Genomic DNA, 144,179 nt, shown 5'->3' with positions numbered 1-144,179 from the left:
CTCATTGACCTGTTTTAAAAAAAATAAAATAAAATAAAAGTAATTAAAAAGATTAATTTTTTATATTATATTTTTTAAATGTGTAAATATATAATAATATTATAATTTAAATCATTAACACCTACAAATTAAGTTTCAATTATTAGTTATAATTTAATAATTTAATTTGTAAATTTAATAATAAAAACATTAACTAATCAATTAAAAATTTGAAAAATATTTTATTTGATTAAATATGCCTTTAATAATAATTGATATGTTAATATAAACAAATTTTAAAAATTAAAAAATTAAAAACAAATTAAAAAAAAAAGGAAAAAACTGGACGGGCTAACCCGACCCAGCCCGTTAGCTCGTCTTATACGAGACGGGTTGTGATTGTTGGTCTATTTCTGTTTGACGGGCTAACCCGACCCGGCCTGTTTTTGACTGGCCACAGACGGACCGGACTAACCCATTTTGCCACCCCTAAAAAAAATGTTGAACATAAATTCATTATGTCTACTCTTAGGATTCATATGTTCTATTCCATTCTCTTGAAGAATCAAAAGATAACCCTCTTTTATCTCACTTCCTAATGAAATAATAAAATATAACTTTCATAATATAATACTTTTCTATTTCATGAATCTTTCGTAATACTTTTTAGAAATATAAAAAGAAAAATGAATACTAAAGTGTTTTCTTTGTTACCAATAATATTTAATTGTAGCTTAATTATCATTTTCTTCTCTTTTAATAATTATGTTTATGGATATATTTAATATCTCTCTTAATTCAAATCAATGAAATTATATCAATAAATTTCCCTTTCAACAAGTGAACAAATTTTATCTTTTGAATTTTATAGTATACAGGGCAAGATTAATTTAAAACTTTAACTTGAAAATTTTATCGTGATACTCTTAATTATCTAAATTTAAATAATTTATTAATCACATTTGAACTATGTCAATTTTTTTTTTAAAAAGTCAACTACATTTTATTGTAATATAACTTAATTCGTATTATTTTAACTTTTTTTTAATAGTTAATGAAAAGATGATTTTCTATAATAAAGATTATCAAAATCTTAAATAAAATGAAGATGATTTTTTTGGAAAAATTAAGATTATTCATATTAAAAAATAAATTACTAAAAGTTTTAGTATGGATTTAGTTATTAATAAGTTTAAAAATTTAAAATTGAAGTGATGACATTTTTGTTATATTAATGAAAATGATGAAATATATAGATTTTAAATCTATCACTTTGACTTCTTAAAATTATCGGTGAAAATCCATACTATTTAAAGAAACATGTATAACATGATATACTAAACTTTCTTCAAATTTACACATTAAAATATTTTACATAAATATAACATATTATAAATAAAAGAGATATTGATATTTTATTATTAATTCCTTCATAATCTATGTATAACGAGAATTTCTCATTTAGTATGTATAATATATATATTTTTTAATTTCTCCTAAATATAAGTATTTTCTACTAAATATAAGATAATAGTTTTTAACTCTCTTCTTTTACTATTACATTCAATTTTACTTGAATAGAGAATTATTCATTTTTTATAATTTGTCTATCATAATATTTAATAAGAAGTTAGTTCTTTTAAAATTTTAAAAAATGCAAATACAAATAAAAATGTGCTTTCGTTACGTCATAACAAAAAGATGTTAGCAATTTAAAAGTGTATATGAAAAGTAGATTAACCTTGTGGTGACTTCTCCCAATCTTTTGCCAAATTCTGACGGCACAACGGAGTGGTTTTCCTGTAAGAAAACTCATCCATGTGGTTAAGATTATAGATCTCAAAGAATAGGAGAGAACTTTCATGGAAAAAACCCATACAATTGTTGGATTTTATACAAAAGCATACTAATCTATTCCTATTTAGATAACTTTGAATACAAATAACATGTAACAAGCTCGTGATAGCTATGAAAGAATTATACTCTTCTAATCTGCACTGCTCCACTCCGTCCTCTCACAACCTGCATTCAGTGCTTGCAAGCAAATAAAAGAACAGCAATTGTTATCCTACGCGACAATCTGCAATCAGTTATTAATCGATTTGAGGACCAAGACTTGGATTGAAGTTACCAATGTTTTATAATCTGACATTTGAAATTCAAATTTCCCAACAAGAGCTTCTCTGCAGCTGGATCTGAGTTTCAAAGCGATGAAGATGCAGGTAAACGATTGAGGTTGTTGGATCTGAATCCCTTGATGAGAAATTTAAATTCCAGATGTCAGATTATAAAATTTCGATGACTTCAAGGTTGTTTTTCCTAGATTTGGCTCCTGATGAATCTGATTACCCTTTTGCGTCACTGCACACTTTGGTAACCACAATAAACAGTTCGGATGTTTTTCTTTTCTCCTGTGGGATGGACGTGCGAAAGTGACCCACATTGCATAATGGACCAGTTTTAATGCTGCAGCTCAGTGTATCAATCATTTAATGAATAGTCAACATGAAATATGAATAACTTAGTCCAACTTGTTTCTCACTACTTATTTAGTTATTGTTTATTACAGATATTTTGTAAAAAAAAAATATGTTATTTTATATTTGTTTATATCATAAACTTACATTTAAAACTCATGTTTGGTCCTCTTATTTGTTTGAATTATTCATCTAGGGTCATAACTTTTATTTTATTTGCTTTAATTAAGTCCTCATTTTTTATAGAGTCCAATTAGACATTTTATGTTAGATAGGTGTTAATCTGGTATATGTACATATTACATGTGAGTTCATAGTATTTTTAATTTTTAATTTAATTTAATTTAATTTAATTTTTGACAAGTGTTAGGTCATTGTTGTGTCACATGATAGTATCAATGTCACATGGCGAGTTAATATCATGTGTTTGTAACAATGTCACATGGTAACGTCTTGTATTCAATTTAGTTTTTATATTTGAAATTTTTACTCAACCCAGTCTAATTTTTTTAAAATAAAGCAATATTGTTCATCTCCAAAATATTTGCAAGGGGAGCAATGGCTTGGCAATCAAGAATGAAGATGTGCGTAGCATTGTCTACTACAGAAGCAAAGTTCATTGTCATTACTGAAGCATGCAAGGGATTATTATGGCTGAAAAAATTCTTGCGGGAGCTTGGTTTTGTGCAAGATAACTATCCATTGTTTGTTGATAGTTAGAGTGTTATCCATCTTGGTAAGAATCCAACTTTCCATTCTAGATTCAAACATATTGATGTGAGGTATCATTGGATACATGATGTTTTGGATGCTAAGTTATTGGAATTGGAAAATGTTTATACAGATGATAATGGTGATGATATGATGACTAAAGCATTGCCAAGAGGAAAATTTGAAGTTTGTTGTGTGATCACTGGTTTGACAGTTATCTCCACATAGTTGTGAGGGGGAGATTTGCGTATTGGGCTCCCTTCCTATGTGGAGAAAAGACCTAAGAGTTGAGAAGCTCACGTATATGAGAGAGAGTGTCAGAAAGTAAGATAGACACAAAAAAGGAAGATTCAAAATCCACTTAGAACACTAATACATTGAGAGAGAAGAGATAAAAATTTGTTCACATTTTTCACCGATCTGTCATTGTAAAATTAACACTACAAATTCGTTCACTGTTAGATCGTGTTTAAAATTTGATAGCAGGTTTGAAACATCACATTCTTCATTTTGATTGTTCGAATTGTCAATACGAGGTCTGAGTTGGGAGAAATTGAGTTTGTAGTGCAGTTGTGTTTTTAGGTTTCTTTTCTCTTTGTTCTTCAACTTTGCAAGCTTTGTTGTTTTGTTGTTTGGTTGGGTGTTAGCACTATTTTTGTACCTTTGGTTAAAACTCATTTATACTCTTTATTATAGTGGAACTATTTTTTTGATCTAGACGACTCGTGATTTTTACTTTTGTTTTGAGGGATTTTTTACGTTAAAAATCTTGATGTCTTTGTTTGCGTTTTTGGGGATTTATTATTGTCATTTTTTGAGAGTTGCTCCTCATAAATTCTTGCAAGTTAGGGAAAATTATATCAGTTATATTCTCTAGTAAATTTGGTTGTGTTATTGTTTCCCCGAATCACATAGCAACATGTTTCTCTCATCCTAAACCTTACCACCAAAGAACAATCTGAATTACTAAAGTGTTTCGAGTGCCAATAGCTTCAAATATGCAATTCGTAAGATATCACTATCATTGAAGGATAAGTTCACGAGAGTCTTAAAAAAGATAAAAAGAGCCAATATTTGTTGGAGAAGACCTTATCTATGATAAAGAGTTCACTCTGGTTGTGACAAATATAATCTACAAAAGAAAAGTCCAAATAAGACACCATAATTTTAGTGCACTACCAAAGACAAAGAATGTGTGAAGTGATAATTTATCATGCATAGTGGAGAAGTTTGTTTTTGGCAAGGAAAAGAGAAGATGAAGTTTGCCAATGGTGAAGTTTCTCTTATTCATGCATAATTTCTTTGAGTGTCTCTTTCTTATTTTGTATCATAACTCTAATACAATTTTTCATTTTCAAATATTACTATATAAATTAAAATCGAAAGAGATGATAAACATATATAACATAAAGGGTTAAAATTGTTTTTATCCCTCAAGTTTTAGTGAATTTTGGAATTAGTCCCTTTTCGAAACTTAATACTAATTTAGTCCTTCATCTTTAGACATGTATGGATTTAGTACTTCTTACCAAATTTTGTTAAGTTTATCTGACGTTTCAAGCCCATTTCATGATAGTATTTGAATTGTTTACACAGTTTGACACACTTTCGCTTCAATGTTAACTTAAATATTATCATAAAATGCATTTAAAATGTCAAAATAAACTTAACAAAATTTGGTAAGAATAACTAAATCCACACATTTTTAAAGATAAAAGACTAAATTGATATCAAGTTTCGAAGAGAGACTAATTACAAAATTCATTGAAACTTGAGAGACCAAAAACATATTTAACCCTAACATAAATATATTCATAAACATCTTCCTAACTATTAAAATTTAAATTTAAATACTTTCTTTTGTGGAATTAGAGGTTTGTCATTTGAGTTTATACGAAAGATATAAAGCTATTCAATAAATTATTACATACCAAGACAAAAGAATCACGTGATGAGACGAAGGATGATCTTAAAATATGTTACAAGTTACAACATGAGAAATGTGCCGAAGCGTATCTGCTCCATAAAACGACAGAGAAGGAGTCCCTTGAGAAGTTCGTAGTTCTGTGCGACAGTTAGAAACTAGAAACTCCAGCTTTTGCATCGTTAATAAACAAAACACTTTGTGAGTTAAGAAACAAGATTATGGATATTAGCAAATATATGATAATGAAGATGATTATGTATCTACCTTGCAAGAAGTCGTTAGACGTGTCCCTTCCAAGGTTTATTTTATTGCGACACTGGATTTCGGATAAAGAATACATCACATTTGTCAGGGACTGAATTAGAACGAAAAATTCGAGGGACAAAAGTTTAAATTCTAAGATAAAAGGCATACTTTATAGAAGTTCAGAAGTGAGCAAACTTACAACACGTAGTAGTACTAAGCATGTCAATTCATGACATCACAAACATTACACGCAATCTCCTACCTTTTTCAATTATCTTCTGCTGTTTGCAACTTGCATGAAACAGGCAAATACATCACATTTGGTGACAAAAGTAGAGTTATTGTAGAAACTTTTATACAATATACATAAAATACTCGCGGCTATTGGTAAGCCATTTACGTTAACATCAATTTGAGGAACCTCTCTGACTTTAGGATTGGAAAGCATAGCTTCAAATGTTTCCTTCCATGAAGCAGAACAGGTCCTAGGAGTTAGGAGCTTATTGAATGAAGCCAGTTTAGGTTAACATCAACTTGAGGAACCTCCACCTTCAGGTTGGGAAGCATAGCTTCGAATGCTTCCCATGAGGCTGCTGTCTCCTCATCGCATACCACTACTTTTAAATTCTCAAGATTGGTTATTGAGTATGGCAATTCACATCTTGCACAGCTTGTCATATTGAGATTTCTGAGATTACATAAATTGCCAAATTCCTCTGGTAAATTTGAAAGGCTTATGCAGTTTGAGATGTTAAGAAGTCTTAGCTTAGCGAGGTTTTGAATAGAATCTGGTATCTCTTCCAAGTCAGTACAGGTACTTAGGTTCAGGAGTTCCAAATTCAACAACTGTCCAATTTCTTGGGGCAGAGAACAAAGTTTGTGGCAATTAGTAATGCTGAGCTTCTTTAGAGAGGTAATGTCACAGATCCCATTAGGCAATTTGACCATATCCTTGCAATAGTCAATGTTCAAATCTAATAAACTTGGAAATGAATCTGAAGCTAGGATGGTGCCATTTTCAAAAGCCTGGCTTATGTTACTACACATGTAGAGAGATAACTTTTTAAGATTTTTCAATGCGCCCAAGTGAGGAACAGAAATCCGCTCTAGTCTGATTCTTTTCAGGTTCGATACAGAACCTAGTAGTTGGAAATTGTCCACTTCAGAATAATGAAAACCATAATTTGTCATGATAAGAACTTTTAATTTAATCATTTTCTCCATGAACTCTGGAAAGGTGTACTTCTTAGTTTGAAGATTTAAAATCAGAACTTCTGCTTGGGATGGTTGTAAGTCGGACCAATATGAAGCACAAGTTTCATCTGCAAAAACAACCCATATGATGTCAGTTGGGGCAAATGTAATCAGCGGCAAATCAATTCTACTTTCTTATTAGCAGTTTTTAACATTTAAAAGTATACACTTCAAAAACGGTAGAACTAACCAGTTGACAGCGACAATGTGCGGGCTGAGACCTGTTGAATAGTCTGTTTGACACACCATCCGCGATATTTTGACAACAAGCGGGACAACATGCCGTGTTGCTTTTCCCCAAGCCACCGTTGACTTTGATTTTCATTTATGCCAGTAATAATTCTCTTTCTGTGATCAATTGGTTCCCGGTTGTTCTGATAAATTGCAAGATCTCTTAGAAGATCATGAAGGACGACAAAGTGATTATTGTAGTAGTAATTGTCTGAGTCACTTGTGTTTCTCCTGGTAAAGGAGCAGGAAAAAAAAAATCTTTAGTAAAAAGAGAAATTATCCCACAAGATTATATAATACACGCTCTCTATTAGATAGAAAAATTACGAATTTCAACATGAGTTAAAAAAATGTAGAGTTGCATGATGTGCGAAGATTACATTCACTCCAAGAGAAATGGTCATTTGGATCTATTTATAAGTTACTAATTGATTCTTGCATGAACTACACATGCTATTGAATTATTTGTTTGAGTAAAATTCAGTTTATTTATGTTAAGAAGCTGGAAAGATAAAAATAACTAGTCATCTCACCTTGCTACTAAAAGATTAGCCAGATTCATGGAGTCTAACTTTTTTATGATTTCCATTGCCTCTATGCCATCATCATCTAATTTGTACAATTCTGCCCACATGTCAATGAGAGCAGGAAGGGGAATTCTTTGATCTTCAGGAAATAACCCAAGGTCCATGAAGCACTCCTTGGTAATGGGATTATCTTCTAAAACATCCAAGAGCTTTTGGAAGCATGAAATTAATTCAGTACTAGAATCAAGTATAGAATGACCTTGTGATAACTCATCCAGCGTCTTTTGCCACAACTCAAGAGACTGATTACTCAGTGATCTACCAATCACTTTAATGGCAAGCGGTAAACCCTTGCAATATCTCACAACCTGCATTTCAGTGCATGCAAATAAGGTTAGTAAACAAAAGGTCGTACCTAGGTTATCTACCATGATATTGCTTTTGGGGGTTAAAACATAGATTTCTACTCTCTTAACTCATCAATAAGTTTTATTTTAATTGCAAGTGGTTATGTTCTTCCTATCTTGAGATGCCTACTTCAAGTGAATGACTTCAGACAAGAAGGACAGTTATAGATTACACATCCATGTCAGAAAGTAAGGAATAAGCACCTTTTGGACAATTTCTTCGTTAGGAATACTTAAACTGCATTTTGAACTTCTTTCATCCAAGAGGGCGTGGTGACGGAAAAGAGTCATTGCATCTTCGTGAGCAAGGGGTTTCAAGATGAATTGGGTGCCAAATTTAGGAAATGCAACCCTTGAAATCACCAAAATTTTATAATCAGACATCTGGAATTTAAACTTCTCAACAAGGGCTTCCGAGCTGGGCCAAACATCATCCAAGACCAACAACAGTGGACTTCCCTCAATTTTCCTCATCAAAATTTCCAACCGTTTAATTGCATCTTCATCACTTACAAACTCAGGCACGTGGTAGCCACAATGTTCAAATAATCTCTCTACGATATTCTTCAACTTAGGCGTTTGGGAGATGGTGACAAACAAAATATTGTTCTTGAATTTACCTGGTGTAAGCAAAGAGATCTGTCAGACCACAGCATTTGTTTTGATGTCTTGAACGAAACAAAAACAATCTATCAAAGGATATCAGTGTACAGAAAGTATGAACTCTGCTTTAAACTGTCCTATATCACAGAAATAGGGATTCAAAACATTTGGCTTGCCACAATTTTCATCTGTTACGTATAAACTTCCATAGATGTTTGCAATTTTCAAACGAACATTTTTCATCCCTTTCTTCTACTATCTTTAGTGAAAGTTGAATAGTTTATGACAGAGAATTGTATGTATGAGATAGAGGATATATAAGTGAATTCATGAAAGCATTGGTGAGGGCATAACTATCACTACAAGCAAATTTTCAGAGATCTTTTTCTCGTCTGTCTTTTACTATGAGATAGAGGACCTATAAATGAAGTTATGAAGAATTGATTAGGGGATAACTATCACTCAAAACAAAATTCTTTATGAATGTAGATGACTTATGAAGAATTGGTTAGGGGATCTACAAATGAAGTTATAAAGAATTAGTCAGCCAATCTATCAGGAATGAGAGGACCAAAGAAGAATGATCACTTACCCTTGACTTCTTTATCCTTGCAGAGCATTGTAGCCAAGGTTGTTTTACCTGATCCACCCAGGCCAGACAACAAAAGGGTGGACACACCTTCCTCCTGGAGAACCTCCATCTTCAACTTGCTCAACAGTGGACCGAAGCCAACAGTAAATTCTGGGTTTTCAGGAACACCATAAGGAGACTTAATTGTCATTCCAGCTCCTTTAATCTTCTGCTCAAAATTCTCCATATCAAGAAGCTCAATAATCTCTCTCAACTTGTACAGTGTATTTTTTATATCCTTAACTTGCTTGTCATCCGCAGTACGCGAATCATTCTTCTGATGCAAAAGACCCTCCTCGTAGAGTGAAAACCAAGATAGAAATTTGGTCCACCACAAGCTCCGGGAGCATGAATTGCACACAAGCTTTTCCCCTGCATCTTTTTCTTTGACAAGAGTGATGATTTCTTCTCTGGGTGGATTCAAGTGTTCATTGTATTGCTTTATCTCTTGCACCACTAGAGTCATATTTTTTAGGGTTGACCTAAGTATCCGCTTGCTCCTTTTGTTCTTCCTACCTTTTTCAACTATGTCCATGACCATTCTGATAGCATCTTGAAATCTTGTCAAAATAACAAGTTGATTGGTCTCTCCCATGACAGCCAATCTTTTGCTTCCTTCCTCTGCTCAATCAAACAAGGAACAAGTTGTGAAAGACAAAAGTCAGTGATGTTGCATAAAATTGAAATTGTAGAACAAAATGAGACAGTTATCTATATACTCTGAGACATCAAAGTCCAAAATAAAAAACTCGTGCCTTTGAGAAAATTGCTCAAACCTCCTATGAAGTAGTGTTTTTGCGTCTTGAGTCCTTCTTCTTGGGGATAATTAAATTTGCGATTTGGAGCGAAGCAACGGTAAGTTGGTTGCTATTGAAATATTGAAAAGATTAAAATGAGAGCGCGAAACGCAGTATTTATTATCAGCATAGAAAGCTGGATTTGGAATCTGCGTTGAGTTCTTCGTGTTCGTTTCCAGTGACTTTCGCCATTTCAACGTTCTAAAAGACGCGTAGATGCTTTAATTAATGAGATAATATTTAGGTTGTTCAGTACAAAATATATATTAAAAAAACTTAAATACCTTTTTTCGTTCTCATTGTATTAGTGTTTGTTGCGGATCTCATTTTAATAATTTTAACAAAATATTTAAAATGTTTCTCATCTTTATCGAATATTTAAAATGATTCTCATTTTCGCAATTTGTGTTTTATTTTATATTACTTTGCATTGTATTTGGGGTGTGCTACATCTACTGTACAAATAGCTAATTAACGTTAACTTTCCAGTTTAGGAGAAATTTTGCAATTAGGCTTGAGTTGAATCGCAGTCGTGCTCTTTATTGTTGGAGGCGATTTATTCATCTTTGTCTTTCTTAAACTCGGATTTGTAGAGAAAGCAAGTTATTTCATTGTTGGATTGCAATCGCACTCTTCATTTCAATTTTCCAATTAATCATCATCAACAAGGTGGCTTTAGGGTTTTCTGGGTTGTGTTTACTCATAGATTAGGGTTTTCGTAATTCTATTTTAGGATTTAGTTCTGCTTGGATTGTTATGATGTTTTGCATGTTTCTAAATTACCACACCTGTACAGTGTACAGTACACGTAACATACTCAATGCAACGTAATACATACTACAAACAAATGTCACATGTTCTTCGTTACTGATTTAAACGGCGTCACAGAAAATGACCAAATAAAACACGAATTACGAAAATGAAAACCATTTTAAACATTCGGTCAAAATGATGACCATTTTAAACATTCTATTAAAATAAGAACCACCCACAAGAAATACTATGTAAATGAGGACGAAAAATATATTTAAACCTTAAAAAAAAAAAAAACTTTTGTTTGATTTACGTCAGTCCCTCTAATTTAAAAACCTGCGAGCTTGGCTAACTTTTTACAATTCATATTCTCCATCGTGCTTTTGTTTCACTGGATTACCTTTTCTTTTTCTTATTTTTCAACGTTCCAAAGTAGAAGTTAATAATGTGGACCAGGTACTTTGATTGAAATAGGAGAGAAAGAACGGTAAGAAATCATCTTTTCTTATTTAATGAGTAAAAGAAAAAGGATAAATTAAATAATTTTCTATATCAATTAATATCTAGAAGAACATGTCACCAAATTCCAATTCGCATTTTTTGATTTTATATATACATTCCAGTCAAGTTGATAGAAATTACAGCCTTAGATCGAGGAACCCGTCCAAGATGTTTAAATTAAAGCGCAATAAATCACTTTCTTGAGCGTTTTAAACGTACGTTCCTGCCTTGAAAGGTGGGGCGCGTGTAAGGTGGAGAATTTATTCAATGGAAATAAAAAACAAAGAACTATTGAACGAATCGAAATCTACAATTATTGTGGAAACCGTATGGTCTTAAATTATTTTCTCTTATGCATGTGTTGTCACGATACTTTTAGGAAATTTCATAGGAAAAACAACATAGATGACTTTCTGCGCAAAGTGGTGGAAACGTTATCAGCAACAACCACCACACGTGATTTGTCAACTTTATTTTTACGTATATATTAAGTTTTCAACCAATAAAAAATAAACAGCTTATTTTTTTAACATCTGATATTTGGTTTCTTTAAATCGCTTTTTTTTTTTTTATTGAAAATAAAAGATCAAATAAAATGGAAAAGAATATTTTAAAGAAAAGAGTGAATAATGGAGGGACAGGATTGTTTACCTGCAACCTGGAGAGTAGGTAATGATGGAAGGGCGTTGTAAGTGAAGAGAGGTTCTGCAATTGCGTGCAAGAGGCGATTGGTAAGTTTGAAGATAAAGAAGCGAATGGTTGAAGAGGAGTGAGCGATGAAGCATGGTTGGAGGGGGAAACGGGAGGAACGAGAAGAAGATATTGAAGGAAGCAGAAGAAAATGAACGATAGAAGAAGAGGAAGAAGCTGAAGAAACAGAGAGAAGAGAATTGAATTTGTTAAGTGTAGAAGGAGATGATGGAGTTGAGTTTTTCTTCTCCGCTTTTTTCACAAATCCGAGATATCTTCATTTATCTCATCTTCCTCTTCTTTCGTCCTTGCACACCACGCATCCCGCCAAACGACGCCGTCTTTATTTTAATAGTACCAATATTACATTCTATTTGCTCTCAATTTTTTTACACCGGAGTCTTAACTATTAAGCCCCCACTTAGAGACTAAAATATAATAATACAGTTAGATGATATGATATGCAATAATATATTATTTATTACATGTTTTTAATCCTGAATTTTAAATCAAAACTCAAATTCGTTTATATTTGAAATTTTAATATATTTTGATTTTTAAATTTAAAAATAAATAAATATAGTTCTTTTAATTCAATTCAATTATGTTAAGATTTTTAGGGTGTGTTCCTTTGTGTAGATGGATATGGGAAAGAGTATGAAGATGGATTTGTGTAGATTTAGGTGGATGGATATTTGTGTTTTTTTTGAGTGGATTTAGAGGATAAAGTGAGTGAATTTGGAAATAATTTTGATGAAAGTTAGTGAAAGATTTGATTGATGTGATAGATAAAATTATATGTTAAAATAGATATATTTATTAAGTTACCATAATACCCTTGTGTAAAAAAAGAGAATGATTTTGTAATTTGATGTTATAAAAATAATTATAATTAATTAATACGAATTAAAAAAAATATTAAAATTATATAAAATTTTAAAATAAAAAAAAATTAAATTTTTATGAATGTAAAAAAATTACACAATTAAATTTTTTAAAAAATTATATAATTAAATTTTAAACTAAAGTTAAATAATGTTAAAAAAAAGTTAAAAAAATAAAAAAAAGTCAAAAGAAGTAAAGAAAAAGGTCAAAAAAAAAAAAAACCAACGACACCGGTGTCGTAACCAGTGTTGCCCCCTTTGAAAACAAGGCACCGGTTATGTAACCGGTGTCGTCCCTCTCTCTTCTCAGCACAATATCGATGCCCACACCGGTGCCATCCCAACCTCACGCAACAACACAACACCTCACCACCACTAGAAGACATTGGTGCCTCACTCACCACCCTCACCTGCCAGTGCCATCCACTCACCACCCCAACACCTGCCACGCCCCCTGCAACACCACTCACAACACTGGTGCCCACACCGGTGCCATCCCAACCTCACGCAACAATGACACAGGTGCCTCGCTCACCACCCCTCACCTGCCAGTGCCATCTATCACCACCCCAACACACCGGTGCGCCACTCCACCTCCAACACTACTCACGCCACCACCCTACAACACCAATCACAGCCCGACCGCAACACCTCTCACGCAATATTGTACTGCGTGTGAAATGAAAAGCGAGGGCAATATGGTAATTTGCTCATAATACTTGCTAATCTTCTCCTTGGATGGTGGATGAAAAAAATTGTGGATCCCTCAAATTCGTCGTCGCTTATCCGTCCAAATCAATGCAATGGAACACAACTATATTCATCAATCCGCGCTCAGTTATTCCTGTGAACAGTTTAATCCACCCAAGAGAATAGGTCCTTAATGTGTAAAAATTACATTTTTTTTGTTTGACAGTAAGGTAAAGATGTGTCAAACGATGTAAATAATGTAAATGTTAATATGAAACATGTTTGGATATGTAAAAAATGTTAACGTCATTCAGTCAGAAAGACTACGCATTCATTTTCTAAAGTTTGAGAAGTAAAATATATCACAATTTTAGACATAGACGAATTCCAATTTGAAGTTAAAGTTCATAGACTAAAAACATATTTAATTCTGTATTATATTATTATCATTGTTAAAATTGAAGATTTAAATATGTAAATTATTTGCCATACAAAACTAAGTAGTTTCTTTGGTTAATTATGTTTTTCGTCCTTCAAGTGTTGAACGATTTTGGTTTTCGTCCCCCATCCAAAGGTTGATCTATTTAGGTCCCTCACGTTTCAATCGCATGGAATTAGTCCTCAATTTTAAACACCGTTATTTTTAATTGACACCTAACAAACTTTTCAATTTGAACTCGTCATATCTTCATGTAGGTACTTGAAAATTTTATGTCAGGTGTCAATTAAAACTAATAGACGTTTAAAATTGAAGACCAATTCTATGCAATTCAAAACGTAAGGAACCTAAATAGATCAATCTTTAGATGGAGGACGAAAACTAGAATTATTCAATACTTGATGGACGAAAAACATAATTAACCCTAATTTATTTAAAGAATTCTTTATTTGTTTTGAGAATTTTAAGAAAACTAATTTGTACTTATTTTGAGTTTTATCTCCCTTTTTTCGTTCTATAAATGTTAAGAGAGTGCTGGTCTAACTAAACTTTGAGTTAAGTGTTTATAAGGTAGGAGTGGAAGAGATAAATTTCAAAAGGTATTTAATTGATGAAAATGTTTATTAACTAATAATTTAGTTATAAATGTTATACTCTTTGTCTCGTAACAAGTGTGGTTGAATAATAAAAAGCAAGTGCTATTTTATCTTTTTAATATAAGAATAATGATAATAATTAATTTTCATTATATTTTTAATTTTGTCCTTTAATAAATAACTGTTTGTTTAAATTAAATAACTATTTTACTTTTTTAATTTTTAAGTAACCATTATTTTATATTTAATTCTTTCATTTGTTTATTTTTTAAATTAATTATTTTTAAACTAAAATAAGTATCTTCAATAAAAAATATTATCTACAAAATAAATAAATAAATATTTAAAATAAAATTTAAAAAATTATTTATATTTATTTTTAAAATTAAAAGAATGAACATAAATATACATAACACCTCTTTTTTCATTAATTGTTAGTATTTTCAAAAAATATAGACTTATTGAGATTAAAAAAAATCTTAAAATCTATTTGAGATTTTGATAAAAAAACGTGGACCAATAAAGTATTTTAACCAAATATATATATTGATGTCCATTAATTTTAATATTTTAAAATATATTATTTTTTTAATATATTAAAAATAAGTAAAAAGTGGCACAAAATAAAAAAAACTCAACCTAGGTCTACCAAATAGCATTCATAAATTTACAACTAAGAATAAATACGCATCTAACAGCTCATCACATTAATATTTTAATAATATATGTTTTAATTTTAAAATTCAAATATTAATTATTATATATTATAATATTTTTAAAGTACAGTTATAAGCATCTTGTTTGACCATTCTTAGAACCACTACGTGTAGGAGCCTATCACCTTTTACAACAAGATTAAATTCACATTTTAAATAATAATTTAAATTTAGGATAAGAGAAGACAAATTGAAAAAAAAAAAATTGACAAATTAGACTTGTCACATATTAGTTTGCTAAGTTTGTTTAAGAGTAGTGTGTTGAGGTTGTTTAAGATTGGACACTAATTCAACATTGTACTAAAATTAAATTCATATTTTTTAACCTTAAACTTTTTAAAACGAAAAAAATAATTTTATGATAATTTATAAATGTAATTTATTTTTCATATTATTTTATTACAATAGTTTCTAACTAATTGATAGTGTAAACATACCATGAGCTATGAGCCGATTATTAATGAGTAAGCTAACACATATGAATAATGTTTAAAGAAGGGAAAATACTAGCTACCAAAGTTACAGTCAAACATTAACACTATACAAAAATATACAGCTATCATTCGCAAACATTAACACTTTACATAATTACATAATATGGAGGCAGTCAACCTAAGCAAAAACAATTACCATAGATATAGAACTTTCCTTTTCCCATCATATTCCAATGTGCAAACGTAGCCATGTTTCATTCCTTTACTTTCTGGTGTGGTTAAACACAACGTGCAGATATAATGACAACTGCATGAACAAGGTATTAGGAGTGAATTGCATGAAGCCAATTCAAGTTAACATCAAGTTGGGGAATATCTATATTTAGATTGGGAAGCATGTGCTTGAAAGGTTCCCATGAAGCAGCCGTCTCTTCATCACACACCACTTCCTTTAAATTCTTGAGATTGACGATTGAGTGTGGCAATTCACATCTTGCACAACTAGTCATGTACAAATTTCTAAGATTACATAAATTGCCGAAGTCCTCTGGTAAATTACGAAGGCTGATGCAGTTTGAGATGTCCATATGTCTTAGATTTGAAAGTCTTACAATAGAATTTGGTATCCCTTCCAAATCAGTACAAGAACTCAGCCTTAGGAGTTTCAAATTCACCAAGCTTCCAATTTCTTGAGGCAATTCAGAAAGCTTATGGCAATTACTGATACTCAGCATCTTCAAGGAGGTGATATTACACAGCCCCGTAGGCAATCTAACCATATCTTTGCTATACTCAATATTCAACTCCTCTAGATTTGGAAAAGCATCTGAGATCAGCATGTCACTGTTTTCGAAAGCCTGTCTAGTATCACACATGTACAGTGATAACTTTTTAAGATTCTTTAACATGACAAAGGAAGGAATGAAAATCCTCTCTAGCCTGATTCGTTTTAGGTTGTTTAATGAGCCAAGTACCTCAAAATTGATCATTTCACAAGGACGGAAACCATGCTTCATGACTATCAGAACTTTTAGTATACTCATCTTTTTCAGTAACTTTGGAAAGGAGTACCGATTAGTTCGAAGATTTAAAATCAGAACCTCAGCTTGAGCTGGTAGTAGGTTGGAGCAATATGAAGTGAATGTTTCGTCTGCAAAAGCAACCCATATGGTGTTAATGGTAGAAGAGTAACAAATGGTAGATCATAGGGGTTTTCTCTTTACCATTATTAGTTTGAAAGTAAATGTCTACAGTTCAGAGAAAGGTATAACTAACCGGTTGATATAGACAATGTCCTCGTACGAATCTGTCGGTGTTTTTGTTCAATGCACCATCCAAAAATATTTGAGCATAAGCGGATCATAACGCCTTGCTGTTTCTCCCTAAGCCACCCTTCAGGTTTATTGTCATCCATGCCAATCATCAGTCTTTTTCTCTGTTCAGTTTGTTCTTGCGTGCTTTGATAAATTGCCAAGTCTCTTAGAATATCATGCAAGATGACATAACGATTATTGTAGTAGTAACTGTCTGTGTCACTTGTACTTTTCCTGATAAAAATAGCACAAACAGTTATTGTATTTTTCACAGTTATTGTAGTATAGTATCTCTCTATGATAGATTACTTACAAATTCTACTTCTGATCTCAAAGTAGTTCATACCAAGAAATGCAGAGTTACACAATGCAAAAGATTTAAATTCTCAATTTAATTGGTACCTTTGGAATAATTGGTAAGGAATCAACTTTTCCTTTCATGAGCTAACAAGCTATTGAATTATTTGGTGTATAGAGTCTATTAGGATGAAATATAAGTTGTCATTGACTGTACCTTGTTACTAAGACATTAACCAAATTCATGGAGTCCAATTTGTTGAGAATGGCCATTACTTGCATGCCATTGTTATCTAGTCCATACAACTCTACCCAGATATCAACGAGAGCAGCAACAGGAATTCTTTGGTGTTCAGGAAATAAAGCCAAGTCCTTGAAGCACTCTTTGATGATGGAATTATCTTCCAAGACATCTAAGATCTTTTGTAGGGATGTAAGTAAATCAATGTTGAAATCAAGTATCGAATGACCTTGAGACAATTCCTCTACCATCTTTTGCCACAATTCAATAGGTCGATTACAAGAATTCATTAGGTGCCCCAGCTGCAAATGTTCAAGAATGGGGTTACTTGTGTAAAAAGCACCTTTTGGAGAAGATCTTCGTCAGGAATAATTGAACTGCTTTTTTTCAAGAGAGCATGGTGACGAAAAAGGGTTATTGCATCTTCATGAACAAGCGGTTTTAAGATGAATGGAGAGCCAAATATAGGAAATGCAACCCTTGAAGTCACTAAAATTTTATAATCTGATATCTGTACTCTAAATTTCTCAACTATGGCTTCTGTGCTAGGCCAGACATCATCCAGGACCAACAACACAGGACCTGCATCAGTTTTCCTTAGCAAAAGTCCCAATTGATTAACTGCGTCTTCATCGCTTTGAAACTCTGGCACTTGGTCTCCACAATGTTCAAATAGTCTTTCTACAATAATCTTCAATTTGGGAGACTTGGAGAAGGTGATAAATAATATATTTCCCTTGAATTTACCTAGACAAACCACAGAGATTAGTGAGCCCGGGGATTCTTTCTAGAGCAATCTTAAAATGTGCATGCACTGCAACAAAACAAATGACCATATTTAATGTTTTACAAAAAGAAAAAGAAAATAACTAACACTCATGATCAAAGAAAATGCTTCTCCATGTTCGATAAGGATGTGCAAAAGTAAGACATAACATAACTATCAGTGCTCAGTAAGATTGAGCTCTGCTTTAAAATAGATATGTCTACACTACAGAAATATATCTGTAACATCTGAAGTTTTTCAACTCTTCAATGCATACAACAATTTTTAATTTCTTGTTACTTTCTGAGTAAATCCTAAAGAAGAAGAACCAAAAAGTGTTATGGCTTACCCATGACTTGTTGATCCCAACAAAGTTTTGTAGCCAGAGTGGTTTTACCAGATCCTCCAAAACCAGTCAACACAATAATGGACGCAGGTTCATTGAGAAGCTCCATCTTCAACTTGCTAAATGGAACATCCAACCCAACAGTGAATTCTGGCTCTTCGGGAACACCAAAAGGACGCTTCATTGCTTTTGCCAACTCCTCAAAGAATAACCAACTTTTCAGTCCTTTAAATCAAACAAGGATGAGTTGTGAGAATTAAATAAAAGCTGAGAAACTCAAATATATAGTTTGTATCACGAAAACTGAAACAGACAATTCTATGTCTTTACAAAGAAAGCTAAAATTTCAACATATTATATATTTAATAAATTGAATATTTTTTAATTTCTTAAATAATTTATTTATTTATACTTACTTTGATTTAAATATCTGAAATATTTTCATATTTTATTTTATTTTAATATTCTTTTTCATAATATCGTGATAATATATCATATCAATTTGAGATATAATATATTGACACCCTTCAAAATTTATATTATCATTCTACAATTATTTGTATTAGTTTTTTATTACATAATTTGATTTATATTTTTATGAAATAATTTAATTTAATATTTTATTATTTTTCAGAGTTGATAAGAGAAAATGTGAGTCGTTTTTTCTAATATTTATCAGTAATGAACACTTATTATATGAAAACATTTATATATATATATATATATATATATATATATATATATATATATTGTAAAATTATTTTATGAAAAAATCAACACAAAAAAAAAATAGGAACAAATGTAGGGACCGTAGTTTTAATTTAACTTTCATTAATTATTATAAATTAGACTATTTATATTAAGTTTGATTTTTATATTTTACTACAGTAATTTGAAATTTTATACCTCAAAACATGTTTAATTAAAAAAAATAATGCGAAAAAGAAAGCTAAATTGAGTAAGAAACCCTTATAGACTATTTTTATAAATCGACCTAATAAAGGTTTTTTTTATGTTTTATAAATTTAATTTTTTTTATTCTTTTTTTTATTTTAGTTTAAAATTGTTTATTTAACTAGACAATTTTTTTTCAACCTTCTCAAGCAATTGTCATTTTATCATTACCTCTTTACATAATTTCTTAAATATTACCTCTTTTACCCCTTATTCTTTTCATATTTAAATTTTTAAAAAGAAATTTTATGTATAAAAATAGTTTTATATCATAGTAAATTGTTCATTTTAAATTTAAAATATAGTTTACATATAAGAAATTGAGGAAAATTAATTATTGTAAAACTGTTGGAGGTACCATCCGATTTTCATTTTTGACACATAAATTGTATTTTGTGAGACTTTACTTATCTTTTAGCAAATCAAATCAGTCTACATCAAAGTTTTAGGATGTACTCTAAAGAATTTTTTGGTGCTGTCCAATGTTGAACACTAAAAATAGTTATGTGGTATTTTAAATATTTTTTTAATATACTTTTAAATTTCAAAATTAATAATTATCAAATTGTTTTGGAGATATAATAAAAAAAACAGCACAAAAAAATAAAAAAATAAACAGAGAATCCAAATTCTTTTAGACAATGATTATATTGATGATATTCATTATAATACAGTATTGCATTGAAAAGTCAAGCATAAGAGATTAAATACGATGAAAATGAAGTTAATAAAGATATACTATTATTGTAGTACAGGGATGACAGTTACTTACAACTATATACGTATGCACCTTAATTTGAAACAACGAGCGCGATGCTTCCTATGGATGTTTTCCTAATCAAAGCTACAACGTAGTACAATGAAGATCTCCAACACAAAGATTATTAGAACCCTAAAACCAGATATTTATATAGTCATGGTCCTGGACCATAATTTTGTATTACTTTACGCGTTTTTTACTCTTTCTTTGAAACCATGCATGATATATAAAATTGATAAGGCCAAACATCATTCGTTGCATAAATATTCACTTACTTCTCGTTTTATGCAAAGTACTTGCGTGGAAAATTTCATTCTTACGCATGTATATACGAGGAATAATGGAAGTTATTACATTAACTTCGTTAGTTACAAATTAACTGTCATAGCTTTGTCAACTTCTGCAAATTCATTCCTTGTTTGGTAAGAATGGAATTTCGTGGGAAAGAAGAAAAAATATACTAATATGTTTCTGATTCAAGGTTTAGTACATAAGCATAGGAAATATAAACATTATGTGTGCCACTTAAACATTCTGTTTAAGTATGATTAAAAAATATTCATAACAACTCTTCAGAAATTTCAAATCAATATAGAAGGGAATTTGAAAACGTCCATCTGCACGTTGTGGAGTGGAAATATAAATAAATAAAAAGTAGAAGTAGAATTTCTGAAATGAATATGTTGTTTATGTCATCAAATACGTGTTTGTGCTGATTTGTCTCAGAAAAACGGTCAACTTGTAAACTATATGTTCACAGTACACATTGGAAACTTGTGGTGCAGAGAAAGCTTGGAAAAACACTAGAATGTCTGAATTATATGGGGCATTATATTCCCACTTCCTTGGAAATAGCTTGGAATTGGGATGTGAGAAAAGCCTCATTTATTGAGAGTGATTCATTGAAATTCCAATGCATGTCTTACAACCAAACATAAACTCCAAGGAAAATTTTTTAATAAACATTTCAGAAGAAAAATGTTCCCAAGAGTCTTCATCCGTCGAAACATATTGAATATTTATTTTATTTTATTATTGGTTAAGCAATATATTATTGAATATAATTATGGTCATATTCATAAATATTTCTAGTCATTATATTTTAATTTGCGTTGGCTTCATAAATTAATAAAAAAATATGAGTTTTCTTGTCGTAAAACTTATCATAAATCAATAATTAAATTTTGAAAATAATTTTGTTTTGATGTTTCCTACTTAAAATCTAACATAATGAGAAAGTTAGAATCATATTGGGGCTTTTTATAAAATTTGTGTATTGGAAGATTTTAATTAAATTTAACACCACGGATTAATAAGGATATTTTATTCATACATATGAATAATAAAGCATCATGTTTAAATTATCCCATCTTGTATTATAGAAAATAATAATTGTGACAACTCTTTATGATTGAAAAGAAAAATCGGCAAATAATTTAAATGATCTGAATTAATGTATGAAATTAATAAGTGTCACCTTCCCAAAATAAATTCGCGGTGTCAATTAGCACACTTAGATATGTTAAATTAATTTATTGGATTAGGCATATGATTTCAAAAAAGTTAATTTTAAGGTTATTAAAAAAAATTATCAGCAATATATATAAATATTATATATATATATATATATATAAAAGGATATAAAAAAGTTCGTACACGGATATTTGCATATAAAAAACCTGTCATGGATAACAAATGAATATTGTAAATGGATACCGTGGGTAACCGATACAAATATTTTTTATATTTGTACGTTAATAGAGCGAGTACGAGTATCATAGCATTCGTACTTGTGAATACTCGTACCCGTTATACTATAATCTAAATTAAAAAAAATTTATAAAATATGATTAAAACATTAACACATTAATTTTGAATAGGTTATTTTTTATCAATTAATTTTAAAAAATATTCATTTATTTGTAAACTGTCATTCAACATTTATTTGCACTTTGTTTGAAATTTATGAATATTATGTATTGTATTTTTATTTGAATTTATGGTTAAATTGTGGTATTAAATATTATTTTTTTTTCTTTTGAAAATACTTGCGGGTACATATGAATATCCGTAGATATAGAAAAATATGTGAATATCTGTATAACAAATATTCGCACAAATATAAGTATAGGTATGTGACAGATAGGATACGAAAAAACTACTATTTATATTATACCTGCCCCATTAACATCCATATATATATATATATATATATATATATATATATATATATGAAAACATTCGGAGTGTTCCAACCCAAATACAAAATTATATACAATGTTTTTCAATCCTGACAAATGATATTCATAATTTTTCATCTTTCTTAATAAATTAATTATGCAAGTTATCCTCTCTCATAACGCGCTTACTTCGTTGTCCATTATCTTATACTATGTCCATGTACTACTTATTCAACAAGATTTCATAAAACCCATATTTGTTTTAGAAACGAGATTCAAGAATACTAAATTAACCATTTTCAATATAAAACTAGCTGTAAATAAAATGAGATAATCTAAATTAGCATGATCAGAAATCATAAGTTTAATATGATAATATGACTAAATTAATAACGAGAATAATTGATAATTATAAGGAGACTTTCATTTTATAAAATTATATAATATCTTTTAGAAATCTCAGTTTTTGAATATTATAATGATGAATATTATTCCTAACAACATTTGAAAACGTGTATGGGAAAAAAAGTAAAAATGACTTTCGTTAACAAGGAAAAATGGTATGAAAGTGATTTAGAAAACTCTTTGTATTAGAAAGACTTTCAAAATTTCTAGGCTAAAAAAATGTCTGTTGTATTAAAAACTGTCAAAAATCCGAACTCAATAGAAACCAAGGATTACTAATGCCAAGGAGACAGCCATATAGGCCTTTATTTGGTGCAAATAAGAAAGCCTTCATTTCACTGCATGCACTGCATGCATGCATGCATGCATGCTTGGCCTTAAATTTATACACGTTTATTCCTTTTTTTCACGATATTGTCCTTGAAATGTTCAACATCTGTTAATTCAGGAGCTTTTTTTATTGTTCGGAATCACTCTACTCTTTCGGATAGGCTACGCGCTCTGTAAGCAATATTTAATAAGATTGCTTTGCCTGCAATCACAGCTGAAATTTAATAATTGCTTTTGATATGCTTTTCCTGAAATTTCATCCATTTATTTCAAATTCGATCTTAAATCATGGAAACCTAGTTCAATATTACGGGAATCAATTGTATATCACCGGCTTACCAGACTAATAATTTTAGGAGCACAAAATTGTATTTTTTTTAGAAAATATTAATCGAATAATACTATTATTAATAATCAAAATATGAAATAATATAATAATAATTATTAGAGTAATAATAATATCAATATATATATATATATATATAAATTAACGAATATTAATAAGAATATAATGATAATAGATAAAAAAATAAATAAGAAAAGAGTAAAAACATCCTGTGTTGAGGCACATAGACATAGCACTATAAAAAGCATCTATTATATAGGGCAAAACAAAATTATATAGGTTTCTTTTCTAAGATATAACAACCGTATGATTATTATTAATCGAGTGTATTAGAGAATCTCTGAACCTTATGAACACCAATGTCCTAAAACAATAAAAAATAATACATCAGTTCTAATGTTTGTTGTTATTTATTCTAAAAAAACAATGAAGTATATATAAGTAATAGAGAACAACTTGAGAGTCAAAGATAATAAATCGATTAAATAAAATAGTCTATAAAAATATTAGTAACAATATGATAATATTTTAATTATATATTTTTTAAATTATATTAAATATTTCTAACATTTTCAAATAAAAAGTAATTTTAATATCTAATTTTTATGTAAAGTTGTTATAAACTTATTTATATATGGTTACAAGATAACATGGGTGAATTTATATTAATGTACCATTCATGGGCGAGCATTATGGGAGTTGGGGGATGTGGATTCTTTCAAACTTTAAACTTTTTGGATTTTTATTTCTTTTATAAAATACTCAATTTAATATTAATAAATAATAAAATATAAAAAGAATAAAATTATTAAAAAAATATTTTTTCTTATCCTTTTATCTTTTGAATTATTTAGGGTTTTTGTCTATTTCTCATTCTTTCATATACTTTACTTTCTCGCCTGTACCATTTCATTTTTGAAGAAATAATGATAATTCTATTTTTATACTGAAAAATCACTTTCATAGTACAATATTTTGTTTATTTCATAATTATGATTATTTTGTATAATAATTTTTTTATGAATGCAAGAGAAAAATTAATTACTATCTATTTTTTTATAATTCGTTTTTAATTCTAATAATTTATTTTTTAAATTTAAACTATTTTTTCAATATATATATTAATAAAGAATAAAAGAATAAATTTATATTTAAAAAATGATAAAAGCGAGCTTACATGTGAGGATAAAAACAATAAAAATTACAAGAGCTTATTTGAAACGAAGTTTATATAAATATAATTTCAAAACTATTATTTGTTTTAAGAAAAAAACGTCTAAAGATATTTAAATATTAAATTATGTAATTTGTGATTAAATATTAAATATATAAATTAGATAAATTTTGAGTATAATATTTTTAAATAAGTTCATGTTAGACATGTAAAATTCAAAATTTTTTGAGAAGGTCATTCATCCTAATACGTACTTCTGTCCAAAAACGTTTAACTACGATGTTTTGATAAGATCCAATACATAAAAAATTAATGATCAAGATCCGAATAGTAATACTTTTATCTTTATTTTAAGTATGAATAAATAATTAAAAAGTTTAAAAACAATTTTTGCTGTTATAAATTATAAAGAAAAACATGTTAAAAATATTGAAACGCATTCACACATGCTAATGACAGTAATGTTTTCTTCTTTATATATATATATATATATATATATATATATATATATATATATATATATATATATATATATATATATATATATAAAGGCTGAAGGAATTGATCATACTATTGGTAGCATATATTATTGAAAGTATTGTACATTGACTGAAGAAACTAAAAGAGGAAAGTTTGAAGAAATATCGAGATGACGTATAAGAGAGATATACCCATAGTTTGTAAGAGAAAGGTGTTGCAACTCCATTAGTTGCTTCAGCGGAGGGCAACTCCAGAAAGGTGATCGACAACAACGACAACACATAAAATGTTATATTATGGATAAATATCATATAAAATATATGCGTAACCATTAAGGGATAGAGTTGTGAAACATAAATTTATGAAAGAATTGCACCCACGATGAGTAAGGTCCTCATTCAACAAGGCTATATATATATATATATATATATATATATATATATATATATATATATATATATATATATATATATATATATATATATATATATATATATATATATGGATGAGTATTTTCAGGTTGCGTAAAATGATTTTTAAAATACTAATATTAGTCTATTTTAAAGACATAGGAGAGGATAAAACCAAAAAGTCACAAAAAATCTAGACTTCAATTGTCAATGATTTAAGTATTTATGTTTGTAGGTGTTTATGTTTCTGACCACATGTTTGTCTAGGTGCTTATAATAGTGTGTAAATAGTAACACTATATATATATAACTGAGTTGGTTGAACCAATCAAACCAAATTATAATAGTCTCAATATCAATTTATTTATTTAAATAGTCATATTTGATATTATATAATTTTATATTTACAGACGTCTAGGGCACGTACTTCGTCTAATAACCTTGTATAATAGTAGTGTACACATAAATCTTTGTACGATAAATTTGTTTTTAGATAGGCGATATGATATATAGTCTTTGGTTGTTAATCCATCTCATTTCTATCATACAATGATTTTACTATATGTTTTAAAAAAATTAATATACAATTCAACCATTCATTATTATGTGTTTGATTTATTTTTCATAATATTTATATTTATGTTTTATTTTTAAAATATTCATAATTGATTTGATGATATGTGAATTTTAAGACAAAATTATATAATAAAATGAAAATAAATATTTTGATAGAATATTTAATTACTTTAATTTGAAAATAATTTTGAGAAAGCTCAATGAAAAATTTCAAAACAAATATGCTAAATAAAAAAACATCAAAAATTTATTCATAACTCTTACAATTTTAATAGTTATATTTGATATATTTAATATTTACATCTGTTTTTTTTAAGTGACTACTAAGCACCCTTGTTAAATGTAGAATATTTGTCTAATAAACTCGTAGTTAGACACACTATATGATATGTAGTTTTCAACGTTACAACTAATTTGTCAATGAGAACTCCATTTAGCTTACATGAGAATGTTCTTCCCATTTATTGTATAAAAAAATTAATACACAATAATAATGTACATTATATTCGTTCAAGCGCAGTTTATATATATATATATATATATATATATATATATATATATATATATATATATATATTATTTGATACACTCTTAGTTTAGATGGACAATAAAATAAAATTAATACAAAATAATAATGTATATTTAGGGGTGTCAAAGTGAGCCAACGGGTTGGCTCACCACATATTAAGCTAAAAAGGACCATCTACGGAATTATTTCTTTTTGCAATCTATTTTTGTTACTCGACCCACCACCTATTGGTGGGTTAGTGGGTTGGTGGATTGACTCCACTCGGTTTGAATCCGTTTAAACAGTGGATCAAGTGAGTCAGATTCAATTCAACCCACCTTTGAAAAAAATGAATTTTTTTTAACCCAACCTGATTTAAACCTATGATAAGCTAGATTGACTCACGAGTTAGAACGATATGTCTACATTATTGGTTCTGACACAATTTCTTCATATATATATATATATATATATATATATATATATATATATATATATATATATATATATATATATATATATATATATATATATATATATTATTTAATAAACTCTTGCTTAGACAAATGTAGAGCTGTCAAAACAGGTAATTCGGCCCGATCCAGCTCGACCCACCATGGGTTGATCACTTAGTGAGTTAATCCAACTCGGCTCACTTATTAACGAACCAAACAAAATTGAACTTGACCCGGCCTAACACGGGTTGGTGGGTTAAACGGGTTAACTCACGAGCTCACTTAATTAAAAAATATACATAATTTTTTTTATCAAAACTAAATTATAATTCTAATTAAAATCTAAATAAACTTTAATACAATCCAAATATAAATCAAAATCACAAAAATACAAATTATCAATGTAGTTGACTAAAAAAAATACCTAACATGACCCAAATACAAAACTCAACTTAACAAAAGACACTTGTGTGATCTTTTATTTGCGGGTTGGTGAGTCAACCTGGCTCATCACGAATTCAACCCGGATAAGCCGGGTTTTAGGTGAGTCGAGTAAAAAATCAACCCGTATTGAAATTTATAAAAAAATTTCAACCCAATTTAGTCTGAATTCATGGTGAGCGGGTTAACTCGCGGATTCAACCCATTTTGACGACTATTAACAAATGACAAGATATATAGTCTTTATCACACAAATATATTCATATATATGTGTTTTCTCTGTCATATTTAAATTGGTAGGTTTATTAATTCACAATATTATAATAATTCATTGTAGCTAAATTTAAGTGGCAAAAGTTTTTTGTGAGTTTAATTTTCATGTATTCATATAAATTTGTTATACTAACATTACTTAAAAATATACGATTTTTATTTATTTACTGTTATGGCCTATAAAAGGATTGATAATGTAAATCCCATTAGCATTCAGTTGCTTGAAAATAACAATCTATCTGTATAAAGTAGTTGGCAATTAAATGTAGCACCTGAGTAATGTGAGTTCAGATTCTCTACTGCACCTGAGTAACGTGAGTTTAGATTTTCTACTGGTTTTTTCGGTGTTATTCTCTGCTAAACATTAAAAATTATACTGATATTTTAAATATCTTTTTAATATATTTTAAAATGTCAAAATGAGTAGTAATCAGTGTATTATGAAGGCACAGTAGAGGAACAACACAAAAAAACCATTAGAGAATCCAAATTCGAGTAATGTAGTCTTGTGACATTTCTATAGCTTAGTTATTTCATTACTGCTCTGCTAAATCTTAACCTACATTCTATTAAAGGCATGCCATCCATGTCGAATTATTTTGATAGTTTCATTTTCTTAGTAGAGATAAAATACAACTAAACTTTTGTTTAATAACTTCTTTCTTCAAACAAGGACGTCACGTTTACTTCAAAAGAAACTTAAAAATATGGGGATGTACTTCAAATTTTGTAATCGAGGAAAGTGTTGAAGGCCGGTCGAATTTATCCATGTTTTGATTCTTAAAATACTCGAAGGGCAAAATATACAATAAATAAAATAAAATTGTTTTGGCTTTCTGTTTTGATCCAAGAATCACGCAATACATTGTTATACAAATAAATTGATGATATTCTCATAGGATGCGTCTAGGAATAATGGTTAGTAACATATTTTTTCTCCAAAACTGTAATAATATTTTTAGAGCTTCAAGTATTAACAGAATGTAAGGATCAGATGGTTGAAACCAGTTTTTCTGCAGCATTAACAAATGAAAGAATCAAATGACATTCAACAACTCCTTTCCCTGTTTTTCCCTGGACATGTTCTATAGGATTTTGTAAGAACAAGGCAAATATTGTCCCCTCCGGAACCAACTAGAACATAGATTTAGAACTAAAAACTATAATCCATTGTGAGAACCAAGCCGTATTTCTTCCCTTTACTTTCAACCACAACTTGCAAACGAAGAGAGAATTGTATGAAACAGATATTAATTAGGAGTGAATTGCATGAAGCCAATTCAAGTTTACATCAAGTGGAGGAACATCTATCTTCAGATTTGGAAGCATAGGTTTGAAAGGTTCCCATGAAAAAGCCGTCTCTTCATCGCATACCACCTCCTTTAAATTCTTAAGATTGATGATTGAGGATGGCAATTCACACCTTGCACAACTTCTCATGCACAGAATTCTCAGATTACATAGATTACCAAATTCCTCTGGTAAATTAGGAAGGTTTATGCAGTTTGAGATGTCCATATCCCTTAGATTTGAAAGCCTTCCAACAGAATTTGGTATCTCTTCCAAATCAGTACACGAGTTTAGCCTCAGAACTTTCAAATTCTCCAAGTTTCCAATTTCTTGAGGCAATGAAGAAAGCTTATGGCAGCTACTAATGCTTAGCATCTTCAAGGAGGTGATATTACACAGTCCCTTAGGCAATCCAACCATATCTTTGCTATACTCAATATTCAACTCCTCTAGATTTGGAAAAGCGTCTGAAATTGGCATGTTACTGTTTTCGAAAGCCTCGCGTGTATCACACAAGTAGAGGCTTAACTTTTTAAGATTCTTCAATGTGACAAAGGAAGAAGGAATGCAAATCCTCTCTACTTTCAAATCCTCGCGTGTATAACACATGTCAATCAAAGAAGGAACAAGCACCTTTTGGACATGATCTTCGTCAGGAATATTTGAACTTTCTCTTTCCAAGAAAGCATGGTTTCGGAAAAGGGTCGTTGCATCTTCAGGAACAAGAGGTTTTAGGACGAGTGAAGTGCCAAGTCTTGGAAGTGCAACCCTTGAAGTCACCACAATTTTATAATCTGATATCTGAAATTTAAGTTTCTCAACAACGGTTTCTGAGCCAGGCCAAACATCATCCAGGACTAACAACATTGGATTTGCATTAATTTTCCTCAGCAAAAGTACCAATTGGTCAATTGCATCTCCATCGCTTTGAAGCTCTGGCACTTGATATCCTAAGTGTTCCGATAGTCTTTCTACAATAATTTTCAACTTGGGCGCTTTTGAGAAGGTGACAAATAAAATATTTTCCTTGAACTTACCTAGAGAAAACCAAAGAGATTATAATTAGCCTCTGGTTCTTTCTACAATAATCTGAAACTTTTCATGTATTCCAGCAAAATAAGTAACCTCACTTAAGAAGAAATAAGAAGTTATTATGGTTCAATAGTAGAGAATAAAAACTGAGTAACGACCTACCTATGACTTGTTTATCCCAACAGATCATGGTGGCCAGAGTGGTTTTCCCCGATCCTCCCACACCGGTCAAAACCATTACGGACACACCTTCGCTCAGAACATTCATTTTCAACTTCTTCAATGCTTCATCCAACCCAACAGTGAATTCTGGCTTTTCAGGAATTCCAAATGGACGCTTCATTTGTTGTGCTGTCTCTTCCATGAATAACCAACTTTTCGAGTCCTTTCTGAAAACAACAAGGATCAAGTTGTAAGAATTAAGGAGAGAAACTCAACTTTGCTGCATAACTTTTTTTCATTATAATAACAAGAGCAAACATTGTATTCCAAACCCATGCCATGGGAAAGGCATAGCCTTTTCGTGTTAGCTTATTCTATTCTATTCATTTGCTATAATCATATATATTATTAACAAGAGAGCTGGTTAGGAAGAACTGGAAAACTCAATATTTGAAATATGCGACAGTTACACGATACCTTAATTGAAATATGCTTTCTATGAATATGTTTTCCTGTTTGTGAATGAGAGCTGCAAACGTACGAGGAGAGTCAAAATTTGAAATATATTCTGAACAAGTTCTTGTATGGTGAACTGCAGTTGAAAGGTTGGTTTGAATCGTAATGCACATATTTATATAGTAGCCATGCATGTCGTGTTAGTTCAATTGTCTTGATCTAATAACACGTAGCTATGCGTGTTTTACTTTTCCTTTGCCTCTACGAGAAAGACGAAAGACCATTCATTGCAAGCAAATGCAAAAACTTTAATTATTTTACGCATATTTTATAATATAATGGCTTTAAAAACTCACGTTCAAATGCTTTTCTTGTTTTACAAGAATGAAAACCATAGTATAATGTTACTTTCCTTTAGCTTAGACATGAAAAAGAAGTAAAATAATGACAAGATGGTTTCCCATTTAAGGTTTAATTACTATAATTGAGTAGTAATAAAATAACCTCTTGGTGTCAGAATTTGTTTTGGTAACTACGTCGTGATTTGGTGGTAATTGATTCCAACCGAGTTTACGTGTTCGTGCCATTCATCGTAGTTTCTTTCTCTCCCTCAATATTTGACGGTTGACCATTAATTCAAACAAAAATGTTATGGGTCCGCACGTCGATTCGCCGCGATAATTTAAAAGAATCACTTTTTGTCTTCATTTTTAAACCTTTAATAATTAAAAATTACAACAAAAATAATATATGGAAATGAGAAGTATTTTTTATATTATAATACACAACTATTTTTCATTTTTTCTGTAAAAAAAAGTAAACAACTATTTTTTATTATTAATATCTTTTTTTTTTTGTAAAAGAATAAACAACTATTTTTTATTATTAACATTTTTTTTGTAAATAAATAAAGATGAAAAATATAATGAAAAGAAATAAAGGATTATTGTTTAAATATAATTATTGAAAAATAATATCTAAAGGAATCTGATTTAAAATAGTTATTCTAATTTATATTTATATATTTGGAGTTTAAGGTAAATGAAAATCAAATGAAATACAAGTCAATGTGCCACAAATGTGCTCATTATACTAAAATATTATTTAGTAGTAAATTTTAGTGCAGACTAATTAGTGAGTTACTAATATGGAGGAATTGTTGGTGAAAATAATATGAGAAAGAACTAATGAATATTCAACAAAAGTATATGCATCCGCTAACGGGACATATATTTGTAGAATTCATGAGAAGGTTGCTATGAAGGGAATGAAATGCATAGAATCTGTATAACAAGTAACACTTATGATTCCTCTTTTTCTTATGCACGCTTATCCATGCTCCGTTTATATTTCAGATGAGACCTCTATGTACTGAAAAAATAATGCACTACTATGGTAATTCTTAAAATACATTATTATTATTATTATTATTATTATTATTATTATTATTATTAAGTTGTTTTAGATTAAACGGTTAAATATGTTTTTTTTCCATTAACTTTTCTTGAAAATTGTAATTAGTTTTTCTTGAAAATTTTAATTTAATTTAGTCTCTCAATTCTAGATATGTGTATATTTAACCATTTTAACCAAATTTCATTAAGTGTATTCGACGTTTTAAACACATTTCATTATAGTATCTTATAAGTTTGTTTATACTGTTTGACATATTTTCGCTTCAATATTAGATGAAAAACATCAAATAAACTTAAGAAAATTTGGTTTAAATGACTAAATCTATGCATTTCTAAATATGAGAGACTAAACTGGTTCAAAGTTTTCAAAAAAGACTAATTTTAATTTTTAATAAAAATTAAGTAACAAAGATATATTTAATCCTAGATTAAATGTATATACTTTTGGTCTAACTCGAGTTTGGTTTTGACGTGAGATTCGGAAGACTCTTTGTGAAAACTTGCGATTTTTTCGGAAAAATGGTTACTAACTAATTTCTTCTCCATTATTTCTCTTTAATTCTCTTTTGGTTACTAACTAATTTCTTCTCCATTTTTTCTCTTTAATTCTCTTTGAATACAGACGAATTGTTTCATTCAAAGGAAAATTAATTTCCGTCTTACACGCGTTGATTTGTCTTATGCAAAAAGTTGCTTTCTATGTATTGGTTGACATATGAATTCCACGTAGTAAAGTTCAATATATGATGATTCAATATAACGAAATGTTAAATCAATACTTTAAATTGTACATATGTTAAAATGATTTTTAACTCGCAAGTCAATCTTATTCATCATGAATTTGAGTTGGGTTGTGTTGAAAAAAATTTAATTTTTTTAAAAATGGATTGAACTTAACCCGATTCATTTAAATCACGAGTTGAAGGTGGGTTACCAATATTTTTTTAATTTTTTTTGTTATAATTATACTACTTCTAATTATATAAGTCCACAATTTCATATTTTTAAATATTAAAATATTGTTCAATAATATTTGAATAGTTTGAATGTTTAATTAATTGTTTGTGAAGTAATATATATTAATACTTTAATCCTTAACTACTACTACCTTTATAATAATATTTCGACAATGAGGTGAACACTTTGAGCTATTATAAAAAATATAAATTAAGTTAATTCACTTTCATTGTAATACAATAAATTACAAAAAAAAAAAATCATAAGTCAATCCACTAACCCACCAACCTGTGGTGGGTCGAACCAAATTACAAAATTTCTAGCTCCCTAAGAAGTGAACCGAGTTGATTTGACCTTTTCTGTATCTCAACCCGTGGTGAGCCAACCCGTGTGAGTCGAATTAACTCACTTTGACACCCCTACTAAATTGTAATGATAGTGTATTTGTGTTGCTTTAAACTATTTCTTACTCTATATAATTAAAACTTCAAAATAAATAAAAAAGTAAACATTTAGATAATTAATTTTATTAAAAAAATTAAAACCGATTTGGCTTCAAACTATAATACACAAATTTATTTTTAAGCACCATTATGATAAATTCAAAATTTCAATCTATATCGTTATATAAATTTAAGAACAAAATACCTATAAAGTTAAATGTTAGCAAAACATCACAATAAATAGCAAAAATCATGTTAAAAATTATTTAAATTTTTATTAATTATATCCTTTTTTAATTTATTCAACTGAACTTTTCCACATCCATATTTACGGATTACTTGCTAGTTAGTTTATTAAAAATAAAGTTTAATAAATAAATAAATAATTTTTAATTTCGCACAATTATTTAACCACTCCTACAAAGTTATATACTTTTGAATTCTTTTTAAAATCACATTATTTTTGAGTAATTAATAAAAATTCCGATAAAAAATACAGAATATTTGTGTTTTTGTTAGTTATTATTACAATTAGGGTTAATTATGTTTTTCTTTAAGGAAATTTTGAAATTAGTTCATTTCGAAACTTTGGATCAATTTAGTCCATCATCTCTCGAAATACGTGAATTTAGTCATCTTAATCAAATTTTTTGTTAAATTTATTTAACATTTCGAGCGCGTTTCATAATAGTATTTTATTTAACACTAAAACGAAGATGTGTCAAACAGTATAAACAACTCAAATACAATATTTCTGACATGTGTACGAAACATCAAATAAACTTAAAGAAGTTTAATAAAAGAACTAAATCCACATATTTCGAGAGATGAATGATTAAATTGGTCCAAAATTTTGAGATAAACTAATTTCAAAATTCAGTTAAGAAACTCAAAACATTTTTAACCGTTATTTTTAATTTAAGCACTAAATCGAATGACTTCTTTTATTGGAAACCAATTCAAAATTCACGGGCATATATTATTAAGAACAATAAAGTGTATTAAATTTTATTAATCTCTCACTACTATTCTTCTCAAAATATTTTTATCGTATAATAAAAAGTAAATATGATGTCGGTGTGATAAAAAGTCAGAAATTAATTAAAGCTAACTTTTTAAAAATTATTAAATAAAGTAAAAGTAGTCAAAGTTTTCAACAAAAAAATGGAAGTGCAAAAACAATATATTAATATATTTTTTTTGTTGGAAACACCAAACCTTGTATCTTTAACCATGACAAAACATAAATGAAATATCCTACCTCTTTCAAGTGACTTAGTATTTACAAGGAGAAGTTATACTTTGACACTTCTTCATGATTATATATTCCCTCTTCACACTGGCTTTCGAAAATGCATTCATTTGACAACCATAGTTAATCATAAAATATTAAATTAAAATGCAAATTAAATTATTGAATAAATATTATCATGAAGGATGATGAAAAGGAAGTATAATTATAAAGAAGTGTGCAACTATCACTTCTCTTACAAGAAAGAAACCAGCAAATATATACTACAAAAGCAAAACTAGAAGAAACACGAGGAGGATTATTATTACACTTTGTTATATATGATTATTAAGCAGCAAATGAAAGATTAGCACGTGACAGGACCAAGGATCCAATACAAATTCATAGAAAGAGGCTTAGGAGCTAACTGAATGAAGCCAGTTTAAGTTGATGTCAACTTGAGGCACCTCTATCAGTAGATTCGGAAGCATAGCTTTGAACCCTTCCCATGAAGTAGCTGTCTCTTCATCGCAACTTACAGTCTTCAAATTCACAAGATTCACAACTGAGTATGGCAATTCACACCTTTCACAATTTATCATGCTCACATTTCTCAGATTACTCAATTTTCCAACGTCTTCTGGTAAATTTGAAAGGCTTATGCAGTTTGAGATGTCAAGATGCCTTAGATTTTGAAGCCTTCCAACAGAATCTGGTAACCCTTCCAGATCGGTACAAGAACTGAGCCTTAGCAGTTCCAAATGCACCAACTTTCCGATTTCTTGAGGTAGTGCTAAGAGCTTGTGGCAATTAGTAACACTGAGCTTCTTCAGTGAGATAATATCACACAAACCACTTGGCAACACCACCATATCTTTGCAATAGTCAATGCTCAAATCCATTAGGTTTGGAAATGCATCTGAAATTAGAAGGAGGCCATTTTGAAAGGCTTGGCTCATGTATATGGATAGTTTCGTAAGACTCTTCAGTGTGACAAATGATGAAAGAACAGCAATCCTTTCTAATCTAATTCTTTTCAGGTTGGATAAAGAGCCAAGTAGCTCAAAATTGGTCAGCTCAGAAGGATGGAAATTGTAACTTGTAACTATCAGAACTTTTAGTTTTCTCATTTTCTTCATGGATTCTGGAAAGGAGTACTGATTAACTCGAAGATTCAAAATGAGAACTTTTGCATGGGTTGGATGCATGTGTGACCAATATGAAGGACCATTTTCATCTGCAAAAGCAACCCGTATGTTAGTTGAAGAAAGGAACAAACTTCATTTGCAAGTAAAATTCCAAAGGGATAACTAACCAATTGATGTGGACAATGTGCGAGCAGTGATCATTTGGGGTTTGTGTTTAACACAATATTTAAAACAATTTGATAATATGCGGGTCACCATGCATTGTTGCTTCTCATCAAGCCCCAATTCACATTGATTTTCGTTTGTGTCAATGATCAATCTTTTTCTCTCTTCAATTGGTTCCAGGGTGCTTTCATAAACTGCCAGCTCTCTTAGAAGATCATGAAGGACGACGAAGTGGTTATTGTAGTAATAGTTGTCTGTGTCACTTGTATTCTTCCTGTTAAATTAGCAAAATTATAATCCTTTATGAGGTAGATTAGTTGCAATGTAAAATTTTGTCCTAATGAAAGCAGAAGAAGATATTGACTTCACCTTGTTATTAAGACATTAGCAAGATTCATGGATTCTAATTTGTCGATAATGGCCATTGCTTCTATGCCGTCATTGTCTAGTCCATACAACTCTACCCACATGTCAATGAGAGCTGTAACAGGAATTCTTTGATGTTCAGGAAATAACCCTAGGTCCAAGAAGCACTCTTTTGTGACTGTATTATCTTCGAGTACATCTAAGATCTTATGGAGGTAGGTTAGCAATTCCGTGTTACAATGAAGTATGGAATTACCATGTGACAATTCCAACACCATCTTTTTCCATAACTCGTTTGGTCCATGACTGAGTGACCTACCAATCACTTTAATGGCGAATGGTAAACCCATGCAACTTTTCACAACCTGCATTCAGTGCAAGTAAACATATAGTTTAGGGTGGCGCTAGGAGGAAGCACGCAATGAAGGTAAGTAATTTTATATTTTGAAAACTCTAAAAAGTAATAAATTTCAAATGAAACACTAATAAAGTTATAAAAAAATTGTCCTTAAATTTGTTTTTGACTGCATTATGCAGAAGAACAGGAACTATTATTAAGAAGAAGCACCTTTTGGATTGTATCTTGGTCTGGAATATTTAAACTGTTGGTGTCCAAGTGAGCATAGTGACGGAAAAGGGTGATTGCATGTTGGTGAAGGAGTGGTTTTAAGACACATGGGGTGCCAAATCTTGGAAATGCAACCCTTGAAGTCACCAAAAGTTTATAATCTGATAAATGGAATTTAAATTTCTCCACCAGATCTTCTGAGTGAGGCCAAACATCATCCAGAACCATCAACATTGGGCTTCCCTTCAATTTCCTTAGTAAAATTTCCAATTGATTAATTGTCTCTTCATCGTTTTGAAATTTAGGTGCTTCATATGCAAGATGTTCAAATAGTCTTTCCACCATCATCTTCAACTTAGGCGTTTTCGAGATAGTCACAAAATATATATTTTCCCCGAATTTGCCTTGTCAAATCAAAAGAACCGTGAGTTCAGAGCATTATATATATCTGTCATTTATTCATACGGGTGGGAGAGACAAGAAAACCTCTGATCCAATCGTTCATTTAATAATTGATATTTGATCCATTAAGATCCAACATAAATGAAACAAAAGCGAGTCCATTTCTCTTATAAAATAAAAATATAAAAGTTAAGGTATATACTTTATAATAGACAATTAAAAAATTATGTTAGCACAAAACGAAATGACTAAATGAGCAGTAATCAACAAAGGTTGGTTCTTTTTAGTCCATAACTTGCACCTGGAAAAGGTGGATTTAATGATTCATATAAATCACTTTTCTTAACAAGCAAGTTTGCATCATGTAGAAGTTGTGAATCTGCCTCATCCACAAATAAGAATCGATTGCTTATTCATGCAATTAGTTGGTAGTAGACTTGAGCTAAAAACAATTAACAAACTTCTTGTGGGAGAAAAGGAGTGAAGTACACTTAAATAAATGTGAGTTGTATTGTATCTGCTTTTCACATTATTCCTTAAATTTTTGGAACGTACATCTATCATCAAAACTTATGTGATGAACGTATATAATTCAAATATCAACTCATGCAACAGTATTGGATGAGTTTCTTTCTTTATCGTTTATTATATCTCACACTTTCTCTCTTTTTCACTCCTCCTTTTGCAAGCAGTAACATTGAAACTGAGAGGTATCTAAATTGCATAAAGTGAAAGAGCAGAAGAGAATGGGAATCAAAACATTTGACTTGCAAAAAGGGTTATGACTTACCCCTGATCTGTTGATCCCAACAGAGCAAAGTAGCGAGAGTGGTTTTCCCAGATCCTCCAAAACCAGTGAGCACAATGATGGACTTAGGACGATTGAGAAGCTCCATCTTGAGCTTGGTCAATGGAGCATCCAACCCAACATTGAATTCTGGCTTTTCAGGAACACCAAAGGGACCCTTCATCATCCTCGGAAACCCAACTCCTCCTTTTTTGGTCTCTTCCATTAATACTTAATAACCAACCTTTCACGCGACCTTTCTTTTGTTTACAGTGGGAACAGGCTTTGTAAGTGCTGCTGCCTGCATATATATGTAAAACCATTTAATTAGTTTCCACTTTTTTATTCTCTTTTAGTTTCACCGATTATGACGTGGGATTTTATTAGTTTATTTACTCATTTACTTTTTTAAATTCAGCAAAGTTTACCTTTTCATTTGTCATGCTAAATTATTCATATTAGGGAAAATACCGGGAAACTAGAATGAATTTTCATTAAAACGAGTTTTATTATTTCATATTCATGTTTTTAAAAAAAAAAATCATTGTTCAAGTTTAAAAATATTTTAAATGTTTTTTTACTTTTTTTATAAATTCTATTAAATTTTTTTTCTTTCATGCATTCATAAAAATTATAGTACACCACGAAATCTTACAAAGAACTAATATTAAATTAATTATAATTAAAATTTAGTATAAATTTTTTACCTTTTAAACTTCGATATATATTAGATGATGATAAAATAAATTCATGACAATAAAATAAGTTATTATATTTTAATAAATAAAATGTCTTTATACGATAACAACAATAAATTATACTTATGATAATAAGTTAAAAAATAAAAAAAATTATGTAAAAAAAACATCAAAACGGTATTCTCCATTATCAAAATAAACAATAAATAAAAATATTAAAAAGAATTAAAAATATCATATGTGTATCTTATTAGAAATAATTTGATACACCATTCAATCAAATTACACCAATGAAAACAAATATATAATTGAAAATGTGCTAAGATGAAAAATACCTTGAATATATAAGAAATATAAATCTCAAACTAGCAAGCTGTTTAAGGAATAATGAAAATTATTATAGTAAAACAAAGTTATCCAAATAAAACAAAAATTAAAGATAAAAGTTAATAAAAATATATGTTAGGGACAACAAAAATACTTCTGCTCACAGATATCATTGGATAAAATCCGCGACAGATAGTTATTACCCACGAATATTTATTACTCGCGAAAAGTGGGTAGCGGATATTTTAATACATGTTCATAAATGGATCAGGTACCGATATCATATTACTCGTACTCCATGATATTCATTACCCGCAAAAAAATAAAAATAAAATTTATTTTATTTTTTATTAAGTTAAATTTAATTAAAAATAAAATAAAATTAAATGTTAACTTATATTTAATTTAATATATATTTTTTATATTAATTTCATTTGAATTTTATTTAAAAAATTTATAAAATATATTTTTTTTTCAAATATTTCTTAGTATGCGGGTATCCATGAGTACTCACGATTTTTAAGATTTTTAAAAATATTTATGAATATTTTTTAAATAGATATCCAACGAGTAAACAAACAGGTAATAGATAAATGTTTTCTTTTTTGCAAGTTAGGTAACGAGTAAGCATTATTCGTGTCCAACCCGACATGACCCGTTGATATTCCTAAGATATGCTTGGATGATAAAATACTTAAAATTGACGGTCACATATTTTATGTGAAAGAAAAACAATAAATAAAAATTATTAAAAAAATGTAAAAATATTAAAATGTGAGATATAAAATATTTAATTTATTGTAATTAATAATACATATGGATTATAAAACTAAATACTAATATAATAATAATATTATAATAATAATTATTATTATATTATATATATATATATATTAGGTTCTTTAGTAACATAAGAGGATATGAGTACTAAGGCATGTATAACGGGTAGATATATATGTATCCATCGTTGTTTATATAATTAATTGAAAAAAATTGGATATTATCTGAATTCATACACGTAGTCGATCAGTATAAGGATTTTTTTTTTTTGTCAAAACAGAGACAAATTCATAAATTCGGATATAATATATATAATGGTTGAAATGAAACTGAATTTGCTTTTGTTGAAATTGTTTTATTTAATTAAGCAATATTTGCATACAATAATGGAATACTAATAAGAGTGGTTTCAAGTATAGATCCATGATAGTTATAGTTATGGTATTCTGGCTACCCACATACGCGTATAAGTTATGCATATACCTTTGAAATCACGATTGATGCTTCCAATTAATTTGAATTCTACTCTCCTCCTCCTTCTAAATCAGACCTGCAATGACTACGAACAATTGGATTTTGAAGGCTTATTTTACCAGGTCATTTCAAACAATGGAACTTTAGAACGCTTGGAACAACACATTCATAATCAATATATAGCACCAAGAATCAGCAATTTGTATGCATTTTCCTCATTTTTATTCCATCATTTTCTTGCGTGGTTCCTACGGTTGGTCACCAATAACTATATGAAATTGATTATATATATTTTCTATGAAACTTCATGTGGAAAATGTTCAAATGTGGATAAAAGGTAAACAAGTATTATGTTTGTTATTTAAATTATAATATATATATATATATATATATATATATATATATATATATATAATATATCAGTTTAAATTCAACTTTAGGATATGGACGCTCTTATTGTCTTCTCATCAAATACATGAGACTTTTTCCTCTTATTTTTAATGAAAGTGTGGGATTCATAACCTGGCGGGGTTTACACCGTCAAAGTGGCTAACTATAAACAACTATTGTTCATATTTTGAGGGATTCGATTTGGAGCATGTTGCATTCTCACTATGTTTTATTTTTTTTTTTTCAGTATAATAAGATGGTTCACAATGGATCTGAAATATGCAACTGTAAACAAGGGCATTCAATTTTCTTAAAGCTCGTTGGCTTATATGGAAAAAAAAAATACCGAAAATTTTGGAAACATGATTACAACCGTGATCGCCATAGTAGCTTATTTAGTTTGAGTAGTTGCGAAGTCTAAGTCATCAATTATGAAGTCACTGTCTTACACATATGAGTAGTTCACGTTAAATAGAGATCGCTATTCAGCTGTAATCCAAGAAGATGAGCATTCACAAGCGATTCATCATCTTACACCAGGCATCACACTCATTACCTTAATTAAATTATGACTTTATTATTAGCTTAGTTTGACAAAGATGACATCTTAATAGATATCAATATGTTACTTTTGTTTATTTTATGAAAAATTAGGATTCGAATACTTTTTCTTTTATATATAGAAGTAATTAATTAACTTTTGTGTCAATTTATTGTAAAGAAGTGGAAGTTTGAAGCTAAGAAGAGAAATAATTTCATAATCACTTTGCTTGGGAAACATAATGGCTTAGCACTATACAAAAAGCTGTGTCTCGCACAACGAATAGTTATATTCACCAAGGGAGAAATCACTCGTAAGTGTTCTTCATGCTTAACTTATTAAACATAATATGCACTTATTTTATTTCTCTTAAACTTTAAGATAATTTTCACAATTGTCTCTTTAATATTTACAATTACACAAAAAAATAGATTAAGTTTACTTTTTTATTGATATATCTGAAACTTTAAAACTCTTTTGGTAAGGTTTAGTAAAGGAAAAAGTGTATGAAAATAAAGGAAAAAAACAAAGCTAGCCAAGCCAACATTTGGTACTTAACTTCTTGCTTAGCCAATCTTGTTCTTACTTAAGCCAAAACATGAACCAAAAAGCCTCATGAGGTCTAGCCAATCAGGAGCTAATCCTAGACTAGCAAGATTTATAAACAGAGAGCATGAGACTATTGTTTACAAATCACGTCCAACAAACCTAAGTTTTGGCTCAACTGCTCACTTATGGAATAAAGACACAATAAAAGGAGAGAAAGCACAAAGGAGATAAGGTTAGGGCACTCATTCACTAGATGTCATCCATGACTTCCACCTTCAATTCTTCTTCTCCTTTTTGTTTAGATTTCATGTTATTCAACTTCACAAGTAGTTCAATTCTCTTTTGTTGAGGTTAAATATAAATTTGCTTATATTATAGAGACAACATACATAAATTATTGTAGATTTGTTTTTTATTTTTCGCTAAAATTTACCTTCACTAAAATTATAGGAAATCAACATACAGTACAAGAATACATTACAAATATTTCCATAATTTTCTAAGTAGTATGAATATCTCAAATAAAGCGATAAAATATAAAAAAATAGGTAAAAAATATTAAGAAAATAAAAAAACATATGGTAAATGATGAATTTTTTAAAATTTTATATCACCAATCTTTGTAAATCTAAATTTGTGATCAATATGTTATACGTGAATATTCTACATTTAAACAATCTAATAAAAGTTATCAAAGAAAATTAAGTCAAAATACATTTTCTAACTATTTTTATAGTGAATTTACAAAATCATGATCATAAATATTAAGCTAAAACAAGATAAAAGATGAGAAAAATTAACCTCAATAACAAAAAAATGCATACTTTAGGCGCATACCAATAGTCATTATCACGCACAATGCTTTTGTAAGCGCAATCAAGAATTTTTGTTCGCAATACACTAAGGGAACTGAAGAAACCAATTTACATTTGGCTAAATATGCACGACGGAAAAACCAATTTCTACCTCTTGTGCTTATATTTTAAACGTAAACTTTGACAATTTTCACGTATGATATCTACTTGTTAGACATAAATTGAGTGACGTAATATACTTACTTTGTGTTAGTGAATATATTGATTTTTTTTCTACAAAATGTCATTAAAATACAATTTAAACATTTAAAACAATTTGATCAACGTCAAATGTTTGTATCAGGACAAGACTTAATGAACCATAGTCAATTCAAATTGCTTTACATTTTATTAAACTATACTATATAATTTTTTTTTTCTCTTTTATGTGTGTATGGTCTCGAGATTTCAACAAATATCTTCAGACCTCAAAATCTTTATATAAAGGTATAAAAGTTTTTGGTACTAAACATATAAAATAAATTAAAATTAAAAAACTATTTTAATCTTTTTTTATATATAAAAAAAATTGAGATCAAGGTCGTCTCAACCACACAATGATTCGCCAATAAAGAAATAAATAAATAAATATATATATATATATATATATATATATATATATATTATTAATTATAGATAAATTACTTACTATAAAGCTTAAGTTTTTTTTATTAAGTCGTACTTTATATTATTATTGTTTCCAGTTGTGATACTAAGTTGAGGGTAAGTGTGGACAATTACTAAATAAGAGACTAATTCTTTATAGAAAAGTTTGTTCGAGTTTCTTTTATAACTATTTCACGTATAGAAGTTATTGCTGAGAAATATCACAGTACTTTACGTCAAGACAAGACTTGGAAAATGTTCATTAGTTTATATGGATCTAAATACATGAAAGGAATCAATGCTTTATATATATATAATATGAAACATCGATGCCTGCATCCTAACAGGAACGGGTTAAAGAACCCTATTTGAAAAAAAAAGAATAAGTGAAGAGTAAATGCTATGAAGCATCTTGTTGACTATTACATATGAAACATTAAGGCTCCTTAACATTTAAAAATCACAATAAACCTTGGTACAACTGTATGCGCGTTTTTATTTTCTTATATGAAAGTATTAAATTATGAATTAGTATTATTTCGTTTTAGTTTATCTAGGTTATATTTATCTTATGTCTTTGAGGTTTTCTTTTTCAAAATTGATAGTGTTTTAAAATATTATTATTGATTATGTTAAAACAAGATCCGCTCACTTGTATTTATTCGAGTCAGATATTCCCATTTAATCTTGTATCATAATCTATGATTATAATCGAAGAAAATTTCTAACCAATATAACTAATTAATAATTATTGTTTATATATTAATTTATTAAACTAAAAAGTATTAGTTACTAAAATAGTTGCTATTATAAATAAAAAATTATAATTGGTCATTAAATTGATTTTTAAAATTAGCTATCATGGTTTTGATTTTAAAAGAAAAAAATTGGTTACAAAAAATTAGTTATCTAAATTTTGACTACCAAGATGGATTAATTTGTAGAGTGGTCTCTAATTAATTAATGACTAATTATAATTTTTTATAGTACTGACTATTTTAATAATCAACAATTTTTAATTTTGTAAATTGGTATCTAAATTAGTTATTATAGTGACTAACTATTTTTTATTTCTAAAATTCGTTTCTAAGTAAAGATTTTTTTATATTAAAAATAATGAATTTTTTTAGTAATAATTGATTATCTGAAACGTAATCTAAATACATTTATCGATAATTAATTTTGCGTTTTAATATTGAATTTTTTATGTTGAATTTTCATATTCAATCATGAATTATGAATTTTATAATCGATTATTTATCCTTTAAAATAATCTATTAGATTTGTGTTGCATCATTTTATTAAAGGTTTCTTTAATGATTTCGAAGTGAACAACATTTAATTTTTTACGATCAAGTTCTAACTTTCAACAATTCATATTTTTAAAGAATTTTCACTTAGAATGTAATTCTTAGAATTATTGCATGATTGTTGATCTTATCTTTTGGGAATATTTATTAAAAAATGGTGATACCTTTCCATATCTTTTATATATATAGTAATAGGGACACAACCCATGGATGCATTAGAACATGACCCATATCACGGATGTAAAAAAAATTTATACCTACGGATATCTGTGGATAAAATTCACAACGAGTAGGAAATTGATATTATAAATGGATATCGACGAATAATGGGTACGAGTATTTTTAATACCCGCATGTTAACAGAGCGGGTACGGGTATCATAGTATCCGTATCCGTGAATACCCGTACCCGCTATACTCTAATTTAAATTTAAAAAAATGATTAAAATATTAACATATTAATTTTGAATAAGTTATTTTTTTATCTATTAGTTTTTTTTTTAAAAAATCATTTGTTTGTAAACTGTCATTCAACTATATTTAAATGGATTATTTGGACTTTGTTTAAAATTTATGAATGTTATGTATCTTATTTTATTTAAATTTACGACTAAAATATGTTGTTAAATATTTATTTTTATTTTTTTGTAAATACCTACGGGTACATGTGAATATTTGTAGATATTAAAAAATTATATGCAGGTATCCGCATAACATATACTCGAAAGATATAGGTACGAATGGCAAATATTGATCTATCGGATAGGATATAGAGGAGCTACTACATGTATCCTACCTGTCTCGTTGACATTCCTACTCTGGATAAACAAAAGTTAGAGATTTCCAAAATTCTGAATTTATAAAGGTTTAATTAATAATTAGTACTTTAATTTCTAGATCAAATATTTAAATTATTTTTCAATACTTTTTTATTCAACTATATCTCAATTTTCTTTGAAACTGGACAATGTTAACCCTTTAACCCTTCCGTTACATTAGCCTTAACGACATATGACATGTTTGATTAAAATTTCTTGAATATTTTCTTTACATGACATGTAAGTAAGACTAATAAAGGATTTAAATAATTTTATTATTATATTTTTATTTTAAAAGAAAAATAAAATAGTTAAATCCCCTCCCTTGGACAAACCTACATGTCGCAAAGAAAATAACTATTCTCGAAGAATTATAGTCAAATTTGTCATATATATCTTTTGGCGTGAGTCATCACAATCTGAATGTCATTAGTTAAGGCTAACGTAATGGAATGACCAACATTGCCCGATTTTAGTTTTTTTTTTTTTTAAATTACTTTAACCTTCATAATTCGGTATCAAGTAAAATTGTATTAATATTAATAGCGATCTACAGAAGGGTGTGTTCCAAACATATGGTAATATATTGTGCAATGTGTGTAATATTATAATTCTTATTATATACATACAAATATTCCAAGAATAATTTTAAAGAGTTAATTTCTATTTTTACAATCATTTTTTAATTTAAAAGTTTTAACCTGTAACTCACATTTTAAATGTAAGATAAGTTCCAATAACTTTTTTAATAAAAGTTTAAGTCTTATATATTATAAGAATTGAATAATAGTTTATATTGAAAATGGTGGTGTTGAAGAAAACATAGACTTGACTTGCACAGTGGAAGCTGGCATCATCTTACCATATGTAACCTGCGTAAGCCATGGAAGAAATCTGTATAAGGAAAATGGTGCTACGTATGTGACCTCCTCAAAACCAAAAAGTAAATGGCTTTTTTCTATTAACAACTCACTTTTTCTCAAACAACTATTCAATTGTTATGAAAATTATGAATTGTCCATTGGATTGTTGATAGTTACTCGACTTAATTATTATTGATGATATTTATATTATTTGTCTTAAGTATGTAATCCTTGAGTTATACCTTCTCAGTTGTCTTTTCTATTTATAAATATGGATTTTTCTCCCTTGACAGTAATATACAGAAAACTAGTATTTGATATTCTATTCTTTTTCTTTATTCTTCTTTCTATTATTAACTTTTTTTTTTATAAATGATTTTTTATGATGAAATATTATAGGCTTAAATACTGATTTGGTCCCCTAATTTGTTTATTTTGGTCTCCTTATTTGTTTTTTGTTCAATTTGATTTTCTAATTCTTTAAAAAGGTTCAATTTGGTCAATACCGTTAAATTGACTTTAACATAGTGTTTGTCAATACCATGTATCATTTTGTGGAATTTTCAATTTTTTTATTTCTTTAAATTAAAAAAAATTCCACGTGTCACATCATGATTGTGCACACATGTCAACTTGAGAAAATTTTATTTTTTTATTTTTTTATTTTTTTATTTAAAAAAACTACCACGTGCCAGTTCATGGTTGTGTCACATGTCGTGACTGTTTTCAATTTAATCCTCTATTTACAATTTTGATTCAATATAGTCCCCCTATTTTTTAAAATGATGGAATTTTGTCCTCTTCAATTAAAGACCAAATTAGTAATTAATCTTAATTACAATTTATATATAAATGCTAAAATAATTTTTAATACATTTATAGATAATTACTCCACCTAACTATTCAATTTTTTTTGTTAAATGTGTAAAAGTTTTAAGTGCAAAAAATTACAAGTGAAAAAATGTAAGAAATAAAATAACATGAACATTTAGGGAGTGATTTGATGTATAAATGATAAAAAATTATTTTAACATGAATATATAATTTGTAGTTAAGCTTAATTATTAATTTGTTATCAAATTGGATAGGACAAAATTGAATCATTTTAAAAAATAGGTTGACTAAATTGAATCAAAATTTCAAATTGAGAGACCAAATTAAAAACAATCACGATTAGCTTGACACGTGACATAATCATGACCTGCCACATGATAGTGTTTTTATTTTAAAAAAAAAACTCAACTGACACATGTCACAACCATGATGTGACACGTGACAATTTAATTTTAAAAAGAATGAAATAAATAAATAAATAAATATATAAATATATAAATAAAATTGAAAATTCCACAGAACGACACGTGACATGTACAACACGGTGTTAACATCAATTTAACGACAAATACCAAATTGAACATTTTTTTAAAGAATTAGATAGCCAAATTAGACAAAAAAATAATAAAGAAACCAAAATGAACCAAACCAACAAATTAAAAAAAAAAACAAGTAATTAAGCCAATATTATATTCAGACGATAATAATGAATACAAATAAAATTTTAAAATAAAAAGCAATATATTTAATTATATAATAGTTGTATAAAATATTGAAGATGTCAACTTCAAAGAACTCTAATTTAATATATATTTTTGTAGAATTGCTTCAATTTAACTATAATTTTAATTTATCTGACCCAAAGGAGACTAGTATAAGGAGTTTTATGTATGCCTGAATGTCATCCAAGGACTTTTATAATGACTGCATCAGCAGGCATGCTAAGGTGACTTTTATTTTCTGTTTTCGAGAATATTCTTATAATTAAAATGTGCTTTTAATGGGTTTATATTTTCAGTCAAACTTGTAATTTCTATAAATTTAAATTAATAGCTTAAAAAACATGTAACTGTAATCCCTACTCATAAAGAGTGTTGGTAGTGATGATGATAGACTTACCTTAAATCACAAAACACAAAAGTTTACCAATGGAGAGATTAGAGCTCACTGCATTCTTCGTAAATCCTGAGATTAGTGCCAAAACACAGGGACATGCTACATTATCCACCACATAAGTTATAATTCATTATTTTCAGTTCCCAATTATATCAAAATACTTTAAATAACAATTTAATAAAAAAATAATAAGTGATTGAATTTCTTTTTGAAAATGCAAAATCAGGTGAGTATCATCAACAAAAATAAATCATAAAAAAATGTTAGAAGTAAACTTTAACTGCATTTTTTGTAAATTATGGGACTTTTTAAACGTCTGTCCACACCAGGAGGTCAGACGTAATTTAACGTTTGCTTAAAAGAACTTCGATGTCATTTAAAAAGGACGTCGGACCCCCGCATCCCGACGTCCCTTAACGTCGGATGCCCCCATCACTGACGTCATTTAACGCCAGACCCCCGCATCACCGATGTTAAGTTTTGCTTATCTCTGCGCGAAACGCAAAAACCTTACGCTGTTCATATTTCCGCGAGCGTTTCCCGTCGGCGACCCCATTCTGACCCCCTTCAGGTGAGTTTCGAACGTTTTTCACCATCAAACTTGTTGGCATTTGATTATGGATTGATTTTACGCGTTTTGAACCGATTATTTTGCATTTTCATCCCCATTTGCATCGTCTTGAGATTCGTCTCACTTGTTCTTCGTCCCCATTTGGCCAGCAGCGTGCGAAGACCCTAGCCTCCCTTTCCAAGTTCGTCTTTCAATTAGAAGATGTTAGTTTTTCATTATATGTATATAATTGTTCGTTGTATGTATATAATTGCTTGTATTTTTTTTATTTGTCATTATAGTTTTAGTCTTAGACTATTTTTTTTATTAATTTTTTTGACCTATTTCTTTTTTTATTAAAAATTTTATAATAATATTTGTAAAATTACAAAATAAAATTATATTTATTATTAGATATATGCATGTTTAAATAATTCTAATTACATTTCATTTTTGAATATTATTGTTGCATTTAGTGTTATTTTATATATGTAGATTTATTATACTTATAGTATACACTAAGCGAAATTTAGTTCTCGTTTGAAATTTAGTACAAATAATTAAATTTTTAATCGTTTGTATTAAATCTTGAATTGTCCGATCAGACAGTTTGACACAATTATTTTTCATAATTTGCTACAACGTGTACATTGAGGTTTATGCATAAATTTCATAAAATTTCGATTGAGGTTAATTTGTATTGTTCTTTGGATACATACTTGATTGTGATCATGACTGGTCACTTTCATTTCGTGTACTTCAGATACCAATGTGAAATGCTGTCAAAATTTTATGAAATTTATGATGTTTGATTTCTTTGTATTAATATGTCACAATGATTTTACCTTTTTCCATATATGTTATTTTCATAAAGATTGTTTTATACATAGTGTTGTTACATTTCTTCACTAAAACAAGGATGAAAAATATCCTTTATACGCTTAAGCCTACATAACCCATATACCCAACTAATCCATGATTACACAATAAACTTAAAACTTTTTTTTCGTGCTAAATTATAATATATTAGTTATCATGATACTATCATCGATATCAATCTTTCCTAATTCTAACAACTTACCATCTAAATCATCTCATTTCCCATTATACATCACGTCAAAATGTTTATATCTTGGATGAAAACTTCAATTATTACCATTACTCTAACTGTCTACAATAGTATATATCTTCATAGAGGAAAATCAAACTCCTATAAGAATAATTTCTTCGTCCATAGCAACTATTTGCATGTTTCAGTAGTGACAAACAATTGTAACTCAACAGTAGACAATCTAAACACCTTTACAACCTAGACAATCAAGTTATATTTTTTTCTTACAAAATACCATAAAGGTGCTTCAATATTATAAGCATACAATTTTTTACTATCTAAATAAATTAAATTATGATTTTTCTTTTCTAAAGATATGTCTATAGATTTCTTAAGAGTCGCTAATACACTAAAACAGGAAAAATAAATAAACTAACAAGTTAAGTTCGTATAAATGAAGAGAAAGTTAGGATAAAACATAACTAAACAACTCTTATAATATGATATTCAATCAAATATTTTGACTTTCAACATTAACATCAACCATAACCATTTTCCAAAGTCCTAATTCTTAATCTCAAACGGGCCTAATTTTGGTAAGCATTACTTACTTTTGTAACAAAATAAAGCAACTAGATTTAAGCCCAAAGAAAAAAGAAGGGTTAAATATTTTTTTAGTCTATGTAATTCAATTTTACAAAACCGATTTTGTAAGATGAATTTTACATCTCACTTATATATTATGAAATTGTCTTATTTATAATTAATGTGAGACTTCTAACATACATTAATGTTCAAAAACAAAAAAAAAAGTTGTATATTTATGGAAATGGTGTTACTACGTCTTGGTTTATGATTAGGTGTTCTTAATTTATGGGTTACAGGTAGTAGAGATGAGTAGTGTCCCGAAGAAGGAAATAGTGGCATGTTCGAAGGTGTTGTGTGTGTATGGGCATTAGTATTGACAGGACAAAGTGAAAGGATGTTGGTGTTCTTTCTCCGATGGTTCTGTTGATAATCACGGTCATGGCTGAATCATGCTGAAGCAGAATCTTACAAGGTAATGCTCCTGCACAACGTGCTGCAAACTAACCTGTTAACATCTTCTTAGTTATAAATCTGTTTTGAAAAAGAAATATTTTATTAATTCATACGTGAGATTAATGCCAAGACCTTAACGTTTAATTAAATTTTTATAGTACTTAAAATCTATGAAATTTTAAGATAAATAATTGGACATTACAAAACGGTACAATTTAGAAAATATCTTGTTATCTTTGTATGTGCCAACTTCAGTCGAGTAAGTGTATCATCATAGTTTGAAAATGGAGAATATATACAATATTATTTTTTGTGTTCGTTTTTCTCCATTTATATTTTTGTTATGTTCTTATTTTATTTTCCTTCTTCTTTCTTTTGATTGTACATTTTTTTCGTAAAATTTATCGCGTAATATTCTTTGATATTTAGTTTGTGAGGCGTTGACTAATTGTTTAGGACTTACTTTTTATTTATTTTAAATGTGATGTCTTTTTGCACTAATTTAGTTGAATTGAGAGAATGGTTTGTTACTATTGGTTAAATATATTTTTGTCCCTCAAGTTTCAGTGAATTTTGAATTAGTCCATCTTCGAAATTTTATACTAATTTAGTCCTTCATCTTTAGAAATACGTGAATTTAGTCCTTTTTACCAAATTTTGTTAAGTTTATTTGACATTTTAAATACATTTTATGATAATATTTGAGTTAACACTGAAGCGAAAATGTGTCAAATGGTGTAAACAATTCAAATACTATCACAAAATGAGATTGAAACGTCAGATAAATTTAACAAAATTTGGTTAAAAGAACTAAATTCACATATTTTTAAAGATGAAGAACTAAATTGGTCAAAACTTTTAAAAATAAACTAATTCTAAATTTCACTGAAACTTGAGGACCAAAATATCAAAAAAATATTTAACCCTCTTTTTAATTAGGTCTTGTATTCATAATTTAAAATACCAGTTCTATCCAAATTAATAAATAACAATTAAATTGGATACATTTAAGGCAAAGTTGGGATTGATGTAGTGTTTTTTTTTTTAAGAACAACTAGCCTTTAAATGAATACAAATGTTAAAATAAAGTAAATATATAACATAAAATAACTATAATGATGAAGAAATTAATTGTCACGTGTGATTTGAACTAATAATCACTGTTAATATATATGACTTTTAATATAATTAAAATACATATTTTAAACTTATCATATATAAAATAATATTTTGTAATTTGTCAGTAAATGATAATATAAAAATGCATTATTCCATCGGTTTTTTAAGTCACACATGTCATTCTAGTTAATTTTTTTTTTTACTAATTAAGAAATTGTTTGATTTTATCAGTGGGGTTTAGTAAAAAAAAATTATAACTTTATATAATATTTCTATGAATTTTAATTTTATAAATTTAATATTTTTCGTTATACAATTTTTTTCCCTTCATCACTTATATTATTAAGCAATATTTTAGTATTTAAAAATATGAAATGTGAACCTATATGATTAGAAGTAGTAGATAATTATAACAAATTTAAAAAAATAATTGTAGGAAAATGTTGGTGAGTTAAGTGGGTCAACCCACATTCGAACCCATTTAACCCATGGGTTAAGTGAATCGGGTTCATTCAACTCACCTTTGAAAAAACTAAATTTTTCTCAACCTAACCCGATTCAAATTCTTGGTGAACCGGATTGGCTCACGGATTGAAACCATTTTGACATCTTTGCTTCTAGGTATATATATTTTGAATATTACATTATTTTGTCAAACATAAATAGTAATGTAAGATGAATAGGAGAATTAGAATATAACAAATATTATAATTGAAGTAAAGACATACTTGATTGGTCTATAATAAAAATTGAAAACTAAATATAAACACTAAAAACTGTTTTTCCATCAATATAATATTAAAATGTATATTATGCATCATACTAACTTGTCTACTTTTGTTTACTTTAACAAACATCAAACACTTATAAATGAACAATAACTAATCTAATGGCTTTTAGCTACCTATTTTTTGTCAATAAACCTTGCTAAAATATAATCTCAATGAAATTTTTAAGAGTTATTCTGTTACAATAATGTAATTGAAAATTTCAGTAATTTTTTTAACCTTCTATAATTTATCATCTTGGTCTTTATCTTTAAATTAAATTCTATTTTTAAGAAAATAATCAATTATTAAAAATAGACTTATATTTCATAATATAAGCTTTTTTTTATAAATCTCAAATATAATTTTATTCTTAAACATATTTAATTTTACAAACATTAATTATAATATAATTTGTTCTGAGCTCATGCCTACTAAGCTTTCATGTTAATTTTATAAATGATATACATCTTAATAAATTAAAGAAGAATAATGCATATAAATAATTTTTTCCATCTGCAAGTAAATTTTCAAGTAATGTGAGAAGTTTGAGTGAACCAAACATAATTTATATAATATTCTCGTTATAAATTTTAGTTTTTTTAATCTATTATAAATTTTAATTAGTTATCAAGGAAATAGATATTCTAAAAAATAATTCATACATATTTTACCAGGAATGAATTGTTAACGTTAGTTTTAGTTTTCGTGTTTTACGAATGCAAAATACAAAAGCCAATTCAACTTGAGTCACTTCTTTTCCACACTGCACCAAACATCGCATCATAACCAAATCTTGGATGTACCAAATTTCTGCCAATCTTCTACTTCACACGTTCGTCCTTCTGCTGAGAAAAAGTACTCACATTCGCAACAAATTACCTATCTGCAGGAAGATGTCATTGTTTTTATCATTTAAACTTCTAAGTTCAACAAATTTGAAAAATAAGATATAAATAAAAGACAAGAATGAAAAAGATGTATGGTTTGGATGAAGAAAAGAAATCAGAATTTTCCCTTACATGTTCTAGTTATTGGAAAAAAAAAACAGAGAAAACTTAAATAAAATTATTTTTACCCAATTTTTTTCTTAAGTACTAATTATTTTTAAAATTGTTATAAAAAGGTTACTTTAACTCTGTCAAAAAGTTTAAAAACAACCAAAACTTTTTTTCCTCGAGTCATTTTAAAATGGGGATACTTTTAAGTGGCCCTATGAAAATAACCTCCTATTTGCTTCTTATCTGTCATTTTTCTTCCATTTCCACATCAAGGTAGAAGCTTTCTTCTTCGCGAGAATTCCATGCAGAAAAATCAAACCAGAATAGCAGAGCTCTCTTTCCTGTGCATTGTTATAAGTGGCTTTACAAGACATTATACAGCACATCAAGTTACTTAAGAGAAACAGCAGAATCAGCCATGTTCAGGTGGACCTGTACATAAATTTTCTCTGTTGCACTGGCATGATCTGGATTCTTTCCTGTCTATAATTATAAGTGGCTTTTACAAGATTATCTTACAGCACATCAAATTATTCAAGAGCCTCCCACCATACCTTGTAACAACAACATCAGCCATGATCAGGTTGACCTGTTTATAAATTTTCACTGCTGCACTTAGCATGATAGGTATCTTCTAGTCTTCAAGAAAAGTATGAACAAAAAGCATAGGTTCCTATAACATTCTTTGGCTGTGTTCCAAGATATTCCAGCTTCCTCAGTTGTGGATATATAATAAAAGGATGGATATAATAGCTGATCATAAATTGAGTCTCTTAGTAGAACTTGAATATTCACAAAGATTTTGTGTTTTTTGAGTTCCTTAACAGCAAACTCCCTTCAGAACGCATTAATAACAGTAAGCTTCCTTTTACCATAATCCACGCGAAATCTGTATTTTGTTCATTTTTTCTTTTTGGTGTGATCATTGACTCTTTGAAAGACAACCTGAACTGTGTGAAGCAAGTACTAGGAGGAAGTTGGATGAAGCCAATTCAAGTTAACATCAACTTGAGGAACATCTATCCTTAAATTGGGAAGCATAGGTTTGAAATTTTCCCAAGAAGCAGCTGTCTCTTCATCGCATATCACCACCTTTAAATTCCCAAGATTAGTGACTGAGAATGGTAATTCACACCTTGCACAACTTGCCATGTAGAGATTTTGTAGATTAGACAGATTACCAAAGTCATCCGGTAAATTAGGAAGGATTATGCAATTTGAGATGTCAAGAAGTCGTAGATTTGAAAGTCTTCCAATAGAATCAGGTATCCCTTCTAAATCGGTACAAGAACTGAGCCTTAGCAGTTCCAAATTCTCCAACTTTCCAATATCTTGCGGCAGTGCAGAGAGTTTGTGGCAATTAGTAATACTGAGCTTCTTCAGGGAGATGATATCACAGAGCCCCTTAGGGAATCCCACCATATCCTTGCAATAGTCAATATTCAAATCTTCAAGATTTGGAAAAGCGTATGAAATTAGCAGGTTATTGTTTTCAAATGCCTGTTTCATATTACAGAAGTAGAGGGACAACTTTGTAAGATTCTTCATTGCAACAAAGGAAGGAACAGAAATCCGCTCTAATCTGATTCTTCTCAGGTTGGATAAAGAGCCAAGTAGCTCAAAGTTGTTGATTTCAGAAGGATAGTAACTGTAATTTGTGACTGTCAGAACTTTTAGTTTGTTCATATCTTTCATGAAACCTGGGAAGGAATACTGTTTAGTTCGAAGATTAAAAATTAGAACCTCAACTTGAGCTAGTTGCATTTGGGGCCAATCTGAAGGGCAATTTTCATCTGCAAATGCAACCCATATGGCATTAGTTGTAGAAGAGTAATGAATGGCAGATAACTGTAACATTATTACATTTTTTTTACTTTGTAAGTATATATTTTAGAAAAGGTATAACTCACCAGTTGATATAGACAATGTGTGGGCAGTGACTTGCTGGGGCTTCTGTTCACACCAGCTAAGAAATTTTGTCTTCTCCCCATGTTTATTTTGATTTATCTCAATAATCAATCTTTTTCTCTGTTCCATTGGTTCCTGGGAGCACTGATAAATTGCAAGCTCTCTCAGAAGGTCATGAAGAACGATGAAGTGGTTATTGTAGTGGTAATTGTCTGTGTTAGTAGCATTTTTCCTGGTAAATAAGCAGAAATTAATTCCTTCAGAAAGAAAATTTCTCTCACAAGATTATAAAAAAAGCTCCATCAAAAAGAAAAGTTACAAATTTTAACTTGAATTCACAAGAATAAATGAAGAGTTACAGAATGCACGATGCTTAATTTCACCAAGATAAACTGTCATTTTGAACTATTATATCATCAAACATATGCTTCTCACATAAGCTATACAAGCCATTTAATTAATAGAGCATAAATTCATGTTACGTATATAATAGGATTAATTGGCCTACAAGAAAATATGTATAGTAATTTGTACCTTGCTACCATGACATTAACTAGATTCATGGAGTCTAATTTGTTAATGATGGCCATTGCTTCTTTGCCGTCATCATCATGTCTATACGACTCTGCCCACATGTCAATGAGAGCAGCAACAGGAATTCTTTGGTCTTCAGGAAATAACCCTAGGTCCATGAAGCACCCTTTGATGACAATATTATCTTCCAAAACATCCAATATCTTTTGGAGGCATGTAAGTAGTTCAACATTAGAATCAAGTATAGAACGACCTTGGGACAATTCCTCCATCATCTTTAGCCACAGTTCAGAACGCTGATTACAGAGTGATCTCCCAATTACTTTGATGGCAAGTGGTAAACCCTTGCAGTTTCTCACAATCTGATTATCGACAAAAAATAATCAATGAACAAATTCCCATGACTTTGAAACCCAAAATGCATGTATCATTGTTTTGAGGGGTCAAAAGTTGGTTTCTATTATTGTATATGTTTTCTTTTCCCCTTCTATGTTAGTTCAGTGGTGAGTTGTTTAAAGCGAAACCAAGAGGTTCCAGCTGTTAAAAATACAATCTTGTGATGTCTACTTCAAGTGAATAACTTCAGACAAAAAGACAAAGTACAGATTACCCAATTCAATTCGCACCTTTTGGATGACTTCATCAGGAATACTTGCACCACTTTCTTCCAAGTGCGTATAATGTCGGAAAAGAGTTTCTGCATCATCATGACCAAGTGGTTTTAAGATAATCTGCATGTCCGATTTAAGCAATGCAACCCTAGAAATCACCAAAATTTTATAATCTGGTATCTGGACTTTAAATTTCTCGACAAGCGCTTCTGAGCCAGGCCAAACATCATCCAGTACCAACAACATTGAACTTCTACCAATTTGCCTAAGCAAAAGTCCCAATTGATTAGCTGCATCTTCATCACTTAGAAAATGGGGTACTTGATATCCACAGTGTTGAAATAATCTTTCTACAATAATCTTCAAGTTGGCAGTTTTTGAGACGGTGACAAATAAAATATTTCCGCCAAATTTACCTAGGTAAATCCAAAGTGATATGTAAGTACATAGTATTCAATATGTTGTACTATTTAGAATGCATCATGAAAGACGTTCATTTCATTGTCAGTGGATGTTGCAAAAGCATAATTCTGATATAAGAACACCAGACAGAAAAACAAATAATGCAGATTAAAAGAAAATGCTTGTTTAATTTGTTGAAATATCATTTGGATAAAATGGGAAAAGTCCAGGTTATGCCCTTAAGATGAAAGTTGGATTACCATGGACCCTTTTGTTCACATATTAACTTCTTAAACGATAATATGCACATGTTTGGCAACAATCTTAGGTGAATAATGGCTCTTTCCATTTTCAAACATTGTCACAGAAGTTGACAAAAAAAGTTATTATCGCTAGAAAACGAGCCAAATGTTGGTTTGAGCTACTCCCTCTACCTCCAGAAATATGGATTAAAATGTTTCGCATGCCATCACTTGATCTATTACCAATAAAACTTCAAGAAATACTTGCATGCCATGTATGCAACTTCTCAATATATTTCTTCTGGCATCTCTTTCTGCCGCTAATTTTCTTTCAATACAAAGACGTGGTTGATATTAACAAGTAGTTGATGGTAAAATATTAGACGGCAAAGAGATAACGTGTGAAGAAGCTATGAATGATTGATAAGCCATGATGAAATCATCTAAAAGAAGAACTAGTCAAAGTGTTGATGAAATCATCGTACATCAAATAAATAAAACTTACCCTTGACTTGTTCATCCCAACAGAGCTTTGTAGCAAGAGTGGTTTTCCCCATTCCACCCAAACCAGTCACCATAATAACGGACATACCATCTCTGAGAACCTCCATCTTCAACTTGCTCAACGGCACATCCAAGCCAACAGTGAAATCTGGGTTTTCAGGAACACCAAAAGGAAGCTTGATAGGTCCTCCAACACCACCAAGCTTCGGCTCAAAATTCTCTTTGCTGAGAAGCTCAAGAATTTCCCTAACTTTGTACAGTTTCTCTTCAATATCTTTTGCCACAAGAGCTTGCTTGTCACCACCAGCAAATGAACCATCCCTCTTGTGTCCAAATCTGCACAGAAACCAGGAGAGACACTTGTCCAAACAAATTTTTTTGGATAAGCATTTGCACACAAGCTCTTCTTTCGCATCCTTTTCTGAAATAAGGGTTTTGATTTCTTCTCTGGGTGGATTTAAGTGTTCATTGTAGTGCTTGATCTCTTGCACCACGGGGTTCATATCCTTGAGCGTTGACCTCAGTATCTGCTTGTTGCTTTCACTACTTTGACCTTTTTCCACTATTTCCGATACCATTCTCAATCTCTCTTGAAATAGTGCTGGAAGTACAACGCGCTGCGTGGTCTGGTCCATGAATAACCAACTTGCTTTCTTTCTCTCTGTTTTTCCACAATCAGAGGAGTAACAAGTCATGAAAGAGGATTAGGTCAACGCTACTTAAGAGTATCTCAAATTGCGAGTTCAGAACATGAAAATGAAACTAAACTAAACAAACAAAATGAAAAGAAACAGTTATGTCGTGTGTACCTTAGAAATAGCCAACGGATGATTAGTGCAAATTCGAGTCTTTGTCTTGCGTGTCCAATTGATTCAGTAAGTGTGCGGATCCGAACTTGAAAGATTCGAAATTAGAGCACAATCGATTCAAGTTTTTATGCAGCTTCAGGGACGAACCGTGAAGATTCTCACAAGTTACTTATTCTCTTCCTTGATTTTTCTTCTATCAACCAAACGCGGACGTGAACTTTACTTTTCTGAGTACTGTTAGGTAACATCCAATTACCTCTATTTATTACAAGAAAAATTAGTCACCGTCAGATCGTCATTATTGGTAGAATCATGCTGTGTTTATCTTTGTTATACATTCCTGATGCAAAGTTGTGAATAGAGATGACAAATAAACCCGTACTCGTGGGTATTACCCGAACCCGTTCCCGGGGATGGGGATGGGGATATATATATACCCGCCCAAATACCCGTCCCCGCTTAAATTACTGAACTATTTATAATTTATTAAATAATCTAAAAAATATATATAAATAAATAATATATTTACACATAAAATATAATATAATATAATATAATATAATATAATATAATATAGTATATATACATATAAATAAAATATACTTTTATATATATATATATATATATATATATATATATATATATTTACACATATACATGTAATATAATATAATATAATATAATATAATATAATATATATATAATATATATACATAATAATATAATATAATATAATATAATATATATAATATATACGTATAAAACAAATTAATCATTTAACTAGTGAGATCTTTTATAAACAAATTTATAACATTACAAATTTATAAAAATTTAAAAGAAATATATATATATATATATATATATATATAAATATAAGCATAAAATATCTACGCATATACATATAATACATATACATAATAATATAATATATATTATTATATTTATATTATTATATAATATAATATAATATATACTTAAAATAAATATATATCTATAAATATATATATATATATATATATATATATATATATATATAAACATATAAACATAAGATATCCACACATATAATATATATACATAATAATAATAATATAATATATAATATAATATAATATATATAAATAATTATATATATATATATATATATATATAAACATAAGATATCCACACATATAATATATATATATACATAGTAATATAATATATAATATAATATAATATAATATAATATATATATATATATATATATATATATATATATAACATATTTCTCATTCTCTTTGTTTTATGTTATACACTTTGTTTACTCTCTCAATTGTCTGGTTTGTTTTTCAAGATTTAATTTTGAAGGTAATTTTTCTTCTTCTTATTACATAATTTTTACTCTCTGTACATGGTTATGTTCAAATAGGTGTTCCTCAATTTCATACTATAAAATAATTTTTAGGTTACACATGTGATTTTTAAATTTTTTTTATAAAAAATATTTAATTGATATATGGAACAATAAAAAAATGGATATGGGTATGGGTATAAGAAAATACCCGTTATCCGGTGGGGATGGGGATGTGTCAAAAGTTGTATACCCGTTGGATTTGGAGATGGGGATGGGGATGAATTTTTATTATGGGGATGGGGATAGGATCATGATACCCGTACCCGCCCCGCCCCGTTGCCATTCCTAGTTGTGAAGACATCTTCAAATTTTGTAAGAGGATAAAAAGCTTCAATTACAATGCTTATCGAAATAATTATTTTATCATTACATGTTACGTAAATAGGTTGGAGTGAAACTCTTAAAAAGAAAAAAAAAAAAGTTGGAGTAAAATAAAAAGACGGATCCACAAGTTTTATGAATTTTCTAAGGTTTGGATTCACAGATAAAATCTAAACCTTCTTTTAGGTGAAATATGCTATTTAATTTAAGTGAAAATCGAAATTAATTTTTTTTTATAGTTTTGATTTGATTTAGTTTTTTTAATTTTAAAAAAATATGTCGTGTAAATTTAGTTATTTTAATTAAGTATTGTTGAATTTATTTTATGTTTTAAATATATTTTAAATAATATTGATAATATTTAAATTGTTATAATTATCTAATATATTTTCACTTAAATATGTATAGATAAATACGTTTGAAACGTTTGAAAGGTTTAATCAATTTAATAAAAGATTAAATTTATACATTTTTTAAATTTTAATTTTATGAGAAAAATTGAAAGACAACAAATATATTTAATCATTTATTAAATATTGCACTTAACATATTTCACAAAAAAATTTACATAAATTAACTTAATCATGATATTGAGCGGTTAATGTATATAAATATAAATTAAGTTTAAATTAGAAAATCAATTAATTAACTAATTTTTAGTTTAAAAGTACTTGCATGATTTTATTATGCATAGACATATTAAAATAAAAATGAAGTAATAAAATATAAATTTAAAGAAAAAAATATCAGATTTAGGTGTTAACCGGTCTTTAACGTGATAGAATAGGACAAAATTTTTAGTTTATTATTTTATGACAAATTAATCCGATTCGTTTCAAATTTTAACATATAAAAGAAAGAAGGTTGAATATCTTAAATTGTCCTATGACGTGGGATATGTATATACCCGTCTTGAATGTATTTTCGTACCCGTCTTAATATTTATTTTTTCTTTATATTAATATACTCTGGTAGTTTACTATATAGTCTAAAAAATATATATATATAATATTCTTAATTGTATTTTTTTTTCTAATTTTTATATAATTGTGTTCAAATGATGTATATAAATTAAATATTTTTTAGATTTAGATATTCCTACTCCATTTTAATATTTTTATTTCTTGTCTCTTTTTTCACATAAGAATGTTTAATTCTCAATTTAAGTGTTTAATATCATAAAGTTTCAAATTACTAAGTAATATAAAAAAAATATTTTCTTTATTCTCTTAATTTTTAATTTTTGTTTTATTTTTATTTATTGTTTCCTTTTTTCACATGAGAATGTTTAATTCTCAATTTAAGTGTTTAATAACATAAAGTCTCAAATTACTAAGTAATATAAAAAAATCATTTTCTTTATTCTCTTATTTTTAATTTTTGGTTTATTTGAATAATTCTTTTTGTTTTGCTAAAAAAGACATTATCTCTCAACATTTTAACAATTCAACTAGTTTCACATTTGAAAAGTTTACTTATATTTTTAAAATATTTTTCATTTTATGATACCCTTAGTTATACATTTGTTTTTCTTTGTACCATTTTATTCACTAGCATATCAAATTGTTTCTAAGACACACATTTCACTTTTCTTTAATATTTTTATTTGTTGTCTATTTTTATCTTGTAGAATAATAATATTTTGATGTTTTTTATATAATTATTTTTATTTATAACTCATTATCATAAGTGTAACTTTATCACTACAATTGTGTAAAAAAATTCATTTACTATAATATGATAATTTAATGTCATTTCATGAATCCTGTTTATCACCTTCCAACATATATGGAAGTTAGAAGTTTAAAAGACGAAAAGTTTATGCTAAATTTCAGTTATTATTAGTTCAATTTTTGTTCTTTGTGTGATTTCATTCAAGTAGTGTATTCTAATTTTTATTAGTGTATGAAGAAAGATATTTTATTGGAATTTAAAGAATATGAGAGTAAAAAGACATTTAAAAAATATTTTTAAATTTCGTTATACGTTTTCTTTTTGTAAATTGAAAAAAATAAACTTTATCAACTTTGTTTCGTCAACTTTGAAAATTTAGTAAATTTTTTGTCTCATGAAATTGGTATTCTAATTTGAAATGTATACAGTAATAATTTTTTCAAGATATTTGATATTGAAGAAACGATGATACTTCCTTTTGATATTTGATAATATTATGTTTTCATTGTAAGAATTTTTCATTGTTTTATAAAAATTAATTAATTGATATTAAAGCAGTAAGAAAACATGTATAGGTACGGGCATGGGTACGAGGTGTATACCTGTTATCCAGTGGGGATGAGGATGAGGAAATAATTTCATACTTATTGGATAAGGGTGGATTTTTTCTTTGAGAATGAGTATGAGATAACGAAACATGTATTTGCCTCGCATAGTTGCCATTTACATCTCAAGCACGAGACTAGAAAGTAATGAGTGATTCAAGAGTGGTTCAATAGTAGGTGATATGATAGGTCCAACAAATAACAAATTTCATTATGATAGACTCTAAACTCCTGATTCTGATATTATGCTCAATAGTGAATTTTAACCCTAATTCAACCTTACAAATTGACTTGCAAGATGAGGTATGCACTTCCTTATATATTGTAAATTGTCTTATCTCTAGTCCATGTAAGAGAGAAATATAAAAATATTGAAAAAAGAAGAAGTGAAACATAAATTGTTCAACAACATCAACCCATATACTTTACAATATTGATCAAGATATATTATAAATATTTTCATAATCTATTATGCATCTATTGAGAGCATCGAGAAGTGGGAATAAATTATTCAAAACATCTAGGATCATTTGGAATCAAGAGTTAGTAGACAAATGTTTCTTGCAATCAATCGAAAGAAAAATCTTATAAAGAGGTCAAGAAACAAAAGGTCACAACGCATAATATCTTATAGGGATGGTGTCAGTGAATGGTGTCATAAAACGGACATGTAATTCGTTAAAAGTCGACTATTTAGTCAATCAAAGAAAAGAGAAAAGAATATAGCTAACATGATTGAGAAACGATAATTGAAGCAAAAAGGATCACAACAAATAAAACAGAAGAACAAAACAACAACCATTATAGAAACATAATGGATATTAACCGCTCAATATACATGAAATCTAATTGGTAGTCATCCAAAATTTTTTAAAGGACAGTTATAGGACAATTTAGCATGTAACTTATTTAAATTTTGAATATTCCATGTAACTGTCAAAGGGGGCTAGAAAATATAAATAGATTTATTTTGTATCTTACAAGAGTGACAAATTATGGAACAATACATACATTCTGAGAAAAGTCGCAAAAAAAAAAAAATGATCAATCTAATGTTGGTTGTTACAATTTGAGTCACACTCTCATTGATTTATGTTATAAATTTTTATTTTCTTTGGTAATTTATTTCTTAAGATTTACTTGTGTTCTTTACATTCCATTAGAATTCTAAAATTATATCGTGATTGAGACCATACATATCATTTATAATTTTACCATCATAAATTTACACTTTGAATTCGTTAAGTGTTTGATTAATTTACAATGAGTTTTATATAAGTTAATTTTCTTCATAGAAGTTTAAAGACAACACTAACCAGTTAGATTAAGAAACAAGTGTTTACTCGGTTGTAACATCCCGTTTTTATAGTTTTTAAACTATTAAACAAAACATTTAAATTTTAATAGTTCAGAAGCAAGTAAAGACATAGGCCAGCATAATCTAATACAGTCATCCAAAAAGAAGTACATACGCTGATCAACCTGTACAGCCCGCACCACTAAAGGGTTATAAAACATTATAAACATTCACTAGGAAAAACATGTGGCTACTACAGCGGGGAAAAGTCCTGGAAACCCACTCAACGTCTGTCTAGGAAGGGTGTACTTTCACCTGCACTTTTATCTGCTCCCGCCATTCAATAAAGACGACCATTGCAAAAGTAGAAGACACACAGAACACCATAAAAACTAGAAGGGTAAGCTAACTTGAATAAAGAGCAAATTATGCAAATTTTATATTAAGACAGAAAATAGACTTTTATTACACAATCGATTCAATCACCAAATTAATCCTGACCACAACACCACGCATCAATCTAGACTCGATATCCGGATTATGTAAGCGGCATTGGAGCTCTTGGTGACTTGCACTCGAGATGGTTCCTAAACTCTGCAGAGTTTTAGGCACAAGGGGTATTCACCCAACCACTCTCAAGGTAAATCCCATCACCTCTATGATGGATCGGAATCATAGACCAGGACCTCCTGCTACTTCCCCCGACGTAATCCATCATACTCTACTTGAGTCTTAATGGTTACTGGAAGCGTCAGGATATCACCAATTTGAGTCCTCATGCCCTTACATTTACTAAACCACATTCTTAGGATTTCCCTTGAAATCCTAACTCTAACATACTTCCATTCACATCAAGTTCACACTCAATTTCTGCATACAGTTTAACATGCATAAAGATCTCATACATTATCAACCATCATCATCTTAAAGCAACCAATCAAGCATCAAGAAATCAAAACAATGGGAAAAACCAAACTTCTGCAGGGAATCTCGCTTAGGCTAGAGGGTCTCGCCTAAGCTAGAGAGCCTATCTCGCTTAGGCGAGTCGTTCTCGCCTGGGCGAGACATCTTACAGTGGCAAATTACAAATCCTGGGCGATCTCTCGCTCAGGCTAGACTGGTTCGCCTAGACGAGATGTCATCTCGCTCAGGCGACCCCAGCTCGCCTAGGCGAGATTTCGCACAATTGACAGGGGTGAGCTTCTGGTATTTTCGCTTAGGCGAGACCAACTCGCCTAGGCGAAACTACCAGAAATCCTCCCTATTTTGCACATGCAAGCTCGCTCAATGACATCTACCACTCAATTTCGCACACCAGCAGTTTCAATCATCAATTACACAAACGATCATGCAATTAAAACACTCCCTAATGCAATCCACATCAAAATGAGTTATAGAGTTAGCTTCCCTTACCTATTCTTGAGTTAAGGTTTGAGTGGAGGCAACCTAGGAGAAGGGAGCTGAATTCCTCAGCTGAACCTAGAAGAAATTATCATCAAATTACGCAGGAAGCATGAGCACTGGATTAGACTCCGAATGGAAGCAATATTTCGAGTTGAATTTCGAATTCGGAATGAAAGCTGCAAGGAGAGCTTACCTAGGAGAAGAGAGACTGTGAATGGAGGCAGTAGAAGGCTCAAGCGTGGCTTCTTCTTCAGGACCTGATCAAGAAGCAAGGTTGATGAGGTCAGAAAGAGGGAGAACAGAGGGAGAGCTGAGTATGCAGAGAAGGAGGAAAATGAGATGAGTTTGGTGCTGTTTTTGGAAGAAAAAGAGGGGTCTTGCATCGGTCATGTAAAAAAAAAAAACTCACATGAAATAAAATTAATTTTAAGTAATACCAAGAGATCAAAACGAAAAACAACATCTGTTATGTTCATTTATGTGGCTTGAATTGAAGTAAAATATTGCTACTTTATATAATTAATTATGTATTTGTCTAAAATTCAAATTCAACCAAACTTTTCTTAGAAAGGAGGTGTTTTAAATATTAAAATAATGCACGTAAAGACAACATGACTATTACATAAAAAAGTAACAATAATTTATAATTCGTTGTCTCCATTTTTAAATCAATAGCATATAATGTTATAAACTATTCTATTATATTTCTTTTAATTTGATTCTCTTTTACAAAATTCAAACAACATCATATTTTACTTCAATTCTCTTCATTTCGTCTCTTACTTTGAGTAAAACTCATCCTTACCCTTACTTTTACTCCATCATGCCTGTCACCGCAAAACATTGATGATTGTTATGTCTTTGTCTCTTGGCGTGTACCTAGGATTATGCCCATTAAGATTTTTAATTACAGTCTCTTCGCTACGTTGAAGAAACGTTCTATATTCTTTTTAAATTATTATTTTCATTATTTTTAATTATTAAATTATATTATTTAAAAAAGTCAAAATAAATAATTAAAAATAATTGAAATGAATAAAAAAAAAGTTAAAATATCATTATTTAAAAACTGGACGATATTTATCGAAACCCGTGTCAGTGAATTTACAATTGAATCACTGAGTTATTTATTGATCCAACTTGTTCGGTCTATGCTTAAAATACAAAAATATATTACAAATATAATGTAAATATAACTTTTTATCACAATAAAATAATAATAATAATAATAATCTATATTTATAATAATAAAGTGATTCCTCTTTTTGTGTTCACATTTCATAATATCTATTTTACTCTTAGTTATTTTAAAAATAATTCATCTTTTATAATATTCGTTTCACCTTCAATTATTTTAAAATTAATTATTTTATAAATAATTTAATTTTAATTATTTTTTATTTTTCTACAATTTGAAATCTCTTTTATCTTAAATTATTATTTAAATTTTCTTTTTACATATTTTATTTTTTTTAATTTTATATTTAACAACTATTTTAAAAATTATATATTTGTTATTGATCTTAAATTTCTTAAAAATTAAAAAATACAAATACAAATGACAGCATCTGTTCAATAATAATAATAATAATAATAATAATAATAATAATAATAATAATAATAATAATAATAATAATAATAATAATAATACAAATAAAAAATTACATCCAGAACATTTTAATTTTATAATTTAACGGTAACACAATCAAATTCTTAATAACAATAAAAGTTCATAAACATATTCAAAAGACTATGTATGTAATGGAAAAAAATCTGGACTGGGTCTATTTCTTTTTTCCCTGTTTATTAGATTGTTTGAAAGAAATTGTTTTTTTCTTTCCATGAAACTCCTTTGTAGTTGAATGATGCTCTAATTAAGAAATTTCTAAAATATTTTATATAAAGCTTTTATTTTTTTAATATGATTTGAGATTATATTTATTAAAGGATATGTATCATTTGAGTATATATGTATTAAAGGAAATGTATCATTTCTAATATATATATATATATATATATATATATATATATATATATATATATATATATGTATATACTTGTTTCAAAGTTTAGGTTCTACTGTGTGTAAAATATTAACCTCTTTTTTAATATTTGAACGAATTTATCAAGAAGTACTTTATGCATATTTATTAGTATATTAATATTAAAATGACTTTTTAATGTATATAGGTAAACTTGGGAAATAATTTGTTTTTTCAATAAAACATATTTAAACTTACAAACGAGTTAAAAAAGTTTAACTCAAGCTTAGTATTTTCTTTAGAAGTTTTAATTGTGCTCGATTAAATAAATAAGCCAAACTCAATCATTAATACTTTTTGCAAGTTAAGTTCAAGCTTTAAACATTTGGGTTGACTTTATTAGTTTACACCAGTGCTTACAAATATCATAGTTTCTCTCAACTATTTAAAGAATTTACAAAAAACATCAAAAGAGCAAAATTTAGTAATAAAAAGTAAAAATAATGTATTAAAATTTAATAATTTTCAATAAATTTTAATTAAGGATAAAACTATAAATGAAGTGTCTTAATTTTATATATTTTTTAAAACACCCTTTATTTTCGCTTTAGATAATCACACAAATTATTGTTATTTCTTGTATAATTCATATTTCTTATATATTTTATCATAGATTGAAATTCATTAAAATAATAAATTTTTGTAGATTTTATTTTAATTAAAGAATCTATTTATTAATTTTTAATAGCATTATGAATAATAAAAATGTATTAAAACTAACCGTGCCCCTTGTCCTACAAAAAAAAAATGGTATTAGTGTTCCGTGTCTGACTCCACGCGCTTGGAAATTGGAACTGCTGTCGTTATGTATAAAGACAGAATTTATTCGGTCTTCATCGTCAAATTTTTATATTTAAATTATAAGTTCATAAATTATTATTTTATTATTGTACTTTAGTTATATTTACTACTGTTATTTTATTATAAAAGATTATTTGTTAAGAATGTAAAAAAATAAAAAATAAAAAAGTTAATGTAGAAGGAATATTTTTCTTTGTTATTACCCCTTTCCCTTTGTTGTTAGCCATAGTATTAAGAGACACAGGAATAAGTGGGAAAATTTCACACACCATATCATATAATCTATGTCCTGTACACATAATGGGTCTATGATGAAGTTACTTATCATTCTGCAAAATTGTTAGGAAATTAATGTGAATGAGAAATTTTACATAAGATAAAAATTAACAAAACAAATTATATATAATTAAAAGTATCTAATAACTCATTATTCTTTTAAGATTTTGAGTTGAATTTAATATTTTAATTTTTTTATAGAAGTTTATTTATAATTCATGGTTTTAAAAATTTGGCTCTCATATAAAAATTAACGACGGTAAATATTATTTTTAAAAGGATTAAAACTAATGAATCATATTCTTACTTTAAGAACACAGCAATTGTAACTACCGCGCCTCTGGTTTCAAACAAACTAAACGGTTGGCTAGTAAGAAGGGTTTGGCAACTTATAATTATTTTAACTAGTTTGAATAAAGTTAATCATACTTTTAGTAAACAAAACAACTGTGATTTATAAAAATAGAATAAAAACACAAGTTAGGTATTAGGTCACCAACATTGAAATTGTAAGGAAAATATTGTAAGAAGTAAGAAATACGTAAGGAATTAAACTACCAACCAACACAAGACCAAACGGTCAATTAATAAAGCATAATAAAAGTAAAGTGGTTTCAATTTAAAATGTCATACAAATTATTTAACTTTTTTAGCATTAGGAATTTAGCACAATTATAAAGAAAAAATACTGCATAAATATCGATAACGAACAATGAAAGGTTACTTTTTTTAATTTTTCGTATATTTTTGAATTCTGTAGAAGGAAATCCTAAATACAAAAAAATACATATATTATCACTAGAAATATTAGATTTTATGTTTAAATAAATAAGTAAGTAATAAATTATTGAGACCGGTCTTATATAAAAAAGTTTAGGTTTTATGTGGACGTTACAAAAGAAATGATAAAATTATTATAAAAGGTATCCGGATAAAGTATAAAGAAAAAGGTACCAAATCACTAAAGCAATATTGTAAATAAAGAAAATATTCGAAAAAGTGAAGAGTGAAGATGACCCACAAAAATAGTCGATAATTTTTTCTTTTAATTTCAAGTATCTTTCCCCTAATAATTCATGCTTAATATATTTACATGTTTAAAATATATACATAATTTCCGTACAATTTTAAAGCTAAGTGTTTGAAAGTATACATAAATCTTTACTTTGGCAAATAAATTATCTAATCACTATTTTATTCTAAATAATTAATATACGTGGTTGAGAATAGTAATAAATTCGTTTAGATGTAGTAGGAACAAAAGTTCAATTGATAGAATTATTGGCAATCATCATATATATGATTAGGTATTGTTCGCTTTATAGAGTTTATTCCATCATGATTTTGTCTTTAAAAAACATCTCAACGAATAAAAAGAGAAAGATTATTTAAATCATCTTAAATCTCGACTTTTAAACGATATGGGACTATTAAACGCAGTAAGAATATATGTATATATATATATATATATATATATATATATATATATATATATATTACGTCGCTTAGGAGTCAAGGTTAAGTACAGTTTAAATACTCCTTGCTCCCTCCATCTTCTGAAACACCTTTTAAGGACAAAATCGTGACAAAAACCCACGTAGTTCCAAAGCGAACAATACTTTGAGAATGCAGTCGTTGTTCCTAACGATGGCTGTTAATCAAATCGGACGGTGCCTTTTGAGGATAAAATCGTGATCAGAATAAGTTTTGTAATCATTTTTTTTCTCTTTTGTTACACACTTTTTTTAGTCTCACATTTGATTATTTTTAATATTTTTTTTACATGACAATGTTTGACTCTTAGTTTTAAATGTTCAAACGCATAAAATTTTCATTTATTAAGTAATATAAACATTTTTTTATTATCTTTGATTCTTATTTTTTTGTTTTATTTGATTTTTTTTTTGCTAAAATAATTTTCATTGTTCCTCAATTCTTTCACTCTTTTGATATCCAAATTTTTTTTTCAAATTTTTAAGATACTTTCCATCTTATAATACCGTTGTTATACATTTTTTTTCTTTGTACGATTTTATTCAATGATATATCAAATCATTTTTAGAGCACACAATTTATCATTTATACTTTTTTTAATATTTGTATTTGTTGTTTATTTTTATCATGTAGAATATTATTATGATGATTTTTTTTATAATTACTTTTATTTTCTAAGTTATTATCATACGTCCAATCTTATTGGTCAACTATGAAATTTCATTTACAGTAATATAATAATTTAATATAATTATCATAAATTTTGTTTATCACTATCCAAAATAGATTGAAGTTCAAAAGATGAAAATCTATGTCTAAATTTGAAATATTTTTAGTTTAATATTTTTTTCTCTAAGCTATCTCGTTCAAGTGGTATATTATAATCTTTGTTAGTGTATGAAAAAAAGATATTTCATCAGAATTTAGAGAAAGAATGAAAAAAGACATTGGAAACATTTTTAAAATTAAAAAATTGATTTTTTTATAATTTAAAAAAAATATTTTATAAGTTTACCGATTTTATTTCATTAATAATTTCAAAATTAATAGATATTTTAGTTTTGTTGAAACATATGTGTAACTGTGTAATATTTTATATAATTATTTCACTCTTATAAAATTGTTATTTGATATTCGTATTTAAATTTATACAGTTATACTTATTTTAAATGTTTAACATTGAAGAAAAATTAGAATATCACATTGAATATTTAATAATATATTTTATTTGTCGAGATATTTTCTTAAACAATTAATTGATATTTAAACTTTAAGAAAGTCACTAGTGTAAAAACAAATTTATAAGGTCCCAAGTTTCACGTTGCATGTAGCAAAATTCGACCTTGAAAATGCATAATGAGATTTTTGTAAATATTTTGTCAAAATTGGCATGCGATGTCCTTATAACGTCTGTTGTCAAACCTAGGGGAGGTTTGACACCCCTTAACATATAATGACCTAAGGTTTGACGTCCTTTAACTTTTGTTATGAGGGGGTCTGATGTCAATTTGACTTTTAAAATTTTAGAAACAGTGTCAACCCTTCACCTTTCTCTTTCTCGAGAAACCTCCAAAGTGCAATGACAATGACAAACTTGTACGAGGAAGTTCTTAAACCCATTTCACTCCATCTTGTTATTGTGTATTCATTTGGACTCAAGCTTTCATTATCCTTGATTGCATTTTGACTCAATTTTTTCTTCTGTATTCAAGTATAGAGTGTTCAGGTATGAGATATTGGTCACAAATTCATAATTGTGAAGATTTTGGGGTAAAAAACTTCAAATGGTCATAATTTCAAATTGGTCACAAATTCTAAGATATGTTTTTTTTTTTTTTCACCAAGTTTTCCATACTTTATAGCTTTATTTGAAATACTTATAGTACTTAGGAAATTTTGGAAATTTTTGTGGTATGTTCTTGAATTGTATATTGATTTTTCATAATTTTATTGGAGAAAAATATTGACACAAAATTAAAAAAAAAAATCCACAAATTGACGTCTATTATCCGACATCAATTTAACATCTTTCACACCTTGGACCTTCAACTAATATATACAAAAAAAATCTAAAATAACATAGGTTAAAAATCTTCTTTATATTAATAAATATGTACGAATATATAAAAAATGAAGATGAATGACAAAAAAAAATTATACGCGTATAAATAAAAATAAATCTTTGCATGAAGAATATGATGATAGGATGAGATGTTGAAACATGTCCTATTTCACTTGTTATCACAACTGTATGTCATTATATGCCTAAGAAAGTGTGAATAAAAAATAAATAAATAAAGGATTTACAAGTTGAGAGCGAAAGATATAGTCGTGTTGGGGATAATTGTAAAAAGGAAAATGATACTTTAACCCACTTTTTTTGACCCACTTTTAACTTATTACTTCAATCATCATTAGATCATTTTTTTTATTCTTTTTAGTGATGTGATATGATGATCTAATGGTGATTGAAGTGGTGGGTTAAAAGTGGGTCAAAAAAAGTAGGTTAAAGTATCATTATCCTTGTAAAAATTAGATTATTTAATAAGCTCTTGTTTTAATAAAAATCAGATTAATTTCTATTTAATTAATTATTTTTAAATAATTAAATTCATTTGAAAGCAAAAGGATATTAATTTTAACACAAGAAAAAAAACATATTGAAATTTCAAGGGAAAATTTATTTAAAAGTATACTCATAAATTACAATTTAAAAAAAAAATCTTTAAGATTGGTTTTTTACAAATTTCTTCTATTATACAACTAAAATTGCTAAATACTTTATATATGTAACATCTCATTTAATAACATACAGTTACTAAACAAAATATTATATAACTGACCATCATTAAACATAGGAATATTGACATGTAACTACTATATTACAGTCATTCATATAAGATATACTGAAATATAGATTTACACATAACAAAGTTGATTTAACTACAACTTTTTAAAGTTTATTTACAAAAGATTCCCCAAATGCAATTCCTCTTCCTTGACTGGTCCAAGTGCTACTTCTTCATCTACTCTCACCAATCAAGTAATAATTACAAATAGAGAACACAAGACAAAACAACAACATAAAGAAAAAAGGTAAGCTAATATACAAAAAAGTTTATTACTTCAAAAGAATACAATTATTAATCATACTTATTCAATCATACCAATCATGAATGAATACTATCCTATTTCATACAAAGACTTATATATGACTCAATTATCTAGATACTTTCATTGATATTGAATTTTGGCAAGTTTTGCACTTGTGGTGACATTTATTACTCTGAAGAGCCATTGCGAATGGGTTTCACCCTACCCCACACAAGGTTAGTCCGTTAATGTCTTTGACCAAGATAAAACCCCTAGACTAAGACCTTGTGCTCTTCTCACCACATACTCTATCCTTCTCTACTTGATAATTGAACGGTTAGCGCGTCAAGATAACTTCCAAATTAAACCCATATATGAATGCATACACTAATATAAATCACTACTAATCCTCCTCAGATTAGTATCAACCATTCTCAAATAAACCTCATACACCAACCATTTCCTAAGTAATAATCAGTATTTACAATAACACACCAAAATGAACATAGAAAATGACTAGTAGACTTTAATGTATTCTCTCAGCAAAATCATTCATTCGCTCAGCGCGTAGTGCCTATAGGCCCCACTCGTCTAACGACTAGATGGCTCGCCCAACGAATAAATCATTGGAGCTCATAAAGATAAATTCCTCCGAAAGTTGTCTAGTGAGTGTATTCTCGACCAGTGACCACCAAGTCAATAAGCTCTCTAACTTTGGCTTCACTTAGCAAGCACACACGCGATCAACGACGCCAAGTCAGTAAGCCCTTTGAATTTAGATTCCTTCAGTGAGTATATACTTGACCAACGACCACCAAGCTAGTAAGTTTTTTGACTTTAGATTCGCTCAACGAGTACATTCTCGCTTAACGACTACCAAGTCAATAAGACCTCTGACTTTGGATTCAGTCAACGAATGCACACTAGACCAACGAGTTTGCATAATTCTGCATAATAATGTCATCCAGTCTAGTCCAAATAGTCCAATAGTCATCACAAATGCCAAAAGCATACCAAATTTGAATTTCACCGCAATCATCAGTATCAATTAATCTCAAATGCAATACAAAAACAACCAACATTTCTAAGTAAGCAAAATTAGACCTAAATCCCAAAATTGACACATCATATATTATTTTACAACTCAAATGCATAGGCAAATCATGGTACAATCATACAAATTACTATATAATATTTATGCTACTCAAAAGCAGTGTAATTAGCTTTCCTCACCTGTGAGACAACTCAGACATCTCAAGAATACCAAACCCCCTTCACGCTTACAGGATGAACAATTTATACCTAGAAACAACACAAACATGATCAGGGTACAACATTAGAACCACTTATCAACAGAGACTTATAAAGATGATTTAGATGCCAAATGCGAGCTAGATCCTCTCACATGCACAAGGAAGAGCAACTGCCCAAGATAAAAATGGTAGAAAACCAACTTACTTAATTGAAGAATATGATCGGACAAAAGTGGAGAGTTGTCACAAGGATCACCTTAGCGGTCTCTGATATTCAAATAGATGAACATAGGATGAGAAATCTAGAGAGAAGTGAGAGAGCTCTAAAAAATGATTTTTAGAAGAATGGTATGTTTATAAATAATGAAACTCGTTTATAAAAGTTATATTTATACTTTAATTTTTTAGTATTACAATAATCTAGTGTCATTATTTTAAATACTACATCGATTCTAAAATAACATTTTCTATATCTTTACATTATCGCACGAAAGAAAAAGGGTAAATATTATTATTTTCAAAAATGCTCTTCATATAAATATGAAAATAACATATTCACGCAAATTCGTATTAAAAATGAATAAATCAGTAGTAATATATTCAAAAGAATAAACTAGACTTATTTAAAATTAGTTTCAAGTTAATATATTTTATAAATGAACAATTTAAAGATTTATTGAATTTTAATTACTTGTAAGCTTAAATTATTGGTGAGATTTTTGGCAAATAACAATTAACTCATTAATAATCATATAATATTAAAATTTATTTGATTATTATTTAATTTTTCTAAAAATAAAGACAGTAAACACAAAATTAAAATATTAGTAGGGATCATTGTGAGGGAGTGTAATAATCAATCTCACTATAAGCGTTTACACTGACTCTAAACTATATAATATATAGTGTCTCATTATCGTGAGATGATTTCCTATTTACTTAAGTGTGTCAAACATGATGTGACTTGTTAAAATGTGTATCTTTTTCCTAAGTGTGACAATATTATTCTTGGTGAAACTGTGTGTTATATTGTTTAAACAAAAATATTACAAATTTAATGTGTTAGAAATCTCACAATAGATAATAGATAAAGAAGAATAAGATAAGCAACATATAAGAAAAAAAAAATCACATGATATCTTATTATCTTATATGAGTATTGAAAATATTTACTTAATATTTTTTTATTTAAATTATATTTTTAAAACTTTTAATTTTAAAAATATCTTTTATATAAAAATAAAAATATATTTAATTATTATGTATAATTGAGAAATCAGATATATAAATATTTAATATTTTGTTATATTTCATTCCTCTATTCTATTCTATTCTGTATATAGAATATATGAATAAAATAAAAGAAAATAGGAATCTCCTTCGTAACTCTATTGTAACTCTTGTATTTTACAAAATCTCTTAAAATTTGAAATAATTAGGTTATTCACAACTCATATTGATAACAAATTGTATTGAAAATCTTTTATCAGTAAAGTTGTCCAGCAAAGTAGTTTCTCGCCATGAAATGGAGGTAAGAGTTATCCTTTAGGTAATTGTGCTTAATAAATATTTTTCTTTGATAAATACCACTATAAAAAGGAAAGGTCCTAACTAACATACTTATTTTTAAAGAAATATTTTTGCTAGAGATAGAGATATTTCAACAAAGAAGATCACTTAAAGTGGTAAATATTTTTTCAAATAATTTATATATTTATGACTGCTATTTGATATGCATATATTTCGTGACGGAATTAAAGAGTTTATAACAATATTTTATCATTACTATTGATTAAGAGAGAAAATTTTCCTCACAAATATTTTTTGACATCTAAGCATTTTATTATAGATTCCATCACAAATATGTGGCTATAAATGCTTTTCATCACAAAAGTAAAAATAACTAACAATGAAAGAATAAATGACACATCAAGTATTATGAAAAGAAAATTAATTATTTAAATGAGTGTAAATTTTTTTTAAAAGTTATTTTTTATAAAGTTATTTAAAACTTACTTTTTAAACTGATATTAAAATTTATTCTAATTAAGTTTAATGAACCTATGCAAATCACAAACAAATATTAAGCTCAGAGTAACTCGTCATACACATTACTTCCCAAACTTACTTCTGTAATCCTCAATCCTCGTCAGGTCTCCACATGCCTTTATATTATTCTAACAATAATGATATTTTAATTTACTTTTTGATTTATTATTCTAATCATTTTTTAATTATCTATTTTTATTTATTTTTAATAATGTTATGTGACGATTTAAGAATGATTAAAGTAGAAAAGTAAAAGTGAGTGAAAATATTATTATCCTATTCAATAATATAGTACTCCCTCACCCACTTCCACATAATGCTCAAGCAATGAAATGCAGGATATTTTTTACATTATATCATTCAATTACAATTCATACTTAAAAATGATGTGATCACTCCAAAAATGTAGAGAAAACAACACAAGCTCCTAATAATTTTGCAGGATACATATTTGGTTCTCAGAATATAATTTCCTACATGAACAATGATATTTTGACAACTTTTTTTTTAGTAACTTCTTCTAAGTTGTTTTAGAATCTAAAGAAAATGAGAAAATAAAAAAATAAAAATCACTTAGAATTATAAAAGAAAGTTGTCAAAAATTTAGTTATTAAAAAATTGTTTTCTTACACATTGCCACCAAATAATTCGAGGTACTTGAAGTCACCTTCTAAGTTTTTTACTCTTGATTGTGCTGCAAAACAAAGTGCCAGAACGCAAGTTAAGAAATAGATTCTAGTTTGAAATCAATGAGGACTACCTCTAGCTTTAGATCACTAAACATGGGTTTGATAGGTTCCCATAATGCAGCCGTCTCTTCATTGCATACTACGACTCTTAAGCTCTCAAGCTCCGTGACTGAGTATGGCAATTCAGACAATCTGGTGCAACCTCTGCAATTGAACCTTTCTAAACTACGAAGCTCCCCTATGTTCTCTGGTAACATACCAAGGTTTACACAGTCAGAAATGTCAAGAAAGTTCAGTTTATGAAGGTTTGTGATGGTGTCTGGCAACTCTTCTAACTTGGTACAAGAAGTAAGCCTCAATGATTCCAAATTCACCAACTTTCCAATTCCTTCAGGAAGTTTAGAAAGATTATGGCAGTTTGTGATGCTTAGCTTCTTTAGGGAAACAATATCAGAGAGTCCAGCTGGCAATTCCTCCACATCACAGTAATCAATGTTCATCTCCTTCAGATTTGGCAGCACATCAGAAACGTTGATGGTGCTGTTTTTGAAGGCTTCGTTCACATTGCACATAAAGAAAGAGAACTTGTGCAGATTCTTCAGTGCCACTCCAGTCTTGCTCAGGAAAGGAATCGAAACCTTCTCTAACCTGATTCGTTTGAGATCAGTAAGATAATCAAGCACCTCTAAATTCTCCAACTCAGCACGATTGACGTCATAATTCGTTATAATCAGGACTTTTAATTTATTCATCTTCATCATGAACGGTGGTAGCGAGCGCTTCTTTTCTCTAAGGTTCATCACTAAAACCTCAACCTCATTTGGCTGCAAGTTGCACCAATCTGAAGTGAATTCTTCATCTGCAAAATCAGACTCAATAATTAGTGTTTGAGAACTCTCTCTCAACATGTGCGCATGCCATATGTGCACCAAGATAGAAAGATGATCATACCAGTTGATATGGATAATGTGCGGGCTGCAATGTGATACTCATTCTGTGTAGTCCACCATTTGGGAATATTGTTCCCTCTTAGGTCAATTATTAGTCTATGCTTCTTCTCAGTCGGCAAATTTCTTGTTTGATGGATGGCTAGGTCCCGAAGAAGACCATGCTGCGTAACATAGTGGTAGTTGTAGTCAACTGTGCCAATCCTGATCAATGAAAAGAAATCAATCGCTCATGAGTCAATGCACCGCAAACAGCACACACAATATTCTCTCCATCGCAGAAGTAAATTTTGTGACAATTATAGGAAAAAGTGCCAATAGGATCATGGCTATTCACTCATGATAAATTCCTCTTTTTTTTTTCTACGCAGAGAATAACTCAAATATCAAATCTTTTTCAAGATGACTTGGAATGTTTAATGCATAGAGATGTTCTCCAATGAGAAGCACTAATTCGCCTTACCTTGTGACAATAAGATCAGCCACGTTCCTTTTGACGAGTTCAAGGATATTCTCCATAGCAATGTCATCATCTTCATCACGCTGTTCTGCACAAATATCAACAAGAGCTGCAGCGGGTATCTTCTGTGCTTCAGGAAATAAACTCAGGTCCGTAAACACCTCAGCAACCTTAGCATTCAAGTCATCAAAGCAATTTTGGAGGCAAGTATGAAGAACATCGTTACTAGAACTATAGGCAAGAATAGAGTGACCCTTTGACAATGTCTTCGCCCTGTTTTGCCAAACCACTGGTGCTTCAAGACTTAAAGATTTGCCGGTCACTATAAGAGCCAAGGGAGAACCACTGCACCCTTTTGCTATCTGCAATTTATTTGATGTGTTCAATGAAATCAGAAATTGATACTAAAACATTTAACATTGTTTTGCAATTATCATAACTGGAAGGTGAAAACTTTTTTAGACAAGTATTCCGTAGTTACAACTTTACACACCACATTTGTAATACTCTAATTGAGCAATAGAGAGTACCTTCTTGACAACATTATCGGGAATTTCAGAACTAGTCTGATCCAGGGATGCAGAGTGGCGAAATAAGTTTAAAGCATCGGCTTCATTCAGTGATTTCAACACGTATGGCTGTCCAAATCCTTTAATTGCGAATCTTGATGTCACTAAAATCTTGTAGTTTGGGATCTGAAACACGAATTTCTCTACTAGAGATGCTGACTCTGGCAAGACACCGTCCAGGACCAACAACATGGGGTTTTTTCCAATCTCTTTTAGCAAAGTTTCCAATCGATAAACTGCACCCTCATCACTTTGAAACTGTGGCTTCTTGCAACCATTGTGTTCAAACAATCTCTCCACTATGGTTCTGAACTTGGGCGCTTCCACATCCACTAAGGAGATGAAGAATATGTTGTCCTTGAATTTACCTAAACAAATTTCAACAAATTTAGAGCTCTGCATATTCAATCTAAAGTTCATATTCCTTAGACATGTTTACAGAACAAGTTAACATATGACCTTCACAAAAAATAAGATCTAGCTTCTTAGGCTAATTATTTTGGACATCATCAAGAACATATAAAATACTTTCATTACTCAACTTCTTAAATCACTTTATTCTCTCCACATTCACACAGTTATTCCCCTAATGGATCAAATGTGCTTGTATTTTCATCAAGTTCAACGTTTCTGCCTCAAAATGGGTAAAAGGTCCCTTAGATGAAACTGTAACGGCTTTCCAAATACAGCCTAAAACCCATTTGTTGCATTCTGATATCAAAACATCCCCTTGTAGCTAATACCTAGCTAGCGTACTATGACTAAAAGTGGCAACCTATACCAAATGTGTCTGCTAACTCACTAGATTCGTTACTCAATGGTACCCAGTAACTAGAAATGAAGTTGAATAACAGCCTAATGGTTTGAGATCAATAGAACCAAAGAAACCCTCAAACAACTTTTCAAACGATACGAATACGAGAAGAGAAAGATGATGAGATAGACACATTCATACCTTTAACTTCCTTGTCAGAACAAAACTTCTTGGCCAACGTTGACTTTCCCGAACCTCCTGTTCCAGTTACTGTGAGCACTGACCCCACATGATGATTATTCAGCAACTTGAACTTCAACGCCCTCAGATGAACATCCAGCCCAACAGTGAAAGCTGGGGGTTCAGGTGGAGAGCACAAGCCTTTTAATTCAGTCCTTCTCGGAACATTCTCCATAAGCGTCGCGTGAATCTCAGAAAGCATGATCTGGTTTTCCAACACAATGATATTTATATTTCCTTGCATATCCAATTTGAAGTACTCATAAATAGAATCGATTAAGTCTTGAAGTTTCTGTTGGGAATTGGCCTTATAACAGAAATTCCACCAATCAACTTTGGAGCACTCCATAACAAGCTCCTTCCCCTGCTTGATCTGATCTATCAGCTTCTGCGTTTCTGTAGCTGGTTTATCCAATCGCTTGTTAAGACCATCTATCTGCCTAGCCATCGGTGCTACTTTTTCGAGGGTGGAATGCAACTTATTCAGGGTGTCTCTGAACTTCACTGCCCTGTCTTTCATGTCCACAACAGTGCTCAGCAATTGATCAAGCACTTTTCCAAGAACAGCATCCAGAATCATAGCCATGACTAGTGCCCACAGAGACTAATTAACTAAAAACACCCAAAATCAGAAACTTTGATCTAACTTCTAACACTGGTATGTGAACCAAACAGACAATAAGAAGGTACCGGAATTAAGAAAATAGAAAAAGGGTGGTGAAATAATACAGAACGCCAACAATAATGCTCCGAAATTTTATTTTTTATCCTCTCTTTCTAAGACGCTGTAACGCGGTACCCGATATCTTTGTTTGTTCGCATCAAAACCCTCTTGGATTTATACGATTTATGTTTTCTTTCTTTTGACAAGGCCCTTTCCCTCTAAACCGTGTTTCCTATTGGCTTTGCTATAAAACGTGGAAGTTTCCTGGATTACAAAGTTTTTTGTTTTTTTTTTTTTGTTTTGACTTGGTTTTGGGGTCAGTGAGACCAACGTCTATAACTTGAGCGAGTTTAGGTTCACGCACTGTTTAATGTTCACATGGATATACAGTAGTCAAGACATTGTCTAAATAATTGTGCGTATTATAGAGAAATGGTATTCTTGTAGTAAAATTTAGTGTGAACATTGAAGAGAATTTCAAACACAGGCAAAGACTTTTATGAACCCTGATGTCAACTACGTCCGCAAAGTCACTCCTCAATTAGTTTCAACCCTTAGACTTAAAAAGGTTATTCCTATTACTGTGTCAAGTATTCTAGAGACGACTCGCTTAATAATGAAAGGATTTCGTTTAGTTTGACAGTTCAAAACTAATAGCATCTCATCTTTCATTCTGCCAATTCATATACATATTTGATGTCGATGCTTCCATTTCCTTCTTTATTTTATCTATGTATGTGATTTTTATTTTATGGCTGTATTAAAGTAGAGAATGGAGGTAACCAATAAAAATCTTGAGAAAGTGCTTTATTCATCAATACAACAACAGGAATTCAACATGGTTCCATAAAAGGTTAGGAATTAAGACTGAATCATAAGTGTGTAATATGTTAATAAAGAAGTGATGTCTTTTCTAAACTATTCCGTTTTGTTCTGATGTTTCTAAACTATATTTAGTAGTTAAACGATGAATTGTGGACCATTTCACACCTTTATTAAATTGGCTTTCAGCCATTGAAACAAAATTTATCAATTGGAATTTAATCTTAAATTTACCCTTTGACAAAAATCCTACTCAAATAGTTATCAACTACACAGATATCCATGTGGCTTAATTCAAAAGCTTGAGTGCACTGCTACTACTGGTCTTATAAGGTGATTTTCTTTGCTTTGAAAAGTGACAAACATAACACACATTATACACAATTTGGCCAACGTATGGGACGAAACGAAGCCTAAAGTGTATGAATCCTAAATACAATTTGAATTTCCCTTGCTGATATATAGATAGTCGAAACTTGATTTGTAAATTTTCATTATTAAAAATATAGTTTTTTATTTTATTGTAATAAATCAAATTAATGTTGCTGATATAACAGAAATTAAAAAAAAAGGACCAACTTATCCCGTGTCACTTGTGGTTTAATAGATTAGAATAGATAAGCTAAGTAGACAAAACGAGTTGATAGATTAAAAATTGTTGGGTTAGACTCCAACTATATGTTTAAAGAATTCAAACTAATTAAATCTAATTTGTCGTACTTAATTTAAGTTAAGTGGAAACAAATCTTTTAGATCAGGAGAAGAAAGTCTCAACCTTTGGAGACAAAAAAAGAAAATTTATTGGCATATATTATACTCGTTGTATGAAAGTGGTGTTCGTATTAATCTTCTTATTTACTCAAATTGTTCTCTCAGTTTTTTATGGGAATAATCTTTTTATATAGGTGAGTCTAATAACTTAATTAGAATTTATTGCAATAAAATATTTTTAAAATTGATAAATTTTCAATAAGTTATCAATATATTTTTTACTTTATACTTTAATTTAGTATAAGTTCTAAAATTGAAACTAAAATTATTATTTTAATGAATTCCTTAACTAATTATATTTATTAACATTTCAATTGTGTTTATAAAAAAATACGATATATAATATTATTGCTAAAAAAATCACAAATAAAACAAATACGAACCGACACTAGTCGAATACGGATGTACTTGTGAAACATTATTACAGATATTTTTTATATAATATTTCCATAAGTTTGATAGGTAGATCTATTTATTAAGAAAAAAGAGAACAGACAGAAAAATAAAGGTAATAATTAATGTAACTACTTTTTATCAAAACAAATGAAAGGCAATTTTTAAGTGAAAAAACAATCGATTTTTTAATTAAATAATATATCTGTAAAATTAATATTTAATTTATTTTTTCAGAAATATTAATAACACTAAATGTGTCAATCAATTAGAATTTTTAACCACAAAAAAAATCAATAATAAAAATACAAAATCATTCAAATCTAAACTTATCTCACTTTTGCTTTCACCCTATATCTCATTCAGATATTACTCACAAAGAACATTTGTTTAAAAGCTTTTATAGGATTTTATCTACCAAAATTTTAACTTAAAGGTCCACTTTATTTCTTACCTTTAATTTAAGGGCTGTCCCAAATGGTTGAGCCTAAGGGCTGGCCCAATAAGGGAAAAAGAGATCCTAAGTCTGCCCTCACACTTACTTCCCCTTACTCTTCAGATTTTCGCAGTCGTCAAACCTTTCTTTTCGCAACCAGAAGCTCTGCTAGGGTTTAACCCCGACCCCGATCCCGTGAGCCCAGCCTCGTCTCCTTGATTCGTGTAAGTATCCTACAATTCCTCTTTCCTTTTCCATTCATATGCTAGGGTTTCTAGTTGGAATTTCGTGGTGAACTACTCTAAAAGCTCGCTCCGCTATTCTGTTCCAGCCTGTTTATCTGTCCCGGGAGCTGTCGCGTCCTCGCTGTTGGAGTCGAACCTTTCCTCTAGCTATTTCCAGGTAAGGGAAGCTAGGTTCTGTGTGTCTAAAGTCGTTTTTGGCTTGCTTAAATATTGTGGTATGATTTGTGGACTGCAAGCTACCGTGTTTTGTTTAAAAATGTCGTTGTGGTCTTTGGGTGTGGTGTTTGCATGTCTGTTGTGTGAATGAGCAACGACGGGCACTAGTTTTCTCGCCCAAGCGAGCATGCCTCGCCTAGGCGAGACTAACAGGGGCTCGCCCAAGCATTTCTGTGCGAGCGGTCGCTCAGGCGACCTGATTTCTTTTTGAGCGAGGTGCAGTCTCGCTTAGGCGAGATGGGGCTCGCCTGGGCGAGACATCGCAGAACCATGGTTTTCCTATCGCGCTCTCGCCTAGGCGAGAAGGGTCTCGCTTGAGCGAGAGGGTCTCCCTCGCCTGAGCGAAACCTGTTAGCTTGAGCGAGGTTGCGGGCAGTTTTGGGTGCAATTGTTGAATGATCCACTGTGTGTGAGTTGCTTGTCTGATCTACATGCTTTACTAGGAGGGTACAAGATGATGCCATGATTTATATGTGAGTTCGAGATGGGAATGGTATGTTGCTTTATTGGGTATGAATTGAAAAGCATGAGTTGTATAACTTGTCGATTATACATGATATTAATGTGATGAGCAAATTCTTGATTTGGTGGGTGGAACATGTACAAAGTATGGGTAGGGTATAATTCCATGACTCTTGTAGTGAGAGGTCTTGGTGGCGCCTCATCTGTTGGACGTAATTCCATGGACCCTCTTAAGGGGAGTTTCATGGTGGTGTCTCGATGAAAGGACGTAATTCCACGGGGGGTCGTGGTGGTGCCTCAAGGCTAGGATGTAATTCCGCGTAAGCCACGTGGTGGTGCCTCAAGGCCAGGATGTAATTCCGCGTAGGCCACGTGGTGGTGCCTATTGTAAGGGTGTAATTCTGCGAAGGCCTCGCGGTGATGCCTTACTACTAGGACATAATTCCACTACCACGCGGTGGTGCCTCGATATGCGCATCTGGATAGTCAAGTCTTGGGGTCTTAAGTGATTTGGGTAATCTATGTGTGTAGGTTTGTTATTTATGTTGACTCTGAGATTTGCATGTTGACTTTTGTGATATAATGTTTCCTTGCACTAGCTTACCATGTTTGCTTGTTTGGATTGTCTTGTATGTGGCTCTTCTCTTATTGCGATGATCATCAATCCTATTGATGTGAGCAGATAGGGGAACTGTTGGCAGAGGTGATGATGATACGGATGGTACCGCTTGATGGACTGGACGGGCATTGGGCCCATTATGGGGCCCATCGCTGAAGAATGTTTTGTTTTGCTATGTTTTCTTATCTGTACAAGACTCGTACTATTAGTTCACTTGCGTTTTTTTGTTTTAGGCCGTGTGGGGTCTCTTTTATGTTTTGTGGATATGTTGGGGTATGGAGTACTTCATATTCCAAAGCTTCGTACCCTCTGAATATTATGTATGTGGTGTTTTAATTAAATGGGCTTTATCGATTTATTTGGGACATTACATTAACTTTTGGTGCTGATGAAGGAATAATCATCGACTCCTTGTCTTTCCAAACAACACATACAAAGAGACATGCTAACATAAAACAGAATTATTGAACTTATTAGAGGTGTTTCTATTGAGTTTTGTCTTCTCTTACCTCTCATGTATTGGATATCTTAGTAAATTTCATTTCTTTACAACTTCTTCTTCAGTCCAATCATTTCTTCTTCATTCTCACGCTTCTTTTCCAGCAACATTTATGTTGTACAAGTTTTTCTTCTTCTCTTTTAGCTTTTATTCTTCTACCATATGTAAGTATTTTTGTGACTTTGTTTTTTTCTCTGATGAATGAAGGTTTTCTTTGAGATCAATGAACTATTTCAAGAAGACAACAACGGTACAAGTTTTTCTTCTTCTCTTAAACTTTTTCTTCTTCTCTCGAAACTTTTCTTCTTCTCTCAAAACTTTTCTTCTTTTTGATAGAGATATTATATTTTTTTATTTTATTTTATTAATTATCAAATATTTTATTTTATGATGGTACATATTAGGTTGTCCTTTTCCCCTTATATAATGAGATTTTGTACTCTATATTTGGGACAAGTTTATAATAAATCGTAGACAAACTCTCTTTGAGTTGATTTTCACCAAACACCTCTTGTGCGTATTTGTACGCGTTTTTATGTGCATTCTTCCTTCTCATGACTTATACATATCTATCATGGTATCATACTTAAATCGCCTTCCACACTTTCTCCTTTCTTGTTGATTTTCTGCCATGACGAATTCTACTTCATCCTTTGGTTCTCCCATAAACCCTGTGAACCTTAACCCATGTTCTGGTCATCTCATAAACCCCACAAATCCCTTATTTTTTCACTCCGTTGAGAACCTGCTCTTGTCTTGGTGTCTCCTCTTCTTTTGATAATAATTATTCGCAATAGTGACATGATATGCTCGTTGCGTTGGAAACCAAAAACAATGATTGTTTTATTATCGACACCCTTCCATGTCCACTCTCTAATGATCCATTGCATGAAACTTGGAAACCTTGTAACAAGATGGTAATTTCATGGCTCACTCGCTCAATGACGCCCACCATTAAACAATCTGTTATGTGGGCAACATGTGTCCTACCTTGTGAACTACAATGGATTCAATACCTTCTTCAGGATTTAGATTTTTCCGTTCTCACTCCATACACTGCCTTTTGTGATAAGAAATCTGCTATTCACATTGCCAAGATTATCACTTCTCATGAGAGAACCAAGCATGTAGAACTTGATTGTCATGTTATCCAACAAAAGCTTGTTGATGGCCTTATCCACCTTCTTCGTGTTCCTTCTACTAGTCATCGCATCCTTCTGCTTTCTGGGTTGCTACTTCCAAGTTGGACATTTACAAGATTCATGCCCACCTTGATAGGGGTGATAGAGATAATATATTTTTATTATTCTATTTTATTATTATTAAATATCCTGTTTTATGAAGGTACATATTAGGTTGTCCTTTTTCCCTTATATCATGAGTTTTTGTACTCTATATATTGGACAAGTTTTTAATAAATCAGTAAGCAAACTCTATTTTAGTTCTTTTTCACCAAACACCTCTTGTACATATTTGTACGCATTCTTCTTTCTCATGACTTATACGTATACTATATGTAAATACTTTTTGTATATATACTTTTTGTATGATTTTTTTTCTTTGAAGGTTTTTTTTTAATCAATGAGGTGTTTCAAAAAGACAACAAACTTTTCTTTTTCTCTTTTAGCTTTTCTTCTTCTATCTTATTCTATGTAAATATTTTTGTATGATTTTTATTATTAAATTTATTTATAATAACTAAAGAAATTATATTGAAAAAAGTCTTGTAGAAAAACTAGTTTTATACATACTTTTCCTCACTTTTATTTTTTTCAATTAATCATTTTTATATATATTATTCTTTTCAACTGAGATTTTTTTAATAGGTCTCAAAAAGATATCACATGTTTATATGTTGTCAATAATATATTTATCAAGTCAAAAGATTAAAAAAAATGTAAAAACCAAGATATTTGTCTGTACTATTAATTTTGAAAAAACAATAATCTTATTTTATGTCAACAGATGTCTCATAATCAAGAACTAAAGATACATAACCAGTTAATTTTATTATTAGGGACTACTAGTTTCCAATAGCATTTATAGGTCGATAGTGTTTATGTGATATGAAAACGTGTGTATCTTGACCTTATCCTATTACTTGTGTAAGTAGGACTATACAGACTACTAGGACAAATAGCAAGAATGTTGATACCAACCCATTAAAACAGCAAGCATGTGTTTGGTCTGGAGGATAATTTAGAAAAAAATGGAGATGAATGAATTTGAGGAGAAAAAATATATATATAAAAAATTGAAAAAAAAGTTTTATAAAAATTTATGAATGATTTCGTCATTATATATTATTTATTATAATTAATTTTATGATTAAAATATAAATTTATTTATAGTATTATTATTATTATTAATTATAATATTTAATTTAACATTTTTTAATATTATATTATGTATAGAATTTTCTTATTTTTCTCTCCCCAAAGAAAGAAAGTTAAAAAAAAATACTAGTATAGGATAATAGGGCCCTCCGCACGTTTTTTTTTTCTTCTTTTTAATTTGTATTCAAAGGTTAATATAATTATTTTTTATACTTAAATAAATAATTTATTTATATAGTTATATTTAACTGTTATAGTTATATATATAGTTGTAAATATAAAATTTATATAAAGAATTTGATAATATAAAAAAGTAATTAAATTTGAATATTTTTTTATGTAACAAATTAAATAAAATTATTTTAATATTAATTTCTGTATGAAAATAATAATAATAATAATAATAATAATATTAATACAAATAATAATAATAATAATAATATAAATAATAAAATTTATATAAAGAATTTGATAATATAAAAAAGTAATTAAATTTGAATATTTTTTTATGTAACAAATTAAATAAAATTATTTTAATATTAATTTCTGTATGAAAATAATAATATTAATATTAATATTAATACAAATAATAATAATAATAATAATAATATAAATAATAATAAAATTATAAAAATAATATTTGGATAATAATATTACAATATTATTAAAATTTACAATTAAATATTTTAGTTATATATCATATTAAAATAAAATATGTATAGGTTATTGTTATGGTAAAATTTAGACATATTATACACTATCACTACAACAAAATTTGTAATTTGTGAGGGAAATTAGCGAAGAAAAATATTTTTCATTAATTTTTCGCTATTTAGTGAGGGATCAACGACAAAAACATTTCATAGCTAATTTGTGAGGAAAATTATTGCTCACTAATGTCTTGCTATTTAGCGAGCGATTAGCAACAAAAAAAGTTTCGTAACTAATTTGCGAGAGAAATTAGTTAGACAAATTATTTTTCACTAATTTCTTGTTATTTAGCGAAGGATAAGCGACAAAAAAGTCTCATAGCTAATTTGCGAGAAAAACTAGCAAAAGAAATTATTTCTCACTAATGTCTCTATATTTAGCGAGAGATTAGCGACAAAAAAGTTCCATAGCTAATTTGCGAGAAAAACTAGCGAAAGAAATTATTTCTCATTAATGTCTCTCTATTTAGCGAGGGATTAGCGACAAAAAATTTTTGTAGCTAATTTACTAGGGAAATTAACTAGGAAAAATATTTCTCACTGTTTAGCGAGGGATTAACGACAAAACAAAATCGTAGTTAATTTGGAGCTAGTTAGCTATGTTTTGAGAAAGGTAGATTTATTTGAATAAATTATTAAAAATATATCTTATTTATATAAATTAATAACTTTATTATATCTTTATATTTTTTTTAATAAATTATGATTTAAATTAAAAGGATTATTAATTAATTTATATTATAAATTTATTATATTTAACTATTTTATTTCTTTTATATGTTTATTTATTTTTAGGTTTTTAAATATTAAATAAATTATTTGTGATACATTGTAAGTAAAAGTAAATTTTATTTAAATATTTCATTTATAAAATATGAATATTTAACTTAATTTAATATAATATTTAATTATTTTTATTAAATAATTAATTTTTTTATAAATAATTATTAATATTAGTATTTAATATTTTTATATCTACATAAATTACTTTTTTATAAATAATCATTAATATTAGTTTTTAACTTTTTAATATTTATATAAAAACCTATATAAGGAAAATAATTACATAAAAAATAATATTAAATATGAAATAAAAATCAATAAATTGAAAATATAAACTATCGTAACTTTTGATTTTGTATCTTAAACATGTTAAAGACACAACCCCAAATTTTCAAATCACTGTACAAATAATGAAGTATTCTAAAACCATGAAAGCTTAGGTTTTCTGTGAAAAATTAAAGTTATGAAAAAATGAAGGCAACGAAGTGCAAAGAGCGTGGAAGAAAGTGACGAGGTAGAAAAGAGATTGGAGAGGTTGCAGCTTGACTACATCGTCAACACTGAGTTTGGTTCCTAATCAGGTTAATTACTTTTGCCTCTGTTATTTCTCGTTCACCTTCTTGCTTTTCATCGATTGGTTCTTCTTCTTATTGTTGTTTGGTAGATCGAAAATGAGACGATTTCGAAGCTGGCGAAATCTTGTATTTGAACGGAGAAGCCAGTATTGTTGCGTTTCATCGAAGCGAAGGAGGTTGCACTGTTGCCATTACTATGTGAATGACGCCAGATTGGGGGATTAAGGCAAATGTTGATTTCGTTACCTTTGTCGGCAACATGTAATCATTTATTCTTTTTCCTAAGCTCTTAGTTTTGTAATACTTTGCAACAAAGTTTCTTAGTTTTGTAATCATTTTAAATATTTTTTATCATTTATTACTAGCAGAATGACTTGTTTTTTTTACTATGAGAGCGATAGCGTCTTTGGAAGAATAGTTGCTACTCTAATTTGGAGTGTGTTCCCGATTCTTACTCATGATCTTTTATTTGATTTTATTGTTAGATTTACGTGGTATACCTTCTTGGAGGCTAAGCTGTATCTTTTTCCTCTCTCTTGTTTTCTAACATTCTTTCTTAATATTGACACATCTTGTTTTCATATAGGTTTTTTAAAACTATTTTAATGTCTTTACAGAAGAGTTGCATGATATAGGATTAAGATCCCTATCTCTGCAAATTTTGGTGAATTTGACGTTTGTTGTGGATTTCGGAATTTTGAAATGGCTTCCAATGCTACATTCGGACACGCGTGCCCGACACTTATGACAGCCACATCAAATGGTGTGTTTCAGGGCCACGACCCTCTTGATTTTTCGCTTCCCTTTGCCATTTTGTATATAAGCCTTGTTCTTGTGGTCTCAAGGGAATTGGCATATCTTCTAAAACTTTTAAAGCAACCTAGAGTTATTGCAAGAGATAATTGTAGGTCCATTTCTTTTCTTTTAGTTTTTAATTAATATAGCTGTATGTACTGTATTTTACCATCAATCCTTACTAATGTTGGATGTCTTTTCATATATGGATCCCATATAAAATAAATACAACATGAAATTTATGTTAAAATTTGTAAAAAGAATACGTGTAAATATAAACAACTCAAAACATATATGAGTATAAAAAAGGAATTGGATCTATGGAATTAGAAAAAAAAATGAAGTTAAACTTAAAATATCTAAACAAAAGTAACATGTATATATATGAATAAAATGCAAAATATTGTGACATGTAATTCTCATTAAAAACATTTAGAATAACATGAATTTGAGGTTAAAATTTTAAAGAAGAAATACATGCAATTGTTATTAATGTAGTAGATATTGACACACAATAACTAATTATCAATATGTACATACGAATTTTTTTTTTTGGAATTATGAATTTTGGTATAAATTTATTTGCGTTAAATTATAAAATTGACATAACAATTTATTAGAGATACGTAGTAAAATAATATTGTTGTATGAATAGAATCTATAATTAAATTTTTGAGTTATATATTATTTTAAAATAAAATGGGTATGTGTAGGTTGTTATTAAAGTAAAATTTAGGTATATTGTGCATTATGTAACTTGTACAAAAATAAATAATAATAATAATAATAATTTGAGGGGCATTTTTATAAATTAAGAAAGATAGTAGGAGTATTTATGAGTTGTATTTCATGAAAGGTGGTAGGGGTATTTTGGGAAATGAAATAGTTATTAGGATATGAAATGACAAAAAAAACCAAAGAAATGAATTGGTGTCAAAATTATAAGTCAGAGTGAATATGCAATATCATCGGTAGTGTTAATAACAACATAAGAAGATGTACATATTGTTTTAATAAAGAGTTTTGATGATGATGACTTATAGAGAAGTGTGGAAGACTTAATCATGAATCATGGAGAAATGTTGAAGACTTAAAGAATGCTTAGATTTAATAGATATGTTGAGCACTTAAGTTTTTAGTAGTTTAGTTGTTGAAGTCTTGTAATTTTTATCTTATTTAAAATAGTTAGATTAGTATGTCAATAGACAATTATAACTTAACTTTTCATATTCTTAACCTAATTTCGAAAGTGACTTTCATAAGTGAATGTGAGAGTTCTCTTTACAAAAAACAAAAGTTAGAGAAGTTTGAGAACTCTTTGTTGAAAGACTTTAAAAAATTTAGTGTGGGTATAGCGATAATTTTCACCAAGTGAGTTCGTGTGTGATTGGGTGTTGTTGCGGTTGTTATGAGAAGTTGTTCATCTTTTATGTGATTTAAAGAAGGTGTTCATTCCTTGTGGATTCAAAAAAGGTGTTTTTTCATCTCTTGTGTGATTCAAGAGAGTGTCTTCATCCTTTGTGGGATTCAAATGAGGTGTTCATCCCTTGTGAATTTCAAGGGAGGTGTCTTTCATCTTATGTGGCTTCAAGAATGATGCTTTCTATCCTAAACCATTTTTTCTATGATTGTAAGTTTTGTGGATTTCAAAAGATATGCATTTCATCTGATCTGACTTCAAGAGAGGTGCTTTCTATCGTAAACCATTATTTCTATGATTATAAATTTGTATTTTTTAATGATTGAATTAATCCCTTTACAAAAATATTAACAACTAGATATAGGATTTCTTGATCGAAACCACTATAAAATATATTGGACAATTTCATTTTATTTTCTCTTCCCTATTTTCTTTATCTTACGTGATTATTAAAATAAAAAAAAATTAATTAAACTTTGATATTAAAAGAAAAATTTTAAAAACACCATTTTTTAATAATTCAACAAACAAAACTGTTTCTTAATAAATATTTGTATTTTAAGGTATATCTATTTCCTTTGAATTCAGTATTTTGTCACAGACTCAAAGTAGGTACGTCCGAACCTCCTCAACCATGCACGTGTTTAAGATCTGTCATCATGTTTTGTTTAGCTTATTTTTTCAAATTTCTAGAAAACATGCCCTTAAGCAAATCATTTATACCAGGGAAGATACATTGATTTATTGGGATGGGTTTTCTTACGAAGGAAGTTCGTCTAAAATTCGAAAACTTTTGATATAAAAAATATCTATATTTAGATTTTTCACCTATATTTAATCTCGTTTAAATTGTCATCAATATGAATCATCAATTTTAGTATTACCGATAAAATTTTTGATTGAAAATTCATCAGAAAAATACAAAATGAAACACAAATCCACATAATAATTTAATATGTACTCCGATTCAAAATTTTAAAATAATAAATTCACTGTCTTATTTTTTATAAACTCGTCTTTTTCGTATTTTTTAATGGGAAACCTAAATTTATACTAAAATTTTCAGTAATGACAAAAGTGAATATAAATAATGCATGCTCTTTAATTTTATTTAAACTTAATTACTGGTTTTGATTCCGACTTTGGTTAGAATGTTTTAAATTGGTTCTTGTTAAAAAAATTTCAATTGTCTTCTAATTATTTTTTTTTAAATTATTAACAATGTTAACATTATGTCAATGCGATTTTTTTATTATTAATTTTCTTTTATCTTTTTAATATTTTTTGGAATTTTGTTTATTTTTTACATATCAAGTTCTTAATGTGATACATCATACTGTGAATGTCACATGAACACATATAAATGTTAATGTGTAAGTGTTTTTATCTCAATTTAATCTCTATATATATTTCTTTAGTTTAATTTAATCTTAATTTTTTTAAATATAAAATATTAATGTCTCTAAAGTAAAATCAAATTTATTATTTATATAAATATTATAATAATAATTTTATTAAAATATTTTTTAACATGTTACTTTGTTAAATATTATTAATTTATATTTTGTTAATCATGTTTTACAAAATAATTTTGAATTAAAAAAAAATATTGGGTCTCATCTGAAATAACCTAAGTTCTAGACTATTCTGCTATTCCGAAACTCAGCATAGATGGAAGGGACAAAAGAAACATGCATGTCTCATCATGACTGGCACTCCCTCAATACTGGAAAAGCTAATTAATTATCTTTTCCATTCTACCCACTCTCGTTAGGCTGTCGTTTTCACCGCAAATGACGCTTACCATGTGTCTTCTTTTATTCTACTCCTCACCTCATGTGCTACTACATGCTGTATTTAATATAAAATTGTTCTTTATCCTCACTATTTTCGTTCACTGTTTAACAAAGAAAAATGAAGTACGATCTTTTACTACAAAAATAGTCTAATACAATATTCTTTTTCTTTTATCTTTATCAAATATTTTTAATTTTCACCACAGTTATATCTTCTTCTTCTTTTGCATTTCTTTTCTTTTTACCAGACATATATTATACGAGCATCAATTATTCTATCTTAATAACTAATTAAGTTTGAAACGTAAATATTGAACTACGTTAATACTTGAAGTCTCGAGAAAAAAAAATACTACTTAGGCTTGTGATAGTCATCATAATATTGATTTTAGCAACACTATTAACATAACAGAAAAGATAGGTGAAATTATATATACTTATATATATATATATATTAATTATTTTTATTTATTTATTTTTCTTATTCTCATGTCATGTAGTACTCTAAAATTAAAAGAGTCAACTTTTGATTGACCGTCCCACTTTACTAAAAAATGTTAATACGTGTTTTGATGTTTGAATTTCTTAATTATGTCATGTGATTCTATCCTTAAGAAGATACTACTTTATTCTACAAATAGTTTAATCTAGTTAGAGCACTACCTCAAATAACACAGGTAGTGTCTGTGTGTATGCATTTTTTAAATATGCGTAATATTATTTTAGTATGTGATAATATTATAATGTTATTAAGTTAATATATAACTTAAAATTATATTTATTAAAAATAAAGTAAAATATATCAGAACAGATAAAAAAATAACTATTGATAAATAAAGAAGAAGAGAAGAAGCAGAGACATCCGATTTTATAAAAGGTTCATAAAAATAACGCTCAATTTTTAAAAATTTAATAAATTATTATATTTAAAGGGTAAAATCGGTATTTTGAAAAATAAACACAAAAAAGAGAATCTCCTTTATATATTGTTATATATATATATATATATATATATATATATATATATATATATATATATATAAAAGATCTTCTGAAGAGGAATTTTTGTAGCTTAAGTTTTAATGAATCTATAAAATTTGAAAGTACATCGTTAATTTTGAAAAGGAAAATACAATAATATATATAAATAATGGTAGTATTTGGATATATAAAAATAAAACCAACAGTTTGTTTTCAATACTTTATTGTAAGAACCCAAATTAAAATGTATTCGTATCACAAAGATAAAACATGTATTTAACCTAATATTTTCAAATGTTATACACGATGAGAAAGGATTAAATTAACCGCACTGTAACTTTTAAGAGTTATTTTTCATCATCATTATTTATTCTTTATTAATCTCATTATTAATGTTGTGTTTGGATCCACATAAGTATTGTTCATGCGGATGGAAAGTGACTTAAATATATGTTTGGATCTGCTTGTTTGTACTGATTTGAGAGTGCGAATTTGCAGGTGAGTTACAAAATTTGGCACTCTCTAAAATGAAGAGATGTGCAGGAAAAATCAAATCATCGTATTAAAATTACTTTATTCTCACTCTCTTTTAACAATTTAATTTACCTTATTGAATTATATGGATATTAATAATATTGTATATTATTATATATATATAAATTTAATTATTATAATAATTAGTATTATATAATAATAATAATAATATTATTATTATTCAAATAAATATCTTTTGTAAATAAATTAATTCTATAAAATAAAATATATTTAAATAAACGTGGAGCTAAAATTAAACCGTCTATATTATAAATTATTTCAAGTTATAATTGAGAATAATAATAATTATTTTAAGTTATTAATTATAATATGAATAAATTATATTTTTGTAATTTTAAATAACATTTTTTATTTTATTTGAATATCATTTCTTCTATTTATAATGAAGGGTAAAATGGTAATCATATAATTTATTTTATTAAAAATTATAATTTATTAAATTTTATCAATCATGTCATATACAAACTTTCATCAACTTTTCACTCATGTCCACTCAAATCATATCACATTTCCTTTAATCCAAACAACCTCATCTTTACCAAATCAACTCAAATCCACTTTCCTAAATTCACACCCCAATTCAAACAGAACATAGAAGCTAGATTCATTAGATTAAGAGAAAAATATGAGAAGAAATATCAGAGTACTTATAGTAACTCATATTCACTTAGTAGTAATATTCTTAATTTAAATAATTTTAGATTACTATTATTTTGCAAATAAATGTGCACGTGATTAAGAAAAATACAAGTAAAATGCGTAGATAAGCACCTCCACAAACGACGACACTTATTTAAGTTATAAAATGTATTTTAAAAATATGTGCTAAATTTTGGTCTTATATTTTTTTTAGGTTTAAATACCTTTTTGGTCCTCATTTTTGTAGTGTTTGTTACGGATGGTCCTCATTTTGACAGAATGTTTAAAATGGTCATCATTTTTACCGAATGTTTAAAATGGTCATCATTTTCGCAATTCGTGTTTTATTTAGTCCTTTTCTATAATGTCGTTTAAATAATTAACGGAGCATTGTATAGGTGGCACGGTTTGTATTAGGGTGTGTTACGTGTACTGTACAGGTGACTAATTAACGTTAATTTCTCAGTTTATGGAAAATTTTGCAATTAGGAAAATTTCTTCATCATCGTCTTTCATGATCTCAGATTTGCAGAGGAAGCAGCTAATACTTGTCATTTCATCATTGGATTGCAGTTGCGCTCTTCATTTAAATTTTTCAGTTAATCATCATCAACGAGATAATTTGGTTTAAGGTTTTCTAGGTTGTGTTTGCTCGTAGGTTAAGGTTTTCGTAATTCTATTTTTGGATAAGTAAACTATACAAATATTATAAGAGTGTCATTATTTCTATTTAAAATATAACAATCAGAGTCACAATTCAATTATGATTAGTCTCATTTAACTTAGATAATTATACATCATACAATAATATCTTTTTCAACAATTATGTCAGTAGAAATAAAATTAGTAATTTTTACTTTAATATTAATTGTTAGATTCAACTTTTACTTTTCAGAAAAAAAATCATAAATAATAATCAAATTACAACTCTTTTTAGCTAATAATGTAATAACTCAAATATCTTCGGGGATTTGACTCGTTTCACAAATTTTATGGGACAATTGATGCAACCTAAAAAAGAAACATCATATGATATATTTTTTGGCAAGAATATGTAACATGAAGCTTTTCGTAGTCATCGTGAAAAATAAAAGTGAGATTAAATGAGACAATAAGTATTCATCCGAAGTAATGAATTAAAAATTTGAAGTGGTATGAAAAATTTGTTTTGGAAATCCGTTTTTTTGGGCTATATCACTTAATTACTAATATTTTTGCTTTCTTACACTATGTTTGTTTCTACATTTTACATGACTACTTGTATTCATGCTTTAGCTATCTTAGACTATGTTGTTCCCTACATGATTCTTCATTTTCAGTTTTAATTTCTAGGTCATTTTTTTTTTCATTGCACTTAATGGAGACATATGAACTTCACATGGAACAATTATGAACTACGATAAATGCAACTATCAAATAACTCGAAAAGAGAAATAAAAAAATAGCCATGATCGGTGAGAGTATGGTGCCCTTTCACAAGGAATTAGTCTTCCTCTTTATTGGCGTATGGGTCAGTAGGTGAACTGTAAAAGCAATTCAACAATTTGCATATCTACTATACACAAAATCACTTTATTTTTAAGCTGCAGTTTGAAAATTAAAGAACTTCAACTACAAAAAAAGCTCTCTTTAAATATCGACATATATCGTTCACTAAACCCGGAACAATCGTTGGTGAGAATGCAGCTACATCTGCAACTGAAAAGCAAAACAAAATTGATATGATCAGTGGCGAAATTTCAGGGGGCTATTGGTCAAAAAAATGCAAGTGGTGGCCAAATAAAGCTACGGTTTCACTTTAATAATGATATATGTTTTTCATACAGAATTAATATTATACTTTACATATATAAAACTTTAGCCTGAAGCAACATCAACTTATGGAAACGCGTTAACACCGCAGAAAACGGATGATGAATTTGTTACCTTAACACCAAACATGATCCCATTTTTTAATTATATTGTGTTAGCATATATATATATATATATATATATATATATATATATATATATATATATATATATATATATATATATACCATATGTAATAAATGGCCTCTGCAGCGTTCAGCCTCAAAGCCTTACCGAGTTTCACTGTTGAAGAGAATACAACAGAAGTGGTACTTTTCTAAACTCGAAAGTGATGCTTCATGTTTAGTTCCTAGTTTCTTTCATTATTTTCTTTCTACTCTGCAGTGAAATATAAGTGTTCTTTTTTGTTGCCATGTTATGTTTTTTGTGGACAGACGCAATGGGAAGCACTTGTTTGCTCCATCTGTTGCGTGGTGTTGTTGTGGCTCTGCTGAGTGTGTGTCTTGTACAAGGAGAAGATTCATATAAATATTACACGTGGACCGTGACATATGGAACTCTTTCTCCCCTAGGCAGTCCTCAGCAGGTGTGTAACATAATATGCTTGCATTGGTTAACATATGTTTGGATAAATTGGTTGAAGCTGAGTCTAAAGTTTTAGTGCTTAAATTTCCAAGGTCATTCTGATCAATGGTGAGTTTCCGGGTCCTCAACTGGATTTGGTAACTAATGACAATGTTGTGCTCAACCTTGTCAACAAGTTGGATGAACCATTTCTACTTACATGGTGAGTTTCTTTTTTCTGTTTTGTCGTGTCTCGTTCATACTTTAACTGAACTTTGAATAGAGTGACATTGTTGTTGTAAACCAGGAATGGCATCAAACAAAGGAAAAACTCATGGCAAGATGGGGTGTTGGGAACTAACTGCCCTGTTCCTCCAAACTCAAATTACACATACAAGTTTCAGGCCAAGGATCAGATTGGAACCTTCACATACTTTCCATCAACTTCACTGCATAAAGCAGCTGGAGGGTTTGGAGGACTCAATGTCTACCACAGATCTGTCATCCCAGTTCCTTATCCGTACCCTGATGGAGATTTCACTTTACTCATTGGTGATTGGTACAAGACCAACCACAAGGTATCATCAACTTGTGCCTTTGCATTTTTCTCATGCGTTGTGCTTCCTTGCAAATTTGCCACCTAACGTTTCGTTTTTGATATTTGCAGGCATTAAGGGAGACTTTGGATTCTGGAAAATCTCTTGCTTTTCCCGATGGTCTTCTTATCAATGGCCAGGCTCATACTACCGTAAACGGTGACCAGGGTCAGTCTTTTAAAAAAGAACCTTATGCAGATTCCAACTTTGTCAAAGTTGTCTCTCCGAACACTATTCACGCTTTGGCTTTTTATTTTCAGGAAAGACCTACATGTTTAGGATCTCAAATGTGGGCATGTCAACATCTATAAACTTCAGAATTCAGGGTCATACCCTGAAGCTGGTTGAGATCGAAGGATCACACCTTGTCCAGAACGTATACGACACTCTAGATGTGCACGTTGGGCAATCAGCTACTGTGTTGGTAACGTTAAATCAACCTCCAAAGGACTACTACATTGTTGCCTCAACAAGATTTTCCAGAAAAATTTTCACAGCAACGGCAGTGTTACATTATTCAAACTCTAATTCCCCAGCTTCTGGACCCCTGCCTAGTCCCCCCATTCACCAATATCACTGGTCTGTGAAGCAAGCTAGAACTTACAGGTTCATCAAAACCTCTAACCAAAATCAACAAGCTTAAAATTTTAGTCAGTTTGTCTATACATCCATAGTACTAATCATGTTACAGATTATTATTTTTACTTAATAACGAGCAAAATTATCATATACTACAAATTTTGATTGATTGGTAGTGTTAAACTCTTCATATATGCATGTACTATTATTAAGTCTTTTTTTGTATCTGCTAAACTGTTAATTGCTGGTGCAGATGGAATCTGACAGCAAATGCTGCTAGGCCTAACCCACAAGGGTCATACCATTACGGAAAAATAACTCCTACAAAGACAATTGTATTGTCCAATTCAGCTTCTTTGATTAATGGAAAACTGCGGTATACTGTGAACAGAGTTTCCTACGTTAACCCTGACACCCCTCTCAAGCTTGCTGATTACTTCAACATTCCTGGAATCTACAGTGTTGACTCACTCCAGAGCCTTCCTTCTGATAACACTCCCTTATCCGTAGCAACCTCCGTGGTGCCAACTTCTCTCCACGACTTCATTGAGGTCGTTTTTCAGAACAACGAAAACACCATGCAGTCTTGGCATCTTGATGGCTATGACTTCTGGGTCGTGGGGTATGTCAGCTTCAATCTTCTTTTAGTGTTGTAGAAGCAATCATCTTTACTTAGAATTAGCTTAAGGGGAAGTATTAATGGTGTTCTTTGCAACAATGACAGTTATGGCTTTGGTGAGTGGACGCCAGTCAAGAGAAGAACCTATAATCTAGTTGATGCCCTGACCAGACACACTGCACAGGTAACATAAACAAGTGTATAGTTTTATGATGTGTGAACGAAAAAGCCTCTTAAAAATAGTGATTTAAAACCATGATACATATTTTTCTGTTGCTATGAACAATGTAGGTGTATCCAAATGGTTGGACAAGCATATTGGTGTCGTTGGACAACCAAGGAATGTGGAATCTGAGGTCTGCAATGTGGGAAAGGCAGTATCTTGGGCAACAGTTATATCTGAGGGTTTGGACTTCTGAGCGCAGCCTTCATAATGAATATGATATTCCCAACAATGTGTTGCTTTGTGGCAAAGCTGTTGGACATAACAACAACAACAACAATCCCTAGTATCACAATCTTCACCAATTAATCTTATGTGTCCTGTTCTAGTCATGAGAGTTTGACTACCACACAAATTTCTACATGTGTTCTGTAAATTTGAGCATTGTCTCTTTTATCGAAGTTTCACTGCTCATTCTCGTATATGAAATTTTTATCAATTAGTTTCTTAGTTCATGGTTGATATCATAAGAATAACCATTAATTTAGTCCACAGTATTCTCCCGTAAAGAAAAGTTAAACTGATAAAGTTATATAAATAATTCCTTTCCTGTTCAATTATATAGAGTTCTTAAAGTATCAAAAATTCATCAATTCAGTTTTTAAGTTGATATTTTACTACCATTGAAAAACTAATTTAAAAAAAAAAATCGACACTCAGATACTATTCATGTAATTTTATTTAGGCTTAATTACCATTTTGGTCCCCTAATTTGTTGGGTTGGTTCATTTTGGTCCCCTTATTACTTTTTGGTTCAATTTGGTCCTCTAATTTTTTTAAAGGTTCAATTTGGTCCCTACTGTTAAGTCTATGTTAACACCGTATTCGTACATGCCACGTGTCATCTTGTGGAATTTTCAATTTTTTTTTTATTTTTTTTTATTTTTTTAATTATTTTTTTTAAAAAATAAACTACCACGTGTCACCTTATGGTTGTATTGCAGAGACCAAATTGAACCTTTTAAATAATTAAAGGACCAAATTGAATCAAAAAATAATAAGGGGATCAAAATGAACCAACCTAACAAATTGGGGAACCAAAATGATAATTAAGCCTTTTATTTAAATATATCTGATTTATCTTTCTACTCTGATCAACTTATGAGTTTAACTTATTTATTTATTTGACATGAAACTTTTATCAAGAGAGTTACATGATCTACTTAAAGTTTGATATGATCAATTTGAAAGTATTTAAAAATGTACTTTTTTTAGAAAAACTTATTTTAATAATTTTTCTATTTAATAACCTAAACACATCTAAGTTTTCTAAATAGATGCAAAGAGATATATAATTGTAAGACATTAAATATAAATGTAATCTATAAGGAGTGTTATTTTGATAAGAAAGATCAGAGCAAGAGGAAGAGATTGAACGAATTAGTGGATGAAGTTGGTATTATTTCTTTTAAGTAATTTTGAGGAGATTTTAGAGTGGATTAGAGAATGAAATTTGTGACTGAATTGACTGATGTGATAAATTAAAAAAAAATTAATAGAAAAAAGTTAGATGACCAAAATGTTCCTATTGTTACAGGTAATATAAAAATGAATGGTTGAAAATATGAAAAACATATTTATAAAAATGAATGATACAATATATATTGTATAAAAGTAAATATAATATATAAGTTGGAAAATAATTAATTTACATAAAAAACTTTTTTTTTCTTTTTAATAGTAATTTTAGAAGTAATAAATTATTATTATCATTAACATAGAATTAAGAAAGTGAACTACAACCACATATATTGATTTTAACTACTAAATCACATGTAACACAAATTAAATAATGAAGGGTAATTTGGTAAATCTAACTGTGTCACCCTCTAATTTCATTGTAGATGGTGAGATTGCATTTTCAATCAATCCCTCAAATTATCTCCTCTCATCACCTTCTATCACCTCTAAAAGAACATGTTACTCACCTCCTAATCATCTCTTCCTATTCCTTGTGAATAATACATCCACCCAAAAGAACACAGTCTTAGAGATTTTCTCTTTTGTGTTCACAATTCATTTTTTCAGTTCTACCCTTAATTATTATTTTAAAAATTAATTATTTTATAAATAGTTTACCTTTAACTAGGATTGTCAAATAAATCCTACCTGCAGATATCCGTAGATAAAACCCGCAATGGATAGGAAATGAATATTCAAAATGGATACCCGCTACTCGCGGGTACGAGTATTTTTGATACCCGCATGTTAATGGGGCGGGCACGAGTATTATAGTATTTGTACCCGTGGATACCCGTACTCGTTAAACTTTAATTCACAAAAATACCCTTTTATATATATATATATATATATATATATATATATATATATATATATATTAGTAAAAAACATTTTGACCTAATTTTTTCTAAGCTACACATCTTGTCTTGTCTTTTGTCTTCGTTCTTTCAGCTTCAAGTATTGGTACGTTGTCAAACCCTTGGCATTCTTCTCTTTTCTTTCTTTGAAATTGAGCATATACATCAAACCCTATATAGACAGTAACGTTTATGGTATGGTATGCTTGTTGTCAAATGATAGAATCAAAATAAGAATACTTGACACATGACAATTGAGGTTTATTATTTGTTTTTTTTTTCTTTTCAGGAATCAATAAGAAAAAAGTGAGTTTGTTGATCAAAGCACTAATATAAAAATTTTCATTGTGTTCAACATAATTTTATATTTATTTTTTTAATTATTTGTACTTGTATGAACTTGAGTTTATTTGAACTTTATTTAAAATGTATGACAATGATGTATTTTATTTTATTTTATTTGAATTTATGATTAAATATTTATTTTTTAAATAATTTTGTAAATACACACGGGTACCCGTGATACCCATAAATATGAAAAAAATAGGTGGGTACCCGCATAACGGATATCCAACAGATATGGATACAGGTATGAGACGAATATTTATCTAACGGGTATAATACGAAGCTACTACTCGTATCCTACCTATCCCGTTGACATTCTTACCTTTAAGCGTTGTTTTAAAAACCTTTTTTATTTTTAGAAGTTATTTTATTTAACAATTATTTTAAAAATTAATTATATATTTCGAAAATAAATATTATTAATTTTAACTCAAATTTCTGTAAAAATAAAAAATGTGAACACATAAATGCAATAACATCTATATTTTTACTGGTGGTAATAAAAAAATAATTTTATTAAATTTATCGGTTCTTACGTCAACTGATTCCGTAAGTTCTAAAATAGTAAATGAACTAAAATATAATGTTTTGAGATACATAATTTTTCTTAACAATAGGGATAAATGAATGTACACACCATTTTTTTTTATTATCATTTTTTTTATTATCATTTGATATTATTCCTCACTGCTATTTATTTATTTATCTTTCTAAAAATATAAAAACTAATTTTTATTAAAATTATTTTATCCTTATAAAAATTTTCAACTAATTATAAAATGTGTCAAATAAATAAATTTAGATAAGGTCAAGCATCATGTTGCACAGGCAGCTAAGTAGCCCTTATTAATGAACAAGTGGCAGAATGGAAACCTAAAGATAGACGGATTACTGGTCAAGGAAACTGTTGAGAATAGCGATATGCAGTAGGCTGCTACTTTCTGCACCATAATTTCTTCTTCCTGCACCCCATAAAAGTTGTAATTCTCAAATTCAAAACACACTTAATTAAAAATATAAAAAAGACTTGCACTTTCCAAAAGACACAAAAGGAAATTAGTAATTAGCGAGTTTGAAAATTAATATTTTTATTTTAAAAATATATTTTCTAATATTTCTAAATAGTAAACTTTAAAATTTATTTATCATAGGAAAAAATAGATAAATTATTTTTTAACTATTAAGTATTTATCATATGATCTATTGAATTTCAAAAATAGTAGATGAATCATTAAATCTTTGTAAAAGTAAATGCACCGGCCGATCTTGATCAATAATTTTTGGAACCAAAATAATACATTCAAAAATTATATATTTAATTATTGTCACTAATACAATAAAAATAAATATATAATTTAACATAATGATATCTATAAAAGAAATCACACATATTTAAAAAATTGTCCTTCGTTCCTCGAACTCATTAATAATTGAATCAAATTAAAATTTTTAATTATTTATTTTTCAATGTAAATAATCATATTGTTGACAAAAAAATCATCTTTTCATCTTATTTCACAATTTTGTTTTAATAATCTTCATTGCAGAAAATTATCTTTCTGTTCTAGCTGTAAAAAACAAGTAGAGTTAGAATAAAACGAATCAAATGATCATAGAATGATGTCCTTAACTAAAGAAAAATAGATGTCAAACCACAATAAAATCCAGTTATAAAAGAACATACAGTACAATTTTTTTTCTTCTATATTCATAAAATAAAAAATTAATATACAAGAAACTCACAAGATAAATTATTAAACTAATATTTTACTATCAAAAGTGAGACAAGAGAGAATTACCTTTTTTTACTTAAAGAATATAGGGGAACAGATGAAAAATGAGAGAAAAAATAATAAATATTTTTCTTTTCAAAAACAAAAGAAAATGGATAAAAGGAGACAAGAATAATTTATAAAAATCTAAAAAAAATAAAGAGAAAATAAAAAATATATTAATAATTTTTTATTCTTTATTATATTTAAATTTATATTTTATTATTTGTTAACATTAAATATTATATTTTATAAAAAAATAAAAAAATAAATTTAATTATTATTAATTTCTAATATATTATTTATAAAATAAAAAAATTTCAAAATTTTTGGAAGTACCGTAACCCACCAGTTCAAGCTCCGCCACCGAGTAAATGGAGAATTTATTCTAATCCATTTTTATTGTGTTTTTTTTACAATGGCCAGATTTGATAAATTATTTGTGAATAAACTAAATAAGTATTGATATGTGGATTACTTTCACAATCTTTTTAAAGGTTGTACAAAACCATTAACATATACTAATTATTTTATTTTATAAATAGTTTATTATTATAAGTGTTATTTTTTTCTTTTCTATCTTTTTTCTTTGTTTCTTTGTTTTATATATATATATATATATATATATATATATATATATATATATATATATATATATATATATTTAGACTTATAATTCTAAGATGAATTTACAACATTTTTCATTATTTTTTTTAACTTTATTACCGAATTAAGGATGACAACATATTGAGTTGTATATGGATAATGTCTATTCATAATTTGATTCACAACAAAAAATTTTATCTGCTACTCGTCATTTATTCACTGGATATCCGTTTAAAAGATATTCGAGGTATTTTAAATCTGCAAGTACACGTGAATATTTGTGGATATTTAAAAAAATGTTATTTTACATATTTTTTTAAAATAAAATTATAATATAAAATAAGACGTAAATTAAATTGAATATAAATTAAATTTAATCTAATAAAATATAAATTAAATTTTGATTTAAATTAAATTTAATAAAACATAAATTAATTTTTAATTTTAAATTTAGGTGAGTACCCACGAGTATCGATAGTATGATACACGTGTCTGACCCAATTATAATAAATATTAAAATATAAGTAACTCATAAGTAATAACTATCCGTGACAAATTCTATCCATAAATACCTAAAAGCATGAGTATTTTTGTTATACTTATAAAACCAATTTCATAGCTCTTACCATTTTTAGTCTTAAAAGTAGTTATAATTAATATTTAACTGTGATTATAAATTGTTAGAAAACGTATTTTAAGGAACATATACAGATTTTCTTAAAATCTGAAGAACAAAATAGGATTAAACCAAACTAAAAAAGAAAATAGATGATCCAGAAGCTAAATACTTTAATAAATGTAAATGCCAAGCTCGATCTTGAAAACTTTAATAATAAAGGGTACTGTAATTCCATTCATTTTCCCTTTTCCCAGGAAATCAGATCTTGGGATCTTGGGATCTATTCCACATTATTAATAACTCTACTAAGCTTTCTTGATGTGAACATGAGTGAAACTTATGGAGTTGACTTAATCATTTATGATCAGTTGACTTTTATTTATTAATTGGCAGATACAATTTCCATCTCCTACAAGAGAACTCTGACAATTACTAATCATTTAGTATTTTTCTCAAAGATAGTCAATTTGATTAAGTTTAATGGAGTTTTTGTTACACATGGGTTCACCTGTTAAGACTTAATCTACGAAGACAAATTGCACAATATTTTACATCATGACTGTATCTAGATACATCCTCGAATTTGACAGGTTGTCTATGTGAACATATTGAAGAATTAAACATGATCCAACATTAGAAGCTATTCTAAACTTGTACTTCATTGATATTTGTTTAAGATAAAGAAGATTCGAATGTAAATAGTGCTTTGGGTATGACACTTTGTAATCTCATGCAAATCACATTTTGCTAGTTTTGATGTTACCCCTTTAACCACACAATTGATCTTAATCTTAGAATTTAGAGCATTTTGTTAGGTTTAACATCGGCTCTGATATCACTTGTTATGTTTACATAGGGGTTTATTGGAGAGAACAAACATCAATGAAACCTGAGTCCAACCACATAAGGCATTAACACCACTTTGAACCCAGGACATTAAGACAATGATTTATGGGTCTTTATTCATATATAATGTTCTACTTTTTCATTTCTAATCAATATGAGACTTAGACTCAAATTTGAAAATATTTTATATAAGGTTTTTAAGGAAGAATTGTTCCCAAAACTCGTGTTCTTTGAACTTCAGATCCATATAGGGATTCAATTTTCTCCATCATTCTATTATTCACTCGACGTCGCGTTTTACGAGCTCATGTGCACACAGTTATGGCGGGAAGTAGAATGTGAGCTTCCGGATTACAAGTTAGGGAAAAAGGTGCAAGTTGACTCGATGAAAGATAAAAGTTCCAACATAGATCCATACTCTTCGATCGCATTGTCTTCAAATATTATTTGTTTCGTTGCACTCTTCGATTGGATTTCTCTGGTATAAACTAAAAATAAAACTATACTCAACAAAATATTAAAGTGATTCTTATTTTTCTCAACATCTCTTCTATTTTACATAATTTAGTCTACAGCTGTTGATGAAAATTCAATTCAAATTGAAGAAACAAGAAGAAGAGATATGATATAAAATAGATTTGGATACAATACGATTGAGGATAGTAGAAGTTACACTCCACTAATTAATGAGCATCCGCTATTTGATGCGCCGCAGCCGGTGGATCTTTTCTTCCGGCCACCACGGACTCACTCAAGCTTAGCACAAAAACCAACTCATTTGAATAACGTATACCATAATCAAAAAGCAGATGCAGATTTAATGAAACTACCAAAGTTCCCAATAATATATGTTATTTTTCTTTAACGCGGTGGTGGTCTTGCTTGTTTCAAGAAATTCTAGTCAACTTCGTAACATGGGCTTTTCACAATATTAAACTATTATCTTGAGAAACTTATGTGAGTTGTGCCAATTAAAGAGAACAATGTGCATGTACAAATTGGTGGTATGTTGCGTACAAACCTTGTGTGGTGCACACTCTGGCGCATCTTCAATTGCGCACTTCTCTTTTTATATATATTAGGTAGCGTCACTCACTGTATTCTCCATCTTCATATCAGTTCATCATCTTGGTTTCCTCGTCTAAGAGGAACTTAGATTTCTGGTATGCATTCCTTTGTTACGTAGTTTCTTAACGCATGCAACTATCATTTTCGTAACATAGATACAACATTGATGTTTCATTTTGTCGATTGATTACTAAACAATGTGTACTGCAATTTGACAGCGTGTCACTGCGAAGATGAAGCAGAGCATTCTTTCCTCAGTTTTTCTGGGAGTTTTGGCTTGCAGTGCTCTCTCAGTTATTGCAGAAGATAGATATTTGTACTTCACATGGGAAATTACAAACGGAACAATTTATCCTCTAGGTTTTCCACAACCGGTTGGTCATTTTTCCATGTGTATTAAAATGCCATTTTTTCGTATGTAGTTGTAAAAGGGTATATGAATATGATATTCATTTGCTTTCTTACCAGGGAATTCTAATCAATGGTCAATTTCCCGGCCCTACAATCGAAGCCATCACCAATGACAACATCGTTGTAAATGTGATTAACAAGCTGGATGAAAAATTCCTGATTACATGGTTAGTGGTTTTTTTTTGCCACTATTTTTACTTTATAAAGTGGGTGCATAAAGCATTAACCTTTGATTCAAAACAGGAGTGGAATAAAACAAAGAAGAACATCATGGCAAGATGGAGTTTTGGGAACGAACTGTCCAATTCCTCCAAACTCAAACTGGACATACAAGTTCCAAGTAAAAGATCAAGTGGGAACCTACACATATTTCCCATCAACCAAAATCCATAAAGCTGCTGGTGGTTTTGGGGGCTTCAACATTGCTCAAAGATCTGTCATATCTATACCATATCCTGCCCCTGATGGAGAATTCACCCTCCTTATTGGAGATTGGTACAAGACCAACCACAGAGTAAGTCAACAAATCGCTTTGCCAAATTGCTTTCTATCACTTCAATTACTTTTATATTATACTTCAAAATTCTCCCTAGGTTTTTTTTTGGCTAAACCTTATAAAATAGTTTTTAATTAAGTCAATTTTAAGTTTAATTCAATTTTACGACACTACTTAATAAGGTAAAGTTTAGATTATCTTATATACTCTAAATTCATTTTATCTTTAATTGATGTGAAATCTTCTAATATATTTATTATGTTAAGACATATATATCTTAAGTATGAGACTAAATATTAATGATGGTCTGACCCGATAATAGTGACACAATAGATTTAATAAATAACAAATTTTATTAGAATAAGTTTCGATTCTGATATCATCTTAAGAATTGAACTATATGTTTGGATTGGAGGATGGATTTGGATGAATGAAAATGAGTTGATTTAAAAGAAAAGAGAAGAAGTGATAAAATTATTTGGATTAAGAAATATCGAGAAATGAAAAACAAAAAATTTATGAAAATTTATGAGTGATTCAATGAAAAAAAAAAAAAATATATATATATATATATATATATATTATTTATTATTATCATTGTTGTTATTATTTTTTATTATTGATATATAATTTATTTATATTATTATTATAAATTATAATACTTAACATTATTAATGTTTTTATTATTACTTATGTATAAACTTTTCTCATATTTCTTTGCATATAACTAAGGAAAGTTAAAAAAAAGAAAAGGATCGCAGTATATTTCATCTCGTTTTTTCCACTTTCATTTAAAATTTGTACTTTCCTGATTCTTGTCACCGGAAACAAACATATTTTTAATCTAACTTAACTATACAATATTAAATTTGTATTCACTTATATGTAATAATCTTATTTTTAGTGAAATTAAGATATCCAACCATAGTTTGGTTTGTTTAAATAAATTATATAACTTAATTGATAAACTAGTACAGTTTTTCACCGTAACTTAATTGTAATATTTTTAGCAGCAATGTCTAAACCATTAAACTTGTATGCTGATATGATTAATTAATCATCCAAAAAGTTGATATTTGAAATGAAAAGATAATAATATAGAATCTTGATTTTCAGGTGTTAAGAAGACTATTGGACGGTGGGAAGAATCTTCCTGATCCCGATTCTCTTCTCATAAATGGCCAAAAGGATGGTGCCGTATTCACTGGGTTACCTGGTATTTTATTTCACATCCTATGGCTAAGAAATAGAGATAGTTTTCAATTTCCAATTAATCTAGGACCATCCATGGTTATTATTAATTTTGGAAAAAATAAAAATAATTTTCAGGGAAGACATACAAGTTGAGGGTGTCCAATGTTGGGTTATCAACCTCGTTTAACTTCAGGATTCAGGGGCATGAGATGAAGCTGATTGAAGTTGAAGGTGCACACACAATCATGGAGTCCTACAACTCCCTTGATGTTCATGTGGGCCAATCCGTTACTGTTTTGGTCACATTTAATGGCCCAATCGCTGACTACGCCATTATTGCATCTACCCGTTTTACCGGGCCCAGTCTTCTCACTACCACAGCAACTCTTCGCTATGCTGGCTCCAACACCAAGTCCCCAATCCCATTGCCTCAAGGCCCACCAACTAATGATGTACAATGGTCCATGGAGCAAGCTAGAACCATCAGGTACTGTATTTTATTTATTTTACAAAATTTATCTCCTCTAAAATAAAAACAAATGAAATGTAAAAAATCATACATGTGTTTTATTTTGAGGGAAAAATTTTAATTTCAAAAATATCACCTTAATTTTTGAAACATGTGTAAGAAAAATACTTAAAATAGTTGAAATGTAAATACAGCTATTTTTTTTATTCAGTTTATCATATTTTATGGTTTATAGTTTAGTGGTTTTCAACTATAAACTTTGTTGTTTTATATTTTTATTCCCAATGATTCTTTTTGGAAATGCCTGTAACTTTTGAGCAATTAATTACATCAATTTAGATCTATCAACCAGCTTGTTAGTCATAAATGTTAGGACACACATTTATAGTTAGTGAAGTTGTTAGGTTTGTATCTTTAGCATATCTCTCACATATATGACTTTCAGCTTTTTTAAGAGGAAACATTTTTTTGAGTTCATTATTTTCAGTGTTGCACTGTTTTCAATTGGGAATCTTCTGATCATTGCCTCTGACTATGTTTTGTTTACTTTTGTTTAAAGACTGAATTTGACAGCAAATGCAGCTCGACCAAATCCTCAGGGCTCATTCCACTACGGAACCATCCCTGTTGTAAGGACACTTATATTGGCAAATTCCAAAGCCATAATCGATGGAAAGTTACGATATGCAGTGAACGGAATTTCCTACGTCAATCCAAGTACCCCATTGAAGCTCGCTGATTGGTTTAACATCCCCGGTGTCTTTGATCTCCACACCATCAAAGATGTTCCTCCTCCTCCACCTGCAAAACTAGGCACATCAGTCATAGGATTCACCCTCCATGACTATGCAGAAATAGTCTTCCAGAACAATGAAAACCACATTCAGTCCTGGCACATGGATGGATCTAGCTTCTATTTTGTTGGGTACGATATAACTAATTTTTACTCTTCTTAATCGGGTTTAGTTCGATTTGTTCATGACAAAATTGATTGACCAAATCTAATAAATATCTAGACTTGCCAATGGCTCGTGGACCCCTGATGCCAGAAAGACTTACAACTTGATTGATGGGATTAGTAGATACACTGTTCAGGTGAGTCACATAAATTCTAAGTAATAAAAATCAGTGTGTCCAAATACTTTATTTAATCTTTCGTATGTTTATGCAATGACAGGTGTATCCAAAGTCGTGGAGCGCGATATTGGTATCTTTGGACAATAAGGGTATGTGGAACTTGAGGTCTGCAATATGGGAAAGAAGGTATTTGGGACAAGATTTGTATCTGAGGGTGTGGAACAATGAGCAAAGTTTATACACCGAGACTCTTGTTCCTCTCAATGCACTGTATTGTGGCAAGGCTAAACACCTCCCCAAGTCATAGCCTCACAAGGGGTTTATGTATAATTTCATGTGATTATTGGCATAAGTTGTAGCTTTGGATTTTCACTTTTTTATCTTCATTCTTATCATTATTTTGTTTACGAGTTTCAGTTACGAGGGTGTGACTGTTCAAGAAAAATGTAAGAGATTGAAAGCCTTCACTGAATATGGGGCATATTGGAAGAGCGCTTTTAACTAGTTAATTTGATGTTGTATTAGATTATTATTTCTTGTAATCGGAATAAAACACATAGTATTTCACCTCATTTCGAGTTCAATCATCACAAGAGATAATCATTAAAAAGTAAACTTTAAATCTATATCAATCTTATTAGTTTGTAAAATAAATTTTGCATCCACTTATATTATAAATTTGTTTTATTTCTAATTGATGTGAAACTTTCAACACATACGTCGAGATAATAAGATGTAAGAGCGGGTGGAATGATGATATGCTCAACAAACACAAATCTCGGTAGGATAGACTCTAACTCATTGTTAGGAAAAAGTCCAAGTGTGAGTCAAAAGTCTCACATTGGATAGAAAAGATAAAGTTAAACACTATATAAGAATAAAAAACTATAACAACATTGATTTAAGGTTTTGAAGTTAAAGTGGTGTCAAAGGTCTTATATGTGTAATACTAATGTCATATAACCATATGGAACCACAATCTCTCAATAACCTTAAACCTTAAGGTTTTGAAGTTAAAGTGGTGTTAAAGGTCTTATATGTGTAATACTAAGGTCATATAACAATCTCTCAGTATTTATGAACTAAGCCAAATGATAAAAAATAAATAATAACACAAACAAAAAATAAAAGATAAGATATAAAATATCTAATATGATTAATAAACGAGAAATTATCATAAATTTTTTTATCAACAATAAAGAATTAATAAAATATAAATCCAAGTATAAATCTGAATTAGATATAGTTCAAGTATGTATAAATTCTATGTAAAATATCTCAATTAACAACATATTTTTTCGGTGTGTATAATTATTATATAATTATTATTCAATGTGTAGGGATTAAACATTGATTAAGTTTTCATAAATTCAGTTCAAATTTCAATGACAAAAACATATTTTTTTCCAATATTTATGAAAAGTGTTGGCTAGACTGACACTAGTTTTTTATTTTATAAAAAAAATTAAATAACTTGTACCGTTTATTATTTTTAACACCGTTCAGAAATAGGGATCAAAAATAATGATTTTGAAATGTAAAGATAAAACAGTGACCAAATTTTAACCAAGGACCATCTAGATCAAACTTCATAAACCAAAAACATATTTTTTTTTCTTAAATTTTATGTTGTATTCTTCGTGGGCTTTGTAAAGTGTTACTGCATTTGATAAATTTACTATTCTAAACACGTTTGTAAAGCGCCAAATCCACATAATCTCGCAAAAAAGAGAGATAATAAAACACTGCATTTGAGCAACATTTTTTTTTTCTTTGTTCACTTCCACAATGTGATGACCCTCTCCCACATTCAGCATATGGAGAATGGAACATGTATTTTTGAAGGGAAACGAATCCTTGAATTAGTTTAGAAAAATTATAAATAATTCTTTTAATTTATTCTTTATGATATAAAAATATAAGGCTTTTGCTTCCCTCGTTCTTTCAACCTTTTTCATGTAATCTGTCTTCTATTATTTGGCTATACATTTCGTACACTATTTTAGTAATTACCAAAACAAAGTTCCCTCAATCATATCCGATTATCATCATTTTTTACTTTATTTGTATAATTGATGTCTTAAGTTTTAAGCTTTTTGTTTTTCTATCTTCCATTTCTCAATTAAATTTAGATAGTTTTTTTTTTTACAATAGTAAAAAAATAAACTAAAATGCTGTGGTAGGCCTAGGTTGGAAGCGAAAACCCTCACCTCTTTGGAAAGTAGTATGTCTAAAACTAAAATAAGTCGATTGATATTTAGTAGAAAAATGTTGAAGTCATATATTCCAGTTATAATAATTATTATTTGATTGTAAAACTTGCATGGTATAATATTCGGAATGCGTGATATTGACGACCTATCAACACTAGTACAAAAAAAATAAATCATTTTTGCAATGTCTCTTTTTAAAACTTGATTTTAAAGTACGTACGTAATAGCACTGTAGTGTTATTACAAATATATAACTTGTTTATAAGGGTAGCCAAGCGAAATACATTCTACGTTAGTTACAAAAGTAATTACTCGCATAGTATATAATATTGTATAAAATACACTTTGTAACTTGTTTTATTTATTTAATATTTCTTTCGTTTATGGCTAAAAATACTCATATATCATATTCTTTTTTCATTTATTCAAAAAATTTCAATGTTTCAATTAACTCAAAATCATTACGTCATTCTCTGTCTTTCTCTTTTCTTCCTTCAAAATATTCATATCTTCAGTTCTCTCCATCACATTCATATATGTTGCGCTTCTTTTTTTTTGTGTGTGACTACCAATATTACTTTATATTCTTTTTCTCGTGTTGTCGTTGTTGGTGCATCTTTCTCTCTTTTATGTTCAAAATTTCTTCATCCTTTTCTTGTATATGATTTCTTCTGTCACCATGAGTTTTTCCCATTTTTCTGACGATTTTGAATCACATACAACTTTTTCTACATAATGGACATATTTGTTACTAAAATATGATGTATTTAAGTTGTTATACAATTATATTATGATTAGATAAGTATGAGATAGACCTATATATTAGACTTAAAAGACTTAAGATCCATATATATTTAAATTATTTTTTGTATTGATGTGCATATATTGATATTCATCTAGTTAGGATAAGACTTTGTAAATTTTAAATTAAAATTGGTTAATTTTTAAATATATTTTGACTTTCTATTAACTTTCTATTATCTAAGTAAATTTTTACACATAAATTCACTTTTTTTCTTCTAATTTTTAGTTTTTAAAATTATCTACGCAAAAGCCTTTTTAAATTTTATGAATTTCTATAAATAAAATTAATACACACAAACATAACAAAAAATGTATGACATAAGAAATAGTTAAAGAAGTATTACAACATAATAATAATATCCCAGAATTTTGGTATTTTGTTTGGCGACCATAACAACTAAGGAAAAGATATACGATGCTCAAATGATTTTTGTTACTACCACAAATTCAATAGTCTTACATTACTTAGAAGCTAAAGTGTAAGGCGGTTTAAATACCTCTTCTTTCTTTTACATTCTGAAACACCTTTTAAAGACAACGCCTCGGATGAGGGATGATTAACCTTAACAATGTCTTGGAATCGAAACATTGACGTTCATCGTGGGGTTGATAATCGAACCATCGGTTCTATGAGACTAATAATAGAACCTTCGGTCCCTTAAGCTCTCCATTGAAAATCACCTTATTCTTTGTATTTTAGTAAGTTGTTTTTGTTGTATGATCATAGAATTAAGAAAACTATTATTATTATAATTATTTTTATGATGTAAACTTCCATTAATTGCATGGTTAATGGTAAATGTACAAATCATATTAAGAAACTTCATTCTATGCTGAAAGATAATATTCAAAACAAATAAAATTCAACTTTATGGCGAGTAAGGATAAATTGAACCTAAATATCAACGTTTGTAGTTGTCTTAAAGATTCACCTGTTTTTCTTTTTATTTATTTGATCGAGAATCATCACAGAGGAACACTATATAACTACATTTTGGCAGTTCATCTTTTAGTCTAACTTATCTTTATTGAAGCGTGGTTTGGACGTGCTGAGAGAAAGATAGAGTTCAGCAATGAGGAGAAAAGTAAGGGGATGGTGATAGTTTGAATGCAGGAAGATGTCTTCACATAAAAAAAACTTAAAGAAATGTGTGGGAGCATGTATGTCATAATGGATTATATTCTTAAAATAAAGTTAATTAAAGTATATTTCACAAATATACTTAATTATGATTATTACTGTATTTTTTATTTTTTACTTCTTTAATATAGTAACAATAAGTAATTATATATATAATAAAATAATAATAATTTTTTGAATCAAACAGTACAAGTTCTCTTTCCACTTATTTGATTTCTGTTTGTCTCCATTAACCTTTTCTTCTTTTTCTTTCGCTTTCCCTTTTGTTTCTCCCAGTACAGTTATTGACACACATGATAACAACACATTACTGATCCGATATATTTTCTGAACGTTGAAGAGGCGAAGAATCTGCGAGTAGGTTCTGAATCTGTGGTAAAAACACGAAAGGTTTGTGAGTCGGCGTAATGATTTAGAATTACTTGTTTGCATGTGACTGAGTGACTGGTTCTTGTCACATAACGTGTGAGACACTCATAATAGGTTAGAATCGTTAGATAGGTTCGCATTACTGACTAGAATACCAAGAATCAAGATGAGTCGACAGCTAGTTCCAGAATCCAGACACAACATTGTGCGTGTGCGTTTCATAGATATTGTCAGTACTGGAAGAAGGAAATCAAATTTTGGACAATACCGGAGAAACACAAGTCAGGCATAGCATAAGTGCTCACTGTTCTCTGTAAGGACACAGATGGATTCCTCCCATTACCAATTCCAAGATTCTCTAATGCTATTTCAGGAAACCCTTGCAAAAGCCTGGTTTTCCCTTAGATTCGTCGATTTCTCGTAACAAAACAAACTTCTTGCATTTGCATATGCTACCCACTAGGACCACCACCACGCCTCCACCACCTCCTTCTAACACGCACCAAAACAAAAACCCTAAACTTTTTAGTATACCAATATCATATATTCTTCTATACACACCAACTTTACTCTTTCTTGTTGCCTTACAAAATTCTTTTTCTTAAGAACCTCTCATCTTCCCGATTTAAAATGTCAGTTACAACAATCTACTCTACATTTTTCTATTTCGAAGAACCAAAACTACATTAACAAATCCAGAGACGTGGAAAGTAATATGAACCATTAAAAAATTCTCCATTCAGTTTTCAACTCTGGTCCTCCAAATAACCATAGATAACTTAGCCAAGCACACCATCAACCAAACTTACACAAAAACAAAAAATAAAAAGGCTAGTGAGAAAAAAGAACTGAAAAAGTGCTAGATCCATATTCATATACCACCCAAACCAAAGCAATAACCACAAAAGAACCAAACTCTTAAGATACAAAGTGATTAATTAGGAGCACTATGCTACTGTCTAACAGGAAAAGAAAATTTAAGCGGTGAACAAAATAGAGAGAAAAACAGTTATTTCTGTTACGGATATGCACCAGCGCCATTCGTTGTTGGAAGATCAGACCACGAAAAGGTTGGACCGTTCCAGTATCCGAATTCACCCCCAGCTACCGAAGTTGTTTCCATAATGTTGTTGGACACAGAAGAGGAATAATTAGAAGCCATGTTCCCCATAAACACTTGTGACGAGTTATCACCGCAATAATTATTAGCCGATGACGACCTTAGCTTCTGGTAAAGCTCTTGAATTCCACTGTTGTGATGTTCCCCAAGTAGGAACCCCCCATTTTGTTGTTGATCTTGATTGCTTCTCCCAAACAGCCCAAGCGAAGGAACTTGCGCAACCGCATCATAGCCTAAGGTTCGGTGATTCAGCAACGCATTCGAAACCAAGGGCTCAGTGCTCACCATGTGCCCTATCAGGGTCCCTTCTTCCTTGATGGACATGTGACTAGGGTTAGGGTTAGGGTTTTGATTCTGAGTAGCTCTCAGAAGAGCCAGCAGGTGGGTGTTTTGGGGGGAACCCCAAAGGATTTGGCTCGGTGGTGGAAGCTCGTGTTCAACTTCAAAGCCACCGAAACCTGGTGATTTTCCAAGCTCAGATGCAACGGCTTTCATCTTGGTTGAGGCTGTCTTTGCCACTGAGTTGGCCACGCCAATATTTTTGTTTTTCCGGCAGCCACCGCCGATGGGAACGTTGCGGAGAGCGCCACCTTTGGTCCAGTAGCGGCGGCACGTCTTGCAAAAGTGGCGGGGCTGAGTGAGGTTGTAGTTGTTGTAGTAGCAGAACTTGGTGTTGGATGAGTCGCACCGCGGGCACCTGAGGTTTTGGTTTTCCGATGTGGGAGTAGTGGTGGTGGTAGTAGTAGTTGTTGTGGTGGTGGTGGATGTGAGGGTAACATTATTAGTTGCGGAAGAAGGAAGAGAAGAGGGAGACGGTGCAGTCGGGAGTAAAACCCCTCCTCCTCCTCCTGCTGCACCCCCTCCATTAATGGAGGGTTTTCTTTCTGGTGCTATGAGGCTAGCTCCACCCAACAGTTCCTGGATCATCTTCTTTATCTTGGTGGATCTACAACAATCCAAAAACGAAAAGCAAAAGGGTGGCGAGGCTTTTTGAGTTAGTGGAGAAAGAAAAGCGAAAGAAAGTGGGTTTGCTCTGCGTATGAGTGAGAGAGAATTAAAGAGTATATAGATTGGAGAGGAGTAGAAGAGTATGATGACACTCGCCTTTGGGAATTCAATTGGCCAGCTTCGTTGTTTTATGCTGCTAGTAGGACAGCTTCGTTGGCAGTCAGGTACTACTTGTTGCCAAAGAATATATAGAATTGGGGGCTCCCAATAATATATACATATTTATACACTCTATGCCAACTCTTTACACTCACAACAAATTTACCTTTCCTTAAATCAAATTATACAAAAAATAAATTTACTATCTTCTTCTTAAATACCTTGTTAACTTCATTGTGCAAAACATCTTCTGTGTAGGCTTCACAAAGTTGAGTTTCCATTTTGGGCATCCTATAACAACTCTTTGGTGTTGGAAAATTTTGACTACAAGTGATATTATATAGTAAACATTGTTTTTTTCTTAAGCTAATTATTACTTTCGATCTTATATGATTCCAACTTCAGTTAGGAGAGGTTTATTAATGCACTGATCATTACTCATTCTATCATACGTGCGGTCTTTGCTGAACCAATTATGAATTATGTAAGGGATGAAATCATTTTGTTTGTCCCACTTATGAGTAAACAGTACCAGTAAAGACACTTCGTTAATTTCTATGCATCCAAACAGTTTGAATTCCTTTTCTTTTCGCTCGCATATCAACAGAAACTTGCAGACAACGGATTTGAATTCGACTTCGTTTTCCTATTACACGCATATGGCTAAAAACGTGCTTCTCTTTTATGGACTGGGCGTTTCGCTGCTCATGTGTTTTGCTTCCACGTATAAAGTTAACAACTATGAAAGTCTCCACTTCTAAACTCATGTCCTATTGTATATCCAAAAAAATAAAAAATAAAACCTAGCCCAACCTCATTTTTCTTTCTTTCCTTTTAATTTGCATATAAAATGGCGTGGCTGTAACTTTATGGGTATTAACAGATGTTTTTCTTAAGCGGCTCGTATATCGATAATAATATAATAGCAGAAGTGAAAAAGTAGAGGATAAAGGATATATATTTTTGTTCCCCCACTTTGGAAACATTAAATGTGTAAATATTTCTTTCTTGTAAAGGAAATTTGGAAGTTTGGTTGATCCCAGTTGTGGTGGAAAAGTAATTGGTTCCGTAGATTGAAGTGTTTGTGATAGAATGAAAAGGAAAGATAGAGGGAAAAATTTGGGTAGTGATGAAGTTTTTGCAAAAGAGTGGTACTTGTTGGCGCTTGTGGAGGAAGGGATTAAGGGTTTTGTGTGGATGAAGATTCTTCTCCGTTCAAAAACCATGATTACAAGTTCAAGGTGAGGGCTAGTCACGTGGAAGTACGTGTAAAGCTGATTGTCCCTACAAGTATAGTAACTAAAAGAAAGAGCCACTGCGCGCCCGAAACTCATGGCTTCAATTCAGCTCTTCCCCACACTCACTCTCCTGGCCAGAACAAACACATGTCCCATTGTCCTGCCTCTGCTACACATCACACACACCCAAATATTGAAACTTCATTCCTACCCTATATACTTCACACTTACATGCTCAACAACAAACAAAACAAGGAATCAATTCATTCATTCTATTCATTCTTTCATCACATGAATGTTTTCTGTATGGCTTATTGCAAGAGCTCTATCTCCATTAAGAATATACCCCCATCATCGGTTTTCACATTCATGGAATGAAGTTCCAGAACTGAACTGAACTCACCCTCAGAAATTCCCATCATCTTTCAGATACCCCTTTTTTTTATTTTTTTTATAAAAAGAACGAGAAAAGCATACGGAAATTGCATGAAATTGTAACATTGGAATATGAAGGCGTGTACGTTCCTTGGCAGCTGCGGTCTTGCAAATGATTCTGTTTATGTTTGTTATCACCATTCTACTTTCTCTGGTCCACTCTACCTAACAAGACCAACAACAGTGCACGATTCAGAGAATGTGAAGCGTTGCAGATATTGCATTCTTTATTTTAATTTTATGCATTATACTATTGCTTCTATATATACAACTTCTATTGCTATCAATCCATTCACACTTTATTATTTTATTTAATTATCACTTTTAATTATGAGTTAGATAATTAGAGAAAAAGGCTTGATTGCTTTACTGTTTTTTATAACCTTTCAGTAAAATGATTTTTGTAAACAAAAATGCAATATAAAAAGGTATTGTTATTTCTACTCGTATAAATTGCCCATTTTGAAAGATAAATTTAATCTATAAAAAAAAAAAGTAAATCTTCGTGGATAACTAGGTGTAGATAGATCATCAGAAATACGAATACAAGTATTATAGATCTTTTTATGTGAAAGAAAAAAAAATATATGTATTGCAAAATGTTTGATATAAATGTTTATAGTTAATATGAAATTTCAATCCCCAACACAGAGTATCTATGGAGATATAATAATACTATTTGTTGGAATCTGACATAAGTAGAGCCAATAATTTGTTAATAATAATTTCCTTAATTTTTCCGGTACTTTCATTTGTTTTTTTCATACTAATATTTATTTTCTTTGGGAAAGTCGAGATTCCATCCTATAATTTCATAGGTACGTCAATTTTGATCTTAGCCAAAAATAGGTATGTAAAATTTGTCTAGAGTCATATTGCTTCTACCACAATTCAAACACAATTAGATGGAGACAGTTACTTGGTTGAATGGTGAATACTATATTCTGAAAATGAAAATGAAAATAAAAATACCATGAATTATAAAACTTTTCTTAAAACGGAGGAATGAATGATGATAAATTGCGGTAATTACTACTATTGAAGGAATTGGTGGTCTATTAACGGAAATTCGGTGCGCTTATATGTGCACCGTAATAGAGGTTTTATTCAGAATAATTCCTTAATTCTGGGTCTCAGTCTGATACGATTACTTGAAGTGATTGAAAGGTATTGAGTTCGTAGAAATTCTTCATGGCGTACCAAAAATGCTTTCTATTCGCAATGACGAAAAGGAGCAGCCACGAAATCGATATCTTTCATAATATTTTATACTGTTTTATATAAAAGCTAGAAGACAAATTAAACAGCAATTTATAGTAACCTGGCAACTTGTGTTTCGACATCACTTGTAAGCATATATTATTGGGCGAATTATGCCAAATATCGTATATTAATCACAATTAGGTAGATGATGATGTGAAGAAGCTGACTCGTGTAAATTGAGGTCTTGGGTTGAAAAAGCTTGTAACCACTTACATTTGCATACCTAGAAAATTCTGAAAACGTAAAGTCAAGGATAATTAGTTAGAGAAACAAAAATATGCGATCACAAGAGACGGAACGAGGAGATTCTTCGAAAAGGAGGGGTCTATGTGTTTCGGATTCGCTGAACCATTTGTCAATCAAGATTTTGATTGATTGAGAGACATTGTCGATGATGAATCACAAATTAATCTTAATCACTTAACATGTAAGAAAGCATATAAAGTAACCAATCAGTTTTTGGTGATCTCTCATTATCTACCAGTCTTAGGCTTCTATAATATTTATTTCACATATTAAACGAATTTAATATTAACCGAATTGGCTATGTATTAAAATCTATATCGATCTGGCGTGGGCCTTTAGCTCATTCACTCAGAACTGAACCAATCCAAGGCTATTTTTGTTTAATTAAAAATTTTGGAAAAGCCAGTGTAGAAGGGGGCTAAGACTGGGAAATTTACTTGTTCAAATCACATACAAGAATGTTGAACAACCCAACATAGCCGATTTTAAAAGTTCTTTGTATGCAGGAGGTTGACCAAATCAAAAACATTGTCCAAATATAAAAAGAAAAAGAAGTTGTTGTAATAATTGTAATATGAATCTGAGTAGCAAAATTGGCATATACGCGAGCATGGTATTTCTCGGAAGCGTGCATGAAAATACCTAGCAGATAGTTAATGAGGTAGAGGAATTAAGAATGTGAAAGAAGAGTTGAGTGGCGAATAAGAGAGAGAGAGAGAGAGAGAGAGAGAGAGAATGTGACGTTGGGAGGGTGTAACTAAGAAAAAAAAAAAAGATGAAAAAAAAGAATGCGAAAGGGAAAGGTGAGGCAGGAGGAAAACAAAAACTGGGAATGTGAATTATTGGGATCGAAATACTGAAATGTGATGTGATGTGGTGTGTAGTGTAGCGTAGTAATGTGTATTGTACTGTATGCATCGCAGAATGAATGAATAGCATAGCCTGAGCGCGCGTGCCGTCCGGAGAGGCAGACAGAGACTGAGTGGGTCAGAATTATGAGAAATCAGAAATCAGAGAAATGAGAAGAGAAGAGAAGACCGACATGCCTTTTAGTCCTTACGGTACATACATAATACAAACATAGTAGTATGTAGCAGCTATTACCAAGGATGATGAAGAAGGATATGATATGTTATGTTACTTGGCATTACAATATTACATTAGTGGTGTGTTTGGTTTGGTGTGCAAAAACTTTATTCCCTTAAAAATCAAAAGTTGGGATTGGGCGGGCAAAGCGGAAAACGACGCCAGCTTTGGGTAAAGACGAGAACAAATAACTCTGAATGTACATGTTGGGCAACGCGGGCAGTGCGGGCACCTAGACATTGATACTATACCCTGTGGTCGCCGTCAAGGGCCCTGCCTCCCACTCTGACCCTCACCACCATCTCTCTCCCATTATGTCACTCCTTTTATTTTCCATCAACTTATTACTTTCACTTATCTTCAACTTTTTCTGCAATTCATCTATACCATTCTACGAAATATTTTAAGTCCATGAAAAAATTTATCTATGATTAATAAACAATAATAACCCATATTAGTATCGGTGTTAAATCTGTCTGTATGTATGTAGAAGGTTTAGGGGAATACATGAAGGAAACGTAGGTAGGTAGGAATTTGAAAGGACATGACTACAATGCATGGATGGGATGGGATATAATCCCACATTCCTATACATGGGCCCCTACTCATGTCTCCCCTTATCCAGCACTACAGCTTTCCCAGGGCTCCTCTTATTTCGTCTTTTTCTTCTGTTTTTCCTCTTCCTTTTTTTTTTTCCACTTCTTCCCTTCGTCCCTTTTAACTGTGATAGGTACGCTTCTAATCCTCAAAACACTGCTGCAATCACTTATCCACACCTCTCATCACAATGCTTCAAACTTTGCAACTATTAATTCTCTTTGCCAATTCCAATGTATATCGATCAAAGTCGTTGCATCTCAATGTATTTTAGACCCTGCATGGTCCATATTCACCTATATCCAACAATTCCATGTCTGTCCTCTCTGTTATCACTGCAAAATCACGCATGCATGCTCAATGTTGCCTACCCTATTCACCACTCTATTTTTCTCCCCACACTTATTCTCTTTTTCATCCATTTAATTTAACCTACTTTGCTAACTAACATTCTTTCCATCAGGATGCAACTAGAGTAGGTTAAAACACTTTTACGTTACACCCACTATTACTGTTGCACACCGTAATTTAAAACCATGTTGTACATTATGTTTGTGGGAAGCCATGGAGATATGCCCTAAGGACAGAGAAAGTAATTTATGTGTATGGGAAAGAGTGAAAGTTAGAAGAAAATAAGTGATGAGAGGAGAGGAAGTGTATATATATATATATATATTATAGATAATTTGATGGTAGTTCGTCCATACTGGGTGGTCCCCATCTTAAAAGCAGGAAAATTACATGTACATTCCTGAATGAGATTGATTGAGGAGTGAGGAGTGAGAAGGAGAAGGAAGGGGTCACACCTGACAAAAGATATGGTTGGACAAGATTCTTTGTTTTGGGGAGGAAAATACAATATGATGCCATTGGAATATGGGGTGGAGTCTCATTGGACTGGGGACGAACCTGTGTGAGGAATTTCTGACAACCAAAAAACCATGACGACCAAAGGTGACTGTTAAGAGAATTTTCGGTTACCAAGGACTTGATGTTGATCCTTCTTGGATTTTTAAACTTCAAGCAGCCTTTGTTACCCACAATTAACTAATTTAACCCAACCATCTTTACCTTACTCTATTATATAAAAAGAATAACCCCCTTCTTTTCTAGTTACCACAATTCCCATGTGACTATACACTGATGATCCCCAGACCAAGATTTGCTGTATCTCTTATATTCTTATAATAATTCACTCCCAAACCGTATCAGCTATTCGAACTCTGTGAGCATGTGTGAACTTCTCTCAAACAACATTTTAACAAAAACATATCATATATACTACAGTTTTAGGCCAAAGCCCTACACACTCAGACACAACTTCTTCAACTTTTGCATTTTATTATTCTACCACTCTCTCTCATTCTATTTAACCTCTTCAACTCATGCAAAGTTTTGGAAACATTAAACACATATTTCAGATACACAACTTTGTACAGAAGCATGTATATGTATATGATGAGAATAATTAATTCTAAACATAAACCAAACGATTCTCAAAGCCAAGGCCTTTCTTTCCTTTCGATGCATGATTACATGATCCAGTCACAAAATTTCAAGATATCGAAGCGTTTCATTCTTTCTTGAGAAGGCAAAATTACGATGCATGACACATAGCCACAGCCGATTTGGTCATTTTAGTTTCATGCGTGCATAAAATATTGTCAAACTGATATAATACAAACAATAATATCAGAGGATTTGGATGCTCACAAAATCCAAAATCTAATATAATCAAAAGAAATGTGAGAAGATGAAGCTAAAGGTAGTTAGGGGTGTGCGTCAGCAATAGCATAGTTGGCGTTTCATCAAAGATCTTCACATGCTAATATATATTAATCGAAGTTGATGTAAAAATAATCAGCGATGATGAATAATTGGCGCAGTGCAATGATGACCTAATCTTTACAAACATAAAAGCATTCAATTCTATTGCGGAACAAATTTGTATTATTAAGACAGCACAACTACACTATAATTGTTATTTGTTTTTGTCCAAATTAAAAAAAAAAAAAAAAAAAAAAAGTGAGACATGGAGCCCATCATTTTGGTTTGGATTGGGGAGCCTACATGTGAAAGACTAACTGTAACTTTACCCAAATTTCAAAAGACAAATAGTAAAACAGATTAAACAAACTAGTAAAAAACATAATAATTTACTATGTTATGTTTCTCACTTTCTATAACTTTCTACACTTGTACTAGTTATTAGAAAGGAAAAACATTATGAAGAAAGAGAAAGTGATCAGATGTATAATTAGATTATAATGATCAAATATTAATCATAGACGAATGTATTACGAGGACTTGTACTTCAAGTTTGAGTCCAGATTTTTTACTTATTTTTTTTGTGTTATCTTCTGTTAAACATAAAAAAATATATTGTGTTGATCATTTAAATATCTTTTTAATATATTTTAAAATGTTAAAATTAGTGGTAATCAATGTATTATGAAAACGCATTAGAGTAATAACACAAAAAAATCAGCAGAGAATCCAAATTCTACTTACTCTCTCAAGTTGTCACAACTTATAGTCTCTCAAGTTGTCACAACTTATAGTCGCAATCCAAAGATTAATAAACTTTATTATCATCTCTAAAATATTAATTATGATCATTATTTTCTTTGAAGATATTCCAAAACTTTTGTGACACCTCTTAGTCATAATCAAAACCTTTTGTAATAATTTCAAAATATTAGTCAATACATCAGTCTTTCAGTAATTGTGTATGTGTTGTTATATGAATGGATTATATAGTCTTTATGTTCGGATACAAATTATATGATTTATGAAACTATGTAGTTACTTTTTTGAATTGTTAGTATATTTTATTTATTTATTTAAAATTTATAAGTTTTAAATTAACTCTAGCTTCCCCGTGTGTTCTATAATATTTTTATTTGCCTGTTATCACTGCAAACTTCATGAGAGCATAGGATAATGTAGGATATGAAGAGGAGCGGGTTGAGTCTATATTGAAAGAGGGAGATGTGAATAATTTTGTATAAATATATCCTCTAGATTTAATGATTAACCATTATCATTTATTAATTTTGTTTCATCACCTATCAGGTCAATTTACGTTAGTTGGTTCTAAGCAAGCGTAATTGCTTAAGATAGAATCATGTAAATTTATTGGCTGAGTTGGGCCACATTGCAGTTAGAAAATTGGGTTGGATCGATGCATTTTGGACAATTATTTTAAGATTATTTTTTACATCTCTCTATAATAGTATATTGATAAAATAATATTTTTAAAATCATGTGAAAACATATTATTAAAAGATATATTAAAAAATTGATTACATGTTTCGAAGACATTATTGAAAAAAAAAATTGTAACATAAATATTTCAAAATATATAATCCAAATGTTTCAAGTCCTACAACATTCCACCTCTAGGTTTGGTGCAACTACAACCTACGATGGTCTCAACCTCCCATGACTTTTTCTATTCCAATTATTGTTTTGTGGTACTTCTCCTTCTATTCACACACGGTTTTTTGTTTTGTTGTTCTTACATTCTATTGGTAACCACTAAGTTGAAATGTGTTTAATTTTGGTTTACATGTGTTGTATTTGATTTTGGTCCAAGAACTAACAAAAGAAAGCTTCTGAAAAAACTATATGTAAAAGTTTTTGTAATGTTATAAGTTTTACCCTTTCGCTGAGAAAAAAATGGAATAGTAATTCTAAAAGTTATTCTGTAATCATAAATCTTACTACACAGTGTTCTTAGATGTATAATCTAAAATAACTAAAATCAATTCTAATTTTTATTACTAATTCCATTTTTTTATAATTTCTTTAGAATGCATAATTAGAACTTTTTTTAGTATATTTCATATAGTATTTTTCGGAAACAAATAAGGATTTTAAAAAGTCATTTTATCATTCCATAATAATTGCGGAGGTGTGAAAAGCAATTTTCTTTGCATTGTATATCTACGTTGTTTGGGCCCTTTTGTTCTTTCATTGTTTTCAAAAGAAACTGAGGAGTACTTGGACATCTCATTTTGTATCTTCCTAATTTGGTTCGACTTGTATATACTTTATTTTTTTAATATATTTTTTAAGAACACAAAATACACAATGATATTATATCAAATTGGGAATAGATTGTATCATATTATGTTGTTAAAAAGTATGTGAATAATTTATAATGTAATTACTGTTAAAATGTGTGTGAAGTTAGTTTTATCATTTAAATAATTTTTTTTTTACTTTTGAAATATAATTAAAGATAAAATAAAAATATGAAATATTTATATTAAATAGAAAAAGAATTTCTTTGTTTATATAGACTTATTTAATTATTTTGATTAAGAATATTTTTAATTGTTATTTTTTAAATATTAGTATATTTTGAGTAATTTGTTTGAGAGAAAACTTAAAAAGGCTTTGTGCAAATTAATTTTTTAGCTAATTACACTCTTGGAAATATAATAAAATAACACTTATATTGTATATGTAACACCCTAAATTAGTATAATCATTCTACTAATTTAAAGTATTAATATTTTGTATTAAGCAAAATAACTACATAGTATGTATTACAATATTTCTTAAAATTTACATAATAAAATTTGACAGAACATAAATTTATCTAAAAAAGAGAAAATCTATAAAGTGTAAAAGAAGATATACGTATGCAACCTCTTCTACCTATACAACCCTTGTTATGTTATTGTTGAAGACCCTCACTTGCACTATCCCATGCTTCCATGTAAAATACACCATCATAGCATAAAGAAACACAACCACAAATAAGGTAAGCTAGTGTATTTAACAAAGAAAAACACTTATAAATAATATAACAATCATTCAGTTCATTCAAATATTTACAATCATTTAGATCAACTTTAACTACTACCTCCAAAAGATTTCATGTATCAAATTAGACTCAGATTTTGCACCTACCATAAGGCTCTCGGTAGATTTTGGCTTATAATACCAAGACTCAACCCATCCCTCCTCTATGATAGGATTAACTCATTATGACATGCTAAAAGGGTTATTTTTTAGTCCATTTCCTTTCATTGAAACTTCCATCGACTTTCACTATCTAAATATATTCATCTATGTGAGTTAGAATACTTAGTAAAGTCTAGATAATCTCCAATTGAGTTCCTATTCATTACACCTTACACATATGTGAAATACTTTCTCCCTTATTCATCACATGCCATTATTCACATTATAACAACATACATACTTTAGATTTCATATCACTCTCATCCATCATTCACAATATAGCAACACACATGCTTTACATTCCATATCACACTCATCCATCATCCACAATATAGCAACATACATGCTTTGCATTTCATATCTAACTCATTTTTCCATCAATCAAAACCTAATTACACTTACTACAAATCACAAATTATCAATATACACTCTTTTATTACAAGGTCAAACCAAAACCACAAATAAGCACCTAACAACCAACCAACACATCAACATAGTAATATTATTCACAATTGAGAAACCAAGTAAGATAAACCTAAAAAAATACAACAATCATGAGCGAATGATTGTTCTAACTACAAATCTCTAATCAAAGATCCCAACAGTCAAAGTGAAGAATTTTATGTCTCATACCAATTGTCAAAATTCCAATCTGATCCAATGGTTAACAAAACGGGAATCCTAATTTTTTTGATATGACTCAGAATAGAAAGATAGGGTGACACCCAACAATGGGCAAATGGTGCCTAATGTTAGGACAATGGCGCCCAATGCTAGGTTGGTGGCCCCCAACGCTAAAACCCTTTGGAACTTACTAACTTTAGATCACCCAACGGTCAAGAAGTACCGCTACACCCTAGACCTTTAGAACTCTTTGGCTTGTGTTTTTTCCCATAATGCCCGACGATATGGTGGTACCACTTGGTGCCATATTAGTGAACAACCCTGATTCAATTGAGTTAGGTATACCAGATTGGTTGATTCTAACACAATCAAACAAATTCCACAAGCACAAACCATAACCAAACATATTGACAATTTAGAAACCATAACATCATAGCTCAAATTCATCAATTTTAGAACAAAGTGATAATTATAAATAAACTAGCTCCCCTTACTTGATTATGAACTAACACATACCACTTTTTGTCTCTAGGTACCACTAATCACAAAAAAAAAAAATTGTTGTACAAAGAAAGCTCAAATCAATGATCTTATCGTACTCTAACAATCCTAATTAAACAGAGATTCATCCAAAGCTCTTATATGCTACCACATATATTATACATGCATATCAAAAATGACTCTTAAGAGAGCAAAAGATAAACTTACTTTGTTGACAAACTGATCAAGTTGAAAGATGGATATGAAGTAGGAGACTTATGGTGTATGACGATCTTTAAAAAGATAAAGGATGAAGTCATAAATCTATAAGAAAGACAAGAAAAATATTTTAGAAAAAGTAAAAAAAAAATATTTCTTATAAAAATGAAACTCAATTGATAGAAATTTATATTTATAATTTGATTTTTAATAATAAAACACTTGAGAATTATCTTTTAAAGTACTACTCTCACTTCATTTTCTAGGTCCTCTTACAATGTATACTTTTATATTATTGTCGCAACCAAAATTGCAACAGGACGACAAACAAAAAAAAGTTTTGAAAAGAGAGTTTGGAGTTGCCACCATAGTTTATTCTGGAAAACTACGAAAAAACAAAAAAGATAAGACAAGGTCGACAAAAAACTAGATTTTGGGTTTGGGAGTCGGTTACGCGTGTGGAAGGTATTAGCACCCTATAATGTCCGTCCTAGGACAATACCTCTAATTAAATGTGCAAAAAGATATGGTTTTTTCAAAATTTTTATTTTCTCCAAAAATAATAATAAAAGAATGTACAAAAGAAACAAAAATAATTTTTTGGTTTTTTGGCTCTGACAAGATTTAATCTTCTCCCATATGTATCTCCACTTACAGTAGAGAACTAATGTAATGTAATTCTCTAAGAAAGACTATTCAAAAAAACTATTTGACAATAATTTGATTTTTTTTGGAAGTGAACCTGTCAATAACTGACATTGCTCCTACATATTTCCATTTATAATGAAGAATCAAGGGTCAATAGTAGTTCATATAAAAAACTATTTGAGAAATTATTTGGAAAATGATTTGAATTTTTTGATAATTTTGAAAATCTTTTTATTTAAATTTTTTTGTATTCTGAATTATTTTATAATTAGTGTCATGAGATGCGAGTAGCCGAATAGACACGAAAAATAAATTCTTTTTATTTAATCTTTTATTTTTTAATTTTTTTAAAATTTTTTAAATTTTTTTAAATTTTTTTAAAACTTATTTAAAAGTGAAGATTATTTTTTATTTTTAGATCTTTATATATTTGTTTAGAAAAACAAAAAGACACTGACGGAACACGAACAAACATAAAAGAAATGGGAAAAAAATACCTTTTTATGATTAAAATAAATATAATGAAAATTTGAAACAATAAATCAAAAGAAAAAGAAACTGATAGCGACTTACCTTCAAAAATTTTTAATATCTCTTCTTCTATATCAATCTCACTCTCTCATTCTCTACATTGCAGCTACCTTTACTTTTTTTTTTTCTTGTCTCCTTTTGTAAGATTTTTGTTTTTTCTTGTTTTTTCCCAAGAGAGATAAAGAAGATGTGTGTATGTAAGGATGATGATGAGAAACAAAGAGGGAATGTATATGATATATTTTTTTTCGATCTCTTTTTATATGACAGATTGTGTACTTAATGTACTTATATACACACATTGTCAATACCAATATAATTTTAGCCATGATTGTAACAAACGATAGAATGAAAGAATGGTCACAATAATAGTGCACTATTGATTTTAATGATTAAATAATAATTAGAAGAGAAATACTTTTAATTATTAAAATTATATCATTATTTTTTCTATCAAAAACAAAGGGTAGAAAAAGTCAATAGTAAGGATGAAAATAAATTTTGTTGGTGGGCTCATGAGAAAGGTGTAATAATTAAAAACAATTTGGAATTTTTTTTTCATCTCTCTTTTCTTTTTCTGTTTTCTACCATTAAAGTTTGACAATTTTTAAAGTAAATTGTATTTTACCTTTTTTTATTTAAAAAAACATTTATTATTATTTTTTTTCAAGGGTAAATTTTTTCACCAGATAAAATTGACGGTTGATATTATATTATTAAAATATGCATGAATAATTTGTATTATATTTTCTTATTAATATATATATATATATATATATATATATGGATTTAATATTTAAACAATCTATTTTTTCTTTTGATTTTTAAATATATTTAAAAATGAAATATAAATATGAATTATAAATTTTAAATGATTTTTTTATATATTGTTATTGATGTTTATAAACTGAAATAACAAATTTGTCTACGAATATTTTTAATTATTATTTTTTATATGTGAGTATGTCTTCCGTTATTATTTTATGAGATAATATTTAAAAATGTTTTGTGCAGTTTGTTTTCCAGATAAAATGCACACCGTATCGAAAGATAACATCTCTTGATACCATGCATATATTTTTATGTTTTATCTTATAGAAAATGCCGTATGTTATTGACACACCTACTGAATATAAAAAAAATTATACAAGTTAATATTTTTAGTTCTTTGCTTAGACAAAATATTCTCGATAAAACCAAAACTCAAATTTACTTAATTCACACATATTCAAATTTTCTATTAGATAACACAAAATTAAACCACTATTTCTTTCATATAATTTTTTGCTGTATTTTCATAAAATATAAAAAATATATAATCATTGAATAAAAAATTAAATAATAGAATATTCAATTTTAAATATTTTATCTCATGTATTTAGTATAAAAAAGTATATAAATCAATATGCAAGTTTAAATATTAATATCATAAAACAATATGGAAATGTAATTTAGTTAAAAATATTGTTTTTAATTAAATTTAATCGAGCATGCATTTAAAATTTGAAAATAAATATAATTAATTAAAATTTAATAATAACTATATTAAATATTGATTGATAAAATTTCAGGATTAACTAAATATATTTAAGAAAAAGTTAAAAAATCTTTAATTAGTTAGTTAATGATGAGGAATGTTTATGTTATTTGGTATAATATATAGAATATCTGTTATGTTATGGGCAAAGAAGGTAAAGTCATCATCTCCGCTTTCTCTTCCAACTCTGATAGCTAACAGGAAGAAGTAATAGTAATTAGGAACTTGTACAGTTGAATCACGAACACTCTAGGCTTACGCTATCCCCTTATACTCTTTCTTCCACGTCTTTTCTTCTCCTCTTCCCACACCACGCAACCTTCCTAGGGTTTCATCCAATCATGAACTGTGAGGTTTGCCAGCTCAAGGAACTGGAACTCGAGCATTTCGAGATACGTGAGGTTTTGCGATGTAATTCCGCTGCTCCTATTGCTAATCACTTTTCTCGATTATGATTTTGTTGTTCATTTCGTTCGATTGCAATAACCACAGTGACGGTGTTGCAGGCATATTGCACACCATCGTCTTTCACCGTGCCTTGGGTCTCGTGCGCCCTAAGGACGTTGACTTGGAGCTTTTTGATGTAACTTACGTACGTTTTCAATCTCAATATAGTGCTATTATCACTTGTGCTTCAATATCTTTGACACTCCTTTTAACTGTGTTATATATCCCTTACAATTCACTTATAAATGCATGTTTGGTCTCGAGTTGAAGAATGGTTCTGGGTCTAATATTAATTGAGTTGGAGCAAGTTTAGATAGATTTTAGGTTTAAAAACAATTTTTTATATTGGATTTATTATTATGTAACTTTTCGTATAAAAACAGCTGAGCATATATTGCTTCACTTCTAAACAAATTTTAATCAGAATCAATTTTGCAAACACTCTCCGAAACACACATGCTAAATAAACTAATTGTCTTGTGTTCTGTTTTTTATGTCATTCTTGGTGTGTAGGTGCAATGTGGAGAGGCAGAGCTTGAAAAGAAAATAGATGAGAAGATTGAGCAGTTTGTTTGTTGGGTGGAGAAGCACCCAAACAAAAAGAGTCAGGTCAGTGATGTGGTGAAAATGGTGATAGTAGGGGTATTGTATTTGATTTTTGTTTTGTTGTAATTAGTATTTTGACAGGGTTGTGAATTGGATAGTGCAGATATGTTTATCTTTCTATGAGGTGAAAAACAAACAGGCGTCTTGGTTCAGTAACAAGATTGAACGTTTGTATTGGGAGCAGTGGTATATTAATCTGAATGTGGCTCAGCATAAGGTGCATTCTAGCAAGTATCATCATCCCAAAGTTGTAGATCCAGGAGGTGCAGTTGCTTGCTCTGTTTGTCAAACTAAATCTCTTATAATGTTTCACTCCTACTAATTTAGTTTTTTCACTCCTTCACTTAGATGTTTTTTTGGGGTAGGGTGCTGTTTACCTCCGTTTGTGTTTCTTATGTGTAGAGGGAGCGTTGGAGGATAGAAATGCCCGTAGTGCAGCACTGGAGGCATCACTGCGTGAGGTTTTGTTTCAGATAATTAAATTTGTTAATGAGAAAAAGGATCACGTTCCACCAATTCCAAATCTTGAGGGTGCTGTTTCATTTCCCTATGAAATTACAATACCTAGGTGAGTTGTGTGTACTCTGGCTGACCATATCAGTTGTGATTTTGCATTTGTAATATTTGTTTAATATTCTGACCGCTCTGATTTTAAGGCAGTGTTTTACTTGGTTGATTATGTTGATAACATGATATCTTTGAAGTTTTCTTTTCTCAATATGACTTGTAGAAAATCTATGAGCTATTGGAGTCCGAGTTTTTTTTTGATTAAGTGGGACTACATTGAAGTACATATATTGTAATAAAATGTAGTAAGATGAAATTAACAATGCTTTAGAGGTAAAATTTCAGAATAACACTTCCACAAACTGTACAATTTAGGCATCTTAGGTCCAACACTGGGGGACCATTCAAAGGATTCAAAAGTGCTTGTGATCATGAATTGTCTACAGAATTAGAAAGGGATGTGATAATGCACAGGTTGTTGTTTATATTGGTCAGTCAAGTGCCAAAAAGGGTGCGGTGCACAGGGAAGGCCGAGGTAGATTTACTAGAAATATAAGTTTAGGGACAATTGTAAGAGTAAAACTGAGTGGCATTTTTCAAGTAAAAGATGGCAAAAACTTAGCAATATATGGCTTGGTCATGTTAGTAGTCCAATGAAATAATAAAATGTTAAGAATTAACATAAGACCTCCCCCTCCCCACCCAATAGATGAGAACTATTTGAAAACACTTCATTCTAAATGGCTTTTCTCTTTCACTGCAAATTAGGTTTTGACTGGACCACAGTGGCGTCAAATGATCCATACAGCTAACCCCACATAGTGAGATTAGGCTTTACTGTTACTTTTGCTCCTAATTAGTTGGAGTCAGAAAAAAATTGAATGGCTATGGTCTAGCTTGGTAGAAAGAATTGCAGACTTTAATGTATACTGCAATGAATTTTGATGTAGAGTTTAGTGGAAGAGAGACCAGCCAGATAACAGAAATTACATTTTCATGAAAACTATTTTCAGGGTAGTGTTTAGGAACATGCATTGTTTAAGCGGCATTGCATGAGTTATTGTTTTGAGAATGTAAATTTATTGAAAGGAAGCTGTCTCTTCTGCATAACTTGAAAATTTTAAAATTGTAAATGGTTTGATATAGATTGGGATCAGTGTTGAAAATTAGTGTTGACAGAGTTTAGTGGAAGAGAGACCAGGGAAGAGAACAGAAATTACATTTTCATGAAAACTATTTTCAGGGTAGTGTTTAGTAACATTCATTTTTTAAGAGCATTCCGTCAGTTTATTGTTTGGAGAATGTAAATTCATTGAGAAGAAGGTATCTATTCTGCATAACTTAAAAAGTTTCAAATCATAATTTTTTTTTTTGTATGGATTGGGATCAATGTTGAAGAAAATTCGTGTTGCATTATTTAGTTTTGATTATGTGATATTTTGTTGCCCACTAGTTTTACCTAATTTCATGACAAGACTTTTTGGATGATATACTGTAATTTGAATGTCCACCCTTTTGCTTTACCTATTTTCTTGCGTTGTTTGTGATGAACCATTTGTAAATAAAGGTGTCATTACTAGTTAGGTAAGAGACACATCTCTAATTCGACAAATGCAAGTACGATGCTTGCATCATGTTCTCTGTTTGAAATTGTTTGTATCTATTCGGACTTAATGTAGGATAGCTAAAAGGGTAGATTCATGTGCAGTGGCTTATCATTTTCCTAGGGCGTTGCATCATCCAATTATTGCTCTTAAATGCAGTTCAACATGAATGATTATAAATAGAGTCTGCTTAGGCTTCTTCACTCGAGCATTTAACCAAAATCTAGTCTTCAACTTGGTACTAACTTGAGCATTTCACCAAAAATTAGTCCTCAACTTGGTACTAGAGTAGGTTTATTGCCGCTCTGCTTGTCTCTGTTTTTGGACATTTTCTGTGTTGTCTGCTATTGTCAGTCCCCAACTTTTGCACTGTACATAATTTGGTACTTTTCGTCCACTGTGCATTTGTACACTGTTCACTGTTGTTGTTCACGTGTTCTTCAAGATATTCTCAAGTGTTTAGGGAAACATGTCAGAAGCTGGCTCTTTTGCCAGTAGTGCCTCAAGGCATAGTATTAGTTAAAGACCATGGATAATAGATTCAAGCGAATTTATCGTGATGGCTCTTTATTCTCCTAAATTTCATCATATCTTCAACGTAGCAAATGGTAAATGTACACAGCCTTAACTCTTGCAAGCAGAGTGGTTGCTTCTAGGAATCCGTCCCTTCCTGTTTCACCAAGGTTCTTTCTTTTGGCAGAATGAATGCATTGACTTTGATAGCTTATATTCCCTACTTATTGGGGAGCCCCTCCATCTATCATTGTAGAATAGGTATTATCAACTATATTTTCAATGATCTTCACTCTATATTATTTTGTTGTCACATATTATTAATATTTCTAAAATTTTGTGTCACTGCAAAAGTATTCCCTAAACCAACTGGTCAGAGCCTGGTTAGGGTCTCTGCAAAACAATTCTGTGATATTTGCATTGTGATCTTTGTGACACTATAGAAAGCTTTTAGAATTATCGTTGAAAAGTTGTCTAGATTGTGGTCTCTTTTAGCTTGTCTTAGGTGCGGTCCCTTTGAGAACTACCTTAATGGCAATCTCAAGGGTGGTGATTTAGTTTCATCTGACTTAAAGTTTATAAAGCTTAAACAATTCTCATTGAACAAGTCAGTTTTGTAGAATCAAGTTATATTATAGATCCAAATTCTAAGATAGTATTAGACGGCCATCTTTTGGTGGCAACCTTAATTGCAGTCTCTTGAGTGTGATGGTATAGTCTGATATTGATTATAGAGACACGGCTTAATAATAAAACTTATAAAATTTGAACAATCCTTACCTTACAATCTAATGAGATAAACCTAAACCCATATTTTGAGAATTGTCATAAAAAATAATTTATTTGTTGATATTACATTTTGTTTTTTATTTTATTTTTTGTAATGCTAAAACTGAGAGGAAAACAGAATTTCAAAGACGTGACAGTCTGAAAATAGATGGTCTTGCTGCAAATATATACAAACACAAGCAACATCTACAAAATTCCAGCTACAACAATTCAAACTAATAACCACTCCTAACAACATATCCCATACATTAATGATATACTGCCTTGAGATTATATTTTTGTATTTTTATTTTGAAAAGCTGAAGGAAATATAATTTGTTAAGATCTTCAGATCGGTTGGTTAGTATAAACAGCAATTATTCCATGAGCCTAGATTTACAGAATATCTATATTGGATGAGAATACTACCCTCCTCATTTTGCGTCATGAATTGTAGTTCGTTACTTCTACTTTTGAAAGTTATGCTGAAGCTGCTGAGTTAACCTTGTGCTGTCAATGACCAGTTCATCGGATTCTGCATTTGGGATGGACATGATCAAGAGAATGCTCCAGACAGGGCATCCAACAATGCTAAGTTGATTGTCAGAGTTTGTAGAGCGGTCTTTGGGGTTAAAGGTATTCTTGTTCATATGTTTAAGCTTGAAATATGATGCTAAAGAAAGCCAAGGAATGCAGGGTTCAATCTCATCGTGGATAGCAGAATCTATAGGTGCAAAATAACTTAAAACATATATCTTTTCAAATATACATCCTTGTTAAATCTCTCGTTTGATATCTGGTCTTTATTCTACTCATCTCCCAACACATTTATCCATGGTAACTGAAACGCTTCATTCCTTTGATGCATCACAGGAAGCTAATCTTGAATTTAGGTCTTTCTGTTAATATGATATAGTGGTGAAGTCGTTGAGAAATTTGCAGTTAAGATTGTGATGAAATATTGAAATGCTTTTAGTAAATTATGGAATTATCAGCATCTGGATTATTTATTTTTGAATCGATATTTGTTACTTCGTAATCTGTTTGTCTAAATTGCATCACGACAACTTTCCCTCGTTACCTGGGTCACGAATGGGACACGGAACACGTTTTCTTTGTATTTTGGGTCACAAATGGGCCATAGAGAATCCAAATGAGATTGAATGGTTTATGCTCCTTTCCTTTTAAGATACGTATCTATCATAATAGATTCTGTCGTTCAGTAAGCTATTCTTCAGTCTTGTCTATTATTTCGTTTCGGCATCGTCCTACCTAACTCTCTTTTCTCTGTTGTTCTGGGGCTTGAGTTGTCACCCCAAAGGGAGAAACACTCGTACATCTTCATCCTTCTTTCTCTAATTGTATGTAAAATGCCCTCAAGACTCAACTAAATGCATCAAGGGACCAATAAATATATAAATAAGTGCATTTAATATTTCAGAATTTGAGTTTTCATTTATTTATTTCTGTTCAAAAAACAATTTCTTTTAGATGTAAGCTAAAAGTATTAAAAAAGTTACATTTAACTCCTTACTTTAGAGGAGGACGCATTTTACAGAATAATGATATTAAATTTTTACTTTAAGCTAAATATGTACTTTAGTTTCACAATTTTAAATTGTTTATTGTTTAAATAAACTATTCTAAGTGTATTGTATCTTCTAAAACGTATTTCACACTTTAAGGAATCAAATCCATAGGAGTTGCTAATCATAAAATGGGCTTAAACAGTGTTTGGAGGCTAATATTTTTTGCAATTCACTCTCATTATTTTTCCCTAAATAAAATAATAAAAGGGGATGTGTTTTTTTTTAAATACTTATGTTAGTTGTTGACTTACTGAAATTTATTAGCCTCCAAACACTGCAAATCCTCTTGGGTTAATTTCCTTGAGTCTATTGGTACACAACTACTGTATACTCTGTACACTGTAAACATCACCCTTAAGTATTATTCTTTTTTGCATAAAAAGTTAATGAAAAACAAGTATTAAATTTATCTATTAAAAAAAGACAACAATAGAAAAAATTGACTTCTTAACAAGAGAACGAAAAAAAAATCTCTTATCAGTCTATAGAAAAACGATTACGATAATTATCAAGTAGATATGAAAAAAATATCTCATATTCCACCAACTTACCAACTTATATAATAGGTTTATGCTTTGGTGTCTCATATTGAACTAACTAAGAAGCACATAAAAAGTTTCGTTAGACAATTGAATTGTTTACATCCTTGAAGTTGAAGTAGGATAATGATATTATGACTCACTTTTTTTTATTTATTTTTAATTTATCATTTCAATTATTTATTCTGATTTTTTTAATGGTGTGATGTAATAATTTAAATATGATTGAAGTGGTGGGTTAAAAGTGAATCAAAATATCATTATCTTATAATAAATAAATATACATGATGTGAATTTTTTGAATATATATATATATATATATATATATATATATATATATATGTACATATATATATTGGTACACAATGCACCCACACATAAGATAAATAATAGTTTATCAAATTACATCAACATAATTTGATCCCCTGCAAGCCCTCAACCCCCACAAACAAGACTCCGGCACATAAATATTACTTTTAAATTATATCCATGCATACGCACGATTTTTTTTGTTTATTTTACTTTTTAATTTTTAATTATATGCTAAGAAAAAAAATTATTTGTATAGTTGAAAGAGGTTTAATTATTTATTTAATTGTGTAATTTGTTGTTTTAGTTTATTTTGGTTCCTTGATTATTTTAGGGTTTAATTTAGTTCCTCAAATTTTTAAAAATATTCAATTTGGTCTATTTATTATTTTTTATTCAATTTAATCATTTTTTTAGAATGATCCAATTTTGTCCTTTCGAATTTGAGATCAAATTATTAATTAAGTTTAATTAAAATTTATATATACATATTAAACTATTTTTTTAGAATTTATACATCAAATCACTCCACCTAAATGTAAAAAATTGGAGTATTTAGATTAAATGTAAAGAATAAAACAATTTTAGTATTTAGATGGAGTAATTTGATATATAAATTATAAAAATTTAGTTTAACATGTATATATAATTATATATAAGCTTAATTATATTATCTTATTAAGTGTTATAATATATTTAATTATAAATATAATACTTAATTTTAGAATTAGATAATATAAGAAAGTTAAATCTTAAATTTTGTGTATATTTTTATAATAATAGTCAATTAACTATAAATAAGTAGTATTTTTTAACATCAATTTCTTAACATTAATGTAGTAGATCATATTAATCTTAGTAGTCATTTAGAGTATTTTGTTGATTTACTCGTGATTGATGTAAAGAATGACATTAATTGATAAATAAGTGGAAGTTGAACCATTAAGATATTTTAGTTTTTTAGAATAATTTTAATTAATTATTATTGTGTGGTTAGGGTTGGATTATTATTCTTTAGTTATTATTGTTTAGTAGACCAATATTAAATAAAAAAAATGTGTTTATTGTTTGGTAGAGCAATATTAAATAAAAAATGTGTTTGTCAAGGTATTATCAATTTTTTTTCTGCTTTCTTTTAAATTAAGATTAAGAAAACAATTATAACAATAATTATTTTTAAATAAATAATTTATTTATATAATTATATTTAAGTGTAATAATTGTGTATATATATATATATATAACAATATATATATATATATATATATATATATATTATTTTAAAATGATATTAGACTATGATAATAATAATAATTTTATTATTAATATTAATAATATCAATATTAAAAAAATATTGTTGTATGCTTAGAATTTACAATTAAACTTTAGAATTATATATTATACTAAAATGAATATATATATATATATATATATATATATATATTAAAATAAAATATAGATATATTATTCATTAGATCTCGTGAAAAATAATAATAAATAATATCTAAATATTTAAATAATTAATCATAGGTATTTTTGATAACAAAATAGTTTAAAAAAATAATATTATTTTATACTACCCTTTAAATGAAAATAATAAAGTGTAATATTATTATTTATTTTGAATGATTAAGATTAAAAAATAACATTTGAATATAACTTTGTTTAAATTTAAAATTGACATATATGATTAAAATTTTGAATTAAACTTTTTAGTTAAATATTACATTAAATGACATGTTTTAGTTTTTTTTATTTGTAAATTTTTGGTAAAAGTTTTATATGTTACTGTATTCATTTAGCTTGTAAATATATATATTAAAAGAAATATAGAAATTGAGAAAAAAAACAAAAAATATTTTTAAGAATAAAAATATCAGACAATACAAATAAATATAAGTAGCAGATAATCTAATAACACAAAAGTTAAACTATTTAAAAAATATATATAAAGAATAAAAGTTAAACATAATAAAATATTAAAGTATTATAGTAATATTTTTTTAATATTGAATAAATAATGATAGATAAAATAAAATTATAAAAGATAAAAATATATTAATATAATTGCTTATAATAAGATAATTAAATAATTATGGCATTATATTGTAATATATATATTAATATATTTTTGCATGTAGATTATTATAATAATATGCATGATTATGAATTTAAGAAATTGTTTTAGGCAATGTTTGAATAAATGAATAATTGAAATAAATATTTATTGCAATTAAAAATTAAATGTTTTTGAAATATAATAGTTACCATATGTTGAGTGTAATAATCTTATAATTATCATAACAAAAAATATAATTATTATAACAAATAAAAATTATAAAAGAATGATAAAAGAAAATTTTAATAGATAAAAATTAATGGTTACTAATGTTTTTTTAACTTTAAGAACGAATTGAGAATAACTTAAAATTATCTTAATAGATAAAATTATAAAAAGATCAAATTAATAATAATAATAATAATATAAGAAATAATAATAATGCAAAATAACAATACTAAATATTCATTAATACTAATAATATTAATTAAAATAATAATAATAATAATAATAATAATAATAATAGAATAGTCTAGAATTATAAATCTCGTATAAAATAATAATAATAATAATAATAATAATAAATATTAGGTTAAATTACCCTTTTGATCCCTCTATTTGTCATGAAATTTCATTTTGGTTCTCACATTTTTTGTTGTCTCAATTTGGTCCTCATTTTCTTAAAAATGAATCAATTTGGTCCTCACTGTTAACTTTGACCAGACAGTGTTAAAGTCAATGCCACGTGTCAATTTCTGGTTTTTTTGAATTTTTTTTATTTTTATTTTATTTTTGACACGTGTCATTTCACCGTTGTGCCACGTGTCAAAGTGACTCAATTTGATCCCTATATTTGTTTTTAGTTTCAATTTAGTCCCAATTTTTGTAAAAATGAAGCAATATTGTCCCTCTTTAGATTGAGACTCAATTTAATCTTTCTATACAACTTATGATGATATTATTAATAAAATTGACATTTTTATTAAATATTTATAGAAATATTTTTAAATAATTTTTTTTTAGTTTTATTATTAAACAAAGTTAAACCCCAAACTTAATTTCAAAAATTAACAATTTTGTCATCATATATAAAGGCATCAAGTGTATCATATTATACAAACTTGGTAAAAATTAAAAATCAAATAACTTGTCACACATAAATTTAGGAAACAAATTTCAAGTTCAAAACAAAATCAAAGTTTAATATTTTGTGTAGAATTTAAAGTTAATTTAAAATATTTATAGAAATATTTAATAAAAACGTTAATTTTAGTAAGAATATCACCATAAAATTTATAAAAAAGTAAATTTAGTGTCAATTTGAGGAAGAACAATATTGCTTCATTTTTACAAAACAAATATAGGGACCAAATTGAGTCACTTTGACACGTGGCACAACTGTCAAGTGACACGTGTCAAAAAGAAAAAAAATTATAAAAAAATATAAAAAAAAAATCAGAAATTGACACGTGGCGTTGATTTTAACACTGTCTGGTTAAAGTTAACGGTGAAGACTAAATTGAGTCATTTTTAAGAAAATGAAGACCAAATTGAGACAATAAAAAACGTGATGACCAAAATGAAATTTCATGACAAATAGAGGGACTAAAAGGGTAATTTAACCTAAATATTAACAATAGTAATAATAAATAATAGTAATATTATTAAATATTCATTAAATAATAATCACATTAATACTAATAATATTAATATATTATTAATTATGTAAAATAAAATAACATTTATGTATGATTAAAATTTATAATTGTATTATGCATTACACAACCGGTACAAAATAAATACAACACCAAGTTCAAATTGAGTTTAAAACAATAATTAAAAAGAATTAGCCAAATGAAATTAAAGGAAGAAAGTTAGATGTGCATTGAGAGTCTATGTTTCTTTTGTTTTTTCTTTTTAATTTATATTTAAGTTTATAATTATATATAGTTATAAAATAATATTTTTAAAGAGAATTTGATGATAAAAAAACCTAAAACATTAATTATGGGTGTTAATTATTTAGTGACAAATTAATTAAAAATAAATAATATTATTTTAATATTAATTTCTTTAAATAAATGTAATGGATAAATATTTGTTATAAAGATTTTAAAGATAAAGCTTTACTGTGTTTAATGTCACACAATTACAACAGAGATAAAACAGGGACTTAATGATATATTTATTTAGCACATGTTGAATCAAATTTAAGGCTAATTATGTAATTGTGTATTCAACCAAGTTTGAAATAGTTTTTTTTACTAATATTCTAAATATGAAAGTAATAAAGTGTAATAAATTTATTAATTTTCAATAAATATAAATTCAATCTTCATTGAGTATTAAAATTATAGCACTAATAAATTGATAAAGAAATAAAGAAATAAATTAAAATAAAATATAACAATTGATTATATTTATAATAACAAACAATAATAGAAAAAGTAACATTAATAATCGAGAAAAGTATTAAAATGAATAATAATTATTGATAAATAGATTATAAATTAAGGAAGACGACGTGAATTGATTATTGAATTTTTTTTCTCCATAATCAATTAATAACTATGATTAAAATAGTTCATCTACACGGTATTTATAAAAATAAAGTAATATTAAAACTAACATTGTAAATGAAAATAGTGCATGTGCAATGTAATAAATATATTCAATAAATATTGACTTAAGATTTGTTGAGTAATAATTAAAGAAATAATTTAAAATAAAATATATTTATTGATTCAAATAATAATAACAAAAAAAATAATAATTATAATAGTATTATTAATTACCAATTAAAACTTCGTTCATAATTAAAGAAATTTAAAATTATTAATAAAATAAACTAATTGATAAAAAAATTTAAAAATTAATCATGCAATTATTAATTATAAATTTATAAATTTAAAAGATTTCAAAATGTATGGAATAAAAAAAATTCAGTCATAATTAAAAATTAAAAACAATTAATAGAATTAATTAGTCGGTTAATGAAAAGATTTAAAAAAAATCATGATTGATTGTATAAATCAATCCT

General features: G+C 29.1%; 10 protein-coding genes and 2 long non-coding RNA genes across 15 annotated transcripts; 4 read left to right on the top strand and 8 right to left on the bottom strand.

The window, feature by feature from the left end:
* Positions 1–5,488: 5,488 nt before the first annotated feature.
* LOC114175934 (putative disease resistance protein At5g66900) lies at positions 5,489–11,992 on the bottom strand. 3 transcript variants are annotated; one of them, XM_028060787.2, is made up of 6 exons: positions 11,696–11,992; positions 8,955–9,614; positions 7,964–8,379; positions 7,359–7,720; positions 6,785–7,056; positions 5,489–6,662 (listed from the first exon to the last, which is right to left on the bottom strand). In XM_028060787.2, exons 2-6 carry the CDS (start codon positions 9,586–9,588, stop codon positions 5,833–5,835), a joined length of 2,514 nt encoding a protein of 837 aa, XP_027916588.1. In that variant the 5' UTR covers positions 9,589–9,614; positions 11,696–11,992; the 3' UTR covers positions 5,489–5,832. The 3 variants fall into 3 exon arrangements, with proteins under 3 accessions (XP_027916588.1, XP_027916586.1, XP_027916587.1); XM_028060785.2 differs by lacking the exon at positions 11,696–11,992 and adding an exon at positions 9,749–10,007; XM_028060786.2 differs by lacking the exon at positions 11,696–11,992 and adding an exon at positions 9,770–9,999.
* A 3,629-nt stretch (positions 11,993–15,621) lies between these two features.
* LOC114179739 (Leucine-rich repeat (LRR) family protein) lies at positions 15,622–18,126 on the bottom strand. Its single transcript, XM_028066164.2, has 3 exons — positions 17,321–18,126; positions 16,769–17,040; positions 15,622–16,643 (listed from the first exon to the last, which is right to left on the bottom strand). The coding sequence occupies exons 1-3, from the start codon at positions 17,632–17,634 to the stop codon at positions 15,817–15,819; spliced, it is 1,413 nt and encodes a 470-aa protein (XP_027921965.2). The 5' UTR covers positions 17,635–18,126; the 3' UTR covers positions 15,622–15,816.
* LOC146887930 (putative disease resistance protein At5g66900) lies at positions 17,634–18,640 on the bottom strand. The gene is made up of 2 exons (XM_085670468.1): positions 18,460–18,640; positions 17,634–18,091 (listed from the first exon to the last, which is right to left on the bottom strand). The coding sequence occupies exons 1-2, from the start codon at positions 18,638–18,640 to the stop codon at positions 17,634–17,636; spliced, it is 639 nt and encodes a 212-aa protein (XP_085526594.1).
* Positions 18,641–34,940: 16,300 nt separating this feature from the next.
* On the bottom strand, positions 34,941–40,583 carry LOC114175480 (putative disease resistance protein At5g66900). Its single transcript, XM_028060235.2, has 6 exons — positions 40,459–40,583; positions 38,174–38,471; positions 36,982–37,385; positions 36,417–36,778; positions 36,050–36,321; positions 34,941–35,971 (listed from the first exon to the last, which is right to left on the bottom strand). Exons 2-6 carry the CDS (start codon positions 38,394–38,396, stop codon positions 35,151–35,153), a joined length of 2,082 nt encoding a protein of 693 aa, XP_027916036.2. The 5' UTR covers positions 38,397–38,471; positions 40,459–40,583; the 3' UTR covers positions 34,941–35,150.
* A 13,590-nt stretch (positions 40,584–54,173) lies between these two features.
* On the bottom strand, positions 54,174–59,111 carry LOC114176057 (putative disease resistance protein At5g66900). The gene is made up of 6 exons (XM_028060963.2): positions 58,869–59,111; positions 58,061–58,720; positions 56,927–57,327; positions 56,301–56,662; positions 55,769–55,998; positions 54,174–55,651 (listed from the first exon to the last, which is right to left on the bottom strand). Exons 2-6 carry the CDS (start codon positions 58,692–58,694, stop codon positions 54,825–54,827), a joined length of 2,454 nt encoding a protein of 817 aa, XP_027916764.1. The 5' UTR covers positions 58,695–58,720; positions 58,869–59,111; the 3' UTR covers positions 54,174–54,824.
* A 13,892-nt stretch (positions 59,112–73,003) lies between these two features.
* Positions 73,004–75,124, bottom strand: LOC114176215 (uncharacterized). Its single transcript, XR_003602978.2, has 3 exons — positions 74,730–75,124; positions 74,505–74,573; positions 73,004–73,204 (listed from the first exon to the last, which is right to left on the bottom strand). It is a non-coding gene; the product is annotated as an uncharacterized LOC114176215 (long non-coding RNA).
* Positions 75,125–77,152: 2,028 nt separating this feature from the next.
* LOC114177854 (putative disease resistance protein At5g66900) lies at positions 77,153–81,074 on the bottom strand. The gene is made up of 5 exons (XM_028063431.2): positions 80,194–81,074; positions 79,200–79,606; positions 78,673–79,031; positions 78,214–78,413; positions 77,153–78,121 (listed from the first exon to the last, which is right to left on the bottom strand). The coding sequence occupies exons 1-5, from the start codon at positions 80,816–80,818 to the stop codon at positions 77,295–77,297; spliced, it is 2,418 nt and encodes an 805-aa protein (XP_027919232.1). The 5' UTR covers positions 80,819–81,074; the 3' UTR covers positions 77,153–77,294.
* A 2,286-nt stretch (positions 81,075–83,360) lies between these two features.
* Positions 83,361–85,218, top strand: LOC114175431 (uncharacterized). Its single transcript, XR_003602847.2, has 3 exons — positions 83,361–83,542; positions 83,650–83,720; positions 84,924–85,218. It is a non-coding gene; the product is annotated as an uncharacterized LOC114175431 (long non-coding RNA).
* Positions 85,219–97,973: 12,755 nt separating this feature from the next.
* Positions 97,974–100,792, top strand: LOC114176214 (protein SKU5 SIMILAR 14-like). The gene is made up of 9 exons (XM_028061171.2): positions 97,974–98,069; positions 98,196–98,347; positions 98,439–98,548; positions 98,633–98,903; positions 98,993–99,089; positions 99,182–99,527; positions 99,754–100,122; positions 100,225–100,303; positions 100,411–100,792. Exons 2-9 carry the CDS (start codon positions 98,201–98,203, stop codon positions 100,627–100,629), a joined length of 1,638 nt encoding a protein of 545 aa, XP_027916972.1. The 5' UTR covers positions 97,974–98,069; positions 98,196–98,200; the 3' UTR covers positions 100,630–100,792.
* A 7,070-nt stretch (positions 100,793–107,862) lies between these two features.
* LOC114176883 (L-ascorbate oxidase homolog) lies at positions 107,863–112,135 on the top strand. The gene is made up of 9 exons (XM_028062068.2): positions 107,863–108,011; positions 108,135–108,290; positions 108,385–108,494; positions 108,571–108,841; positions 109,940–110,039; positions 110,153–110,504; positions 111,046–111,411; positions 111,503–111,581; positions 111,664–112,135. The coding sequence occupies exons 2-9, from the start codon at positions 108,150–108,152 to the stop codon at positions 111,868–111,870; spliced, it is 1,626 nt and encodes a 541-aa protein (XP_027917869.1). The 5' UTR covers positions 107,863–108,011; positions 108,135–108,149; the 3' UTR covers positions 111,871–112,135.
* Positions 112,136–116,939: 4,804 nt separating this feature from the next.
* LOC114179822 (uncharacterized) lies at positions 116,940–118,382 on the bottom strand. The gene has a single exon (XM_085670651.1). It carries the CDS (start codon positions 118,135–118,137, stop codon positions 117,109–117,111), a length of 1,029 nt encoding a protein of 342 aa, XP_085526777.1. The 5' UTR covers positions 118,138–118,382; the 3' UTR covers positions 116,940–117,108.
* A 13,963-nt stretch (positions 118,383–132,345) lies between these two features.
* On the top strand, positions 132,346–137,661 carry LOC114175114 (meiotically up-regulated protein). 2 transcript variants are annotated; one of them, XM_028059872.2, is made up of 6 exons: positions 132,346–132,609; positions 132,705–132,790; positions 133,159–133,254; positions 133,355–133,514; positions 133,654–133,819; positions 137,168–137,661. In XM_028059872.2, the coding sequence occupies exons 1-6, from the start codon at positions 132,540–132,542 to the stop codon at positions 137,241–137,243; spliced, it is 654 nt and encodes a 217-aa protein (XP_027915673.1). In that variant the 5' UTR covers positions 132,346–132,539; the 3' UTR covers positions 137,244–137,661. The 2 variants fall into 2 exon arrangements, with proteins under 2 accessions (XP_027915673.1, XP_085526623.1); XM_085670497.1 differs by having other exon boundaries at positions 137,101–137,436.
* Positions 137,662–144,179: the final 6,518 nt, after the last annotated feature.

The sequence above is a fragment of the Vigna unguiculata genome, chromosome 3 (genome assembly GCF_037176805.1).
Source record: "Vigna unguiculata cultivar grain cowpea cultivar isolate G323 ecotype 2 chromosome 3, ASM3717680v1, whole genome shotgun sequence".
Taxonomy (NCBI): domain Eukaryota; kingdom Viridiplantae; phylum Streptophyta; class Magnoliopsida; order Fabales; family Fabaceae; genus Vigna; species Vigna unguiculata.
The sequence above is the reverse complement of the archived record's forward strand: the minus strand, read 5'-3'. Positions and strand labels throughout refer to the sequence as shown.

Excerpts from the sequence above, each read along its gene's own strand:
- LOC114175934 (XM_028060787.2), bottom strand. The coding sequence starts at position 9,588 with ATGGGAGAGACCAATCAACTTGTTATTTTGACAAGATTTCAAGATGCT. Across the intron at positions 8,380-8,954 it reads CAAGGATAAAGAAGTCAAGG|GTAAATTCAAGAACAATATT; the intron begins GTAAGTGATCAT and ends TGCTTACACCAG. Across the intron at positions 7,057-7,358 it reads GCTAATCTTTTAGTAGCAAG|GAGAAACACAAGTGACTCAG; the intron begins GTGAGATGACTA and ends CTCCTTTACCAG.
- LOC114179739 (XM_028066164.2), bottom strand. The coding sequence starts at position 17,634 with ATGAATTCTTGTAATCGACCTATTGAATTGTGGCAAAAGATGGTAGAG. Across the intron at positions 17,041-17,320 it reads GTTAATGTCTTAGTAACAAG|GAAAAGTACAAGTGACACAG; the intron begins GTACAGTCAATG and ends TATTTTTATCAG. Across the intron at positions 16,644-16,768 it reads GACATTGTCTATATCAACCG|ACGAAACATTCACTTCATAT; the intron begins GTTAGTTATACC and ends TTGCTTTTGCAG.
- LOC146887930 (XM_085670468.1), bottom strand. The coding sequence starts at position 18,640 with ATGAAGCGTCCTTTTGGTGTTCCCGAAGAGCCAGAATTCACTGTTGGG. Across the intron at positions 18,092-18,459 it reads TTGGGATCAACAAGTCATGG|GTAAATTCAAGGGAAATATA; the intron begins GTAAGCCATAAC and ends TGGTTTGTCTAG.
- LOC114175480 (XM_028060235.2), bottom strand. The coding sequence starts at position 38,396 with ATGGAAGAGACCAAAAAAGGAGGAGTTGGGTTTCCGAGGATGATGAAG. Across the intron at positions 37,386-38,173 it reads TTGGGATCAACAGATCAGGG|GCAAATTCGGGGAAAATATA; the intron begins GTAAGTCATAAC and ends TGATTTGACAAG. Across the intron at positions 36,322-36,416 it reads GCTAATGTCTTAATAACAAG|GAAGAATACAAGTGACACAG; the intron begins GTGAAGTCAATA and ends CTAATTTAACAG.
- LOC114176057 (XM_028060963.2), bottom strand. The coding sequence starts at position 58,694 with ATGGACCAGACCACGCAGCGCGTTGTACTTCCAGCACTATTTCAAGAG. Across the intron at positions 57,328-58,060 it reads TTGGGATGAACAAGTCAAGG|GTAAATTTGGCGGAAATATT; the intron begins GTAAGTTTTATT and ends GGATTTACCTAG. Across the intron at positions 55,999-56,300 it reads GTTAATGTCATGGTAGCAAG|GAAAAATGCTACTAACACAG; the intron begins GTACAAATTACT and ends CTTATTTACCAG.
- LOC114177854 (XM_028063431.2), bottom strand. The coding sequence starts at position 80,818 with ATGGCTATGATTCTGGATGCTGTTCTTGGAAAAGTGCTTGATCAATTG. Across the intron at positions 78,414-78,672 it reads GCTGATCTTATTGTCACAAG|GATTGGCACAGTTGACTACA; the intron begins GTAAGGCGAATT and ends TTCATTGATCAG. Across the intron at positions 78,122-78,213 it reads CACATTATCCATATCAACTG|ATGAAGAATTCACTTCAGAT; the intron begins GTATGATCATCT and ends CTGATTTTGCAG.
- LOC114176214 (XM_028061171.2), top strand. The coding sequence starts at position 98,201 with ATGGGAAGCACTTGTTTGCTCCATCTGTTGCGTGGTGTTGTTGTGGCT. Across the intron at positions 99,090-99,181 it reads TACCGTAAACGGTGACCAGG|GAAAGACCTACATGTTTAGG; the intron begins GTCAGTCTTTTA and ends TTTTATTTTCAG. Across the intron at positions 99,528-99,753 it reads AAGCAAGCTAGAACTTACAG|ATGGAATCTGACAGCAAATG; the intron begins GTTCATCAAAAC and ends TTGCTGGTGCAG.
- LOC114176883 (XM_028062068.2), top strand. The coding sequence starts at position 108,150 with ATGAAGCAGAGCATTCTTTCCTCAGTTTTTCTGGGAGTTTTGGCTTGC. Across the intron at positions 108,291-108,384 it reads CTCTAGGTTTTCCACAACCG|GGAATTCTAATCAATGGTCA; the intron begins GTTGGTCATTTT and ends CTTTCTTACCAG. Across the intron at positions 108,842-109,939 it reads GGTACAAGACCAACCACAGA|GTGTTAAGAAGACTATTGGA; the intron begins GTAAGTCAACAA and ends CTTGATTTTCAG.
- LOC114179822 (XM_085670651.1), bottom strand. The coding sequence starts at position 118,137 with ATGATCCAGGAACTGTTGGGTGGAGCTAGCCTCATAGCACCAGAAAGA.
- LOC114175114 (XM_028059872.2), top strand. The coding sequence starts at position 132,540 with ATGAACTGTGAGGTTTGCCAGCTCAAGGAACTGGAACTCGAGCATTTC. Across the intron at positions 132,610-132,704 it reads GATACGTGAGGTTTTGCGAT|GCATATTGCACACCATCGTC; the intron begins GTAATTCCGCTG and ends ACGGTGTTGCAG. Across the intron at positions 132,791-133,158 it reads AGCTTTTTGATGTAACTTAC|GTGCAATGTGGAGAGGCAGA; the intron begins GTACGTTTTCAA and ends CTTGGTGTGTAG.